The sequence below is a fragment of the Idiotropiscis lumnitzeri genome, chromosome 13, assembly GCF_059441095.1.
Source record: "Idiotropiscis lumnitzeri isolate Australia: NSW breed Sydney's pygmy pipehorse chromosome 13, RoL_Ilum_1.0, whole genome shotgun sequence".
NCBI lineage: Eukaryota > Metazoa > Chordata > Actinopteri > Syngnathiformes > Syngnathidae > Idiotropiscis > Idiotropiscis lumnitzeri.
Genome location: NC_142403.1, coordinates 1,653,449 through 1,797,627, shown reverse-complemented (window position 1 = coordinate 1,797,627; position 144,179 = coordinate 1,653,449). Strand labels below are relative to the sequence as shown.

Here is a 144,179-nt window from a genome sequence, read left to right as displayed (position 1 = left end):
CCACGTAATTATGGGGCTCCTGTGAGTGCCGGCTGGAGCCTGAGAGAGAGAGAGAGAGAGAGAGAGAGAGAGAGAGAGAGACAGAGAGGGAGAGAGAGAGGGAGAGAGAGGGATGAGCCTTCCTTTGAGGATCCTTCCTTTCCTCGCATTACTGAAGTTGAGCAAACTTTGAAAGGACACTGCACTTTGAGCATCTGGTCGTCATCAGGCAGCGGCCCTTCCCATGCTCACATGTGATTCAGCCCGAGCAAACAGAATTCAGATCATCGCTCTCTTGCACTTCTTAAGCCAGATAAGCTAAAATTGTTCTCAAACGTTGATCACCGCTGTATGGATACGCGAGAGAGGTTTGATTACGAAAAACAGACAGAAGGCATTTGCTGATGTTTGTTTGAGCCCTCTGTGGCTCATTTGGATATGAAAAAAAGAATTCTCCTCTCCAAACAGAACAGCAGACTTTGCCTTTGAGAATTGAGACAGACGCTCAGCAAGCAAGGATCTATTTGTTTGGTTTTGAGCTTGCGGATCACCAAATTCTACGTTTCCCTGTTGCGTCATGACTTCAAGTTATGCACACGTAATGGACAGGCAAGCCACGATATCAAACCGCCTCGAGAGTCCCATCACGTCTAATCTGGATAACTTGCAAGCCAAAAAGAACTTCTCGGTAAGCCACCTGTTGGATCTGGAAGAAGCCAGGGAAATGGTTGGCAACCAGGCAGACGAGAGCGTCGGGGAAGCTGGGAGAAATATGCTGGAGTCCCCTGGACTGACCAGTGGAAGTGACACAAACCAACAGGACAGTAAGTCGGCCTCTTGAAATTGGCATGTGAAAATCCCCACACTGAACATCATCTATCATTTTTAGTTGATTACAATAATTGCGTATGCAGAGCACACAAAGTGAGGACAAACGGACACAAAAGAAATGTTTTTGTGATTTGTCAAATACTCATTTATGACGGCCTCGCCCTCACTAGACTATTATTAATTCTTTAAGTTTCATCCCAATGTAGTATAATGCCGTTGGTGAATGAGGTGAAGTAAAACATACAGCAATAAAGCTTTGCCCTCAATTGAGGTCAGCAGTTATTACGCAGCATATATCTTGTTGAAAAGTGGGGAAAATGTAACTTTATTTGAAGCTACTTTACCATTAAGCACTCAATAGATGGAAATTAGTACATCGATGAATGAAGAAAACGGCATCGGCCAATTTTATTTTCCTTAACGTGCCCAAAACAAGGCGGCATATAGCACCATGCGAATATGTGATGAAACTGCAATTTTTAGTCATAAAGGCTGCCTATAGAGGTAAAACAAAATAAAATCAAATAAACAAAAAAAAATCTTCGCTTTCCTGTTGCTCCAAGGAGGGGAAATGAAGGGTCCCTCGTCTCCTATAAGGGACCGTTTGAACAAGTTCACACAAACATTATAGGCTTTAATGGGTGTTATTGTTATGTTTGAAGGCTAAAAATCAGAGGAGTGACAGAGAAAAATGCGAGTGAAGTGGGTCACAACATTAATTTACGGTTATTTTCGGCCTGTCAAACACTCTCAGACTATTGGACGCTAATGGTTTGTCATGACTTACGGGCGTGTCTTTGCTCTAACAATTAAAGAAAGATATAACATGCCACTAGATCTCATTGTGACTTAAAAAAGCAGGTGATATGAATCAGTTGCTCACTAAACGTAAGACATTAAGCACATGCGTTCTGTAATTCTACATCGTGTAAATATTCATCTGCTGTTTATTTTCTATTTCGTAGTATAGCCTATGAATTAGCGTTTTTTAAAATTATTATTGTTGTTATTTTTATTATTTACTAGTCTCAGTTTTAGATGCTGCTTTCTATCAAAACTGGCAAGAAAACGGGATTTACATTTATTCATTTGAAAATTGCATTTATGAATAAAAGCTATTGACAAACCGTTTCTAAAGTTGTACAACAATCTCCTGTAATAACTTGTTTTGAGTCTTGCTGTTATCATTAAATTAGACACACTGCATTTTCTTCTAACTTGCACGCCATAATATCTAACTAATACCTATATGTAACAAATTCACCGATCTCGGTCATTGTTATTATTAATATTATTATTATTATTATTATTATTATTATTATTATTATTATTATTGTTATATTAATGCTGTCCTTACTATTCCACCATGCCATAAATTAATAAATTTTCACTGTTAATTGGCACGTACTTGTTAAATACAATACAATACAATACAACTATATTTATATAGCGCATTTCACAACAGCTGGAGCTGTAACGAAGTGCTTTACATATGGTGTAATTTAAATGAGCGGGAAAGCTGCACATAGCGTCTCAAATATGCATAAATTCGGTTTAGCAGGATGCAATAGGCCTATAGAGCCTATTTTTAAATGAAGCATTATAAAAGACAATATGAATGTGATCCAAAATAACAATAGCATTTCAAGAAAAAAATGAGTGACAGAAATTGAGAAAACATTTGTATTTTACTCTGACCCTCTTGATACTAATGTGACAGCGCAGAGAAAATCATTTTGGTAATTGACCTGCTCTCATTTAATGTGAGAAGGGCGGCTGTTTGTTTCTAATGAAAGGTTAGAGGTCAACAAGTTTTTAAACCTCTCAACTTGTAATTGAATCTAAAATCACCCACAGACATGTAAATCACTGCCAATCACTCTGAACATCTTACCTTATTTCTGTTAACAACTTGATGTAACATAAATCCCATGCCTTCGGAATTTTTAGATGATTCGATGCCACGCAAATAGTGGATGAACGCTCCTTCTGTGATTTAAAAATGCATGCTCCTTGATCCCTCGGCACCTTGTCGTTTTACTCTCAAGTTTACATTCCCATTCCATTCCATCAGAATTGTGCAGATGTGGAGTTCATTGAGCAAAGCACATTTATTTTATGTTGTAAACTATGGGGCATTTGAGAATAGTACAGTCATTTACTAAAACGTAGCGATAAGCAGAAAATAATGACGTTGTCCCTATTCAGGCATATTTCCCTTCCTCAAATTTCCCATATTTCAAAAAGTTCTTTTGTGAACTTCTGAGCACAACTGCATTTGTGTCATTAAAAGTGGCATGGAATAACTACATATGCATTCTATAATACATCCGTCCATTGTTTCCTTAAAAATGAACAAGTAAACAATAAAAATGCATGCGAAGTGAGGTGAGACGGTGATGTCGGCGACCTAGAAAATGTTGTTGTAAGCTATGTAGCGTGGGTACACAAGCACTTTTCTTAATGTCATTTCACCACCGGACAAGTTGTGTTTTAAGTTTAGTCTGTACTCCTGCGACTGTGGCTGGAAGTAATCTTTCCTTAGATAAGATGGTGACATGCAAACAAACAGGCTCAGTGTTGACACACTTGAGCGTTGGCTTCTCAACAGTTTGAGCACAAGGGTTTTTGTGTGGAGCAAGCGAAGAATGCTCCAATCTACTGATAGTTGTTGTTTGTTGCGTTTTATTTGATTTTATTTTGAACATATTGGTCTTCATCTCAGAAATATCCTAACATGCCTGAATTAGATGGTAAATTTAAAAGTGAATCTATGACTCCAGCTATCGCAGAAAAGCACAATTTACTAATTCACATACTAATATTATACAGAACAATTAGTGTTTATCATTAGTAAAAGTCCATTTATTTTAAAAATACTCAATTACTGGATTGGAGGCCTCATCACAGTTTGGGGTGATTAGAATTTATTCTTAAAATCTTTGTTTGGTTAGGAAGGTTAAAGTTTTATTACAAAGGCAATACAAATTCTTAAGTAAAAAAAACTTTTGGTGCATATGGAAGTAATTTATATGTGTTTTTGAATTTCCTCTGTATTTATTGAGATTTTCATTGGAGTCTTAATAGAATAACATTTCAATGAGCATTTTCAATTTTAAAAACGGTTCATACACACGCACACACACTCGTATGTATATATATATATATATATATATATATACATCTATATATATATATATATATATATATATATATATATATATATACACCAAACACACGTGACTTTCTCACAGTCCCTGAAGTTTGAACAGTTCGTTTAGGTTTTATTTTACAGGTAAAGGTTACTGAGTCTGAAAAGTGTTGTGCTTTAACTGGTTTATCTATCCACTGGGTTGGGGAAACAGACAGATATTTCAAATGTCTAATCGTCTAAACTGTCTTATCTTGTAGTGTCACAATAATAAACCAGTAGCGTCAACATGGAGACATATTCATTCAACATAATAAATATTGTTACTCTATTAGAACATTTGAAATATTTAATGTTTTTTTTTTGTAAGTATGCCATATCAAAGGCGACAGATTTGGCTTTTATTTGTAGTCATCTAAAAAATATCATTATAGGTCAATACCCTTGTAATCTATCCAGCGTTTCCCAAACTTTATTAATAAGACTTAGAATCGGTCTTCCTGTCTCAATATGTTTGATAATAGATAGATAAAAAAAGCACATATTTGTAATTCATAAAAAACATTTTGGAAAAATTAAGTGACCCCTGATGATCTATTACATCGCACAAGTGTGCCACGGCACCCTGGTTTAGAATAGCTGCAGTAATCAATATTAGCCCTGCTTGCCAGCCTGGACTTAAGAGTGAGCAGTCCACCATTATTCCTATTACTGAGTCCATAATTTACATTTCATGCACATTATAGTCATGAACTAAGTACGATCATGCCTGCTGTTACCACATTTAATGAAGCATGCAACCATATGATTTATATTGCCATGTACTATAAATAAATAGAGAAAGTAACTTAGATGTTCAAACCCAAATAGTGAGTTGATGAATTAATAGCGACAAACAGAATATGACCGTGATTAAAATTTATAAATAAATCTCTTTTGTTTGCAGTGCTGTACAATTTCTCCGTGAGCAAGCCTACCTGAAACAAAATGTTTTCATATCACTTTTCAATAATCATTCTCTTTGCTTTTTGTCTTTATTTGGCATACAAACAACAACACACTCATTTTCTTTTCACATAGACGAGCAGATGAACACGGAGGAAAAGAAGAAGAGGAAGCAACGCAGGAACAGAACCACCTTTAACAGCAGCCAGCTCCAGGCTCTTGAGAGAGTGTTTGAAAGAACGCATTACCCAGACGCTTTCGTTCGAGAGGACCTGGCCCGCAGGGTCAACCTTACTGAGGCTAGAGTGCAGGTAAGGAGAGGGACATCACTTCTCATTTTCTTAGCCCAAACCGTATATATCTCTATATCTATCTATCTATCTATCTATATATCTATATATCTATATATATAGATATATATATATCTATATATCTAGATATATATATGTAAAAAAGTCTTTATACACACTTAAAAACTTAAGAGAGGGATTTCCTGCAGGAGCTCCCCTTAAACAAAACATTTGATCAACAGTATAGCCATGAGATTAAAAAGTCTTGGGGAAGAGTTCACAATGGACAAAACTACAGTAATGCTTCAAACGAACACAGAATTCCATGGCAACAGCTGGGAAACTGTATTTGTTTGGAACACTTACAGAGCTTTTTGAGGAATTCCCACAGCTCCTGAAATCTCAAGACCAAAGAATTACATAATGCAATAAATATTTATCTCACTTCTCAACGTGAGATCCTAAATCTGTGATTTTAGGGACTTTTACCAGAACTGGAGGTCTTGTCGCCTTGGGAACTGAACAAACAGCAGGGAACCTAGTATCACACATCATCTGTTAGTTCTGAGTTTATACTATGAGGCTGATTGCTGAAAGAGCCTTTGAGCATGTTTTTGCTTTGCATTAGCCAGTTGAAGGGCAACTGATAAGAAGTTTTCTGCACCATACAAACAGAAATTCTCTCTCAATATATTTGCTGATAATTGGTGGGTTGTCTGCCTGAACTCCTTGCAAAAAAGTTTTGAGTGATCTTAAGTTAGAAAATGAGGTCCAAAAATGCAAAACATGTATTTATGATGGATGAGAATATTTTTCCTTCCTTTTCCAGAAAAATAAAAATGTAAAATAATAATTAATAAATAAATATATATAGAGAGATAGATACATATAGATATATTAGTGCTGTCCAGTGATTAATTTTTTAAATTCTTTAATCACTAAAAATTCCATGATTAATCATGATTAATCACATTTTTCAACTATACTATTTTTTGCAAAGCTTATAATAGTTATTTACTTGAATAATATCTTGGAATTGATGCAAAATCACCAAATATGAAGTATATTTAATTCAAAGACTGTTCTAATAGCTTTCTTGGATTCTTGAATACGATCTAAATGGAGACATCTTTACAGACATTTTTTTTAAAAACATTTCTCCAAACTGCCCTCAAGCGCCATACTCCAGCAGTGTTGGTTTGCAAGGCCCAGTGGTAATTTAAACACAGTGTTCTGTTCTGAGATGTGCTAAAGACAGCTAATATGACACAATATTTGCAAAGTATACAAATAATTTTTGAAGTAAATCAAACTGAGTTAACTGAGTTAAGATATTTAACTGAGTTAGAATTTTGGGAATTAATCACCTGAGCTTTAATTTTGACAGCCCTAATATATATATATATATATATATATATATATATATATATATATATATATATATATATATATATATATATATATATATATATGCACATATATATATATATATATATATATATATATATATACACATATATATATATATATATGTATATATATATATATATATATATATATATATGCTGCCAAGATGGTCGACTAAGCACGATAACGTCAACATTCAAAATGGTCGACAATTTTAATAGTAGAGTTGGTTTTTACACCTTCGCTTTTTTTGCCCCACTTTTTGAGATTTGCGTTATTTCTCCAAATATAAATATATTTTCGTGCATTACTTTGCATTGTCTTAATCAGAAATAGAAATATTTTTTTTCTTTCCAAGTTATGTCGTTCTATACAAGTTGTCCAAATTCAAATAAAGTAGTTAGCGTCAAAGTCATAACAACTCAATACGTAGTTCTTGGAAATGTTCCTTTTGTAACACTGTGTACTGTTTCCTTCCGTTTTGCTTGCTTCCTTCATTCCTTCCTTCCTTGTCAAAGCTTTCATTCCATCATCATCAGTGCTTACTTTTTACTTCATTTTTTTCTTCCTTCTTTCCTTCCTTTCTTAACCTTCCATTCCTCCCTTTTGCAATTACTTGCTAATTTATATGACGGCATATGGAAAGCGCTTAGTTACAGCTCCAGCTGTTGTGAAATGCGCTATACAAATAAAATTGTATTGTATTGTATTTATGCGTTTGTTTATTTGCCGCTGTGTTTTTCTTTCGAAAATGCCTCATCTCTCACTGGCTGTATGCCTTGTCAGTGACACGCACGCACAGCAGTGGACATCCGAACCAGCCGTGATGTAAACAGAAGCATTGTGGGTAATTAGCATCAGCAATAGAGTCCGAAAGTCCAGACGCATTTCACCAAAATTATTTAAAACGATGCAGACCTCCTTTTGAGGTAGCACATTGTTGATGAACGGGCATCTAATGTTGTGGCTGATCCCTGATTTCATTTCTGACATAGGGACAGTCGTTTCCAGAAGTTAGCTGGAGTTAGCACACACAGTCTACTATGTCCGTCTGATGCACGGCCGCACGTAATGTCCGGTTGTGGTAACCTAACATATTGGAGCATCTACTATTTTGGAGGACTATGGAGGTAGCAAACCCACATTTATTAAAAAGCAAAACACAGTTTTTGTATATGATATCGAAGAGTCACTTACAACCATACACAGAGTGTTGCGTTTTTAAACTCGTACATCTCAGCACTCAAAGTAACACAAACTGACCTACAGTATTTGCCACAAGCCCTTAATGGTAACACCAAACAATAAAAGACATAACCTACCTGTGTTGTTAGAATATACTAATTTACAGTGCTAAAAATATATTCCTCCTAATCTTTAATGCTTTATTTATGATGTTTTTTTTTTCATTTCAGGTGTATACCACATTTTGAATTGGTTATGCATACTAGAGAACCAGAAAAAAAATGTTTTGGATAAAGGTAAAATAGGAACAACATTCTCATTTTTAGTTTGTGCCTTGCCCTAATTTTACTCATTATTTTACTACTCTCTAAAGTAAAAAAAAAGGGATTCGTGCCCAAGAATAGTGAAATATTTACATAAGTATTTCTTTTTGAATTTATAAATAATTACACTGCATTAATGCAACTCAGCATAGTGTAGTTTTTGGTTCAATTTTAAAATGTACTAAACAGTTGCAGCTAAAAATTCTAAGGCCACAGTATCACCTACACTTTCAGTTGTGCCATCATTTCTAAACATGTCAGGATGCCGTTAGAAGCTGCAAAGTTCAATATAAATTGACTGTACAACCATCTTAATTATCTTTATTATAATTTGTACATACCTTAAAGAAGTCAAGCTGTACGCTACAGATGGTCATATAAGAGCAGCTGCATGCTGGTTCAATACGCTGCGATTTACATAGATCCCATTAGTCAACTAATCGTGACAGCTGTTGATGATTAGTCAACTTCCAGAACAAAGAGATCAGAACATATTGCCTCAGTCCTAAAGGCTTTACACTGGCTCCCAATTAGCTGTAGAATAGATTTTAAAATTCTGCTACTGGTCTATAAATAACTAAATGGTTCGGGTCCTGAATACATTAAAGAAAGGCTGATAGAAAATAAACCCAGTCAGGCTCTGAGGTCTGTAGATCAGGTCAGTTAGTGGAGTTCAAAGTAAACATGATAAAACTGCATTTAGCCATAATGCTGCTCATAAATGGATTAAGTTGCCAACAGAAGTGAAGTCAGCACCGAGCATAAATTCTTTTAAATCCAGGTTAAAACTTTAAAGTCCTCTAAACAAATCTTTTTTTTCTTTACGTATTTTAGAAACACACTTGTATTTCCTTACTTAACTTTAAAATGTTTTTTAAGTTTTCTGGTAATGTGTTTAAATGTTATTAATGTGCATTTCATAATTTTTCTAAGCTACTTTTGTTTTTTCTGTGTTTGTAAATGATTGTGGGTGTTGTGCGTTCGCTGGCATGAAGCACATTTAGCTGCTAGTGTATGAAATGTGCTGTATAAATAAAACTGCTTTGCCTAGCATTTATATATATATATATATATATATATATATATATATATATATATATATATATATGTGTATATATATATATATATATATATATATGTGTATATATATATATATATATATACATGTGTATATGTATATGTGTGTGTGTGCGTGTGTGTGTGCCGTGTGATTCACTGACGACCAATTCAGGTGTCACCTGGCTACCGCCCAAAGACAGCCGGGATAGGTTCTAGCATGCCTGCGACCCTCATGAGGAAAAGCAGTTCGTAATATGGATTGATGAAGATATATATTTGTGTCTATGTGTTTCCTTCTCTACAACATGAGCAGAACTCCACTTGCAGAAGAAAATAGGGAAAGGGAAATTGTAAGGGTAGAGCGAGAAGAAGGAGCACATCTGTGATTAATGTGAAGCAGAAAGTAATGCCGCAATCCTTTGATAATAGAGTCTTTGAGCTCATTCCTGAGGCTATGCGTCAGCATGCAACGAGCCCCTATGAGCGCCAACATCTAATAATGGATATGATTTCACAATGAGCAACAGCATTAGCTTCCCATGAAGTCTTTTCATCATGTGTTTAGAAAGTTGGAAGGGACTCATTAGAAGTGGCTTATGAATCATACACTTTCAATTCTGTGCATGTGTACACGGTGTGTACATACTACAAAATATTGCTGCACAGATGTTGCAAATGCAGAATTCATGAAGATAGCGATTTAATAGTTTGGACTGCCAAATTGGCTATTAGTTCACATCACAATCACCGGCGTCTGTGGCTCGGCCGAACGTTGTGTTGACCACACGCTTAAGGATTTATGTATAGTAAATAAACAATTATGACCGTTTTGTGTGGAAATCAGGCAGGAAATATCACTTATAAACACCACCCTATAGTTGGTCTTTTGCTGACTATGATCAAAAGGGAGGAAGAATGCTCCAATTAGTTCCGATGATGTTTGTACAGAAAGATCACTGCAGGGTTTATAGTGGAACAATACAATTTGTACAGCTAATTATATCATATGTCATAATGTAAATTGTAACATTTTCAAACTGCAGAGTGGATTTTTAAATATAAAGATTATTTTTTCTCATTGCAGGTTTGGTTTCAAAACAGGCGAGCTAAGTTTCGTCGGAATGAGCGTGCTATGCTGGCCAGCAAGAATGCTTCGCTCCTGAAATCCTACTCTGGAGAAGTTACAGCAGTGGAGCAGCCAATTGTCCCACGCCCTGCGCCACGCCCAAATGATTATCTTTCCTGGGGTAGCAGTGCTCCTTACAGGTTGGTCTCACATTGATACCCCCTCCTCCATTAACAAAGAAAGTCAAATCAATTTCCAATACATTGTGACTTCTGTCATCATTTTAGACCTTCTATATTCAAATCAAATAACGTACACATGCAACCAGTTAAAAAAACTAGAAACAATGTTTCCAGTCAAAACACAGTTATGTGTATAAATTAAGATAACAAAAAAAATCTTTTAAACTCCTTGTAATTCCGAGTCAGATGTAAACATCATACTTTATTGACAGTTTCATACAGAATTCAAAGTATGCCCAGAAAACTTAAGTATGTTGATATCTTCTTCCCTTCTTTTCCATACATTCCAAGTGCTCAATTACTCACACACTCAAAACAATTCTAACATATACATTAGGGAATGAGGCTCAGTGTTGTCACTGTAGCATTTTTTTCATTGTATGTCACTGAGGCTTGTAATAAGGAGAATGGCATCTCTGGCGTGTTTTAATACTCATTTAGTTTGGATCTCAAAAGACAAAATATAAAACAATATACCTAGTGTTCACTGATGTTTCTAGTTCTAATGAATGTCTTTTAATATTGTCTGATTCTATCTTGGAGGGTCTCAATGAAAGATTTCTAATAACAATACAATACAATACAATACAACTTTCTTTATATAGCTGGAGGTGCTTTGGATATAGCTTTGGTGGTAAGAGTGTTTTGCTCATAATATACGTCTCGCATTACATTACAAATTGCTTTCCGTGCTTTGGCGGATTAAGGATTTGCTACATTGTAAAAGATGGACATTCAGATGCATTTTACATCATATTAAATATAAAGAGAAGCCAGGTGAGGTGGCTCGGGCATCTGATGAGGATGACTCCTGGACGCCTCCCTTGTGAGGTGTTCCGGGCATGTCCCACCGGCAGGAGGCAGCCGAGGACAAATCAGGACATGCTGGAAAGACAATGTCTCCCGGCTGGCTTGGGAATACCTAGAGATCCCTCCGTAAAAGCTAGAAGTTGTAGCTGGGGAGAGGGAAGTCTGAGCTTCCCTGCTGAAGCCGCTACCTCCAAGACCCAATTCTGGATAAGTGGCAGATAATGGATGCCTGGATGGATAACATACTGAGCATATATTTATTCATTTAGTTCGCAACTTTATGTTCAATAGCAGCCATATGAAGTATTACTGGAATTACAGAAGATAATTTTTCATCTATGGTATCTGGCCTTTCTTTATGCATACAGTAATGTACGTAAATGAACATTGCAACAATGCCTCTCCACTCATTGTTTCCCAACCCGTTCTTCAGTGCAAAGTTGCCTAATCCTGAGACGCTAATGATGAGGCGATAATGTGAAAACAACCTGTATTAAATCCACTTTTGACCTCTCTGACCCCTCTGCTACATGTTACACCAGATTAAAAATGTTGAAAGATCACAAACTCTTTGCAGATTATGTTACTTTTGTCATGATTTAACTATGATTCTCCAAATTGGCATTAAATAGCAAACACTGTCATGACACCAACACATCTAACTTCCGGCACTAAGCAGGGCATCAAGACTGAAGTATTATAAAGCCACAATAATAAGTGGAACAAACTAATGGGACGCTAACTCATATAATATTATTGTTAAACTGATGTCAGTGCTATAATAGTTGGAATTTTTCATTACCGTTCGTCTGTTGCTTCTAAAAATCACTTCGTTTTGTTTAGTTATTTAAGAGAAAGTTTGATAGTATTTATTAGCTAAAAGCTTTTTTTGAAAATGCTTTGTTTGAGTTATTTTATCTTAGTTTTTGTATATATATATATGTATATATGTGTATATATATATATATATATATATATATATATATATATATATATATATATATATATATATATATATATATATATATATATATATATATATATATATATATGTGTGTGTGTGTGTGTGCGTGCCTGTGGGTGCGCGTGTGGGGGTGTGTTTGCATGTGTGCGGGGGTGTGGGTGTGTGTGTGTGTGTGTGTGTGAGAGTGTAGAGCGAGAGACAAAGAGAGAGAGAGTATTTGTTGAGTACAATTTTTATTTAAAAAAAGTCATAAAATATTGTGTAATAAAGTAAAGTGAAACATAATTCTCAAACAATTAACTTTCATTTTTCTGTAACTATGGATGTACAGCAACACTAACATAAATCTATTTAAAATGAACCCTGAAAGTTCATGTATGATATGACTTGAGAAAGACATTTTCACTATTATTATAGTTAGTTTTCCTTCTTTTTATAAAAGTGAGATAGTTTTGTTTAAAAAAAGTTTTTGTTTTTAGCCAGTATACACAAAAGAAGCCTATTCTAATAATGTGAATTTACTTCAGTTTTTTTCTTTTTAAATTGTTGTCATTTTCACTAAATTGCTCTTCATATATAGTAAAAATACTATTTCATGATTTTTCCGATACAATTGTGCTTGTTTACTGAAATTGTTAGCAATTACAAACTGATGGCTAAACCTTTTCCACCCTTTGTTATCCCTCTCTTTATTCCCACAGTGCCATGGCCACCTATCCACCAAATTGCTCCAACACTAACACATCTCAGGGAATGAACATGGCAAACAGCATTGCCAACCTACGGCTCAAAGCAAAGGAGTACAGCTTGAACCAGGTGCCCACAGTCAACTGAAAGGTGACAAACAGAACAGCCATATAGATTGGGGGACCTTCGAAACCACTGGACCCCCACAGACAAGCAACATCTTTGGAATGAGCTTCATCCGACATAACCTGGATCATGAGGTTTCTGCTTTTTTACTTTAGAAATTAGGTGTAATAGCATTTTGCCATGAGTTGCAAAATGTCAGATACCAAGTGATGCAAAAATGTTTCACTCCAAGACTTTGTTTTTCTTACTGTTTATACTAAAGACATCGAGACTGGGTGTTGTAATCAAATATCTGTGTAGTTTTGTTACTGACCTATATGGAAGCGTTTTAGTTTTGTACTGTTATCAGAAACAGAAGGAATGAGACGCAAACAAAATGTGGAATCCCCTCTCTCTACTTTGGCTGCGCCGGACAAAATCGCACACCCGCAACTGGGTTAATTTCTGTACTTCTTGAAATCTATGAAGACTCCATGTTAAATACAGGGTTAGTAACATCATGGTTCTGACTACAGTTTTATTTTATCACTTTCCTATCCATATTATACCAATGACAACCAAATGTTTTCAAGTAATTTTCATTGTAAGTATTCAAGATACAGGAGAGACTGTTGTACTTTGTATTTGCTCGTAGATCATTTTCATGTTCTGTGATATCATGTATTTGTAACAGAAAACATGTATATTAATTAATAAAATGCATTTCAAGCAATAAATTAGTCTATAATTTAGTAGGTTCAATAACAGATAAGATGCATTTTGTGAAGATTTTAAAAGCTTTCGGTTTTTCTTTAAAAAAAAAAAAAACTACTTTCAAATAAGCTTTCGAAAATATATGACTGCAGACATGCAGTCCAATAAATTTTGCCCATTTAACTACAAGAATTATCCATAAGAAATAAGTATGTTTGTAGTCGGGATCGTTGAGAGAGCAACATGATCTTGGACCCCTTGCAGGACCCATTAGAGCTAGATTTACAACTTAAATTATTCCACAGAGAAAAACCTCAAGCTATGCTTTGTGTGTTTTATTTATAGATGCCGTTCAATTTCATCCTAAAATATTTATATTTATGGGCTTCTTTCAATGAAGGGATTCTAACTCTTGAGTTGCCATGCATGATATTTCTTCTCCCCGTAAGTTGCGCAAGAAACACATTTTTTGTTGTCCGGCATTGGTCAACTGTAAATGTGGGTTAGTAGAACTGCCAATGGAGGTGTTGTCAACCTCACGTCCAATGTATATGTGTTGAGCTGATATTTTATGAAACAAGCAGAGTCATAAACATTTCCTAAATATATTTATATCAAACTTTCTTTCTGCTCAACTAAATTCAATGCTAAATGCATTTTACTGTTGATACTTGACTGTGGTATTTTCATTTCTAGAGCGGAGAAATTGCTATAGTCAGTTCTTTACATTAATCAGGAAAGAAAAGCAATGTGAGTATATTTCCTTAAAAAAAATAATCATAATAAATGTTTTTCTCTTTTTGACTGAAGCAAATTTGAGAACTTTTTAAAATGCTACTTACTATCATCTCACAGCACACGATTCTCTTTGCGTGAATCATTTAATTACTTTGGTAGTTCACTGCATTTAATGACCTTTTTTAGGCTAACTTGATTGAGCATTTTTCCCCAGTACTTCCTACGTGGCTGTGAACTGATTGTCATATTGTCAGTGCAAAATGGTGGTTCACTGATGTGGCTTCAACATTTATCCCATCTTGCATGCCACATTAAAAAAGGATATTCCTGTTTTCTTTTGAGTTGTTTTCTTTTCTCCTTTTAGTTGCTTTCCTGATCACTGATCCCTGACTGTGGTATGTCCAATGTCAGACCCTGTCCCCCTCTTCCCCTGCCAGGCGCCTGGTCTCACCTTTCATGGCCAGAGTCGGGGCTGACCTGAAGTGATTCCAGATGTGGAAATCTTTTTAACCTAAACCCCATCACCCACTCCCCTCTAACCCCCACACTCTTCACCCTCTCACTTCTTCTCCTCCCCCTCTTCACCCCAGGCCCTGGCCAGCCACTCCATCAGGTATGACAGCATTCCCTGAGTCTCTGCTCGCCTGAGCACATGACATACAATGCAGCAATCCCACTCTCGGCACCAATTCTGCCCTCACCCACCCGCTCTAGTCTTCAACAGCACATCTGGAGCTCATTACAGAGGAGACAGTAAGAGTGAGGGAGGGGTGGAGAGTCTGCATGCAGAATGTGTATGTGCAATAGAGCGGGAAGGAACATTTCTTAACCCTTCTTTATGAAACCTTTTCCTCTTTTCTGTTTTCTTTTCTTTCTCCTTAACTTCACCTCTCACCCCTTTGATTTAAATGTTTGCAGTGATCTTTGTCTTACTGTCAGTGTGTCATGATCACAATTACTTTATTAGTAAGAGCATTCGGGATTGAGTTCAGCACAAGAAATAGAAAATTGTGGAGCAGGAGAATTGGAATACTGCACAGCTGTTAACAGTGTGTGGTTTGGGTGAACAACCAAAAGAATTCTTTGAGATGAGAAGTTTCCACGCAAAGTCAAGCCGGCTGAGCGGTTGGATGATTTGTGTGAAGATTCATACGTACTAGACACTTTTTGAAAGGCATTTAGATATAAACCTTGCTGTACTGCAAAAGATATAGTACAAATCTAATTTTATTCATCAATAATGACCACCCAAGCCGCACAGTTTCTTTTGCTCACACACTGACAAAGTTAAGGTGTTTTCCCCTATTGAATATGGGTCTCGTTTTTTTATTTTTATTTTTAAATGGTGGCTTTCTGACAACACACAGAATTCCCAATGTCGGTGACAAATTTATCTGAATATAAAGCAATACTATTTGTGATGTTCTAAAACAGGTCAAATGCTTTTGAGCTCACTCATTCTCTTCTTAGCACAACAAATCATAGTAAAACAATTGTTGCTTTGTGCAAGTTGTTAATTATTATTGTTTAATAGGAGAATTCCAAGTAAATGCTCATTTTCTTTCTTTTTTTGGGGGGGGGCACAAACTATTTTCTGTCACGATGTTGATGCGCAGGATGTTCTTACAATTCACATGCTCAATTTTCTCATGACCTACTGATAAAGATTGCGTTTGACTTGTTCTGGAAGTAACTTAATTATGGTATGACAAATGCATCTGGCTTAACTTAAATGGGTACTATAACTATCCGATAGTCCTTGGTGAATGAGCATTTCAATTCTCAGCACCGCGGAGGTCCAGTTAGGGCAACAACCAAAACAACAATTATGGTGACGAACATGATGATGAGCTCTGAGGAATCATCTATACATAATTACTGTATCAAATTCATATTTCTTCTTGGCATATGACCTATTTGAAGTTTTTGGAGTGCTTGTATTTTGTTTCAAAAAGTTCTGCTTTTTGCTGACCTGGGAGAGCAGAAAGAGCAAAGACATACAGACTTACCACAGGCAGTATCATATTTTTACACAGAACGCGACACTTTCGAGTCAGGATGCCGATGTGGAATGGAGGCAGAGAGGAGTACCATCAATGCGCACTGAAAATGTTAGGTGTATATCTGAGCCGTAACCACGGCACAGACGTTCTTGTGTGAAAAGTGAGTTCATGTGACTTACGCATGCTTATTGCATGGTGCCACATGTGGCTCGAGGAGAATAGTGTGTGACACAGTGGAAAGTATGGGGCTATCGTGCGTGAGTTCCTTCAGCGGTGTTTGAAGATGGACAGTATGATGTGTTATTTTTATTTACGTGTCGGTAAGCACATTGTTAGAAGTAGCCACAGTCTGTTACACCAAAATGTTTAGTCAGTTACTGAAAGTGGCACCAATTCAGTTTCACAATAAGTGCACAAAGTTTGCTCCTTAAATGTTGCTAACTTAACCACTTTTTTAGTTTGATATAGCTTGATAAAGGAGAGATCAACCAAACATTTTCTTTGCAATAATATTTTCTTTTTAGCCCCACTTGTCTAAACTTGATATTCTGGAAAATATTGTGTTTGTGGAATACAAAGTAAGCAGCAAAATCCACCTTTTTTTAGCTATCTCAGGGAACTTGCTGTCCACTGTTGTGGATTTTGCTGTTTAATTTGTATTCCGCAAACGCAATATTAATCAGAATGTCGTGTTTAGACTAGAGGGGGCGCATGCAACATCTTGTGGAGAACATTATTGGGTTAACTTCCTCCTTAAGTTAAAGTGTTTTAACCTAGGTTGTGTATGTAAACCTATCACTAGTTTTATTATATGTTGAGTTATAGACATAAAAATACACTTATAATATTACATTTATCTTATTACCATTTTATAGTTCTTTTTTGTGTGATGCCCGTTTAATTGTTGCGATGTTGCATTTTGACAGTTTTACAACAGTGCCACGATTTATGGTTGCGATCTTGTGAGGGAGTGCTGACCTGTGGTTGGAAGCTGTCAAGGAGTAGAGTGGCTTGTGCTCGTGTTCTCAGCATTTGCTTCATATTGTCCTTATTTTCTTAGTAGGTGAGCACTAATGTTAACTATCCCTGTTGTGGGTTAGCTTTATTATATAAGTGGCCCAGTTGTGTTGAAATATATGAATTTATGTTGCAATGAAACATCACTGGCCACGATGCTAAGTGGACCCTTTTGTTTTATATGTACAATACAATTTTATTTTTGTGCTTTATTCATTGTGTCCTTTCATGATCAGAGTATTTTATTGTCAGTGTAGTTGTTATGGACTTGTATATCCAATATACGATATACTGTATTTTTAATTATATGATTTATGTTAGCGCACTGAGGGAGGCGAGGCCAGCGGTTAGAAGGGGTTGAGGAGTACAAAGGCGCATGCTCGTGTTCTCGGCCTTAGCCTTATATTGTCTTTATTTTCTTATGTGCGTGGTGTACAATTTTTGCTACTGCAGAGTGGTGAGGTCCCTTGAGGGGGATAGCCGCTGCATCTCCAAATCTCTCGCCTCTCATTCCAGTTAACCACTCACATCTAAAAATATAGAAAATATCCCCTTCAACACAAACAGATACTCAAGAGCGTCGGACAATTTACTGTTATTATTTTTATTTTTTTGCAGGCCAGCCTTTATTGATTGTTCTGAACATTAAAATGACCAGGACCAAATGGCAAAACTCCCTTACAATCATGGTTTCTGTCTATTTATGTTGAGCTGAAATGCTCATGCTGATGTGTTCATTATTCAGTAATTAAAAGTATCAAAAAACAATATAGTTTTGTTTGAGCTATTATGCCACAAATTAGGTTTGATGTGTGCCCTTGCGATCTCTCTGTTGACCTCTTAAACTGCACCTGCTATAGCTGGTCATATTTGCTTTGTAGATGAACTATTTATCATTGTAGTAGCTATATCGAACTAAAAAAAAAATCAATATATTCATATCCTGGTTTTTACCGGAGCACGGCACGGAGACCAACTGGTTAGCAAATCGGCCTCACAGTGCAGAGGTCCAGGGTTCGACTCCGGGCTCTGGCCCTCCTGTGTGGACTTTGCATGTTAGAATAGAATAGAATAGAATAGAAATCCCTTTATTGTCATTGTACTCAAGTGTGCAACGAGATTAGAGGGCTCCCCTCTCCAGTGCAATACAACAATAATACAGACAAATATATAAATTAGATAAATAAAGAAGACAGTGCAATGGAATTCAGTACTGAATAGGGCATATAGAAACACATCACAATGCTGTTTTGCGAGGTTAGGGTGGTCTCGTGTGTGTGTGAGAGTTCAGTATGGAGATGGCTCTCGGAAAGAAACTGTTTCTCAGTCTATTGGTCCTTGATTTGATGCATCTGTAGCGCCTGCCAGAGGGCAACAGGTCGAACAGGTGTGAGTTTGGGTGGGTATTGTCATTGACGATGTTGAGAGCCCTTCTGAGGCACCGGGCGGTGTAGATGTCCGACAGTGGGGGGAGAGGGCAGCCAATAATCCTTTGCGCTGTTTTGACTGTCCTCTGGAGCCTCACTCTGTCCGCCTCAGTGCAGCCGCTGTACCAGGTGGAGACACAGTACGTCAGCAGGCTCTCGATGGACGAGTGGTAGAAGGCCAGATACCGTACCTGTGTGGGTTTTCTCCGGGTACTCCGGTTTTCCTCCCCAAAACATTCTTTGTGGGTTAATTTAACACTCTGTATTGTTTGATTGTGAGTGTGAATGGTTGTTTGTCTATGTGCGCCCTGAGATTGGCTGGCAACCAATTCAGGGTATACTGGCTGAAGACAGCTGGCATGGGTTCCAGCACACCCCCGACTCTCCTGAGGATGAGATTTGAATAATCGATGGAGGTATGGAAGGCTTTCCCTGCTTGAACCTGCATGTACATTCCAGCGCAATGCTGAGGTGAGTAAATGACAAACCTCATTTCATTCTTACCGTGCCACATCAGCTGAAGATAACTAGTGACAAATTCATGGGCGGCAGCAACGAGTGCATCACAAGGAACGTGTAAAAATATATCATTAGTAGGTATTTTGGATGGCGGAAAAAACAGTTGTTTTCTGTGCTTACTTAGCAAAAATTGTGACGAAGAAAGGCAGCACAAATATAAACAAACACAATACAACAATTTTAGTGCCTTGAGCAATGTTGTAAATTGTGAGAGGTCCTGTCTGAAGCTGACATGATAAGTAAGATGTTGTTTCTCAAAGAATCAGTAGAAGTTGTTCGAGCATGCATGCAGTTGTTTATAGGGTAATAATAATTGCCCCCACACCCACATTTATTTCATGTGCCCCCCTAAAGACTGAGGTCTGTTGACGGGAAGTAGTAAAAGCATTCAAATGAGGTTGTAAGGCTAATATCTCAAGCCCATAAAATATCAAAAAGGCAACTGTGACTGAGTTTGTTAGTAAACTCCACAACATTTTCATTTCCACTGTAAAGTATACATGTGAGATTTTATTTTACAGGTCTTCTCTCCTGCGACCCTTGTGAGGAGAAACAGTACAGATAATGGATGGATGCAAGGTCTCTCAGATTAAATAACTGGCATCAATTTGACATGTTGTATTAACCAGCTATCTTACTCCACCTGCTGGACGTCACATGTATGCACAGTTGAATTGGATCCACGAAAAACCAGACTGCGCTTCACTGATCCTCCCAAGATAAAGCATTAATTAAAATCAGACTTTTAATAAATTGCATACCAACATTTTCATACACTAACCATGAATTTAGACTTGCTTCCGCACAAGCTGTCGAGAGGCTTTTTTTATTTAAAGTCTGTCAAAACTTACAGTGATTAATTGCAACAAGATACATAAAGAAAAATTAAAGTACATGACAACAAACAAAAGAAAAAAGCAAACAAATACGACTGCAGAAATCACTAACCCCCCGCTCCAAAAAACAACAACATTCAAAACATTAAATGAGCGCAATTTAAAGGTTTTAAGAGCATTTTTGTTTCCTGCAGCAGCTACTGAAATCATCAGGTTCGTTCAGAAAGATAGAAATAATAGTCTTTAATCCTTGCAAATATACAGTTTTGAATATAGAACGTGACAAGAAAGATAATATGAATTAAATGGTATCCCTTTTTCATGTCAAGAGAATGGTGAGTAAAAGAGCAAAGAAGCTGCTGACGCTGCTCCGCTGTGTCATCCGAACCTTGCCTGTAGCCTGTAGAAAAATTTACTGCATGCATATGGATTGTATTGTATAGGTATGTAATACTATGTGATAAAAAGTGTAAAGATACATACTTTACAGTTTGCGTAACCACCGTGGGTGTCCGTGTTGCGTTGGAAATTAACATGCATAATAGATTAAACAATACAGTTTAGAAAACAATTCAATGATATGCATCTATAGCTCAGTGTGCTGCTCAATGTTCAATTACTTTGTCATAAAGTTTCAACTAATAGGTTACGTATTGACCTGACGGAGATCATTTTTGGAGAATGATCCTGCGGGCTTTAATCAGAATGGCCAAATGTGGCAAACAGGCTGGACGTGCATGTGGATATCTGAAAATTTTGTGTACGCGTGGGATTGCGGGCGCGTGTGTGTGCGCGTGTGCGTGTGTGTGTGTGTCTGTGAGAGTGCGTGGGTGGGTGCAACTGCGTGTGAGAAAGAGAAGTATAGAGTTTATGCCAGTACTTTTCGGTCATGCCAAAACTTGATGTTTCGGGAATGTTTTTCTTATTTGAAGGCAGTTAAATTTTTCTGTCATCATTTTAGTTATACTGGGAGTTGCATTTGTATGTTCAGCTAAGTACAAATGGGGTTGAGATCTGAAATGAATATCATTGTCATATCTCATGCCAGTGCAAATTCCCTGTCCAAAACGAACAGTTTTGAGCCAATGACTACCTTGGAAAATCTGCCTTCAGTTTTTCCGCGCCGATGGCCATGCGCTCTCGCCAATGTTTACTCTCTTTCACACACACCATGCAAACTTAAGCTTGGGCTTGCTTTCTCATACTCATGCATAAACTTGCCACATGGGCGTCTGGACCTGCATCTTTGAGGATCCCTAGTTGTTGTTTCGTTACCTCTCACTTATCCATTTTGTGCAAGGAGACGATGTCCAATGGACTCCAATGCATTCTCTCTCTCTCTCTCTCTCTCTCTCTCTCTCTCTCTCTCTCTCTCTCTCTCTCTCTCTCTCTCTCTCTCTCTCTCTATATATATATATATATATATATATATATATATATATATTAGGGATGCGAAAATACACCAAATTCAAGGTTCGGTTCGATACATTAGTTTCACGGATCAATATTTTTTCGAAACTATTTTTTAAAAATGTATAGTTGATTGAAGCGACTTACATTTGTTTACACTCTAAAGTAAACATTTTACATTTAATTAAATCTATTTTAGAAATATCTGACTCATTTTCTGCTGTGCATACTTGGCAACATTAAAAAAACAGTACCATGAAAAAAAATGACAATATTGTACAAATACAAAATGAATTATCTGAGAAATGACCCATCTTCTGCGGTCCATTCTAATCAAAAGATTACAGCATTTTTGACAAATAAAAGGCTCCTTAGAAAATAAAAGTTAGACTATATTTATCTTGTGAAGTATATATTCAGCACCATTAACTTATTTAAAAAAACAGGACCGTAAACTTAAACTCTTGGATGAAAGATATAGGCTCAAATATTAGAATATTTATTATATATATATAAATATATATATATATTCATTAGTCCTGTCAAGTGATTATTTTTGTAAACTAATTAATCACAAAAAATTCCATGATTAATTGTGATTAATCACATTTTTCAACTACTATTTTTTGCGAAGCTTATAACAGATAATTATTTGAATAATATCTTGGAATTGATGCAAAATCACCAAATATGAAGTATATTTAATTCAAAGACTGTTCTAATATCTTTCTTGGATTGTTGAATACGATCGAAATGGAGACATCTTTGCAGACATTTATTTTCGAAACATTTGTCAAAACTGCCCACAAGCGCCACACTCCAGCAGTGTTAGTTTGCAAGGCCCAGTGGTAACTTAAACACAGTGTTTTGTTCTGAGATGTGCTAAAGACAGCTAATATGGCACAATATTTGCAAAGTATGCAAATATATATATATACACCTTAGTGACCTCAGTAGCCATTATTCAACACTGTGTTGCTCTCTCCACCTCAAAGAATCGCTTTGCTTTGAATGTCTTCTACTTGACTTGATAAAGAACAATCCTTGATAAAGAACAATTTGAATTCTACTTGTATGAGAGGCGAAAAATCTTCTAAGACAGCCAGAACAGCCAATTTGTGACAATTCAAATCTGTCATCTGTATTACCTACATGTGAAAATATACTTATACTCTACATTGAGATTGGTTTTTATTCAGCATTGTTTACTAAACAATGAACTACAGAATGGAATTCTCTTTCAGGTTTGCATTATTGAAGGGCTGTGTGTGGACTCATACCAAGTTCTATGGCATGCAGAAACTTGCCACATACACCTTTAGGGGAAGGAGGACTGACAATACACTCTAAAGCACATTTTTGTTGCCCACCCTACTTTCATATATTCTCGGTGAATAGACCATTGACAGAATAGTGATTTTTATTTTATTTATTTTTTTATTTTTTACAAGCAATTACGTACACTTATACACAAACACAAATACACAGACCTCATCAAAAAATGGTCTGGAGCATGTAGAAACAGGTTGCTCTTTCAAGTTGAATCAGGTTGCCTGTGTGTACCTTTGCTTCCTAGTGGTGTTTACCTCCTCCTAAGCCTCTGCGTTCTGCCACGTCAAATGACAGTCTGGGTGCTTGGCTCTCTTCTTCGGGAACCTCATTTTCTTCTGGCTCTGAGGATTTGAAAAAAATGTCTCAAACTTCTTGATAAATTCAGCTTTTTCTATTAGGTGTTTTTGTCGGGACACAATTATCTACCCATCTTTTGATGATAGACAGATGTCTTCTGATTTGCGCAGGCAATCTGACAGAATCATGCTGCTCATAGTTTTGGAGACACTCAGAGACCACCTAATGGAATCTTAATTGTGGTTGTAAACTTTTTATTTCTATAACTGAAATATTGAGGAGATTTTTTTGGAAACATGCAGGTACGTGATTTTTTTTTTACTAATGAGCCATGGAATATTTGTGTTTATGCTTTTATGTGTTTTTAACCAGCACAGTTGTGTGTGTCATTAAAGTACATAATGTAACTTTCTGCAATTTGATTAGAAGAGATAAATGGCTGAGTGTAAGTGGTTTGGATAATGGATAGATGAAAAAAATGAACCTTAATGTCACAATATGTTACATAATAGTACCAATGAGGTATTTCCCTGAGAAGCATCCTCATCAATTTTCATTCATTTCAAAGTAAATGTCTGGATGCGTCAGCAACGGATACCAGTGGTGTTCGTTAGTAAAACCTCCCTCGACGAAGCCTTCAAAAAATGGTTCTGGCCAAGCCTTTTAACTCAGTGGTCAGCGCCCTCTACTTTCGAGTCAGTGATGCGGTGGTGGGCGGGTTTGAAGCCTAAGTAGTTGTGGCTTGGATAGAGCAGAAACGCCACTATTACTGTGGTGCCTTTACTCAGATTTGGAGGGAAGTTTTGGGGGGTTGAGCGTAACGGATGCTAGATTGCGCTACGTGAGTATATGTTAGGGCTGTAACTTCACTGAGCAGCAAAGGTTTGCAAGTGTGCACCCACGTAGCGTAGTGAATGTATTTTCATCAGTGGTTGTTCCAGGACGCAAAACAACATTCGCTGTCCACACACTTGCAAACCTTCGTCAATCCTAACTCCTTTGAGCCTTCGAAAGTGAGCCCACCATTACGTGTGGCTACCTGCTAGTGCTGCTGCTGCTGGTGTACTGCTTCAGTTCAGTTAATGGAAACATGAGAACACAACAGAGCTGGGTGGTTGACCCTTTTTTGACGGTCAGTTCCCCACCTACCGACCGCGATCTCGTTACCCTTCCGGCCACAACACTCCGGCCTTATTCATATAAAATTGTCATACCCTAACTGTGTTCTGGTGCCACACACACACAAAAAAAAGCATCCGTGCATGAAGCCGCCGTGGGAGAGATGCTGATGGCAGAGGTTTATTTAAACATCATTAGCTGGTTAATTTACTATTCAAATCCGCTTAGCTTATTATGAGCTATTATCATCTCCTTATTGGGCTCCTTCTTTTTCGTCTTTGTCTCATTCTTCTTCTTTCTTCTTCTCCATGAACGTGCCCAATGCAAGTAAATACGCACAGTTGGTGTTGTAGGGATTATGGTATTGCACCCGTTTCTTATAATAGCATGCCCCAGTGGCACGTGGGAGGCGCAGGTTATGCAGGTCTTTTGTGGGCCCTAAGCAAAGTTTCCTTTGTGGGCCCTCTAAGTGATGAGCAGCACCAACGGTGCCGCTATTGATGACTCTAAAGCCCAGCATGTCAATGTTACTGCAGCAATCTCTTCATTTATACTTTTTGTCATTCCAAAAAGAGCACCACTAAAGCATTGGATCCTTTATAATCAGTTACCACAGTTCAAGTCAAGTCAGGACTTCACCCCAGAAAAAAATTACATTTTCCTGCCTCCTAATGCATTTTAATATGGTTCAGCTGAGTGAAGTCATTAAAGTTACACTTCAATGCAATAGATTAGTGATAAATATTTATACGCCAAAAAAAATAGCTTCTACCTAATATCACAGAAGAAGTGAGAATTAATGCATTTATGAATTATATGATAAACGAGCCCAAGGAAAGTATCTCAGGTAAATTAGTTTTAAAGTACCATAATGAGTACCTACACCTAATTAGTAAATAGGTATATAATAAATAAAGTACAGTGCCATGTATCAATAGGATTGTATCGTTATTATTATTATTATTATTATCATTATTATTATTATTATTATTTAAAGAGACATTTCGCCGCTCCTTCCTGCCGGCTGCTGTCAGACTTTTTAAGAAGAACATTAGGTCAGGCCTACAAACGGGAGGGCATTAGTGCAATTGTGCAGTCCAAGAATGCAATACACACTACTACTGTGCTTTATCCAATGCTGTACTTAAATATTGACCAATGCTGTACGTACGTATTTCGTTTACCATTACAGTATTCTTATCACTACAGTACTTTTATCACTGCAGTATTTTCTATCATTGCAGTATTTTTTATCATTGCAGTACTTTTACCACTACAGTACTTTTATCATTGCAGTATTTTCTATCATTGCAGTATTTTTATCACTGCAGTATTTTCAATCATTCAGTATTTTTTTATCATTGCAGCGTTTTTATTTATTTCCCCTCTGTACCATGGACAGGCTTTAGGAGTGTTTCCTTACACTTGTATATGTTGTGGGATGTGAGTATGTATATACAGGGGATTTGTGTATATACGTATATACTGTGTATATTTGCATGCTTTTTATGAATGTCTGCTGCTAATGTTATACATTAACGCCTACATTACGCCGCCGCTTCTGTGTGATCAATATCTTTGCTGCTGTAACACTGCAAATTTCCCCATTGTGGGACTATTAAAGGACATCTTTATCTTTATCTTTATTATATATTTTTTTTTTATTATTGATATATTTTTATAATTATTATTGTTGTTGTTGCTGCGAAATGATTAAATACTGTAAGTCGGTGGGAGGCTGAGACACTCCCAGCATGCATTGTGGCGCTTGGGATGGGAATTGTGTGAGAAATACGTGTTTTCTGTAGGTTGTATTGCTTTGATTGTTGTTTGACAGTTTTTTAGTTGATGTTGGGTGATCTTGTAAGACTGTTGACTTGCCAGCATCGGTCTAGTACTTTTACTTGTGTCAAAAATAAAACTGTCAGAATTTCTGAGTGCCTCATGAGTGCCACAATACATAAAATTGTGAGCATGTTGGTGCCAAACCAATATTAAACAAAATAAATACATAAGTAGCCCAAAAAAGCCTAATGCAAGACCTAACTTTGAGCGCAGACATCTTTAGCATTTAGTTAACGCGAGCTAAAATAAAATGAAGAGAAAGCGTATAGACACAATTTAAGTTTTTTTCCCCTCCTTGACAAGTATTAACAAGTTCCGTCGTGTGATGATGCAGGAATAGTGGCTGCATTCCCCTGCGTCGTCACAAGACAACGTAGACCACGTAAATCGCTAATTCTCAATTTGAACATCTCCGCTCTTACCTCGAGATTGTTGTTTGTGGTCTTCACTTTTTCTTTTTTTGTTGATTTACACACCCACTGGAAACAGAATTTTCGACATTTTGCTTGGTGCCCTTGTATACACACAATTGCACGTTGCCTTGTGGACCAATCATCGCAAAGTGTGATGAAGTCATTATTTGTGTGCCATGAATGGAGCGCACGTTGCGCGTGCACATAAGCGATGGTGTCGCGGTTCACCGAACCGAGTGTGAGGGAAAGAGGACCCAAGAGCGACTGAGATGGTGGAATCAGGGTTTATTAAGGGTTGAGGAGGCGCGACGGGTCGAGCCAAGAGCGCGGCTGCGGGAGCGTGGGTGGTCGGGCAGGCGGTCGAGCGGTGAGCGCCGGGAGACGCTGGCGGGCTGGCGGAGGCACAGCGGGCGCGGCGCGGAAGAGGCCGGGGCGCGGCGGGTGGCGGAGAGCGTTGGCGGGACGATCGCCGGTCAGGAACTCGGGAGCGGGTGCGGGAAGCTCGGGTCCGGACAAGCTCGGGACGGCTGGAAGGGAAACACGAGAGCACGGAGGTCAGACAGGCACGAGGGGACACAGGATCAGGCGAGCGAGCAGCGTGACGGGACATGGGCCAGTACCACACGAGTTGACGAGATAATCCGGCGTCTGGCTCCTGGCGTGGCTGGATCTTATGCAGCCCTTGATTGCTGCTGACGAGCCGCAGGTGCGCAGGAGCCGACGCCCACTTTCTCCGGAGGAGTGCCTGGCTGGGAAGGTCGCGAACCTGCAAGCAATCAGAACCGCCCGGCCCTCCTCCCAAACCCGGACCGCCACAGATGGGCTGTTTCGGCAATGGATATGTGTTGCCAGCTCGGGGCCCATTGGAGAAGTCGGGGCCCTGCGTGGCTGCGTAATTGCTGTATAGGCTCTAACCCTGAGGTTACGTAATGTCAGAATAAGGAAATACAAGCAAACTGCTGTCTCACGTCTCTTCATACACAAACAGTTGGTAGTGGCGCTTTGGATGTGTTCTGCGACATTTTTTGTCCATTTCGAGAGTCAGCTCATCACACACATGAGGGCAGATTCGTGGGCTTGACTAAAATCCACATCCTGCCTTTGTTAATCGATCCCTTTTTAAAAGAGAGCAGTTGTTGCATGAGTGCCACTTAAAATAAGTTTTGGGGGGGTATTTTTATTCTTTAAGTTTAGTTTTTCCACCATGTTTTCTATTTTCTGTAGTAGATATATTTTAAGAGAGACAGAATTACATACAAGAAAAACCTCAGAATAAAAACATTGTTAAAGGTTAAGATTCACCACACAAGCAATCAGAGACAAGCATTGTAGCAATTTTTAAAAAAAAATCTAAACTAATCGGGAACTGAAAATCGAAAATCAAATCGAATCGCGGCTTTTCTTTATTCATACATATACTTCTCACTTTTTTCCCCTAAATCTTTGTAAATGGGTGGTTTTGATAATTATGTCTGTATTTTTCAAAAATGCAAAAACAAAAATGTTCATATATTAACTTGATTGTTTTTTTCATCAAAGGCAGGATTTTCTGTATGACTCACATATACAGTATAACAAAACTCTTCAATGTGTTGGTTGAGGGAATAAATGCCCACTATGTGGGAGCACATATGTTACTCTCAGAGCAATTTGAACCTGAAGTCTGAGACATTTGACCCTTGTGAGAGTACTAAGGCATGTTTAAATTCAGTACGGTTCCCATCCTCCGTCATGAGTAGCATGCATCTATAAATGTTCTATACCGTTAATCCTCACTAGGGCTGCAGGCAGATACAGATTTTTATATATTTATTTTTTATCTCCTGGGGTTTGGGGTCGTATTTTACGCTTCATAATATGCCACACATTTTCAATGGGAACGGGGCTCGACTGCAGGCAGTCTACTTCCTGCACTCTTATTTCTACTAAGCCATGCTATTGTGACAAGTGCAGAATGTGATTTGGGATTGTCTTGCTGAAATAAGACATTCCTGAGAAGGCTGCATGTTTTTCCAAAACCTGTATGTACCCTTCAGCATTAATTGTGCCTTCCCAGATGTGTAAGTTACGTATGCCAATGGAACCAACACAGCCTCATACCATCACAAATGCTGGCTTTTAAACTTTGCATCCATAACAGGCTGGATGGTCGTCTGTCTGGTCCTCTTTGGCCCAGAGGACATGAAGTCAATTTCCCAAAACAATTTGAAATGTGAACTCGTCAGACAAAACAACACTTCATCAGTTCATCTTAGAGATGCAAAGAAGACGCCAGCAGTGTTTCTGGGTGTCGTTGATAAATGGCTTTTACCTTGAATTGAAGAGTTTTAAGTTACATTTATGGATGTAGCACCGAACTGACACATATTTTCTTAAGTTTTCTTGAGCCCATGTGTTCACATCCTTCACAAATTGATGTTTTTTTTATGCAGCGCCACCTGATCAAATGTCACGGAGATTCAATGTTGGTTTTTGACCTTGCCGCTATTTCTCTAGATGATATTATGGACCGGTGATGATGAAATCCTGAAATTCCTTGCAATTGTATGTTGAGGTACATTGTCCTTAAACTGTTTGACTATTTTATCGCACAGTTCGCACGAAGAGGTGAATTTCGCCTCGTCTTTGCATGTGAATGACGGAGCAATTCAGAGAAGTTCCTTTTATAGCCAATCATGACACCCAATTAGTCTGTTCTGTTTCAAAAAGAGTTTGATTTAATCTTTTATTTTTTTCTAAAATGTATGGATTCATTTCATGTATGTTTTTATGGATTTTGATGTTATAATGTAAAGAGGGTCTGTACTCCAATAGCTCTGCTTCCTTCCACCCCTTCTCAAACTTTATTTTATCAACTGCATTTTATCATATTGTACTTTTTTCTTTCTGTTTACTACTCCATTGTGCTATTTTTATTTGTGTGCTTGTTTACAATAAGTACAAATCAAATGAAAGAAAAAAATCAGATAGATATGAAACGGTTGAAGTCTTGAGTAACCAGGAAATAAGGGCAGTTTGATAACTTCTCAAGGTGCGCGATCAGCACAGTCACATAATTTGCTCGTTGAGTAACTCAACTCACCATTTTTTATAGCGCATTTAAAAACATAAACAGCTGCATAACAAGTGCTAGATATAAATTAAACAAAAACAAAATATATACAAAAAAATATAATAACATACAAAACTGAATAGAAAACCTTTTATTTAATAAGGCATGACCAGTTGGTTTCCTTCCACTTCTTCAACCTAAATTTGATGTGCTTCTGGCTGAGTAGTGGCATTTTGACAACTGCAACAGTGTTGAGAAATAATTTCTGTTCATCCTAAAATCTACAAGACAAATGAAAAACAGCGTTCTCCTTCTGTGTGCATTTCGTCAACTCCAAAATTATGTTTTAGCATAAACATGCACTAATACACATGACTATGTGGTGTTTGCTAACATAATTAACCCACAGGACTACGGATATGTTGGGAATCGGGATGAGGGCTTTGTAGTGTGACGAACGTGTAATGGTTCAGAGAACCGTGAGGAAGGAAGACTGGACCCAAGAGCAAGCGTGGATGGTTGAGGAGGATTTATTGAAAGGATCGGGGGAAGAGGAGCGGGTTCGGAGGCCAGGAGAGGAGGGCAGGTGGAAGAGCGGCGAGCCAGTGCCGGAGCACTCGCAGCGGTGGAGAGGTGCACGCCAGCGGAGGTGCAGCGGAGGCGACGGGCTGGGTGGGGACCGGCGCTGAGGCGGGAGGAGCGCGGGCAAGGAGAGCGGCGTGGAGGTGAGGGCGGCGGCGAGCCGACGGAAGCGGAGAAGGGCAGGCAGGCGGCGTACGGGCGAACGAGGTGCGATCGGCGCTCCGGGGCTCGGCGGCTGGCGGCGGAGGATCGGGCTCGGGCAGGCGCTGGGCGGCTGGAGGGAGAGCGAGGACAGACAAAGGTTAACTCGGGTTGCATAGCACAAGGAGCAGACGTGCACGAGGCGAACGTCGACGTGGACCGGGTACCGAGGTAGGTCACGGAATAATCCGGCGTCTGGCTCCTGGCAGCGCTGAGCTTTAAACCCCCGCGGTGATTGCTGATGATGAGCTGCAGGTGCGCAGGAGCCGACGCCCTCTCCGGTCGGAGGCGTGCCTGGCGGGAGACTGCCGGAACCTAGAGGAAAAGGGAGAACTTGCCAGGCCCCCCAAACCCGAACCCCCACAGTACCCCCCCCTCAACGGACGCCTCCTGGCGTCCTTCCTGGTTTGTCTGGGTGTAAGGCATAAAACTCCCTGATCGGGGAGTCGTCTATGAAGAGCTTGCGGGGGATCCATGAACGTTCCTCCGGACCGTAACCCTCCCAGTCAACGAGGAACTGAAAACCCCTCCCCCGACGTCTAACGTCCAACACCTTGGAGACAGTGAAGGCTGGGTGGTCGTCGATCATCAGGGGGGGTGGAGGGGAGATGGTCGGAGGGCTTAGGACGCTGGAAGACACAGGCTTGAGGAGAGAAACGTGAAAGGTGGGGTGGATCTTGAGGGAGTCGGGGAGCTTGAGCCTGACGGAACAGGGGTTAATGATCTTGGTGATGGGGAAGGGACCAATGTATCGCGGGGACAGCTTACGTGACTCGGTCTGGAGGGGAAGGTCGCGGGTCGAGAGCCAGACTTGTTGACCGGGCTGGTAGTCTGGAGCCGGGGTTCGACGACGGTCCGCCAGCCGCTTGTTGCGTTGCGCCGAGCGGGTGAGGGAAGCCTTCACCTCCGCCCAGACTCCCTTGGCCCGATGGATGTGTTCCTCCACCGAGGGAACCGCCACTGCGCGCTCCTGCTCAGCAAAAAGGGGGGGCTGGTAGCCAAGACATGCCATGAACGGGGACATACCTGTCGAGGCGCAGGAGAGGGAATTGTGGGCGTACTCGATCCACAAGAGAGCCTCGCTCCACGTCTCGGGGTTCCGGGCTACCACGCACCGCAGCGCTGCCTCCAGATCCTGATTGGCCCGCTCGGTCTGCCCGTTGGTCTGAGGGTGGTAACCTGACGAGAGGCTGGCTGTGGCGCCCACCGCCTTACAGAATTCCTTCCATACCTGGGATGAAAACTGGGGACCCCGGTCGGAGACGATGTCTTGCGGGAGGCCGTGGAGCCGGAAGACGTGTTGGGTCAGGAGCGTGGCCGTCTCCAAGGCGGTGGGTAGCTTGGGAAGGGGAACGAAGTGAACGCTCTTGGAGAAGCGGTCGATGATAGTGAGGATGACTGTGTGTCCGTTGGATGGAGGAAGGCCCGTGACGAAGTCCACAGCGATGTGGGACCAGGGGCGGCTCGGGATAGGCAGGGGGTGGAGAAGACCTGCCGGGGCCGAGTGTGAGGCCTTACCGCGGGCGCAGACCGAGCAGGCCAGCACAAATTCTCGTGTGTCTTTTGCCATACTGGGCCACCAGAAATGCGCTTGGAGAAAGCGAAGGGTACGCGTGACGCCTGGGTGAGCGAGGAAGAGTGCCCCCACTGGAGTACCTGGGAGCGTACGGCATCGGGGACGAAAAGGAGATCCGAGGGGTCAGGTCGGGGATCGGGTTGGGTCTTCTGCGCCTCGCGAACCGTGCGCTCGATCTCCCAGGAGGCCGCCCCCAGGAGACAGGAGGAAGGGAGAATGGTCTGTGTGATCTCCGGACTGGCAGGTGGAGCGAACATCCGGGATAGGGCGTCCGCCTTGCCGTTGTTCGACCCGGGACGGAAGGAAAGGGTGAAATTGAATCGGCTTAAGAAGAGGTGCCAACGGGCTTGACGGGGGTTCATCCGCTTGGTCGACTGCAGGTAGGCCAGATTTTTATGGTCGGTCCAGACGAGGAAGGGGACGGCGGTACCCTCCAGCCAGTGTCGCCACTCCTGGAGGGCCCAGACGACTGCCAGCAGTTCCCGATTTCCGACGTCATAATTCTTCTCCGCGGGGGACAGGCGTCGGGAGAAGAAGGCGCGCGGATGAGTTTTTTGGGTGTCGGGATCCCGCTGGGAGAGAACAGCTCCCGCCCCCGTGTCGGAGGCATCCACCTCCACAATGAACTGGAGTGCGGGATCGGGGTGTCTGAGGACCGGGGCGCTGGTGAAGGCTTCCTTGAGGTGCCCAAAAGCTTGTGCCGCTGCTGGAGTCCACTGAAAGGGGGTAAGGGTGGAGGTGAGTGCCGTGAGGGGGCTGGCAACCTTGCTGTAATTACGGATGAAGCGTCGGTAGAAATTGGCGAACCCCAGGAAGCGTTGGAGTTCCTTGCGAGTGGTGGGAGTGGGCCACTCCACCACCGCCTGGATCTTGGCGGGGTCCGGCTGGAGTTGACCCCGGGCGATGACGTAGCCCAAAAAGTGGATCGATGGTACGTGGAACTCACACTTTTCAGGCTTGACGAATAGGCGGTTCTCCAGGAGGCGCTGGAGTACAGAACGGACGTGGCGGCGATGGTCCTCGAGGGATCGGGAGAAGATGAGGATGTCATCCAGGTAAATGAAGACGAAACGGTTGAGCAGGTCCCGGAGAATGTCAGTCATGAGGGCTTGGAAGACGGCGGGAGCATTGGTGAGGCCGAAGGGCATAACAAGATATTCAAAATGTCCGAGGGGGGTGTTGAAGGCTGTCTTCCATTCGTCCCCCTCCCGGATGCGAACCAGATGGTAAGCGTTTCGTAGATCTAGTTTGGAGAAGACCTGGGCGTCGCAGAGGGGCTCGAACGAGGGGTCTATGAGGGGCAGCGAGGTCTTGTTCTTGACAGTGATGCCGTTTAGGGCCTTGAAGTCAATACAGGGGCGAAGGGAGGAGTCTTTCTTTTTAACGAAAAAGAACCCCGCTCCCAGGGGCGAGGAGGAGGGCCGAATAAGACCGGCCGCCAGGGAGTCGCGGATGTAGGTCTCGAGGGCCTCCTTCTCCGGACGGGAGATGTTGTACAGCCGGGAGCTGGGAAGCGGGGCCCCGGGAAGGAGGTCTATGGCGCAGTCATAGGGCCGATGGGGAGGAAGGGTGCGGGCGAGGTCCTTACAGAAGACCTGGGCCAGGTCATGGTAGTCCGAGGGCACGGATGCCAGGTTGGGTGGAACCGGGGAGCGAGGGGCCGATCGGGGAGCCGGGTCGGCGGATAGCAGGCACTGTGAGTGGCAAAGTTCGCTCCACCCGGTGATGGAGCATCTCCTCCAATCTATCGTGGGGTTGTGTAACTGCAGCCACGGGAAACCCAGGACCAGGGGGACTTGTGGCGAGTGAATGAGGAGGAGCTGGATAGTCTCCCGGTGGTTACCGGAGACAATAAGGGTTAGGGGTCCCGTCTGCTGGAAGACCTGGGAGATGAGGCGCCCATCAAGGGCCACCACGCGCCGAGGGGAAGGGAGAGGCTCCAGGGGAACCCCCAGCCGGCGAGCCAGAGCCAGGTCTAGGAAGTTTCCGTCCGCTCCGGAGTCCACCAGGACGGTGATCGAAAGGGACTGGGTTTGCCATAGGAGGCGGGCTGGGATGGACATGCGTGAAGAGGAGCCCGTAGCTGACACGTTATGGCTCGCCGCGGGACTCCTGATCAGCGGCGCCCCCTCTTTTGGCTTCACGTGGCAATCGGCGATGTAGTGACCGGGGTTGCCACAATAGAGGCATAGCTGGCTCGAGAGGCGCCTCTGGCGTTCCTGGGGATCCAGGCGGGTCCTCCCCCGCTGCATGGGCTCCTCCTGACCGACGGGAGGCGAGACCGGAAGCCGAGGACGGGAGTCGGCGGGAGGCGTGGCGGGGCGTGCCGTTGGTCGGGGCGACCTTCGCGTCCGATCAGACAGCTCGTCCTTGAGCTGGTCCGTCAGACCATCGAGGAACACTCCCCGGAGCGCGGGCTCATTCCACCCGCACTCGTGGGCGAGGATGCGGAATTCCACCGAGAAGTCGGCGGCGGACCGGGAACCCTGCCGGAGTGCGAGCAATCGGTGGGTGGCCTCGCGTCCCTTGACGGGATGGTCGAACACCCGCCGCAGCTCTTGACAGAAATCGGGGTAGGAGGCCATCGCCGGCGCCGAGGCCTCCCACAAGGCGGTAACCCATTTCGCGGCGCGGCCGCGGAGCAGGTTCACCATGTAGGCGATTCGAGCTCGATCGGTCGGGTAACTTTGGGGTTGGAGATCGAACACCAACGAGGTACTCAAAATGAAGTGGCGACAAGAGCCCAGATCACCGGAAAAGGGCTCCGGCGTGGGAACATGGGGTTCCCTGCCGCTCGGAGGGAACACGGCGGGCGGAGGGGGGGGAGAAGGGACCGGGGAGGTGCTCTCCGGTAGGCCGGGAGCAGAGGGGAGAGAGCTCACCTGTTGCGAGAGGAGCGCGAGTTGGTGGTGGAGAGCCTGGACGGAGTCCATAAACTCCTGCATCATCCTCTCGTGCCGTCCCAGCTGTCGGCCTTGGTGGGAGAGGGCCTCCTGGAGGGGATCCGGGCTCGCTGGGTCCATTGGGCTGGCCGGATTATTCTGTAATGGTTCAGAGAACCGTGAGGAAGGAAGACTGGACCCAAGAGCAAGCGTGGATGGTTGAGGAGGATTTATTGAAAGGATCGGGGGAAGAGGAGCGGGTTCGGAGGCCAGGAGAGGAGGGCAGGTGGAAGAGCGGCGAGCCAGTGCCGGAGCGCTCGCAGCGGTGGAGAGGTGCACGCCAGCGGAGGTGCAGCGGAGGCGACGGGCTGGGTGGGGACCGGCGCTGAGGCGGGAGGAGCGCAGGCGAGGAGAGCGGCGTGGAGGTGAGGGCGGCGGCGAGCCGACAGAAGCGGAGAAGGGCAGGCAGGCGGCGTACGGGCGAACGAGGTGCGATCGGCGCTCCGGGGCTCGGCGGCTGGCGGCGGAGGTGAGGGCTCGGGCAGGCGCTGGGCGGCTGGAGGGAGAGCGAGGACAGACAAAGGTTAACTCGGGTTGCATAGCACAAGGAGCAGACGTGCACGAGGCGAACGTCGACGTGGACCGGGTACCGAGGTAGGTCACGGAATAATCCGGCGTCTGGCTCCTGGCAGCGCTGAGCTTTAAACCCCCGCGGTGATTGCTGATGATGAGCTGCAGGTGCGCAGGAGCCGACGCCCTCTCCGGTCGGAGGCGTGCCTGGCGGGAGACTGCCGGAACCTAGAGGAAAAGGGAGAACTTGCCAGGCCCCCCAAACCCGAACCCCCACAGAACGTCCGTTTTAGTTCCTTTTTCCTGTGTTCTCTGGCGAGTGATGTTCAGTTTTCTGTGATACACCTCTTGCGTATCCTTCCCTCTGGCACCTCAACTAAAGTCTAGTTGAGCAGTGAAGTAAATATTCAGGAGTGGAGAGGTAAATACAACAGCTAAAGAGCACAAGGAACAGCATAATGCAGAGTTACACACCTATCTACCTTGCGTGTGCTCCTTAATTAGAATTAGAATTAGAAATCCCTTTATTGTCATTGTACTCAAGTGTACAACGAGATTAGAGAAAACAAACACTAATAAAAAGTAATAAGGAGCACTGGGAGGGAGAGCTGTTAGCCGCTGCGTCTATGCGCGCCGCCATCTTGGAAAATTAAACTGCTGTTGCTAACCGTCCTAGCATGAATCTTTGTACTAAGGGAAGGCAGCACGAATAGTTTCTGCTCGCTTTCGTTCACAACGTCATCACATCTTGTCCTGTTTTTTGTTGTTGTTATTGTTTGTTTTTTTGTTTTTTGTTTTTTATCCGAATGTCCATGCTAATTCACCAACAGAGCCTCTCGTCATTTCTGTTACCACCTATTTCCAACTAAATGACCCTGCTACGGCGGCACGGTGGCCCGACTGGTTAGGACGATGGCCTCACAGTGAGACACAGCAGAGGTTGTGGGTTCGATCCCGGCTCTGGCTTTCCTGTGTGGAGTTTGTATGTTCTCCCCGTGCCTGCGTGGGTTTCCTCCGGGTACTCGGGTTTCCTCCCACATTCCAAAAACATGCACGGGAGATTGATTGAACACTCGAAATTGCCCCTAGGTATGAGTGTGAGCGCGGATGGTTGTTCGTCTCTGTGTGCCCTGCGATTGGCTGGCAACCAGTTCAGGGTGTCCCCCCCCGCCGACTGCTCGAAGATAGCTGGGATCCAGTGAGGAAAAGTGGTCCAGATAATGGATGGATGGATGACCCTGCTACCGGACCCCCTCTATCGCTAGCCTAGCTTCCTTCATTCACTGGTTAGATTTATTAAATTGAATGACGACAGATCAAGATTGGAAGAAGAATAGAGGGTTGGCCTCTCTAAACAACCTCCAATCCAGGGCGGGCACGGCTGACTCTCAATGACCACCCATGACGCCGGGTCTGCATATTTCTTAAATTCACTTTGCCCGTTGCATCAAGCCATTTTCTTGTAAACAAACATTTTCAGTTTCAAACACAAATATAAATTTCAGTTTAAACTTATCCTTACTTATCTTAAACTTATCAAGAACATAAGGGATTCGCTAAAAAAGGCAACGGCCTTTTTGCAACTGCACTTAAATAGCGAGCAATTGTTTCGGAGTATTCAAACTACAATGAAGACACCTCAAGAAGAAAAAAATATCCTCATTTGACTTTTTGACCTTTTCATTTGTCCAGAAATATAGCCACTTGGCAGTACTACACTGGTTTTGCCTACAATGAGCACAATTTGAAGGCACACTGTCATTATGGTCGCGGACAATCTTGCTAATAAAGAAGCCACAAATTTGCCGGTACTCATAATTAATGCAGAGCTCAGACTACACAACTTTTTTTTTTCATGACGGTCACTATGTTATATTACCAGGCACTGTGTCATGAAATCATTCTCTGTCTTCTTGGACCTGGGAAAGTGACCACATATCAGACCCTCTCCTGATCATCGCGTCAAGATCACGGCCCAACCTCACAGTTCATCAGTTGGTCCACCTGGGGCGCTTACTGGCTGGCTATAGTAGTGAATGTGGAGCAGAATTATCAGGCCATTGATAAAAACATTAAGTCCAAGGACCGATCCAACATGACTGATGTTCATTGGGAGGTGTGCGCATGGCCCGCAATCTGCAGCTACTGTCCAGATTCCATCCCTGGCTGGTTCCATCCAGCACAAGTCATCAGCGTAAAGTAACTACAGAAATTGTACACTAGTTGTATTGTGCAATATAGGACATGCAGTTATGCAAGGTAAACAAATATGAATTGTATCTATAAAGAAGTTGAAGTAGATTCATGAATAAATAAATAAACTGTGAGGAAAGTAGAAGGATTTGGACCCAGAAGCAGACATGAGACAACAGTGGCAAAGTAAAAGTCTTTCTATACAAAAATTCAAAGTTAAAAACAGAGCAGGGCTGGACGCAGCAGTAAATGAGAGTTTAAACAGTCTTACAACTTAGTAACACAGGCTTACTTGGAGATAACAGCAGGCCGCGCCCAACCCTGTTTGAGCAAATAAAGGGCCGAAGCAACTAACAACATCAAGAACCCAAAGCTGCTTGTGAGGGAACATGTGAGGGAGGTCCCAGAGGAGGGAAGGATTGAGGATGATAGATCTAGAGACCCAGGAATGTTCCTCTGGGCCGTAAACCTCCCAGTCAACTAAATACTGTACTGAAAACCCTAATATAAATCCAAAATCTTGCCGACAGTGTAGGTGGGGTTACCGTCAATGACCAGTGGCAGAGGAAGAGGCTTGCAAGGAGGGCTGAAGAGGCTAGAAGAGACAGGCTTAGGAAGAGAGACATGAAAAGTGGGGTGAACCTGGAGGGAGGCTGGGAGGTTTTGATGGACAGCAGATTGTTTAAAGGCATGCTCAATTTCAAAAGGGCCAATGAACCTGGGGTGTAGCTTACAGTAATCAGTCTGGAGGGGACAGTCATGGGAAGGTAGGTATAATGGCAAGTTGACATTTGAGTTGTGGGCTTGCCGGACGGGACAAGGAAGGTCTGGCATGTCTCCAGATGGCACAACAACAACGGAGATGGGCATAAACTGAAAGAGGAATAGCTGGGGGCTTTATCCAAGTCCTTGGCTCGCTCTAACTGTCCATTGGGATGATAACCTGAGGACAGGCTAGAGAAATCACCCAGGACTCTACAGAAAATTTGTCATGGGGTGTGAACTGGGGATCCCGGTCAAAAACAATGTCAATGGGGATGCCATTGATGAGGATGTCTGCAGTCTCAAGGGTGGAGGGAAGTTAGGGAAATGAAATGAACTATCTTGGAGAAGCGGTCTACCATAGTCAATATCACCGTGTTTCCATCAGAGAGGTAGACGAGAGATGAAATCAATCAACAGGTGGGACAAAGAATGGCTGTGCATGGGCAGAGGTCGCAGGAGACCCATGGGGCGATGGTGAGAGGGCGTTCCACATGAGCAGATGAGACAAGCGGCGATAAACTCCCTGACATCTTGGACCGTCCGGGGCCACCAGAAGCGTTGTTGCAGGAACTGGAGAGGTCAATACACCCCAGGAAGACCAGCCAAATTGGGGAGTCTCGCCATTGCAGAACTTGGGGCGAAGAGCAGATCCTTAGGGCCCATGCCAGGGTATGGTTGCTGTCGTTGGCCCCCAAGATCACCCGCTCAATTGGCCGCCCCGATGAAGACAGGAAGAGGGCAGAATGGTATTGTGATCTTGCCTCGCAAGGTGACGGAATATTGGGTTCCCGGGGAAAATCAGTGGTGGAGCGCTGGGCGGCAACTGGACGGCCATTGAGTGGTGGAAAGGTTCAGAATATAGTTCATCATCACCCTCTGGGGGCGCTCGTGTCTGCCAAGCAGTGCTCTCTGTGCCCTCACGGCTTGGTGGATTGTGTTATGAGTCTGCTTGGTCCAAGACGGGTCGTACTATGACACAAGGAGCAGGATTTGGACCCAGAAGAAAACGTGAGACGGAAGTGGCGAAGTTTTTATATACAAAACTACACAGTAAAAATGGAGAGCAGGGCTGGACGCAGCAGGGGCATGGAAGGCTAAACATTCTGACAATGTTTAACTGAGCTTACCGTAGCAACATAAGATAAGTAGAATTGTCACGAAACCAAAGGTAGGGTTTGCATGGTAATGTAGGAGGCAAAAGTGGAAGACTCTGGTGCAGGGTGCAGGGAAACTCTGAACCAGGGCAGTGTGATCACAAAGACAAAAAAAAAGGCAAAATTTAAAGTCTCAAAGAAACATAGATGAACAAAAGCGCTCACTAGTCATCACTAGAGGAAGTATAATATAACAAGGGTTGCCCAACAACTAACACCAACAAAACCGACTTAATAATTTCAGTCGTTGATGTAAATGTCAGAATTTACTCAGTAATTTATTTAGTTTTTATATTGTGGTCACTGATTGTGTAGTGTCTATTTGTTTATTAGAAATTCAGCTTTTTTTACTGCGTGTGGATCAGCTGTTAGAAAACACAGTTTTCACACTTTGATTCCTAAGAAAAAGCGACTTTACAGTACTTCACATTGAAGAAGAGGAAGTAAATAGGAAGTACTGCACACAAAACAACTACATCCCAAGCGCACCACGTAAATCTTTTTTTCAATGGGGGAATTACATCAACAAGCAGCACATATGCTCATTATGTTATTTATTTCGACTGTCTGACATGCTCTGCCTAAAATGTCAGGACTATCACATCTAACAGCCTATTTTTCCACATGCGGCACGGCTCTACTCTGACTCCATGTAAGTAAGCCTGGAAATTAATCTCAGACATCAATATTTTGAAGCAGATGTAATGCCTCCTTTACTTTCAATTTTTTTATAACTCATGATAACCATCAGCGTTTCACAATGCAGCTGCTACTTGCTATGGAAATCCGAAGGCACTGTCTAAGCGCAACATGCGTACACACCTCTTTCTCGCAGTTGACTCTCAAGCCACGTCTCATTTCCTTACACTGACCAGTCCAATCTTCCATTAGGTACAAGGTTTTCTGCGCAATTGCGTAGTGAAGTAAACTAACAAAAACAGTTGAAAATGATGTGTGCGCCCTCACTTTTTTTTTTTTAAGCTGGTATTGATATTTATTTAAGAATACGGCCTTCTCTAGTGTACACTTAAATAAGATGGTACTCGAGGCTTTCCACGAACATTATTGAACTGAGGTACTCAAATTACTGGAAGACCAGAGATTTTTTTTTCACTCTCTGCTTTAGAGGGGGCTTGACCGATATGTGGGTTATTTCCAACTATATCAATGACTTAATTTACTTGAGAGGTTCTTTCATATTTTTTTTTTTTTTACTAAAAGTACAATAAACACCACAAGCCTGCGTGCATGAAATGTGGAACTCCCAATGTGGAGTACACATTTTTGTCTGACAAACTTGTTCAAACGTATGTTTGAATATATTGATAAAATCTAAGCTAAATCCTAAAAACACGTTACGTGCAAGTCAATAGCCTGTGGCATTATTTGAACCAAATGCTGTTTTTCACATTGGGCCTAAATTCAATACGGAACGTACTTTTTGCAAATTTATTCAACATGTACTTACGCTAACCTAACACGCAAGTAACTGAAAGACTCACCCCGGCCATCTCTGCCTTGATAAACACATCACACACATATTTCTAAACCTGGACTGCCTTTCTGGCAGCAGCTAAAAGTGACCTTGCATTGTAATCAACACATATCCTTGGCAAAGCTATGTCACTATGAAAGCTTTTTCTGATCCAAGTGGAGGAAAGATTGTGCAGATTCTTGCATTTATTTTTATGGTCTCTGCTGCCTCGGCATGACTGTGTGTGCTTGTGCTCAGTTTTCACAACCCATGTGTGAATGTGCCAATTGTCATTGTCATAAAACCATTTTTAGGTCTCATTGTTGTTGACCACTGGTTGTGAATTTGTGTGCCACACAGGAAAAAAATAAAAACAACAACAACAATTGGATCTAATTGGAAAATAAATTCTTTTGGGGTTGTTTCTAAAGGAACTGCATTTTGCTTCAGATACTACTGCCGCGACTAACAAGACAGGCCTAGGAAGATCGGGACGATGACAGGTGAGTCTTCAAATATCAGAAATCATGCTTAATCAAATGACAGTTTCCTGACTTTGACAGGTGAGATTAAAAAATAAGTAAATTAGGGCTGGCAAAATTAAAGCGTTAACTCTAGAGATTAATCCAAAAATGTTTAACTCAGTTAAATATTTTAACTCAGTTAACTCTGTTTGAGTTACTTAAAAAATAATTTGCATACCTTGCAAATATTATACCATATTCATCTTTAGCATATGATCTCAGAACAAAACTCTCTGCTCAAGTTACAACTGGGCCAAGCTTGCTGGAGTGTGGTGCTTGTGGGAAGTTTTGAGAAATGTTTCCGAGAAAAATGTCTGTAGAGATGTTTCCTTCTAGATCATATTCAAGAATCAAAAAAAGTTATTAAAACAGTCTTTGAATTAAATATACTCCATATTTGGTGATTTTGCATTCATTCTTAGATATTATTGAAGTAAATATCTGTTACAAGCTTCACAAAAAATGGTGGGTGAAAAATGTGATTAATCGCAATTAATCATGGAATTTTTTGTGATTAATTAGTTAAATGATTTGATCACTTGGCAGGGACTGAAATGAATATGTACTCTCTTGTTTGAATAATCTCTTTTTTTCCTTAGTGTAGTGTAGCCTGCACAGTCCAGTTTTATTCGCAGTATAGACAGCAAAATCATAAGTCATTCATCAAGTTTCCTTCTGTACAGAATTTTCATCTGATGACGCCGACAGGGGGCCATTGGAGCAGATGCATTGCCTCAGAGGGTTTGAACGGGTAAGAACCTGAACTTTCATACAAAAATGTAATATAATACAAAACACTATTTAACATTCTATCTTGTTTTCTCCTTTTCCATGATATGATGAAGTATAGGTTAAATGAGGCAACATTGTATTGTGTTGATTGAAATGTAAGTTTGAATTGCATTCCACACAAAGTGGTCTGAGCAGTGCATCTTGGTTGTTAAACCCTGATTGCGGCTTCTGCTTATACCTGACTCAGAAGCAGCCCTCTGCCTTTTGACTGATATTACATCAGCAGTAGCCAAGTTCATTTGTAGATTTAACTCGTTCAATATCGGTGCCTTGCCATTGGCATCGGGTGGAGTTTTAAACAATATACATTTTGTCAATCCATCCATTATTTGTTCCGCTTTTCCTCACACGGGTCACGGGGGGGGGGGGGAGTGGAGCCTATTCCAGCTGTCTTAGGGGAGTACCTTATCTGTGGACCGAGTTACAAATATCTGGAATTGTGTTACATTCATGAGCACTCTGCTGTACTAACTGGGAGCATTTCCTGTCGACGCGCTGCTTATATAGAGGAAAGGCAGGCGTTACTAATGACGTTAAAGCATGGGTGTCAAACTCATTTTTGTGGATGGGCCACGACGTAGTTCTGGTTTGCCTCAGAGGGCCGTTACGACTGTGAACCCATATAAATGTATGATCAACTTACGTTATCACATACACACAACAAATTGATGGAAAGCCATTTATTTTAAAAAGGGAGGATTGGTGACAAATAAATGTCAATATCTCGTATCCCGATCTTGTTAAAAGTGAAGAAAATGTGCTAGAAACGGGAAGTTGACGCACATGATTTGCCCTTCGCGGGCCACATAAAATGAGGTCACGGGCCAGATCTGGCCCCCGGGCCTTGAGTTTGACACCTGTGCGTTAAAGGGTGAAGGGTGGGCATAAAAGACCATGGAAAGGCACGTCCCCAGTATGAGCAGACGTGTAGAGCCAGTAAGTGCATCCTATAAAACATTGCTTTGGCTAAGAATCCCCAAAAATGGCACATCTGAAGAGACATACCTATGAACCAAAGTTTAAACTGCAAGCTATCAGTTACGTGGAGGGACATTGGAATCGAGTAGCCGCGAGAGAATTCAAGCTCAAGGAATCCATGGTTGTGGAGGAAGCAGGAAGATCATTTATCTTTTTTTGTTTATTTTTATTTTTTATTATTAAAGTTTTTTTTCACAGAGGATAATCCACCTTTGGTAACAGTATGGCAACTAAAACAGATAACATGGATGGTGAGCATTGCCAAAACAAAGGCGAGTTTCCGTGGAAACAAGGCGAGGTGGCCCGAGTTGGAAAACCAACTGAACAATGGATTAGTGATCAAAGAAAATCCCGAGAGAAGCGTCTCTTCAGTCACTATTCCACAGAGGGCAGTAACTCCTGCAGAAGAATTGACAATTGAACATTCTGAAGGAGGTCCATCTTGGTGCTTTTTTTTAATCAGGAAAATGCGCCGTCTATCCATCCGGGCAAAGACGACCGTGGCGCAGCAACTTCCAGCGGATTACAAAGAAAAGGTGGTTTGCCGACAAACACGTTCAGCTTAACCACATTGCTAACATGGACGAGGGGCCACTCACTTTTGACACCCCGCTTGAAAATCTTTTACTGTTGTGATTGGTTACCATGGAAATAGACAGAAACTGCAATGTATGGTGATTTGAAAAGGAAGACACTGTTACGTTATTGCATAATTGAGTAACAAAAGTGAGAGAGGGTGATTTGCTTCTCGATTTTACTTTGCTGATGTTAAACTTGAATTCCCACACTACTCACAACATCTCTGGCTGCCAGGATGGCCGAGTGGTCTAAGGCGCCGCGTTCAGGACCCAGTCTCCCCAGGAGGCCTGGGTTCGAATCTCGAATTTCCCCATTGTGGGACTAATAAAGGGAATATTAACCAGCCATCTGATTGGCTGCAATACCAACATTAACTTGGTTATGTAATGTTTGTGTCCAGTTAAAGGTGAAACAGGATTTCATGGCTGTTACAGAGTGTGTTATCAGCCTCTGTTGAGGAATGTTTGAGACTCCAGTCAGTTGACCACTGACCAGTTACATGTTCTGTATGTTCCAGCGGGAGAAAGCTGCGTAAAAGGGCTGCTGTCCACAATGTCATAGTCTGGCTCATCACTGATGTTATTGCAAGCAATAAACATCACAGGTTGGATTAATCTACCTAGGTTTCCAGCTGAAGTCATCATTCAGGCCAATCAAAAGGGCTTGATGGAGGAAGAGAAAACGAGTGGCCGAGTGAGGCTTATGTAAAATACCCGGATGATTTTTTTCTCCACTCGTCAACCTCACTTTTGATCTGTCATTGTTGATGCGCGCCCATCCTACAGCCATCGTGAAAAAACACGTGAAGAATTTGGCGCTGGTGAAAAAGTCCTTCTTTGGCTTCTTTCTTTTTTTTAATGACCCATATGTATTATTAGCTCTCCAAACATTTTTATATAGCGGTGTGAAGTTCCTTGTTTTACATGCTTTCAACCAATAATTTAAAAAAAAAAGCATAGAACAGCCTGATTTTCTTGTGTTTCCATGATGATCTTCCTGGCGTCACCAGCTACTTGCAGGGCAAAAGCAGCATGTTGGCCTTGCTGGTGTCAAGAGCAAAACCAGCAGCAATGAAACAGCAAAACCAGCCAAGATTCAACCAGCCGAACCGTCAGTTACTGAGCAACCCGCTCTAACAACTGAAACACAGCCACCCAGCAGGGCAAACATGCTGTTGTTGCCCTGCAGCAGGTGACAACAAGAACCCTGTTTTTTTTTTTTTTGTTTTTTTTTGCTGCTCGTCTTGCTGGTGGCAGCAAAACCAGCACAGCACAGCACAACAAAACCATGCTGATCTATGCTGTGTTTTTTTATCATTTTTTTAGCACTCTGAAAGTCCTCCTTGGAAAAATAGAATCCCAACAACAGTCTGTCCTAGCTCAGTACAAATTGTAAAATCGAAACATTAGTAAGTAAGTGATGGGAATCCTACACTCCTGAGTTTGTTGTTGTTGTTATAGTGGATTTTTAGCCCTGATCAGACTAAATAACTAAATTTAGCAATAATTTTGGTCTAAACATACGTTGCTCAATTATTTTCTGTCACGCCCCCCCTACCAAGAAGAAAATAATTTGCGCCCCCACCACCATTTTTTTTTTTTACATTTTGTGCTAATGTACATGTTCTTTGTACATTGATGTAAGATTATGTCAATAAAATGTCTCTTAGCAAAAATTAATAAGAAATATAATTTTGAGAACTATTATTATATAAGAGAACTATTATTGTGAAGAACTCAAAACTCAGTACTCTGTGTGGTGCAAATATTGATGAGACGACAAATATTGACTATACGTTTAACATCGAACCTCTTCGTCGTGATGACATCTGTTTCTGTGTTCCGGTCAGAGAGCGCCTGCTAAATGGCTAACGTAGCCGTTGTCGTATTTTATGTTTCAATACGTAATGGTTGCATTACAATATTTATGTTCATAGCTGCTGGCTCTCCGCCCAAACGCGGTTTGAGTCAGACTTCTGTTAAAAGTCGAGCGTACTCTGTAATTCATTTTAGCGATTAGCACACTGAGAGCCTCCTCGTTCGCCGACTCGTTTAGATCGCTACTTGTTAGTGGGGTATTTATTTGTTATCGCGCAGCTTGTTGTGCTGCTGTGCACGGACTTAGATATAATACAAATAAAGCTCAAACTGCTGCGGCGCAAGAGAGCTTGGCGGCTCGTATTCAAGTAGCGGCGAAAGAAATTACTTCTGGGACAACGAGCAACAGAGCGACGCTTTTTTTTTTTTTTTTAATCAGTTTGCGTGACCTACTCTCTCAAATTTGCGTTGTCTGAGATTGCAATTATGGTCTCAAAACCATATATTGTTCAGCCGTACGACGGCGGAAAAAAGCATGTGTCCCAGGGTAACACGTGCCCCCCTCTGCATTGCCCCACTATTTGAGAAGCACTGGTCTAGGGTAAAAAAATCCACCATTTTAATCTCTTCATACATATTATGAACAAATGTGCTTTGACAACTGGCCATTAGACACCACCACAGACAAAAAGTCAGTGAAGTCAAATTTATTTATCGCCCTTAATCGAAAGAAAGTCTCAAAGCGTTTCACATGCCCACGGTCGACATCCCCTGATCTTAAACCCCAGGAGGACAAGGAAAAACTAAAAACTAAAAATCATCTGGGGAAAATGAAAACCCATGGGACCACAGATGGGGCAAGCCCCCTTCCAGGATGATCAGGCTGCAATGGATGCAGAGCGGGCAACATTTAACACACATTATGATGCTCTACAATGTTGATTGAAATATTGTGAAAGTCAATCAAATGAAGAGCTGCAGAAAGACGACTTTGGCGGAGCGGGAACTCACAAAGTTGGTCAATGCCATGATCTCTACAGCAGCATCTCAGAGAATGAAAAAATGTCAGAAAGTAAAATTATTTTCTACCCTTTGTATACTATTATTATTACTGTTATCTTTTTTCCTTTTACTTCGTCCCGACCCGATGGTGTTTATGTCTGTTCGTGTTCGTGTATGTGTGTGCATGCACGTGTGTGTGTCAGTACAGAAAATCAGTAAAAACATATTTAAATAGTCTGAGAATTATAGACTGGAGTTCAAAGAGTGCTCCTGTATTCTAACATCTGGGGTTCAGTCTTTGTGCCAAATGAAATGCACAGATTTGAAATATGGAGGAGGGGCAACCATCAAGCTCATGTCAGAAAAGTGTCCACGTTCTGACAGAACACATTAAAGTTAATTGACCTTGCCATGCCACTGTAGATTTACATCAAGTTTCTTTTGACAGTGGTAGCATATGTTGGTTCTATCATTGTAATAGAGCTGTCTGAATTATTGGATCCAGGTTGTACCTCAGTGTGTGCACATGTACTCCCAATCCATTTGCATCTGTTTAGGGAATATATCCTGCTTTCAGATTGCTGAAAAAAAACTTTCAACAGGGCAGTATTTATAAATGCCAAACATTCAAAATTTGCAATCCTGGGGATTTTGTTTAAAAGAAAAAAAAAACAACCAATTGAAATTGTTCTTTCTCAAATGGCCTTTATTAGTCCACCGGAGAAATTGAAAACACATGGTGACATATAAATGTGAAATCTAGCTGACCACAGTGAGACTTAGATTGATAGAAGAAGGAGGCTTGCAAATAATTTTAGCCATTAAAACCTCAAGTTAAATTAGGGTATAGTTAATCTGATATTTTGGTCTCAGTGATCACTTCTAGAAAATCTTGTGTTATGAAAAGTCCATCAGAATTCAATTATGAGTAAACGGAGTGGCAATATTGGGCATGTCTTACCAAGACAGAGCTCCGTATTTTTGAAGGTTATGTTTTTAATTTGGATTTACAGTACAAATCAGAAGTTTGAACGTACTTTCTCTTGCAAAGCATGAGAAGGTTTAATCAGCTACAGTACGTGGAGTTAACTATGTACATTTTGTATGTATAGTCTGTGAATTGATGTAGCTTTTATACAATATTATTGTCATAATTTTCATACTTTACAATGTGAGAAATTGTAAATAAAAAAATCTAAATTGCGCAGTTTTCTCCAAAAAATTTATATTTTGACCCTTCCTCCTGGCAGGCAACATTTATATTGATATTAGGTCCCTCGAAATATATGTACAAATGTCCACCGCTAATTATTTCTCTGAAGGTGTGGTTGATTAGAATGATCTCAATAAGGGCTTCCAAAATACAAATATTTAAAAGAATTATCTCAACTTGTCAAAGGTCCATTCATCAAAGTTAAGCATGCCACGTCTAATGATATTGTACAATTGAAAAAAAATGTCAAAAGTCTTCAGTCTTTGGTTGCTTTTTGGTGTCAGTTCCACCCAAAATATGTCCAGTCACCAAGTAAAATTTTCATCTCAGTTTGAATAAGTGTGGCATTGCGGGGGACGCGGTTGACAGGTCTTGCATGAGAATCTCAGCTCAGGCCTTCATGCATTGAAAAGAAATGGTGTGTTGAATCGACTCTCCATACAATAAGAATCATCTGTATTTAGATGCATTTTAAGTAGATGTATGTACTGATCCAGGTTTTATTTAGTGCAACCGCTTGATCAAATAAAATGGAGTCAATTTTTTTCACTCTGTGTGGTGTGCATGTTATCGATGTGCTTGCAAAGGTTTACCTCAAATGTTCCAAAACGTGCAACTTTTGTTTACGTAATTGTTGACTCAAAATTGTCCATGGTTTGAATGGGAATGGGACTACAGGAAGCCCCCAAGTTATGTTCAAAATGAGTTCCGAGAGGCTGTACCTAAGACAAATTGTTTGTAAATTGGAACATGTTAAATTTCAATCGATTAATACCATTTGAGGTCATTAAAAAAAAAATCCTTCTTCTTCACCTCCTAGATGAGTGATACGTGTTGAAATGCATGTTTTGTGGCACAAATGGGAACAACAGCACTTTAGAGTATGATGTCGTGTGAGTTAAAAAATACAGAATTTGCAGAACATTTATAATATTTATGGACATCAGTCAACATTTGTTTCGCATCTCTGAATGTTCATAAGTCGGCTGTTCGTACCTCGGAACACCTCTAGTTGTTTGTCTATGTCAGTCCTGTAAGTGACCGGGACTATTTTTTGTGTGTATCTGTTCTTGAAAAACAAATAACATCCAATAGCATCCAACCACAAAGCCAAACAAGGAAGGTATATTTAGTTGTTGCATCAATTTGGCAGGATTGCGTTTATCTTTTACCACACCAATTAATCTGTAGCCTATGCAGGCAACAGCAATTGTATTATTATTAAGCATCATTTAGCACATTATTTTAATTATAGGCTGACCTAGTAAAACTTGATGAAATCATGCACAAAAAAAACAACACAAATATACGTTCCGGTTTGTTCTGCTTAAAAGCCCTTTTGAATGGCGTACCAGTGACACCATCTGGAGAGAGGGAAGGAATGCCCTACCTACACACACTATATGTGGTCAGGGCTTTAAATAATTAGCCCGTTTAAAAACGTGATCATTTTCTCATTCCCAGGTTAAGAAGACTTGACCATTGATACATACAACATGGGTCATCGGTGTTGCCCTCACACACACCATCTCTAACTTTATGTTAACAACTTGCTGGCAATGCTTGATGAGTAAATCAAGTTTTCATCCATTATCCATTATTTCTGCTGGACTGGTGAGAATTGCAACAAGAGCAAGTGTTCTGCTTTTCTATCATTTGATTATAATTGTAAGAAATTCATTATACTGTATGTTCTATATGTGTCTTTTTTCTGGGACCATTTGCGGTATGTTTGCCTTCTGACTGATTGCTGTCACTTAGTAGATTTAGCAAACTCCATACAGACTCTAATTTGTGTGGACACCCTATTTCTCTTTTCATTTCACTCCCATTTTGTGTTACAGACATTTACATTTCCTTTTTCAGACCCTCCCTTTTTTTCTTTTTTGCATGTTCACCCTTTTAGTGGTGTTTTTTTCTTTCTGTTATTTTAATCAGCTCGTAGGGATATATGGTCTGTCCCTTGAAAATATAATTAGGTTAACAAATGATCATTTTGAACCACCGTGTCTCATGTTGACATGGCAGCACAATAAACGCAATCGGACATTCCCACTGCTATTTAGATGTTTGGGGCTTGGCACTGCTCATGAACAGGGCTGGGTAACGTCATGCAAGTCGGCATCAAGGAGTTCTTGTTACCTCTAAAAGGGGAAAACCACAGAGTGCTCTGGGATCTAGAAAAAGGTCATACAATGACACGTGCACACACATACATACACAAAACTCCAGTTATTCTCACAGTCATGCACAGCTGTTTATTTAACCTTACTTGACAGAAGGTTGTAGGCAGATACTGTTACTATTGCATCTCACCATGCTACCAGGCCAACCCAAAAAAAAAAAAAAAAACTTACAATTCATACAAATTTCATAGGACATTTGTCAAGGACTAAAGACCATTACAACAACACATCACACAACACACTGTATTTTTCACATTTCAGTTTTTAATAATTGTAATTCACTAATGCATTTTTAGAAAGAAAATAGCACCAAAACTGTGGAAAGACACTGATGTTTTCTTATTTCCATCTTGAATTATGCTTTGACGCCTAAAAACAAATCTGCAAAAAAAGGATGATTTAATTTTTTCACATTCAGTCGATCTTGGCACACTTCTGACAACATCCCAATGTAAACTGGAGGCATTGATATGCTGTAATAATGGGTTCATTGATCATTAAACATTTGGCGCAAGTGTGGTAACTGGTGTTTCTGAAGGCGTTGAAGTGTTGATTAGGTCTCAAAGAGTTTGAGGTCCAGTGATAAATAATATGGCGTGAGCTATACAATACAGTACAACACAATACAACTTTATTTATATAGCACATTTCACAACAGCTGCAGCTGTAACAAAGCACTTTAGATAGAACATAACAATAATACAACAACCAAGACAGTGGAAGCAGTAAATTAAAACACAAATTAATGATAATAACACAAATAGATTATCTGAAATTTCATGAGGGCACAAAAAAGTTCTGGAATGACCCATATATACTCACAAAATCTCACCAATCGCAGTAATGCATTCTTCAAATGACTTCCTTGGGGTAAAAAAAGAAACAACCCCCATCCTCCAGCTCAATGTCCAGGATCCATCCCCTAACAACTCCAAAGCAAGTTGAGCTTATACTCATGTTCACTGTTGGTCTGTTTCAAACACAGATCTAATTTCTACCTTTCAGCGGGTCTCTCTTACTTTCGTTCTACCTTTCTTTTTTTCTGCCTTAACGTTATACCATGCTAAATTGGGGCTACAATGCTCCCTAGTGTATATCAGCCTCGTACCATGTCTAATTGCAATTTTTATGGTTATCGCACTATCTATCAGCACCTAAATGACCTGAAAAAGGAGAACTTCAGCCTGAAGCTTAGGATCTACTTCCTGGAGGAGAAGATCCAGCAGAGGTTTGAGGCGAGCAGTGATGATGTGCACAAGACGGTGAGTTATGTGTGAATAATTTCTCCAAATATGTAACTTCACTTGCACCCCTCTCTGAGACTTACAGAAAACCAGGCTCATATTGGACATTAACTGCTGTGTAAAGCAAGTCTGCAACAATTCTATACTGGTTGAAATAGGTCCATATGAAATGTTGCCCCAAATTGGGGGTTGGGATAACCATTTACAGCTGTCATTTGGTGTGTAGATTCCTATCCAAACTGATTTGAATAGATATAATTTGTCTCTTTTTTTAAGGAATGGTAAGATGTTGCTTACCAGTTTCCTCAGAATGACATATTTTAGTATGAGCTTTACTTATTATTAATGTAGTATCTAATGTTTTGGAGTGAGTGGTGGCGTTCGACAAGTTACTGTCACTATGCTGAGCCAAGGGCTTTGACAACTCATACATACATACATACATACATACATACATACATACTGTCAAAAAAATTAATTTGTCATATTATCAAGCTTCAAACCTATGCTTACAGGTCAGAAGGTCACAAGTGAACATGTACTTCTTTGCAGTTTAGAATTAGCAAAAGAGTCTGCGCTGGCAGCAGAACAGGAAATCGTTCAGCTCAAACTTAGCAGAAGTGTGAACCAAAAGATGTCTTGTAAACTGAAACTGTTAGAATACGCAGGAAGAGCGTGGGCGAGTGTGATAAAGTCAATGTTCAAGTTTTCCATTCTGTATGAGTTGCATATTCAAATTAAAAACCACACGGGAGCAGGAAGCTTCAGCTTTTCTCAGGGCCTCCTCACACTGAGGGCTTTGGCGGACTGCTCCTCACGAGTGACAAAGACAATCTTGGCAGGTTGATTCATTTGTTCAAGCTTATTTTATAGAAACATCCCTGACACATACATATACAGTGAACCCCCGGTTATCGCGGTTAATGGGGACCGAGACCACCCGCGAAAACTGAAAATCCGCGAAGTAGCGTCGCACCTTCAAAAAAAAAAAAAAAAAAAGACAAAAAAAAAACACAGTGTAAATATATACTTCGCACCTATATATATATATATATATATATATATATATGTATATAAATATATATAGGTGCGAAGTAGCGGCACACCTTCAAAAATGCTTAAAAAAAATAAAAATAAAAAATATATATATATATATGTATATATATATATATATATACTGGTAGAGAGAGAGAGAGTGAAATTCATGTTATAACAAAAAAAAATATTATTAAAACTTATTTTTTTATTCCCCAGCCATTATTTTTGTATTTATTCAATTACTTCTTTTTGTATTTATTTAATTACTTCGACTTTTACCTGCTGGTACACTGTCCGGTGTGCCCTGTGAATGTTATGATGCTCCAGCAGAGCTGGAGGATTGAACAGGACTCTCCAAACGCAGACACGGGAAAAAAGGTGGTGATACAAAGATATTTATTATAATCACAATATAGTCAGTGTAATCAGCGCGTCTCGCAGCAGCTGACGAGACGATCGCTGGAGGAACGCCCACACAGCTGAAAAAACAAAAACACACGCGGCATGACAGGCACGGATCATGACAGGCACGGATCATGACTGTGAAATGAAAGGTGGCATTCTTCATTTATTTATTTATTCATTCATAACTGACAGCCTCGCGCTCCGCCGGTGCCCGGGCGGAAGGTGCTCCTCTTCGGCTTACTGTGACGCGAGCATGCCCTCCTCCTCGGGAGCTTCCATTCGGTTAAACTTAGGGGCCGCTTGGAACCGCCCGTGCCCGGGGAAGGTGCTCCTCTTCGTCTTACTGTGACGCGAGCATGCCCTCCTCCTCGGGAGCTTCCATTCGGTTAAACTTAGGGCCCGCTTGGCACCGCCCGTGCCCGGGGAAGGTGCTCATCTACGGCTTAACTGCCACGCACGCCGGCCGGAGCTCTGATACGGTCCGAACCGCGCGAAACGTCGCCACCAATCGTGTCAGGGGGAACCTGCTCTTCTTCGTCTACTATCTTCTTTGTCCACTCTCCTCTTCGGCGCACGCCGGCCGTCTAACCGCTTCAGCGCCCCCTTGTGCCGCTCGGCGAAACTACAATGCCCCCGAATATTTTTTAGACCCGCGAAGCACTGAACCCGCGAAAGGTGAACCGCGTAGCGGGGTTTCACTGTATACATACATACATACATACTGTTAGAAAGGTTCCTAAAGTTGAATGTCGTCATGGTTTGTGTGCTTGTTGTGTGATTGGAGTCGCGTCGGTGCCGAGCTCTCGCGAGAAGCGCCCGCATACGGGTTACTGACAACTGCCTATTGCGCAGCAGTTAGCCAACCGCCACTAGCATGTGATGTGTTCGATGCCTCAGTGTTCGTGTGCGTTCCTGACCTCAAATGAGTACACTGGTGTATTTATTTGTTTACAGTGTTTATTCATCGCGCCGCGTCATGTCTATTCCTGTCCAATTTGTCGTTGTGCGTCACCGCCATGCTTCTTGCCGTGCTCCGTCGCCGAGCTCCCTTTGAAGTTCGCCGCATAACTGAATGTGTCTTAAGCTTGGCGTGTGTATGTCTAAATGTTCCCCTCTGTGTGTTAGTTGCATGGGGGAGATTCTGCTCCACTACGGCGCACTCCTTTTGTATAGTTTTATACATCTATGTGCGTCAGGTCTGCCGTTAACTGGGCAGTGCACCTTCCTTAGTGACGCCGCCATTGTGCGCCGTCCACGGCCGTAGTTGGCCACTGTTTATTGACGCAAATTCGATGTGTGTCTCATTTAGCTTTATGTAGTTTGCGCATGCAAGTACATTTTACAGCTGCTATTCCTTTCAGTTGAGCCATACACTTATGTGTTGTTTCTTTCTGTTACAGAACCACACGCTCACTGACACATGCTCACTGCCACACTTGTACGCTAGCTCACACACTCACTGCTACACTTGTACACTAGCTCACACTCTGACTAGCTCACATGCATTCCTACATGGATACATCCATCATCACCTAATTTCCACCTGTGCCCATGTTTTGTCCGCCTGTTGCCTGTACTGTTACATATTGGTTGAAGAGAAATCATTAAAACTGCCAACCCACATCTTGGACTCATCCTTGTGTTCTAACCGACACCCGGGGGTGAAAAGAGCATATCATCTTTGAACCGAGTCACCTATAGAGTCCACCCTAGGCTCTCCAACACATACATACATATTAGCCAGGTTTAACATACATACATAACATACATAGAGTGTACATAACTGCTGGGCTTTTCTGTAGCATTTAAAAAAATAAGTCTCATGTCTGCTGTGTAGTTAAACTGACCTTACACTGCCTAGAGAAGATTTGTTTGAACTGCCCTCCAGTTTTTTGGCTGACCTGTTTTCCACTGGCAGCTATAGACCTGATGACACACTATGTTATTGTAAGAGGCCAGAGCCTGGTGGGCATCTGAGAATGCTGTGCATGTATACTTGTAAAATAGCATGTGAAGATTTTTACAAGGATGTCATTTATAACACCTAATGCTTTTCTGAGAAAGATCATTGCACGAGTTAAAACATGACACATTTCTGAGCAGTATATGGGTTCAGCAGAACAGTAGACAGTTTGGTTCTGACAGTTGCTGGAGACCTTGGGAAGAGGGAGAACTAGAACACAGAGAGAGGGGTGCTAATACAGCAGGTTTTCATAACCCAGATAGCTATTTCTAGCTATTTTTAGTTTGCACAAAACTCCCTGGAGCCGAGGGGACTTATTTTGTTTTGTAGATTGTCACTTCTATGTCACTTAGTCCACTAATGATCATATTGGCATTAGGGGAGCTGATTATATTAGTTCCTGATTGTTTGAAGTTTTAGCACAATAAACCTGTTGCTTAATCAGATACCACTTTGTCGGAAGTACGGCATTAGATTTTAAAACTTTAGTAGTTTGTTTTGAGAGTGGACTACAGTAGATTTCTCTAAATTGAATGATTGTAAATAAATATTTTCATCCACCACCTTTGTATTCGTACACCTATATTATCAAAAGGAAAAGTTTCTGTCGCTGACGTGTATTTTTCTGCACACCAAAACTTGAAGGGCACACATTATTGACTATTGAATTCACCAAGTATTTTGTACCTGTCTTTCAGAACATCCAACTGAAGGTTGAAGTTGAGAACCTAAAAAATGAGCTTTGTGAAAAAAAGAAGCTTCTGGACACCGCACGGTGAGTGGACCAAACATTTCTTTTGTTTACGTTTCAGCTTCTCTGGGACATGAACTTGTTGCACGTTTCTATTGCAAACTCTGGGCGTCCTAGACAATATTTCATTTATCCAACCAGATAGACTCTTCTAGGAATCTCTTCTAAAACAACAATGGCAAAGTTGAGGATTTGGATCATTACAACAATACTCTACTTTGTGCACTCGCGTGCTCAGGGGTGGGTAACAACAAATATAAAGCAAGAAAAGAAACAGTAGGCTTGACTGTGTTTGTGGCAAAAAACAGGCATATTATTATAAATAGGCAGCATGGTGGTATATACAATAATGTAGGTCTGCCTCAGTCAACAGGTTCTTCGTGTGACATGGGCATGAAAGAGGATACAAACAGAAAAGTAGAAAATCGCGGTTGCCGACTAGTTAGCACAATGGCCTCATAGTGCAAAGGTCGTGGGATCGATTTCGGCTCCGGCCTTCCTGTGTGGACTTTGCATGTTCTCCCTGTGCCTGCTTGGGTTTTCTCCAGGTACTCTGGTTTCCTCCCATATTCCAAAGACAACCACGGTTGATTAATTGAACACTCCAAATTGTCCCCAAGTGTGATTGTGAGCTCTGACAGTTGTTTCATTGAATTTCCTGCGATTGGCTGGCAACCAGTCCAGGGTGTACCCCACCTACTGCCCGGAGGCAGCTGGGATAGGCTCCAGCATGCCTTGTGAGGAAAAGCAGCTCAGATAATGGATGGATGGATGGATGGGTGGGTAAGCATCGTGGATGAGTGGTTAGCATTTATGCTTCATAGTTCTGAGGTTCAAAAAAGAAAAAAATATATTTTCACGATTTTTACCAGCCAAGGACTCTCTAGCAGGGCAGTACTTGTAGCAGCACCAAAGCCATTCCTGTCGCACCCCGGAAGTGGAGCGCAACCAGCGAGGCTATCAGCATCCCGGAAGGCAGACCAATGGGAGCGCTCCACGTGCCCAGCGTCACCACACGTCCGCTCGGACTGAAAGCTGTTAAAATAAAGACAGTTACAATACAATTCTTGACTTGATCACTTTGTCTCCTTATAATTTAAAGCACCCTGCGAGCATTTCGGGCAATGCGCAGGTGTCTAAAAAAAACACATTCTTAAGAAATGGAAATGGAGCATCAAAGCTGATCATTTCCCACCCAAAAAATAAATCAATTGTGCACAAGTAGCAACTCTGTTGTTGTCAGGGGCCCTGCCGCTACACCATGAGAGCTGCCTCTTTTGTTCCCATGTGTGTGTTTGCGTGTGTAGAGTTCACGTGTTAGTTAGGAGAAATATACATAAAAAAAAAAAACTATATATTGAAGACTATATATCCTCATTTATTAATTCATATGTTAATTGAAAGCAGTGATGAGACTTTAAGTTGCTCCCTAACTGCTTGATTTGTGCTAAAAGGGAAATGTGCTGGCACTTCTATTTACTTACTACACTCTAAAAGAAATCTGACCTGCTTATTGTGATTTCTTTGGTAAAGGATTCAAGTTCAATATCTGATTGTAAAATCTCTAAATTAATTATCACTTTAACCACTGAATTGTTTGTCCTTCAGGTCGATCGATGAGTTGCTGCAGAAGAAACAGTCACTCAGCCTGCAAGTTGAACAGCTTGAGGTCAAAGTTCAAGACCTTGTCTCTTTCCTGTCAAAGAAAGAACAAATAATTAAGGTATGTGTGCTCCATCCAGGCATAGTGACAGTGTTTTGGGGTGACATGTCAAACAAGGGCTGCTGTCAGGCATTGGCCCTTCAAATAATCATCACTTTTCAACCCCTTGAACTAGCCCATCTCAACTTTCATATCTAAACTAAACTCTACTCAAAACCCATATAATTTCTGTCTTCATTTGACAGCTCATAGTGAGGTCAGAGAATGCTGAGTATGACATGTCAGTGGTTGCACCCTTAAAACATAGAGAAACATCCCCACCTACTGGGAAATGCAAGTCAAAGGAATGCATTGTCCCCACCAAGGCCTTTTTTTCTAAACATGACAGATCCATGCATGCATTTCTTTATGGACAGGATAGTAGCGGTGAAAGATTTACAACAGAGAGCAGTGATAAAATTTACATTTAGTCGTCAACATTTCATCCAAGTAATTCATATTTCACTCTGATAAAAAGGATATAATGAGATACATACGTGTCCATATTGTCACTCCATCCTGCACTCTCTGGTCTTCATCCGCCGTCCTCTTCACTGTACCCCTTGCCTGCTCCCGACAGAGCTTTCAGCCACTTTGCTCCCCAGCTCTGGAACGCTCTCCCACCTGACCGCCGTCATTGTACCACCCTCCCTGTTTTTAAAACTAAACTCAAAACCCATCTGTTCCGCCTAAACTACTCTCGCTAATTCCAAATATGGCTCTCGTCCGCTTTATTGTATTTTATCCAGTTTGTTTTTACATGTTGGTGTTTCTGCCCTTATATGTGTTTTTACTTTTATATTTTACTCAGGACAGCGTCCTGAAAGACACTTCCAAATCAAATTTATTATTAGTATTATTATTATTATTATTATAATTATTATTATTATTCCTACATGTATAAGCTGGACAGGTTGGCTCTAACTCGGGCTCAGACTTTCGCCAAACCTCTTTATTATTATTACTGTCATTAGCTACCGAATGACTAAATCAACTCAAAAGGTTTACTCATTGTACTTTTGCCTCATTGTAATTGAGTCTTGGTTGGAAGCCACATATAGATAACATTATTGTTATTGAATTATTACTCCTTTACATTATACTCTGTGTAAAGCGCTTTGTTATAGCTGCAACTGTTATGAAATGTGCGAAACAAAAAAAAGTTGCATTGTATTGTATAAAAACTAAAATGTTGAAGGTTAAAACTATTCTTAGTGAAACCAAGGATGTCCTGAATAATAAAGCATCATATATAATTTATAGCCCACTATTAATTCCACGGTGGCCCGACTGGTTAGCACGGTAGCCTCACAGTGAGAGACAGCATCGGCTGTGGGTTCAATCCCGACTCTGGCCATCCTTTGTGGAGTTTGAATGTTCTCCCCGTACCTGCGTGGCTTTCCTGCGGGTACTCCGGTTTCCTCCCACATTCCAAAAACATGCATGGCAGGCCGATTGAATACTCTAAATTACCCCTAGGTATGAGTGTGAGCGCAGATGGTTGTTTGTCTATGTGTGCCCTGCGATTGGCTGGCAACCAGTTCAGGGTGTACCCTGCCTCCTGCCCGAAGATAACTGGGTTAGGCTCCAGCACCCCCCACGACCCTTGTGAGGACAAGCGATACAGAAAATGGATGGATGGATATTAATTCCACATATGACATTAGGGGTTGAGTTTTGGTGAAATACATACAAAACAAATACTCATCTTTTCTTCAAGCTGCAGAAAAGAGCGCTAAGAATTATCGATCAAGCTAAATATATAGACGCAACACATCCATTGTTCGTTAAACTAAATATTTTGAAACTCAGATTTATTTGAACTTCATACTGCACAAATAATGTACAAAGTACAAAATAATTTACTGTGCCACAGTATTCAGAAGTTGTTTGAAAATAGAGAGAGTTGTTATGATGTGAGGTCCTAAAAAACACAAGAAAAGAAATAACAGAAAGCAGGGATGTGTTTCTTTTTTAAAGATGTAAATCTGTGTGGAATAGTTATGAAAATATCTTGAAAACATGCTTCAATTATTTTTTTAAAAGAATGTTCAAATCCAAAGTAATGACAAAATATATGACTAAGTGGGAATCAGAATCAGAAATCCCTTTATTGTCATTGTACTCAAGTGTGCAACGAGATTAGAGAGCTCCCCTCTCCAGTGCAATACAACAATAATTCAGATAAATATATAAATTAGAAAAACAAGAGAATAATTAGTGCAATGGAAAATAATACTGAATAGGATATATAAAAGCACATCACGTTGCTGTTCTGCAAGGTAAGAGTGGTCGTGTGTGTGTGTGAGAGTTTAGAATGGAGATGGCTCTTGGAAAGAAACTGTTTCTCAGCGAGGATACAAATTTTGTTTCTGTTGACGTTCTTGTATTATATAAGTTATGTAGAAAAGGTGGAAGATTGATAAGCTTTAGCTTCATTCTATGCCTTTCGATTGGCTTGTGTTCTTGAAGAACACTGTATTCTGTTCTCTTTTATTGAAACTGATGCAATAAATTATCTACCAACAACCAACCAACTTTTGCCCAAAAACACATAATAGTCCAAAAAATGAAAAATCCAATTTGATAGAAATGCTAACAGGTGTGCACTTACCGTATGTAGCACATTAACTTTGTCATACTTTTATAAAGCCAAATCCAATTATCTCATTCAAATGTATCTGAGAGCCGCCTACACCGACCTGTTGACGGAGAGTATCCTACTGTTTTAGCTTTTTTGGGCAACATTATTTACGTGAACCTCCAGGATCCCAAACTGTACCCTGGCCAACAGCAGACTGGATGTTTTTTTTTCTTTGGTCCCATTTTAAGTCCATCTATGTTGTATTGTACTGGCCTCATCCTATCTTAGCGCTGAGCTAGTTTGTCTCTCAGGTCAAGCAGACCGTTTTTTAACGGGAATGCCCCATTTTGACAACGGGAACGCCCCCTCACACCAAGGGCCATGCCCGGTGTCGGCTGTTCTCTATGGTGTTAAATGTATGACACAATTACGTAAGCGTAATGTCAAATACCTTAAACACAAACAGTTGCATTCTAACACGCTGTTCTTATTGTTTTAGTAATAATTCAAAAATATTTTTATTCAAATATCTTTGATTGGCTTAACGTTATTGACACTTTATTTCTATGTGCTTCTATAAACGTTTTTCTGTTCATTTTATTTATTTATTTTTTTTTTATAATCAAAAATCACCTCTCGGAGTTGTGCATTTGCGTCTTCATCATTAGATGTTGTTTTGTAATAGCGCCACGCCATTCTATTCCTATTTATAATACACCATATGGAAATCGCGTTGTTACAGCTCCAGCTGTTGTGAAATGTGCGTAATAAATGAAGTTTTATTGTATTGTTTACCCCACCTCTGAGTTACAATTGGACTGTAACAGCCAATCAGAAACACCCCTAGAGTCCGACTGCTGATTGGTTAAGAATTGTGGCACAATTGTCTCACCTGCATCGCTAGCGTGAATCGGCGTCGTGTACGTGGCGTAGAGAGAGAAGCCGTTAGCGTAAAACCTATTTTGTCCGTCCACTTGGAGGGTCTTGTACATGCGAAACACATTTTTGTATGCACAAAACATGTTTTCCTATGGGGTATTTGGCATAAATCTAACGCCATAAAATAGGTCGATCATATCACCAAGGCCCACTGCGCGACACTGTCGTATTGGGAACACCCCGGTTCTAACCGGATCCTTCTCATGGGTCGACTTACCGCTGACAGGAATGCGCAGTGGGGGTTCTTGTGTCCTAACAGCCAGACCCTTCTCGGGTTTTTTTCAAGGGACTACTCGCTGCCCATCTGTCCATGACTTCCAACATTCCTCCTCCCTCTTAGTCCAAATCCAACAGAACGCACACTCTAATTTTTCTATTTCGGGTTCATATTTTTATATCGGACTCCAGGGAGGTATTGTGCCTCACCAGTCATGAATCTCACTGCACATCACATACTGAAAGGTGTACAACATAGTTTTTTGGGGTTTTGGCAATGTGTCAGGCTCAGTCAGGCCAACGCAGAATGCCAAAAAAGTCACATCACAAAAACACATAATCCAAATTACATTTGTTACATTGGAATCATATTGTGATGCCCATCCCAGTGGTCACGGATGCACACATTCCGTTATGGAATCTGTTTGTTTCAACGACCCAAACAAAAGCGAATAAATCACATTTACACAGGAGCAGCTGAAGGCCACGACTCGCACCCACACCTCCACATTACGACTAACTGCGGGAGCCAATCTTCCCTAAACAGGCTCGTCCCCTTTCAATGACGTCACCCACTATTCAATTGACACCGCCCTCACATACGCCAAACAATGAAAAGATACTACACTATCTACTTAAAAAAGCAATTTAGTTTATTCACGTGGTCTGTAAGGGAGTCTACTATAATTACGAATACAGCTTTTATTAGACTGCATCATTGTCAACAAACTACATTTAATATAATGTCCTTTAAATTGGCACTGCCTTGTTTATCCAAATCCCAACAAGGATGGAATATCCCAGTTAAAAACTGATGAGTGAAGCATCATCTCATATAGACGATCTTCATTGCCACAGCGATTAGTTGCGGCCGAGATGAACACATCGCCTCGCTCGCCAGCAGCCTTTACGTTTTACTTTTTACATTACCTCTACACTGAGCGACGACGCCAGGGGATTCGTCAAGAAGCCACCGCTTTATGTGGACATATATGTTATTTTTCCCTTGTCTGTTTTGACAAAAGGAATAGGACGTTGCGGGAGAAACCATTGAGGACAAAACAGGAAACGGTGGTAAATGGGATCGCCATGTCTCCGCGCTCCACCCTGAATATGATTACAAATATGTACGTGATTGATGTCTGATAGTCATAACAGCGCGATACTGGCGTTACCTGGCCTGGTCCTTCACGGGAGTTGCCATTCTCCCTTGAATGGCAAAGAGACGTTGAAGCAAAACGACTTCATGATCCAGCGGTTTTTTTTTTTACTCTCAAATGATATAGTTGAGGTAGTTTTATAATGAAAATGCCAGCCGCCCTTGAAAGTGGCATCTGTAAATAATTTGCTGCCGGTCAGTGATGCTGCTGGATGTTGAGAAGATGAAGGAAATGTGCAGGATCTGTGCCCGTGCGCTCTGTGGCAATCAGAGAAGATGGATTTTCCATCCGAATGCCAAACTTAATTTGCAGGTTTTGCTTTCGCATGCCCTTGACTGCGAACTGACCCGGGACGGTCGGGGTGAGTTTGTCTGCTCCAAGTGTGCCTTCATGCTGGACCAAATGTACCGCATTGACACAGTGATTGCGCGTGTTGAGGCGCTGTCACTGGAGCGTCTGCACAAGCTGCTTCTGGAGAAGGACAGGTTAAGGCAGTGTATTGGAAGCTTGTACCGGAAGAATAACACGGACGATGCGACTCAAGTAAGTTCGGTTGGTTTGGTTGGGATGGATGCTGCTACTGAGGACTCTAAAATTGTAGTTCTGTGTTCCCCACTGGGAGGAAAATATTCAGAAATGATCAAGAATGACCTGTCTTATTCTGTGTATGAGTCATGGGCTGATAAGGATGACCTTGACCTGGACCACGAGAACCTCCATCCCTGTTCAACTGACACATTCTCTGGCCAGAAGCCCAGACGGTGTAGAGGATGTGCTACCCTTCGAGTTGCAGATTCTGACTATGAGGCAGTTTGCAAGGTGCCACGCAGTGTAGGGTGGAGCACATCCTGTGGTCCATCTATTTTCAGTTTATCTAGAACTCCAGTAAATGAGAACTCCAATAGGGCTTCAGGTTCAATAATTGCAGTACCAGTCATTTTGGAACCACCTACAGCTGAGTTGAAGATTGACAAGGCCATTTATGTCAATATGAGGTCCTGCAGCCCGACATCATCTTTAGAATCTCTTGACAATTCAGCAATTGAGGACTGTCCTTTTCGTGATGTCAAAGAAAAAGAATTAAACCTAGAAAGCGCAACAAGTAAAGGAGAAAGTCTACTGGATAAACGCCCAAGTGAAAGCTCTATTTTTGGATTTGAAATGATGCTTAGCCTCCTAAGAGGCTGGGTGTATCGACCAGTGATTCCTCAAAGGGGCAGCAAACTCCCAGTTCTGGTCAAAGCCAGACAAGAGCCACAATTGTCACTACCCGCATCTCTGAGTGCTCAGCACAGAACTACATTTGACAAGGAGCTGTACCCCCACCAGCCTGTGACAAAGATTGCAACACCATGTGCTCTGCAGAAACTGAAGGCAGATCTGGCAAAGATGGAAGAGCACTGGTTGGATGATCATTTTCACTGTGGCCCCATTCACTTTCAGCAGGTAGCTGTAAGACCTAAATTCTGGTTGAATTTGGCTGTGTGACATGAATATTGTGGTCAAAACTGATCAGTCTTTCTTTCCATTGTTGTTTGAACATCACTTGATGAAAACAATAATTTACTGGTCAGTTCTGTCCAATCGTCCTTTAGATTAGTGATCTTAATCTGACAAAACAAATGTGTACCACCTACATGAGCTTTGGACTGAGAAATAAGTTCTATTGAGCTATGGATGGAAGTTATTTGTTTCTCTTTGCATTAAAGGTAAGGCAGTCTACTGTTTTGTAACTGTACCCAGTGGTGTAGTTATGATCTAAATTTTCACGTATTCTTTTAAGTAGTCCAGAAAAAAAAACACTGTTTCATAAACGGTGACATGTAAAAGCCGTAATTTCTATTTGCCACAACAATAAAATCATCACGACTTGTTTAGGAGCAGTTTGTCGTTATTACTGGTCAGTGGTAACACAGGCAGCCTGAAAAGGGTGTAAAATGTTTTTATCATGAGACATGCATATAAACAATGTTATTAAAAGGAATATGGGCACATACAAATTAAGCACAACTGCAATAAAGAAACAAAACACAGAAATTCATCTATTTTTACAAGGTAAATCAACATTTAAAATGAGGCATAATCTGTACAAATGACCTCTTGTTAGAGTGATTCTCCTGGCAGGATCCTGGTTGGGTTTTGTCAGGATGGCTGGTTGGGTTGCTGGGGTCTGTCTGGGCCTGATTTGGGCCTCTTTACAAAAAAAAGTCTGCAATATCTCTCTTTTCATTGTTACCTGTTCCGATATTAATTAACATACCGGTAAAACCTCAATATTGTTTTCAGCCAAATCTTAACTATTTGTCCCCATTCATGTGTTTTCATTTATCAGTCATTTATAATCAACTAGCAGCCTAGTTATTATAAAATTAAACTTGATCATGTTGGTTTGTTAGGGCTAAGTAACTTGGCTTAACGTTATAATTAAGACCTTGAATTAACAAATATGGTTCATAGACACTGTGATAATCTCTAAGCGTTTATTACCATTCGCCTAGTATGAATTTCTTTGCAAACTGGGTAAATTATAGACGTACTGGAAACTAACAGGTGGCACAGTGGCCCTGCTGGTGATCACGATGGCCTCACAATACGGAGCTTGAGGGTTCGATTCCTGCTCCGGCCTTCCTGTGTGGAGTTTGTATGTTCTCCCCATGCCTGCGTGGGTTTCCTCCGGGTACTCCAGTTTCCTCCCACATTCCAAAAACATGCATGGCAGGTTGATCGGGCCCTCTAAATTGCTCCTACGTGTGAGTGTGAGCGCGGATGCTTGTTCGTCTATGTGTGCCCTGCGATTGGCTGGCAACTAATTCAGGGTGTACTCCGCCTACTCCCTGAAGACAGCTGGGATAGGCTCCAGCACCCCCCCGCGACCCTAGTGAGGAGAAGCAGTACAGATAATGGATGGATGGATGAAAACTAACAATTATGCGAGTTCCCCACATTATCCTAATATAGCGCTTAAGGTTAACATAAGGATAATGTTTCATAAAATTAACCGCATTAACATGCACAGTTAAACTATTGGCAACAAAATCTCATATAAGTTTGAGTCAATAAATAATTTTGTATTTTTTATCGTTATCCTTGACAAGTCTATGGAATAAATTCAACATATTTGTCATGGGTGATTGATCTGCACAAATGTGATTATGAGTCTTCTCCCGTTTGTGTTTCAGCAACTAACTGAAAAACAGGATCATCTCAGTATCTATGAAGGTGCTGTCAATGAGAGTATGAGGCAGCTGCAGAAGACGCAGGATCAAGTCTATTCTCTGCAAGCCAAGATGAAACAAAGTGGGGCCAGGAACCAGGTATGTTCGCACGAAAAAACATTTTTATCTACTTTTTATTCTTCTGAATCTCATATTGCTCATGCAGCCGATGGACAGATAACATTTTTCATATGCAGAACCAAAGGAAATGTGTTTTTGTATTTGTGTAGAAGCTACAGCAACATCTTTGTCAAATGGCGATGGAGCTCCGTTCGGCCCGTGAAGAGGCCTTGCAGCAAGAGCGAAACGTCGTTACGCTAAGTGACACTGTCACCTCCAAAGAGGCAGAGGTTGAGGGAGTTCAAATTTAAACATATATGTGGTACAAGATGATAAAAGTCAGGATTGGCATTTGACTACTTTCCTTAATTGCCAGTGACTGAATGAACACGACTGGTTGCAGCCAACTAGTAAACTCAATGTTGGCTCTGTTGCTTCGATACACAATTAAAACTCCTTCAGACCAGTCAGTGACTTGGGTGACTAGCTAAATTTGAAGGGGTATAAGAATAAAGAATAGAAAATATAGTAAAGTATAAAGTCACTCTGATTTTGTCACCTAATAATTAATTTTAATCTATGTGCATTTCTCTGTTAATCGCCTCACCCTCCCCGTCTTTGGGATTTACCCTCAAGATATCTGGGCCAGAGGCTTTTCAAGGCCAGTCTCATAAACTGGCACAGCAGGCAGCTCTCTTCCAAGTTCAACTTGAACTTCAAGCGAGCCAGCAGATGCAGCACCAGACTACCAGGACACAGGAGGACTTATGCCAGGCTCTGAAACTATTGGAGAAAGACCTACAGGGGGCACTACAACACAAGAGGGACAGAGAGCAAAACAACCAGGTATGGATAGATTGAGTAAATCCTGAGGAGAGTTTAGATTTAAATGTGTCAGTGTGCAAAATGTTCTTGAGGACTTGCCTTTTTAAATAACCCTTCTCATGTCACGATGCTCATTACTGCAAATTCTCAGGAGCTACGACTGGCTCTTGAAAATGCTTGGTTTGCGATTATGGAAAAAGACCAGCATCTGAAAAGCAGCGAGGAAGAAAGACAGGAGCGTGTCAATGAGAGAGAAAAGACCATCCGAAAGCTGAAAATGTCCCTTCACACCAAAGACCAGCTAGTAGAGGTTAGATGCAAATTGTAATTTCTTGCCACCTCATGACTTAAAGTACCTCATATATATATATATATATATATATATATATATATATATATATATATATATATATATATATATATATAATTTCCATGCAGAACTTGATGTAGTCCAGTACACATTGTGTGTAAACATCAAGGTCCTGATGATCAAAGAGCTGGAATGCTGGAAATGTGTCATGGTCCACATATTTATGAACCTCACTGTATATCGTATTTCCCCAAACCATGATGGTCACAAATGCACAGTTGGATAATCAAATATTGATATTTCTTTCTTCATCAGGACTACTTTGAGCTCTTGGGAGACACAAAGGAGAAGAGAAATCCCTTGTTCCAAAAACTGCGGCAGCGCCTAAAGGAGAGAGACAAAGCCCTCGAGGTTGACAATATGCAAATCCACTAATCGAATCTCTATAAACCTATGTCAGTGTAGTTTCATATACTGTAGGTTTATCATAATGTTCCTCATTTATAATTAAGTCATTTTTATTTCTTCTGTATCAGTAATAATATGATAAGTATCAACATAAAGTTTTTTGCAAATAGCTTTAACCCAGGGGCGCTCACTTTTTCAGCATGTGAAAAGACCTAGTCCAAATGATTGACCTACTCTGTTTAGTTAAAGAGTTCCTTGTATAACTGCATTAACCATATTGCACAAAACAACGCATACGTTTTGATTTGGTATTGATATTGATGACTTGCATTGAATGGAATCACCTATATGAAGTTTGGGCAAGAGATGCTGATCGTGAGTCGTGCGCAAACCTCCCAATGATCATAAGTCACGTTGGTATGGAAATTGGACTTAACGGGGCCATATCATGCTCAATTAACTTTTCTGTGCTTGTAGCCAAGTTAAAATGCTAATTCCTCATCAAAAACCTCCCCAAAGAGGTGTTTTCCGCCACTCATGCGTCTCGGAGGATTCCTGCTTATTCCTCCTCTGTAAGCAGCACCTCCGCTGCAGACAAGCCAGAGCGGAGCGTCGCTGTTTCCCCAGCACAATGCATGCGGCACCGCCTAGGGCAGGGGTGGGCAAACTTTTGATTGGTGGGCCACAATGGGTTCTAAAATTTGACAGAGGAGGAGCAGATGGATGGAGTGTTTTGGTAACTTTGCCTCATCGGACAAAATAAAGACATTTAATTAAAAAAAATAAATGAACGAAAGCATAACAACAATATATATGTCTTTGAAAAACCACAGTATTTAGAAAATAAAACGTTAACAAGGTTTATTCATTCAATTTTTTTTTAGTTCGCCGGGCGGGATTAAAACGTTTAATGGGCCACATGTAGCCCCCGGGCCGTAATTTGCCCATGCCTGGCCTAGGGGATGGTGGCTTTGTGCAGTGAAAACAATGACTCAGAGGGATGGCCAAGTGAATGACAGTGAGCTCTTATTTAGAAAGAATGAGTGCTGGTGGCAAGGTTTGCTTTGCTTTGCTCGAGAAATTCACCATTGCACTACTTCATCATACATATGAAATTGTAAATATAGTTACCCCGGTTCAATGTTTATGTAAAACACAAAATATGTGGGCTTTATTGCTATCTTGACGGCATACAGCTGTATCACTGAAAGACTGTACAAAGGCAATTCATATTTTCGTTTTCGAGACTAGCCCTGTGAAATGAGGCAGAACCTCACTTTCGGCATGCTCCCATCCCACTACTCACCGGTTTTATACAAGCAACAGAGGCCGTGCAATGTAGTGAACCAAGCGGAGTGGTGTGTGTCGTGGGGCTGTTTGAGACGAATGGAATAGCAGCACTAGTCTGCCTAGTGATAACAACTTCATTAATGTTTTGTGGGCAGTGTGCACAACAACCAGTTTTAGGATGACTTCCTGAGAGGGGTGCTGTAGCCACACGGGGACAAGCGAAGTTTTAGTGACCCAGGCATCTTACGTCGGGGTTACATATATAGCCATCATGCCTCATATTTTAAGAAATTAGATTTCCACTGTTCCATAATATATAATATATAATCATATATATGCCTGTAGTTAACTGAAGCTTACAGTAGCATGATATGGCCTCAACGTGACACACCGGTCAGCCGGACGTCCCAGTCGCCATTACCACCACCATACCAACCGACAACCGACAACCGACAATTTCGACTGATTCACAACCAACCCACCTAAACTACATCAAACGTCAGGCTTGGCTTGCTTGTCACTTTTTTTTTCAATCCTTAGCGGGCTGTAGATGACAAATTCCTGTCTATCGAGGAGAAAATGGCAGAGATGAGTCAACTGCAGAAGCTTCTCCGAGAGAAGGAGAGTGATCTCGAGAGACAGCGTTGTATTCTGGCAAATAACAAAGAGACTATCAAAGTAAGAAATACCCTTTCCTCAATCCCTGTATTTACTATTAGGACGATGTTTTATGCATACATAAATGGAAAATCCAAGAAATTATAAAATTGTTCTCCTCTTAATATAAAAGCTTCCGCTGTGGGAAGAGTGTCAACAAGATTTTAGTGTGCCTTTTGGAACTTTAAGAAGTTAGGCATTAAGGAAAAGAGGGACTGGGCATTTGTTTGGAAATTTATCCTACCATGTCATCTGGAGCCGGCCGGGTAATGTTGTAAATGAAAAGGGCCTTTCCCATGTATACTTTTTTACCAACATGCTTTTCTGTGTGTCAGAGTCTAGAGTTGCTTGTCCGTGGTAATTCTCTGGAGTTGGAGCAGGTGCGTGATACGTGTGGGAACATCCAGCGGCAACAGCAGGAGAGTCAGCGGAGACAGAAATACATCCTGAAAGCGAAAGATGCTATCCTCAGCCAGCTGCAGGCGGCATTGCAGGCTCGAACACAAGAAGTCCAGGTACTGACACACACAAAAAAGGAGACTTTGGGGGCAGGGGGGAGTAAAGCCATTTTTAATTCAACAAATTAGCATGAGCCATAATCAGGAGAATATGAACCCGCCTTTCTCAAATGAACTAGTTTTATAAGAAGTGTATTACCCACTTAAGTCTACCTATGCAGTTACAAAGCGAGTTAAGTCCGACTCCGGTGTCCATTTTGTGTTGTCAATTCTAATAATCTGTTAATCAAATTTGTCTTCTTTCTTGGCCTGCAGGATTTGCGTTCTTCCTTGCTGACTCAAATACATTCTGTACCAGGCGAAGTTTTGGAGGAGCTGAACGCCCAACTCCAGCTCAAAGACCGTCTTATCCAACAGATGCTGGCTGACCAGACACAACAGGCCCAGCAACATCAGGAGCAGGTAAATGATTTGTTCAGTGCCAGGGGCCAGTATATACTGGTACTGCACAGGACCTTATTTGTGCCACTCACAGGAAACTTAATTTAATTCAATGGACAATTATTTTCAGCATTCAGCGAACGAAATTAGTGAGTTAATGGCTGAGCAGGCAGGCAGGCTTCAGCGGCTCTGCAATCAGCTCAACTCAGGTTTTGGATCAAGATTACAATCGAATACTGCTACCGAGCTTGTGGTTGGAGAGATGGAGAAGCGAGAAAAAGGCAATCAGGAGCAAAGGAACAGACATTCAAGCAGGCTTGACTCGCTCACCAAGAAGTTCCATGTTAATGAGGTAAGTGGAGAAAAAGTTAATACAACACAGTACTAGAAGAAGTGACTGGGTAGAGGGAAGTCTGGGATTCCCTGCTAAAGCTGGAGTCCCCGTAACCCGACGGCAGTAATCCCATTAATTCAAACCTACTATACTACTTTTTGTTCCATATTTTTGTAGAACCCAACTACTACTACTAGTACGAGTACTACAACCAGAGCCGGCTTGCCGATTTGGACATATGGGCAGAGACAGATGCTAACAGTGGTGCCAAAAATGTGTATAGGGTAGGGGAGGGCGATATGGCAAAAATATCGTATCACAATATTTTTAGAAAATAAAATCCCGATCACAATTTTATCAATTCTTTTTTTACATTTTTTTAGAGGCATTTGCACATTTTTGACCATTTTCAACATATTTCAAATGCATATAAAACGCTAAAATATATATTTTTTTTAAAGCCAATTAAGCTTTCTCAACAGGTTTTTAATTTGAACCAAATGTGCAGTGAACGTTAAACATATAAGCCACCATAAAAATACTGCTCATAGCACAGGTCTAGTACTTTGAACAGTTTTCAAAGCCCTTGTTGTCCTTCCACTGTGTTGATAGGAATTATGTCTTTAGCAAAGGACTAAGCCATGTGCCTGATCTCCATTTGGTTTGACTGTCACCGTCATGTTTTGGGTGCTCTCTCCGCAAGCGATTACGTAAACAAGTTCGCCGTGTTGCCATCCGACATCCAAAGGGAGTCTCTGAAACTTTCAGGGAAAAGCCAAACCAGATCCACGCTGTGGATGAGGAGTTTCTTCTCGCCACCCTTTTCCGACTGAGAACCATGGTCTCAGATTTGTAGACAATGATCTTCTTCTCAACTGATTCACACTCGGCTGCGAACCGCCAACAGTACCACATCATCTGATAAAAGCAGAGATTCATTACTGAGACCACCAAACCGGACACCCTCATTGCCTTGGCTGCATCTAGAAATTCTGTCCATAAAAGTAATGAACAGAATCTGTGACAAAGGGCAGCCTTGGCAGGTCTGCCAATCCAGAGGCACTATCCCTGATGTCCACGCGATGTTGTAGAGGCGTGTCAACCATGACAGCCCCACAACATCCAGAACCGTGAGGAACTCCGGGCGGATCTCATCCACCTCTGCTTACTTTTCCACCGTGGAGCTTGTTAACCACCTCGGTTAATTCAAGCCCAGAGATAGGCTCTGCTTCCTCAATGGAAGGCATGTCGGTGGGATTGAGGAGGTTTTCGAAGTATTCTCCCCACCGACTCACAACATCCCAAGTCGAGGTTAGCAGCACACCACTCTATAAACAGTGTTAATGGTACACTGCTAGGTCCTGCAAGCTGTTATAAACTTGCTTTAATACAACCAGTGTAACGAAAATGCATTTGAATGCATTTTTTGGGGGATAAACCATATAGATTTTTCCTTTTGACCACCACAGGTACACTTTAAATCAGGTATTTTTTGTTTTTTGTGACAAAAACAAATGTGACTCCTAGTATGAACGGAACGCGCCCATGAAGTGACATGCTTGCACACAAAACACATCATGTAATGCAGTGTTAAGAGAAGTAAATATGATGTGTTGAATTATTGCTGAGAGCTAGCGAGATAGATAGATGAGTGCGTGTCTGTGATGTGAGATATGATTATCTTTATGTGGGTTTATTCCAGGTCCTCCTGCAGGACACAGTGGAGCCTCTTTCTGACCTCGCACCGGTAGAACGCCTTGCTGAGGTGGCTCAAATGCAGAGGGAAAGCCCCAGCAGCAGACAGCCTGAGTTTGGAGGTGGGCATCAGAGAAGCATGGGACTTTGTGTAGCGGCAACTACCCCAGCAGCTGACAGCTTTGATGGTGGTGCATCGTTGTACTAATATGACTAATGAGAACCTTTTCTGTGAAATACTAACACTGAGCGCAACTTCTTGAGTGACTATTAACATTGTGTCCACAGTAAGAATTTGGTTTGGTAGCCTGGCTTTAAATTGCATCACTATTAGTCACTGCTTTACATTGGTCTTTTCTCGAACACATCAGCAAGCACTGACTGAAAAAACATTTTCTTCATTGTACGTTTTGTAAATCTTATTGAAAAATGGATTTAGCAAATGACTGAAGCAAATGAAAGGCATTTTCCAGTTAAGTAAATTCAAATACCTAAAACCAGAGACAAAACCTGGAAAATCATTGAGTCATACAAAACCTGTGGTAAATTAGGGAACAGGAAAAGATGGAGCTTCTAAGGTGAAGTGGAAAAAAAAAAACCTCTTAATGCAATCTTTTGTGTGTGTTTATCCGGATCAACAAAAGCTGATGATATGATATGATATGAAAGGAATTAAGACAACAAAAAAATCAATATGATGCTTTGTTTTGTTTTTTTAATATCTTTTTTTTACATCTAATGGCTGTATAATATGCATGGTTTTGGAATGTCGGCGCAAGCCTGATTACCCCCAATTCACATCCAAAGCACAAGAAGTGTGAAGGAGACACACTAACCACTTGTGCACCATGCAGCAGAGACAGGCAGACAGAAAGACAGGTAGTTAGATAACGTCATCTGGTGAGGGAAAGTAGATTGAGTAGCTTTATAAAGTTGTTCAAACCTTTCCACATGACCAGTTTGTAAATTTGTAAAAAGTAGAGGAGAAAGGTTCGCTTCACACACACCCTAAACCACCCAGCACACACCCCCATTTCATACAAACGCGTACGCGCGCACACACGCACATATACATCTACGTACACACACACGGACGCACACACACACACACACATACAGACCGTCTTGACTAGCTCCTTTACACAAGTGGTGGTTTTGATCACGTGGGCAGAACAGAACAGGAGCGGATTCTCGAATGGACTGCTTGTCTATGAGTACTAATATCGAGCATTTTGGATGTGGTCTGATAAAATCCGATACTGTTTTTTCGGCTGATATCAGAATCAGATTTTATCATTATTACAAAATCAGTTTCAGAATTGACCACCTCAAGTGTGGAGCAGACAATTTCACGGATTAGTGCCACTTCAATGATTTTAAAATCGTAGTTCGACTGGAAGAATCATGTTCGCCGGACCACTCATTGCTTATCTGAATACCATAAAATGTTACGAAAATTTTTGTTGGGGTTCGCCGGTCGGCGAGGAGGGCGAGGACCCAAAATGCGAGGAAGCGGGGGAAGGTGTAACTTAAAGGGAATTTATTGAGTGAATCAAACAAGGAGAACCAACGTAGCAGGGTGCAAAATAACAGAGGCAAACTAAACGTGACTTAACTGGACTAAGGACAAAGAACAAAACACGACGGGAACGAACTAAGCGGGGATATGAAACTGGACAGGGACAGGTGACAAGAGCTGGGGGCATGAACGAGAACAGGGAAGGTAGTGGCGTGCAGAATCGCAAAGGCGAGGGCAGCGATGTCGGGAAAGAAAGGCAATGCACCTACAATGGGTTGTCGGAGTGAGGTGTTTAAATAGTCCGGTAATTATGGGAGCAGATGGGAGTCAGGTGTGCGAGGCTAACGGGGAACAGGTGCGTGGCTGGTGGGGACGGAGTGCTGAGGGGAAACGCCCCTACTCAGCTGACAGAAACCAAAACAACAACAAGGAGACGCGAAAACAACGACAACACCCTGCCATGACCGACACGGGTCATGACAATTATTCAGAGTTGTTGATATTGTAAAGTGAACATACATTGGTTGAATCAGGTGAGTTATTCTCATTCTGTGTGAAATGTATATTTATGTGTGTGTAGGGTGTGAGTGTTTCTGCATCTGAGTGAAAAATAACTTGCATTTCATATTCACATAACTGTACCAAACTTTCAGTTTACAGCTGTTTGTGTCAATTATTGTAGTGTTTTAGCTTGGTTCAGTGACTGCCGATATGGACCAACAGCTGATGGTTGTTTGTGGTGTTATTTGGATTTATCTGTTGTCTCTAAACAAATGAATGTAAATGCTGCAATTAAATACTATTGAAACAAATGTCCTTACATTTATGTTTTTCATACATTTCTACATCATCCCAAATCAGTAAGACCTGCTTACCTTAAACGCGAAAAAGTTTGACATTAAAATGCAAATGTACTATTTAATGCTTATGTACAATCCTAAATCCCAGCGCTATTTAAGCAACGTTGTGACGCTACTAGTACAGTTACGAGTACATCTTCCGGTGACGATACAGAGGCCACCTCAACGACCTGGTCTTAAAGGAATACACAAATTTCCCACACTCATAATTTACTCATTTGATTACTCAATTAATAGGCTCTCCGGGATTTAAAATTGATAATCTGGATTGCTGTAATATCATTTTCCCAATTTAACATGCAGATTTGTTAATTATTAAAACTACAATTAACATTTTCAATAACTGCACAGGATGATACATGCTGTTGTGAGTAGGGTTTCATGGTTGATGATGAAAACAAGATTAATTTATGATTATCAGATTGTATGTTTATTTACATTTGTGGCACACGTTTTACAACCATAAACATTTTATTCTTAGTCTAGCTTTCACAGGATCAGTTCTACCTGCCAGCTGCCAGCTCCTTACGGACATATGCTTCATTGACTGTTTCTTAATGCCTGCAACGTCTGCAACATAGAACTCATGAAGGAATAACATAATCCTGGGTCAGCAGACACCTAATTATTGTGTTAATACATGATACATTTTTATATAAGCAACCCTTATGATTGTAACATATTTTTAATTCTTTCTAGGCAGGAACTGTCCGAACAAAAAATTCATGCAATTTGTAATTAGACACTTCGTCATACAAAAAGTCACTCAGGGCAAGGTAATTTAATCTTCGGGCAAGAGAAAAAAAATTGTCACTTGCCCAAGTTGGGCAAGTAATTTGGCCACTCGGGCAAGGCAAATTTTAGTGGCACTTGCCCTATGGGCAAGCAGTTTTTAAAGTTAACCCTGGGAGACTGGTTAGCATGATGCCCTCAATTCCGGCTCTGGCCTTCCTGTGTGGACTTTACATGTTCTCCCCGTGCCTGTGTGGCTTTCCTCCGGGTACTCCGGTTTCCTCTCACATTCCAAAAACATGCATGGCAGGTTGATTGATCACTCTAAATTGCCCCTAGGTATGAGTGGGAGCGTGAATGGTTGTTCGTCTACGTGTGCCCTGCGATTGGCTGGCAACCAGTCCAGGGTGTACCACGCGGCCACGCCTACTCCCCCGAAGACGGCTGGGATCGATAATGGATGGAAGATATCAAGTTAACTGGATAATGTGCAGATTGATAATGAGACCGGCTTAGTCAACATACTGTATGTCATCTTGGAGAAGGTTTAAGTTACAGTATCTTTCTTTTGTTCTTTTATTAGCCTACATGTTTATGAAGTTTCTGCATCCCGTAGAACTCAGTACAGAAGATAAAGGTTGTGATAATGAGGATCTGAACACTGTAGACTGGGAGTGTTTCTGGAGAGAAGTCTTAAGTTTCAGTATCTTTTATTTTTCAAGCCTACATGTTTATTAAGTTTCTGCTTCCAGTAGAACTCAGTACAGAAGATAAAGGTGGTGCTAATGAGGATCTGAACACTAAAGACTGTGGGAGTGTTTCTGAAGAGAAGTCTAAACGGATGTGCCAGCTCGTGGTCAAGACAAAGGTATCAAACTAATTGGCATTTTCATTTCCCGAGACAGTCAAAATATGCTAGTGAAAACCTGTTTGCTTTTTCACATGAAATATTTCTTCCAATTTGACTGAAAACAATGATATTGCGCTGCTATGATAAATGTAAATCTTTGTGGTAAGGCTTCAGTCAAAACTGAACTCCAGGACCCGAGCGTCGCTCGAAGGCTGACAGAGGTCAAACAACTAGTGGAGCAGAAAAGAGTGATGGAAAGAGAGCTGAGAGAGTTAAAGGCACATCTGAAAAATATTGGCTTCTCATCCCTGTCACAGATCAGGTGACACTTAAGCTGTATCTAGCATAAAGCATGCACTGTGAAGCCTGTCTAATTACTTACTGTTTCTGTTTTTTTTTTTTGTATTTTCAAATGGTACATCACAAATTGGGCAATTTTGGTGAAACTTGAGGCTAATTTTTATTTTAAAGTGTTCATGTTGTATCCATCTGTTTTAAAGGAAAGCTCTGATGACCGTTTATGTTGAGCATAAAGATTTCAAGAAACCACCAAATGAGATGCAGCAGCATGACAGTGGACAGAATGATGAGAGAGTGCTGGATGAGGATGAGGAAGACAAGTTTGATGTCACCATAGAGGAAGAAGAAGAGGACAGCTGTGAGTTTTGGACCGCTTGGGATGAACAACATTCCCTGTCTGAGGGTAAAAATTCAACCATCAAATTCCAAAGCTGTGATGAAGAAAAGATGACAGAAGTCAATATGTCTGATGTCCTTAATCAAGTCAACAACTCGTCACAGGTAAGTTAGTATAACCATGTCTGTGTCCAGTGTGTGTTTGTGTGTGGCCCCTTTGTTTGGCTTTGCGAGCCAAATTTGTTTCATGTTCACTTTTAAATTATTTTTTTTATTAAATCAACAAATCAAACGGGCAGCACGGCGGATGACTGGTTAGCACGTCCGCCTCACATTTCAGAGGTGGAGGCTTCGATCCCGGACTGGGTTTTTTCCGGGTTCTGCGCTTTCCTCCCACATTCCAAAAACATGCATGGTAGGTTAATTGAACACTCCAAATTGTCCTTAGGTGTGATTGTGCGTGTGAATGGTTGTTCGTCTATGCGGGGCCTGCGATTGGCTGGCAACCAGCTCAGGGTGTTCCCTGCCTAGTGCCCGCTAAGACGCCTGTGATTCTTATGAGGAAAAGCGGCTCAGATAATGGATGGATGAACAAATCATACTTGACGGCTGTGTAGCTTGGCATGTGAAACTTTTATTACAAAGGTATGCACGCCATACATGACTGGCCGAATAGATTAATAGGTTTAAAACCTTCAGTGTGGCACAAGGCTCAAAGAGTGAACATTTTGGGCAAAAGTATAAAGTTCACAGGTTCCCTCTGTAAATCCACTTGCAAAGTAAATATTCACATTTACACAAATTTTCACCATTTTACTGATAAATGGGCTGAAGTGTGAAGCAGATGTTTGTCAGCATCGAAATATATTCAACAATAACAATAGGAGTCATAATATCAATAATCCAAACATCATCCAAGCATGCATCTGCAAATTAAAATTGTAAATTTAGTTGATGAAAAATGTATATACACTGTCTTTTAGGGTGTTTGGCAGTGTTAACCTCTCTTCTAGTGTGTTCTGTGTGCTCCAGGAATCTGCAATTCAAAAAGTCCAAAAAGTACACTATTGTCCATTTGCCTAAGAATTGCATTAGTATCACCACAGTGAATAAGAGGTCATTTATAATGAAAATGCAATTTACAAGAGGATTCTGTGTTCCTTTTCTAACAGGGTGGAGACCAAGTATTGTCAGACAGTCAGAAACAGTCTATGTCTGTGTCCTCGGTAATTTTTGATGAAGTTGTTTATCTGCCACAAGAGACCAAATCGCTGAAGGAGAGATTGACAATGTTTGACGCTACAGCGAAAGTTCAGCCTGAGCGCCTGAAGGACAACCGAGAGATGCGCGGTGAGTTTTACAGACATGTTATCACCAGTAATCAAAAAACTAGGTTCCTGTGATTTCTTAGAAATTATTCACATTTCTTGAATCATGATGGTGTTTTTGAGGTACCTGTACATTTCTGTGCATTACAGTACTTGAGTAATCTTATACTTGAATTTGATATTCTCTCTGATACTATGAGATGAATTAAGATACATGATTAAAAAAAGCTGTACTATGTTGGACAACACTTTAAAATTGTTTAATGGAAAGTAGTTTAAAAGTGCTTGAATGTAAACTTTAAAGACTGCGCTTAACACAAACGGTATGCTTTTCATTTGCATCACTGTAGCAGAAACAACTGTGCAGCAGTAACATAAGCAAATCCAGGTAGACCTACAGGACATGGGCTATGAGACATGTGCCCGTAGTGAGAATGAAGCTGAAAGGGAAGAAACGAGCAGTCCAGGTACCAGTACCATTCAAGACATCATTTATCCACATCAGTAATTCAAAGTACTTGTTTGCACGTGAACAAGTTGTTATATTGATAACACAAAGCGAGGTAGCATATTATAGCTTTCAATTGGGGCAGTATTAATGTCAAAATCAGTGTTGGGGGTAACGCGTTACAAAAATTAACGCGGTATAGTAATACACCGTTACAATTTTTGTAATATTATTACAGTTACTGAGTCTCGTAAGACTTGTGTTGTTTGCGAACAGCCACGCGCATGTTGTCAATCTTTGTGAATGACCAATCAGCAGCCAGCATCAGATGGCGGTGGAATTTTACTGAACATACTGCCACGCTATTGACGTTCTTGAACGATTCAGTGAGTGAACGCCATGTCATTCAATACATTAGACAGATCGTTAACGTCACCAGGTGCAGCACATGGTTGATAAAACCTATTTATTGGCAATAGAAAGGCAAACAGCGACGTTTCTTGTGTGAGTGCACGCGGCAACTGCGGGCGTCATCATTGGAAAAACGCAGCGTGCAATGCTTCACTTCACTTCCTGCCTATGTATTTGAACAGGAAGTACAGCTGTGTGATCTATATCTTTGCTGCTGTAACACTGCAAATTTCCCCATTGTGGGACTATTAAAGGACATCTTTATCTTGTATATATATATATATATATATATATATATATGCAGCACGGTGGCCGACTGGTGAGCACGATGGCCTCACAGTGAGAGACAGCATCGGGCGTGGGTTCGATCTCGGCTATGGCCATCCTGTGTTCTCCCCGTGCTTGCGTGGGTTTCCTCCGGGTACTCCGGATTCCTCCCACATTCCAAAAAAAACACGCATGGCAGGCCGATTGAACACTCTAAATTGCCCCTAGATATGAGTGTGAGTGCGGTTGGTTGTTTGTCTCTGTGTGCCCTGCAATTTGCTGGCAACCAGTTCAGGGTGTCCCCCGAAGATAGCTGGGATAGGCTCCAGCACCCCCCGCGACCCTAGTGAGGAGAAGCGGTACAGAAGATGGATGGATGGATGAATATCTATATATATATATATATATATATATATATATATATATCTATATATCTATATATATATATATATATATATATATATCTATATATATATATCTATATCTATATATATATATATATATATATATATATTAGTGCTGTCAAGCAATTAAAATATTTAATGATGATTAATCACATTTTTTCATAGTTAACTCAGTTAATCGCACATTTTATTAATTGTAAAAAAAATCCCTCCCATTTTTTTTGTACATCCTGTATATAATTCAATATTTTTATTGAATTGTAATACCTTTAATATATGAGAATTGATTTTTTTGTTTTTATGCAAAAATTTAATTGAAAAAAATAAAGCATTGGATTCGAATCACACAGTCACACAATACAGCATCACGACAGCCTTTCTAAGGATCAAATTGGAGTAATATAAGAAATCTAAAATGCCAATAAAGTGCAAATGAAATGGGTCAAAATAATGGGCTGTCATACCGATGTATTTGTGGTTACTGACAGAAGTCCAGTAATCACCGGTGAGCGCGACTGCTTCCGCCTTCTCCCTTTCCAGCAAATCTTGAATGAGGGTTGGAATTGTGCAGTTGCGACTGATTTTGCCTTCTCCGCTTCCTGCAAGTCTTGAATGAGGGTTCAATTATCATCTCACAGCAAATTCGTAAATGTAGTCGTTGGATGCAATGAGAATTATTTCAGCCAGACCTTCGTCCTCCACGATGCTAACGCACAGTGGCCACCCACTGAGCTATGGCTTCGGCGAGTCTCTTTTTAGTTGATCCATCCATCGGTTTCTGTCGCAAATTAGCGATGGATGCCTGGGTTTGACAAGGGGCTGGCGAATTGGCATCAGCGGTGTGCTCGGCCATCAAATGGTGTTTTAAACTGGACGTGCTGCGATGGTCGTTAAGTACACGGTGGCAATACACACAAATGACTTTGCTCTTATCAATTACACCATTAGGTAACTTTTTTAAAAAAATGACTTGCCGTTCAGAATTGAATTTGCGTAATTTTTCACTCCCATGATGCTTTTAGTTCTATAAAGTAGCGAAAACTCCGCACAGCAAGCCCATGCAAGCGTGTCCTAAATTTCGCGTGGTTGATGTTTTTTTCCAGTCTCGCAAGCGTCAGCGCTACGTCATAGGACTACATTGTTTATTAGGCCAAGATGACTCTTAATCGCTCGTTAAAAATATTGACGGCGTTAAAAGGGGGGTGGATTAATCACATTAATAACGCATTTTTCTGCACCACTAATATAAATTTATATATTTCTAAATATATATATATATATATATATATATATATATATATATATATATATATATAGCCATATCGTGCTTCGCGAATTTTCTTTACAGTGGTATTGTGCTCTGTGTAGCAGCCCCTTGGGATTTAGAATAAGGACGCAGAGAGTTTCAAACGGGTGTTGATCATCTTTTATCTCTGAACAAGCATGTTCAGCATTCTGCACCGTGAAAACTACAGAACAACAGAAAAACACAAATTGTAATTGTAGTTTCACAAATAATTCACACATGTATCAGGTATACACAACGCTCCTGTAACGGCAGAAATTCACTTTTCTCGTAAGCGTTAATCAGTGCGGGCAGTCGAAGGTTGTTCTGATTCGTACGTCGCGGCACATCATTTTATCCCCAGCTTTCACTTTCATTCTAGTACTCACACAGACCCAAAAGAACTCTTTTGTCTTCTTGTATTAAAAGTTTCACAACCCAGTACAGTGAGCAATGTTGTTCAGCACAACGAATGGATAACATCTACTTGAACTATGAGAACGCTACGGGTCAAAAGCTGTTTCGCTTCCTCGAACTACAGCATTGTGGTGTATTGTATTGTTTTGTGAACAACAGTGCTGTACATGGGACTGATTCATCTAGTCTACAACGGATCTTTGGTTACAGAACGGACAGGATATATCGTGCATGCACTGTTGCTTTGTATGTGATGTGTAGCAGAGACAAGTAAAAGCCACCGACAAGTTCGCACTTGTCCCACATTTATTTTGTTCCACTGAAGAACACGACAAGCACATCTTCTCTGTATACACGGGGGGATTTCGCCACACGCGCATGCTCAGTCAATCACAAATCAGAATTATCAAATTGACTACACCATTATTTACCACACAGTAAATTCTAAATCCCATAGTTTACCTATAAGCACTAAACATGAATCTTTGTAAAAAAAGTTCCTAAAATAAAGTCTAGCACAATAAGAACTGGCTCTGACAGCTCCTATCAACTCAATACAAAGGAATGAAGAAATATAAATGAATCAAATGACACCATTTCAATTTGCCATCCAACTAATAATTTACATTAATATTAGGGGTGGGACAATACGGGTAACTCACAATTCGATACTGTGACAATATGTGGCCCACGATAACGATCATATCACAATACACAATGTCTATGATATTCAATATATTGTTAGAAAATTCTTCAACGATATATCACAAGGTATGTGACTGAAAAAGAAAAAAATGCCCATAAAAATGAAAACATCTGTAATTTAGCATTTATTCAATGCCAATGTGTCTTAACACTGTAGCTACAGCTGGACAAATTAAAGAGCATGGACATTAATAACAGTTCCCTGTACAGCTGAACACATTAAAGTGCACAAACATTAATAACATGTTTTATGTAAACCAAGACACTGCACTGCTTTCTGAACCTAAAATGTCAGTAGCAACTGTCAATAAAGTGCTTTGCGTTAAACCGCACAGAGGACACATCAAGGCATATTCTTCTTGAGGAACACTAACTGATCAACATGCTCAGACGTAAGAGCACACCGAAGGGAAACTTTGCTTTAAAAGCAGTAGTGATTGTCCGCTGTCTTGGTTCACCTTTTTATCACCTGCGAGTAGTTCATCGTGATAGTGAACGAGGTGGCTTTGCAGATTCGTAGTGTTGATGTTATATTTTACCTTTGCAAAGCAGTTCTTGCAGATTGCATACTCTTTATCTAGTGTTCGCCCGTCACCTGTCTCGTAAAAAGCCGAAGCGTCTCCACACTTTCTAGTGGAAACTCGCCTGTGGGTCTGTGATTTGTTTTTCTGGGTTTTCCGCCATTCTTGCATTAGTTCTTCTTCTCTGGTAAATTCTTCACACTCTTCACCAGCTGCGTGTGTCACAGTTAAGCCGAATAGAAGCACCTTCCCCGGGCACGGGCGGGGCGAAATGAAACCAAGTTCAACCGAACGGAGACACGCTTCGGGGGAGCAGGTCCGGCGTGCGTGACTATTAAGCCGGAGAGGAGCACCTCTTCCGCCCGGGCACGAGCGGAGCGCGAGGCTGTCAGTTATGAATGAATAAATGAATAAATAAATAAATGAAGAATGCCACCTTTCATTTCACAGGGCACACCGGACGGCGTACCAGCAGGTAAAAGTCGAAGTAATTAAGTAAATACAAAAAGAAGTAATTGAATAAATACAAAAATAATGGCTGGGGAATAAAAAAATAATACGTTTTAATCATATTTTTTTTGTTATAACATGAATTTCACTCTCTCTCTCCCGTATATATATATATATATATATTTTTTAAGCATTTTTGAAGGTGTGCCGCTACTTCGCACCTATATTTATTTATATATAGGTGCGAAGTATATATATATATATATATATATATATATATACACACACACGTTTTTTTTTTTTTTTTTTTTTTTTTTTAAGGTGCGACGCTACTTCGCGGATTTTCAGTTTTCGCGGGTGGTCTCGGTCCCCATTAACCGCGATAACCGGGGGTTCACTGTATATATATATATATATATATATATATATATATATATATATATATACATTAAATGTGCCTAAAGTTACCCAGTATGCGAAAATACAGAAGAAGAATCACTTATTTGGGCTAATTCTGTCCATACTATGCATTTTCCGACTTTATATTCATATTGAATACAATTTACAAACAGTGTATTCAATTGCCTGCTTTGATGTAGATTGAAATGTTTGTAACAAGAAAGCTTTCAAAGTGGTTAAAACATGACATTTTTTGTCTTCTGTGACAGAATTTGATGACCTGGAAATGTGCATATCTCTGGACTGCCCTTCCCAGTGGTGGGCTCCATGCGGAAATAACTATCCCTTCAATAAGACCACTAAACAAACTTCTTGCTACAAAGATGAGGTCTCATCTCTCCAACGCCTGGTTGAGGACCTTCGTACCCAACTATCACATTCTTATAATGTTATCCACAGTCTTCAGAGCTGCCTACATTCCGCCTCTACCTCTAGTGAAAATCGACCCCAAATGCCTCAGAAGAACAGCTGGACTTCCCATGCTTCTCCCTCCCCAAACATGGTACAGGACAATGAGGGTTGGCAGTCATCTTATGGCGATCCCATGCCGCCACTCCATCACCCAAACAAGGGCGTCAAAGAGTTGATATCACACCTAGACACACTGGATGACCAGATAAAAAAAAGAGGAAAGAAGTTTGCAGATGAGGATGGACATTTGGCAAACTGGCCAAGGTAAGCAACTGCATTCTAAATTGTATGCTTCAAGAAAAAAACAGAGGATGGATTCATAGGCATTCGACCACCGTCACCATACAGAAGTTGTTCAGTTTAATTTATTTGTTTGCGATTTCATTTATATTGTATTGTTGGATTCTAACAGTACTTGCAATCTCATGTTTAGTGGTGTTTATATAGACATCTATCAAGGTTCTGAGTAACACAAAACAAAATCAAATATGATCCAACATTATTAGGGTTAATTTGTGTTAAATCTTTCATTCAATTTGGTTGAGAGAGGGTTCCCGGAGAAGGAGCGCCCATCGCCGGGGCGCATCCTGGCTTGGTCGCAAGCGACACTGTGTGCCGGTGGGGGGCGCGTCTACAACACCACCACCAAGGTAAACTCCAACGTAAAGGCACAAAGCCAGTGGCTAATAAGTATGCCCACACCTGCTCTGCCCCTCTCATCATGGGCAACCCAGAGTGAAAGAGTCCAACCTGAGGACTGGTCCCAGAGCCCAAGTGGTGTGTCAAGGCAACTATGTCTAGTTGGATTTTACCAAGTTTACGCGCCATCTTAGGTGCTTTCCCTGCCACAGGGGGGTTGCATTCCGCTTATCCTAAAGGCAGTTTCTGTAGCCAGGGATCAGACCACCGAGGTCCCTGCCTTCGGCCGCCACCCAGCTCTCTTTGCACCCGACCCTCAGGGGACCCACATTGCCTCTTCTCACCACCCCATGGGCCTGGCAACTAGGCACTCAACAACACTCTCCACCTCCAAGCCTGGCTCCAAAGGGGGTTCATCAAAAGGGGGTTTTAAACTGTTCTTGGTCTCGTCCTTCATCTAGGGACTGTTAGCTCTGGGTGACCCTTCCAGAGGTATACAACCCCAGACGACTTAGCTCCTAGGATTAAGCACAAACACCTCCACAATGATAAGAATACATTGGCAAACACAAATGGAATACAACTTGACAAAAACATCCTTTTCTGGTGGTTTATATTGTTCCACTCAAGCCCTATAGTAAGTGTTAATGTGCAGTAAAAATGTGTTTCCAATGGCAAATCAATGAAAAGTAGTGCAGATGACCAACGGGTCCAACAGTCTTTGGGTAACCTTGCTAAAACACACAGATTAAAGATCATACGTGATTGTATAGTTTTTAGCCAAATGTAACACGAGCATGTCCCTCTTTCCCCAGTAAATTTGACACTTTAATCCAGACTCAAGCAAGAGAGCTATCTGTCCTCCGTCAGCAGCTACGTGAAGGTCGTGGTGTGTATCACATTCTCACACAACACCTAGGGAACACCACCAAGGCCTTCGAAGAGCTGTTGAGAGTCAATGACATTGACTATTACATGGGCCGGAGCTTCAGGGACCAGCTGGCCCAGAGCAGCACACTGGCACAGAACGTCAGCAGATGTAAGTCAGACTTTTTATGTATTGTACACATTTTTTAATTTTTATACATACATACGTACAGCCAAGGCAGGCCCTCGTTGATGTGGTGCCCTAGGAAAGTTTTTATATGGTGCCCCGCTTAATTCATGATTTTATTTCGTTTACGAAAGAAGTTGAATTTGTAACATTGCCTTTAATTCATAACATCACACATTTTAAAAATAAGAACTGGAACTTTGTCATGATTTCATGATTGTTTCATTACTGTCAAACCAATCATGCAAGTGACTTGCTGTTGTGAAATCTAATTTTATTGGACACGCCAAAATACTTTTAACGCATCAGTCAATGTCCTTGATTTTTACTCACTGGAACAATTACAACTCGTGACCATAGGTGAGGGTAGGAACGTAGATCGACCGGTAAATCGAGAGCTTCGCCTTTTGGCTCAGCTCCCTCTTCACCACGACAGACCGATACAGCGTCCGCATCACAGCGGAGGCTGCACCGATCCGCCTGTCGATCTCTCGCTCCATCCTCCCCTCACTCGTAAACAAGACACCAAGATACTTAAACTCCTCCCCTTGGGGCAGGATCTCCCTGGAGAGGGCACTCCACCCTTTTCCGACTGAGAACCATGGTCTCAGATTTGGAGGTGCTGATCTTCATCCCAACCGCTTCACACTCGGCTGCGAACCGCTCCAGTGAAAGTTGGAGATCACGGCCTGAGGAAGCCAACAGTACCACATCATCTGCGAAAAGCAGAGATGAAATACTGAGGTCACCAAACCGGATCCCCTCATTGCCCCGACTGCGCCTAGAAATTCTGTCCATAAAAATTATGAACAGAATCGGTGACAAAGGGCAGCCTTGGCGGAGTCCAACCTTCACTGGAAACGAATCCGACTTACTGCCGGCAATGTGGACCAAACTCTGACATCGGTGGTACAGGGACCCAACTGCCCGTATCAAGGGGCTCGGTACCCCGTACTCCCGAAGCACGCTCCACAGAACTCCCCGTGGGACACGGTCGAACGCCTTCTCCAAGTCCACAAAACACATGTAGACTGGTTGGGCGAACTCCCATGCACCCTCAAGGACCCTGTAGAGAGTGTAGAGCTGGTCCACTGTTCCACGGCCAGGACGAAAACCGCACTGCTCCTCTTGGATCTGAGATTCAACCTCCCGACGGACCCTCCTCTCCAGTACCCCTGAGTAGACCTTTCCAGGGAGGCTGAGGAGTGTGATTCCTCTATAGTTGGAACACACCCTCCGATCCCCCTTCTTAAAAAGAGGGACCACCACCCCGGTCTGCCAATCCAGAGGCACTGTCCCCGATGTCCACGCAATGTTGTAGAGGCGCGTCAACCATGACAGCCCCACAACATCCAGAGCCCTAACGAACTCCGGGCGGATCTCATCCACCCTCGGGGCCTTGCCACCGAGGAGCTTGTTAACCACCTCGGTTACTTCAACCCCCGAGATAGGTGAGTCCACCACGGAGTCTTCAGGCTCTGCTTCCTCAAAGGAAGGCGTGTCGGTAGGGTTGAGGAGGTCTTCGAAGTATTCTCCCCACCGACTCACAACGTCCCGAGTCGAGGTCAGCAGCACCCCATCTCCACTATAAATAGTGTTGGTGGTGCACTGCTTCCCTCTCCTGAGACGACGGATGGTGGACCAGAATTTCTTCGAAGCCGTCTGGAAGTCGTTTTCCATGTCCTCACCGAACTCCTCCCACGCCCGAGTTTTTGCTTCGGCAACCACCGAAGCCGTATTCCGCTTGGCCAGTCGGTACCTGTCAGCTGCCTCCGGAGTCCCACAGGCCAGAAAGGCCCGATAGGACTCCTTCTGCAGCCTGACTGCATCCCTTACCACCGGTGTCCACCAGCGGGTTCGGGGGTTGCCGCCACGACAGGCACCGACCACCTTACGTCCACTGCTCCGATCGGCTGCCTCAACAATGGAGGCACGAAACATGGTCCACTCAGACTCAATGTCCCCCGCCTCCCCCGGTACGTGGGCAAAGTTCTGCCGGAGGTGGGAGTTGAAACTCTTTCTGACAGGGGATTCGCCAAGCGTTCCCAGCGGACCCTCACAATACGTTTGGGTCTGCCGGGTCGGACCGGCATCTTCCCCCACCATCGGAGCCAACTCACCACCAGGTGGTGATCAGTTGACAGCTCCGCCCCTCTCTTCACCCGAGTGTCCAAAACATGCGGCCGCAAATCCGATGACACGACTACAAAGTCGATCATCGAACTGCGGCCAAGGGTGTCCTGGTGCCAAGTGCACATATGAACACCCTTATGTTTGAACATGGTGTTCGTTATCGACAATCCATGACGAGCACAGAAGTCTAGTAACAGAACACCGCTCGGGTTCAGATTGGGGGGGCCATTCCTCCCAATCACGCCCTTCCAGGTCTCACTGTCATTACCCACGTGAGCATTGAAGTCCCCCAGCAGAACGAGGGAGTCTCCAGGGGGAACGCTCTCCAGCACACCCTCCAAAGACTCCAAAAAGGGTGGGTACTCAGAACTGCTGTTTGGTGCATAAGCACAAACAACAGTCAGCTCCCGTCCCCCCACCTTAAGGCGGAGGGAGGCTACCCTCTCGTCCACCGGGGTGAACCCCAGTGTACAGGCGCCAAGCCGGGGGGCAATAAGTATGCCCACACCTGCTCGGCGTCTCTCACCTTGGGCAACTCCAGAGTGGAAGAGTGTCCAACCCCTCTCAAGAGGACTGGTACCAGAGCCTACGCTGTGTGTGGAGGTGAGCCCGACTATATGTAGTCGGAATTTCTCTGCCTCGCACACCAGCTCAGGCTCCTTCCCCACCAGAGAGGTGACATTCCATGTCCTAAGAGCTAGTTTCTGTAGCCGGGGATCAGAGCGCCAAGGTCCCTGCCTCTTGCCGCCGCCCGACTCACACTGCACCCTACCCCTTTGGCCCCTCCCACAAGTGGTGAGCCCTTGGGAAGGGGGACCCACGTTGCCTTTTCGGGCTGTGCCCGGCCGAGCCCCATGGGTGCAGGCCCGGCCACGAGGTGCTCGCCAACGAGCCCCATCTCCAGAGGGGGCCCCGGTGACCCGCGTCCGGGCAAGGGAAAACGTGGTCCAATATTTTTGAGCATCATAAGGGGGTTTGGTGAGCCTTGCTTTGTCTGGACCCTCAGCGAGGACCTGTTTGCCATGGGTGACCCTACCAGGGGCAAAAGCCCCAGACAACTTAGCTCCTAGGATCATTGGGACACGCAAACCCCTCCACCACGGTAAGGTGACGGCTCGCTCGTCGTGACCGAAAGAACAAGATCTCGGATACAAGCGGCTGAAATGAGTTTCCTCCGCAGGGTGTCTGGGCTCTCCCTTAGAGATAGGGTGAGAAGCTCGGCCATCCGGGAGGGACTCAGTGTCGAGCCGCTGCTCCTCCACGTAGAGAGGAGCCAGATGAGGTGGCTCGGGCATCTGTTTAGGATGCCTCCTGGACGCCTCCCAGGGGAGGTGTTCCGGGCATGTCCCACCGGCAGGAGGCCCAGAGGACGACCCAGGGCACGCTGGAGAGACTATGTCTCCCGGCTGGCCTGGGAACGCCTGGGCATCCCTCCGGCAGAGCTGGAAGATGTGGCTGGGGAGCGGGAAGTCTGGGCTTCCCTGCTGAAGCTGCTGCCCCCGCGACCCGACCCCGGATAAGCGGCGGATAATGGATGGATGGAACAATTACTCTAACGTTGAAGTTTGGTTATTCTTGGTCTGAGTGTTTATGCCTGGAGATGGGAGGGGGACGGAACGATGACGTTGCAACGTAGCTGCTCAATCCACATTGTCAGAAGTGCAATCAATCTAAAGTTGTATTGTATTGTATTAAAATGTTAGGGGAAAACACAAGCAAGTTTAACAAACAGATAATATTAATTTCACCATACACATACGCCAATTATGCAGCCGCGTAGGGCAAAGCGTTGCCAGATCGCGATCTGGCAACCCTTTGCCGACACATCCTCTCACTAATGCGCACGCACAACTTGCGCTCCATTTATGGTAAACCAATGAATGACGCTTTATCTCACTTTGCAATGATTAGTCCGCGAGACAACGTGCAATTGTGTGTAAACAAGGGCACCAAGCAAAATGTCAAAAAGACTGATCGGGTACGGAAAAAGAAAAGAAAAAAAGAAAAGATGAAGAACAATCTCGAGGTAAATGCGGATGATGTTAGGGCCTTGTGTTTAAATTGAGAATAGCAACTTCGCTCAGGCCGCTAATGCCCCGCTACCACCGCATCATCACAGTTAAATTGTGTCTGTGCGGTGTGCTTATTCATTTTATTTTCAGGAACGTTACAGTTAGCTAGCTAAATGCTAAAGATGTCCGGCACTCAACATGAGATATTTAGGCTTTTTTGGCCATGTTCATATTATTTACTTATGTATTTATTGTTTTATTTAAAATTGGTTTGCCACCAATGTGCTTGAAATATTATGCATTTAATAATTTGGCGGCAACAATAATAATACAACCCTAATGATGCATGGTACATTTGATCTTATACCGTGAAGAAATAAAGAAAAATATATACATGTAATTAGGTATAGGTACTCATTATGGTACTTTAATACTAATTTACCTCAGATAATTTTCTTGGGCTCATTTATTGTCCAATTCATGAATGCATTAATTCTCATTCTTATCTGATATTAGGTTAAAACAATTTTGTTTGTGTATAAATATTAATCAGTTTATTGCATTGAAGTGTAAATTCAATGACTTAACTCAACTAGACCAAATTAAAATGCATTCGGAGACAGGAAAATGTAAATGTTTCTGGGGTGTAGTCCTAACTTGACTTGTACAGTAGTAGCTGATTATAAAGGCTCCAATGCAATGACAAAAAGTATAAATGAAGAGATTGCTGCAGTCACATTGACATGATGGGTTTTAGAGTCATCAATAACAGCACGATTGGTGCGGCGGATCAGTTAGAGGGCACACAAAGGAAACTTTGCTTAGGGCCACTAAAAGACCCTGTCCACCACACCTTGTGTTCAGCAGGGGCTTGGTGCAGGCGTCCTCGACCTTGTTAACTGACCCCATCGCTTGACTCCATTTGCTTTATTCCTTTATGACATGCAAATCCTCATCTGTCTTGAGCGCCTTGTCAGAAGTCAATGCATCCTCTGACAATAACCTGTTGTATCCTGTTGTCATTTATTCTAGAGACCAAACAGTCTCAACATCATGGTTCGCGATTCCCCATAATTAGTGCCCTGCGCGAGTCTCCCACACTTCCATCCGCTTTCCCATCTCTTGAATTAAACATCCACCTCTCCATTATTTCACTTGGCTTGGGGTGAAAATGTTTTTAACAATCTCACCAGTTCATTGTAAATTTGTTCTCCGGGTTTAGCCTGACTGAGCAGGTTCATCATCAGTGTGTAGGCCTGAGAACCCACTCCATTCAACAATGTCGTTCGCTACAAAAAAAAAAATCCACAGTACTCCTCCCATGATTGCGATTTGCCATCAAAAGGATCCACCGAGCCTAGTAGCCTTTTTCTTGCTCACCTCACAGGAACGTATTCTAGTCACAATGTCTGTAGAATGATCCGAGTCGAGGTTATTCGTTCGGTCTCTTTATTGAGTGTCTCAGGTGATATTGACAGGAGCTTGGCGCATGAATCCTACTGCCGTAACGCGTACTGCTGAAGGGGGCGTGTCCGCACACAGCTGCAAAGCATTTTCATTTATAGCATATGTGACATCGATTGCAAAAATAAAAACAAGCTGTTACTAAGCCGCAGTGCTGCAGTCGTAACCTGTCAGGTTTAATCACCTAAGCATTCTCTATACATAGGCAAAATGAATGAAAGGAAGACAAGAGTTGATCTTTTTACTCGCGAGGAGAATGAACGGAGGTGTTCTCAGTTGCATCTCCAACTTCGTTCTGGAGCACTCTCCGCTGAGCCCTCTATTTTAGTAGGGAAGTCCCTAACAATTAGGGCTGTGACAATAATTCGATATCGATATGTATCACGATAGGTGGGTGAGTGATATTAATAGAAAATGGTATCGATAAATTATCGATCCCAGAAAAGAAAAAAAAACAACGGAGCAAATTCAACCTATCACTGCCCTACTTGTCACAAACTCCCTCCCATTGAGGAAATATAACCGGAGGCTTATGCATGCACCGTTGAGCTAGCGTGCCTCAAAACAAACAAAACAAAAACGGGTGGCTGAAGTCGACTTACCGGACTTGAGGAAACGCTTGCTTAATAGTTAAGCCGATAACAAGCACCCCCTCTCGGACACGCACGAGACGAAACGGCCCGGCGCTCTCGTACACCTCCGTTGCATGGGAGGCGGGCGTACGATGCAGTGAAGCCGCTAACAAGCACCCTCCGCCGACACGCACGGGACAAAACGGCCCGTAGCAGCAGCACACGAGACCTCTGTCGCAAGGTAAGCGGGCGTACGTAGCAGTGAAGCCGCTAACAAGCACCCTCCGCGGACACGCACGAGACGTGCACCCATCACAGACACGCGCGGGACAAAACGGCCCGTAGCAGCAGCACACGAGACCTCTGTTGCATGGGAGGCGGGCGTACGTAGCAGTGAAGCCGCTAACAAGCACCCTCCGCAGACACGCACGGGACAAAACGGCCCGTAGCAGCAGCACACAAGACCTCCGTTGCATGGGAGGCGGGCGTACGTAGCAGTGAAGCCGCTAACAAGCACCCTCCGCGGACACGCACGGGACAAAACGGCCTGTAGCAGCAGCACACGAGACCTCTGTCGCAAGGGAAGCGGGCGTACGTAGCAGTGAAGCCGCTAACAAGCACCCTCCGCGGACACGCACGAGACGTGCACCCACCGCAGACACGCGCGGGACAAAACGGCCCGTAGCAGCAGCACACAAGACCTCTGTTGCATGGGAGGCGGGCGTACGTAGCAGTGAAGCCGCTAACAAGCACCCTCCGCAGACACGCACGGGACAAAACGGCCCGTAGCAGCAGCACACGAGAACTCCGTCGCAAGGGAAGCGGGCGTACGTAGCAGTGAAGCCGCTAACAAGCACCCTCCGCGGACACGCACGAGACGTGCACCCACCGCAGACACGCACGGGACAAAACGGCCCGTAGCAGCAGCACACGAGACCTCTGTTGCATGAGAGGCGGACGTACGTAGCAGTGAAGCCGCTAACAAGCACCCTCCGCAGACACGCACGGGACAAAACGGCCCGTAGCAGCAGCACACGAGAACTCCGTCGCAAGGGAAGCGGGCGTACGTAGCAGTGAAGCCGCTAACAAGCACCCTCCGCGGACACGCACGAGACGTGCACCCACCGCAGACACGCACGGGACAAAACGGCCCGTAGCAGCAGCACACGAGACCTCTGTTGCATGAGAGGCGGACGTACGTAGCAGTGAAGCCGCTAACAAGCACCCTCCGCAGACACGCACGGGACAAAACGGCCCGTAGCAGCAGCACACGAGAACTCCGTCGCAAGGGAAGCGGGCGTACGTAGCAGTGAAGCCGCTAACAAGCACCCTCCGCGGACACGCACGAGATGTTCACCCACCGCGGACACGCACGGGACAAAACGGGCCGTAGCAGCAGCACACGAGAACTCCGTCGCAAGGGAAGCGGGCGTACGTAGCAGTGAAGCTGCTAACAAGCACCCTCTGCGGACTCGCACTGGACGAAACGGCCCGTAGCACCAGAATTTTTCCGTCTCAATGGAGGCCGCCGTGCGTTGTACATTTTAAAATAAAACTAATTGGAATTCAGCCCTTTTCCCTGTTTTATTTTAAATAGTTGTTGTAAATTCCTCATTACTGCTCTGTTTATACAGGTATTGGTTTGCTGTTTAATTTGTGTATTTAACAACAGGCATGTTTTCGGGCAGCTAATGGGTCCTTGTATTTATGTTAATTTATGTCAGGCATATTGTTGGAAAGCCAAGCGGTCCTAAGAGAGACGTATCGAGTCCGTTAGCCGTTAGCTCGGATGCTCGATTGCTACACTTTTCGTCGTCGTGTATGCTCCAGAATGAAAGTGAGTTATTGAGCTGTGTTGAATTGATTGGAGTGCTATTAAAGATACGTTGTTCTCTATCCCTGTGTCCGGTCACGCTCTTTGATTCGAGTGACTGTTTGGATGAGGCGCTCCGGTGAACCCCCCCAAATTCACATACAGTCCCAGCTCTCGCAACAATCGTAAAAAAGTAAATAAATATATATATATATATATATATATATATATATATATATATATATATATAAATACAATGCTCTGCATGTTGTGCTGGGCCACCTGGAACAACAGCAGAGCTATGCAAGGATGCTCTTTGTGGACTACAGCTCGGCATTCAACACAATCATGCCGGACATCCTCGTCGCCAAACTGGACATTCTCGGCCTCCCTGCCCTCACACGCATCTGGATTAAGGACTTTCTGACCAACAGACCCCAGACTGTGTTGCTTGGCCCCTACACGTCCTCCACCCGTACGCTGAGCACTGGTTCCCCTCAAGGATGCGTGCTGAGCCCTCTCCTATACGCCCTCTAGACCTACGACTGCAGCCCGGCCCATGGTAACAACACCATCGTCAAGTTTGCTGACGACACGACAGTGGTCGGTCTGATCTCGGAAGGTGACGAGACAGCCTACAGAGAGGAGGTCCAGAGACTGACGGCTTGGTGCGAGGACAACAGACTGCAACTCAACATTGCAAAAAGGAGATCGTCATCGACTTCAGGAGGAACAAGAAGGTGCCGCCCCCCCTCTGCATCGAAGGCGTGTGTGTGGAGAGGGTCCACACGTTCAAGTTCCTGGTAGTACAGATGACCTTTCTTGGACACACAACACCACAGCAGTGGTAAAGAAGGTCCACCAGCGTCTGCACTTCCTAAGAGTCCTCAGGAAATTCAACCTGGACAGGAAGCTGCTGCTGGCCTTCTACCACTCGTCCATCGAGAGCCTGCTGACATACTGTGTCTCCACCTGGTACAGCGGCTGCACTGAGGCGGACAGAGTGAGGCTCCAGAGGACAGTCAAAACAGCGCAAAGGATTATTGGCTGCCCTCTCCCCTCACTGTCGGACATCTACACCACCCGGTGCCTCAGAAGGGCTCTCAACATCGTCAAAGACAATACCCACCCAAACTCACACCTGTTCGACCTGATGCCCTCTGGCAGGCGCTACAGGTGCATCAAATCAAGGAACAATAGACTGAGAAACAGTTTCTTCCCAAGAGCCATCTTCATTCTAAACTCACACACACACGACCGCCCGTACCTTGCAGAACAGCAACGTGATGTGTTTTTATATACCCTATTCAGTATTATTTTCCATTGCACTAATTATTCTCTTATCTAATTTATATATTTATCTGAATTATTGTTGTATTGCACTGGAGAGGGTAGCTCTCTAATCTCGTTGCACACTTGAGTACAATGACAATAAAGGGATTTCTGATTCTGATATATATATATATATAAAAATAAATAATTCGATATATATCGATATCTACCGATATGACATGCATGCCTACCAATATAGTTTTCAGCCATATCGCCCAGCCCTACTAACAATACAATGTATTTGCACTAAAGAATGAAGGGGGGACCACCAGCATGAACATGTAAACATTTCAGACACGAGAGGAAAAACAGACATCAATGGCAGTCGTTAACTGATTGACAAGGCAGCTATGCCTTTTAGTGCTCTCGCACTAAAGTCTCAGTCCTTTTTGTTTCAGAGGTGTGTCTCGGACACACCTCCTTTGATGTTGCAGCTATTGAATCCAGTCTTCAGGCATCCGCTTCTCTTGAAGTCTTCTCATCCAAATGGTCATACATAGGTCACACTGTGGAACAATTCTTTTGCAATACAGTAATTGTATTGTATTATTGTTGTATTGCACTGGAGAGGGGAGCTCTCTAATCTCGTTGCACTCTTGAGTACAATGACAATAAAGGGATTTCTAATTCTAATTCTAATTCTAATACCCCGCTACTTCGCGGTTCACCTTTCGCGGGTTCAGTGCTTCGCGGGTCTAAAAAATATTCGGGGGCATTGTAGTTTCGCCGAGCGGCACGAGGGGGCGCTGGAGCGGTTTGACGGCCGGCGTGCGCCGAAGAGGAGAGTGGACGAAGAAGAGAGTGGACGAAGAAGAGCACGTTCCCCCGGACACGATTGGTGGCGACGTTTCGCGCGGTTCGGACCGTACCAGAGCTCCGGCCGGCGTGCATGGCAGTTAAGCCGTAGAGGAGCACCTTCCCGGGCACGGGCGGTGCCAAGCGGCCCCTAAGTTTAACCGAATGGAAGCTCCGGAGGAGGAGGGCATGCTCGCGTCACAGTAAGCCGAAGAGGAGCACCTTCCCCGGGCACGGGCGGTTCCAAGCGGCCCCTAAGTTTAACCGAATGGAAGCTCCGGGGGAGGAGGGCGGGCGTGTGTCACAGTTAAGCCGAATAGGAGCACCTCTTCCGCCCGGGCACGAGCGTAGCGTGAGGCTGTCAGTTATGAATGAATAAATAAATAAATGAAGAATGCCACCTTTCATTTCACTGTCATGATCCGTGCCTGTCATGCCGCGTGTTTTTGTTTTTTCAGCTGTGTGGGCGTTCCTCCAGCGATCGTCTCGCGCCATGCCGTCAGCTGCTGCGAGACGCGCTGATTACACTGACTATATTGTGATTATAATAAATATCTTTGTATCACCACCTTTTTTCCCGTGTCTGCGTTTGGAGAGTCCTGCTCAATCCTCCAGCTCTGCTGGAGGATCATAACATTCACAGGGCACACCGGACGGCGTACCAGCAGGTAAAAGTCGAAGTAATTAAATAAATACAAAAAGAAGTCATTGAATAAATACGAAAATAATGGCTGGGGAATAAAAAAATAAGTTTTAATAATTTGTTTTTTTTTGTTATAACATGCATTTCACTCTCTCTCTCTCTACCCATATATATATATATATACATATATATATATATATATATTTTTTTTTTAAGCATTTTTTAAGGTGCGCCACTACTTCGCACCTATATATATATATATATATATATATATATATATATATATATATATATATATATATATATATATATATATAGGTGCGAAGTATATATAAGTATTTTATTTATTTATTTTTTTGAAGGTGCGCCGCTACTTCGCGGATTTTCAGTTTTCGCGGGTGGTCTCGGTCCCCATTAACCGCGATAACCGGGGTATTACTGTATAATATATAATATAATACTCGGCTTGTATCCACGGCTTTCATCCCCGTTAATGAATATATGCACGCACATCAACTTTCTCTGCGTTTAATGCAAATGCCTCAACATTTCATCTAGACTCCTAGACTTTTATAACTGGCATATATAAACCACCACCACCCTCTATTGGTAGCAAGGTGCACATTAGCATAATCACGATTTAACAATCTGCAAAATTGTTGTCTGCTCAGTCTGACCGAATGCCCACCTCTGGTCATTTAACATGAAAAAAATAATACAGAGGGTGATATTGATGCTTTGGTTTGTACTTTTTTTATCAGATTATCATGAGGATCCGGATGAGAAGACACATCTTCTGGCCATTTGGTTTGTTCTCTGATATTTGTGTGAATATACTGTAAATATCTGTGCATGCCAATTCATGCTTGTAAAATGTGCTAATTAAGGAAATAAAATTATTTGCATATAGTAATCTGTTGGGGCGGCACGGTGGCCCGACTGGTTAGCATGATGGCCTCACAATGCGGAGGTCGTGGGTTTGATTCCGGCTCCGGCCATCCTGTGTGGAGTTTGCATGTTCTCCGGGCGCCTGCGTGGGTTTCCTCCGGGTACTCCGGTTTCCTCCCACATTCCAAAAACATGCGTTGATTGGACACTCTAAATTGCCCCTAGCTATGAGTGTGTGCGCGGATGGTTGTTCGTCTATGTGTGACCTGCGATTGGCTGGCAACCAGTTCAGGGTGTCCCCCGACTACAGCTCGAAGATGGCTGGGATAGGCTCCAGCACACCCCGCAACCCTGGTGAGGAGAAGCGGTACACATAATGGATGGATGGTAATCAGTTGCGTTACCTTCCACTAGACTCAACAACATGTATGAGTGAGGGGGTACTCAGAGTATAACAAAAAGGTTCAGGGGTACGCAAGCCCGAAAAGTTGGGGGAACCACTGAACTAGAACAAAGTGAAAGCTCTTTCATAGGATGAAATACCACAGAAAGACAGCTTTAGGAATTTGCCCACCTCTATTGTCCCGGTTGGTCGGTGCGGAATCCATACATCAACAGCATTAGAGTCAGCCACCTTTCACCTACCTTTCTCTCCAACCAAGGGACGAGGGAGAAAGAGCAAGGAGAAGTGGTAGTAGAACAAGCCTACATGCACTGAAAAAAGTTGGTTGAATTTAATCAATTTTATTACATCAAGTGGTTGCACAAAAAATAAAATAATCTGGATCCCGATAATTTTTTAAAGTAGTCTATAATTCTACTTAAATATCCAGATGATTTAATTTCATACAACCATTTGAGGAAATGAAATTAATCACAATACAGACTATATTTCTACTTAAAAAGAATTATCTGGATTCCTGATGATTTTAATTTTTGCGACCACTTGACGAAATAAAATTTTGTAAATTTAATATACCATTTTTTTCAGTTTGTGGTTTAACTAAATTAAAAAAATAGTCTTAAGTCAACATTTAAACATTTCTACTGAGGTAGAAACTATAATTTCTGCGGGTAAAGATTTCTGCTGTCTTTAAAGAATACATCTTAACTATGGGGGTGTGCCAACAGGCTTTGTCAGGCGCTGCAGCAGAAAGACAAGATCATTGAATCGCTTCATACCCAACTAAACCAGCCCACCCATCACCCCTCATGTCAACGCTCCAACACTCCCTGCAGCTGTCACGCTCCCTCAGATAACACTGATGAGTCAGATTCATTCATTCATTCGGGGGACAAGTAGCAAACTTTCCCGTGGTGTCCCTCGTAATCCTTAACCGGAGACCGATTGCTACAATCTCATTCCATCCCAAAATCCAGCGGAAGGGAATGCTGGAAAAAGTTGTTCTGACAAAGAAGTCTCATTGTTTTGTTTGACTGGAAGCAGTGGAGAAGTCTTAACTTTTTTACCATTTGAATTTTACAGATTTGCACTCTCAAAGTAGTGCCATGTCAGACAATCTGTCATTCTCACCAGTTACGACATCCTGTCGCAAAACGCAGCCTGGTCTTTGCACACCAAGCTTGCAATTCTCAAGCTCACCGCACAGAGCTGAGGTCATACAAAGTCAAACAGGTAAGAGGTGGTGACAATGTTGACTTAATTCAAGCACAATACAGTACAATACAATACAACCTTGCGTCACTGATGGTGTAGTGCTACATTCGCCTGACTTGTGTGCAGGCAGCGTGGGTTCGATTCCCACTCAGTGACGGTGTCTATGTCTGCTCTGTGACTGTTTGGCGACCAGTTCAGGGTGTAGTGCGCCTTTCGCCCGTAGTCCGCTGGGCTTCTATATCCTATCCAGTATTATTTTCCATTGCACTAACTATTCTCTTATTTATCTCATTTATATATCTATCTGAATTATTGTTGTATTGCACTGGAGAGGGGAGCTCTCTAATCTTGTTGCACACTTGAGTACAATGACAATAAAGGGATTTCTGATTCTGATGACCCTGTATAGGATAAGCGGTGTGGATAATGACTGGACATGACATAGCAGTTGCAGCTGTAATGAAGCATGTTCCACAGAGTAAGACACAAAGTAGAAATAATTCAATAACAAAGTGAAAACAGTAAGTTAGAATTGTTAAAATAATGCTACTAACACAATAGACACTAGAAAACAGCAGAACAGCGAACTCAATTAGCATCGAAAGCCAGAGAATAAACATGTTCATTTTGTGTTTACTTTTCATTCTGCTTTGCAAAATCTTCCTAACCCAACAAGGATTCATTTACTTGATTGAGTCGGTGTTTTTTAAATTTAATTCTGGCCATCCTGTTATTCTTTTTATTCTATTTTACAATGTGTCCCATAAGTTTCAATCCATCCATTTTCTTCTGCTTCTTCAACAAGGGGAAGCAGCATTATCGGTTAAGCCCAGGCTTGCCTCTCCTCAGCCACATAGTTTAGTTCTTCCAGGGGAAATCCCGAAGCATTCCAAGGTTAGCTAGGAGCTGTAGTCTTTCCAGCATGTCATGGGTTGTCCCTGTGGCTTCCTTCCATGGATTTTACTAGGGAGATGTCCATGAGGTATCGTCCTACCTAGATGAGCCATATGAGCTGTCTCATCTTGATGCAGAGGAGCAATGGCTGTACTCTTGGGTCCTAGCTTCATATATCTTTAAGTAAAGGAGAACATGGGCACCCTGTGCTGGCCACTTGTATTTGTGATCTTGTTCTTGTTGTCAGGAGGAGCAGCACATAAGTATAGGTGAGGGTGGGAACAGATCAACCGGAGCTCTTTCTTCATCACGACTGAGTGATACAGCGTTTTGCATCACAATATAAACTGCACTGATCTGCCTGTTCATTTCCCACCCCATTCTTCCCTTACTCATGTAGAAGACCCAAGATACTTTGTAGGATCTTATCCCCAACTGTTGAGAGGGCACTCCACCCTTTCCGGCTGATGGTCTCAGATTTGGAGATGCCAATTCTCATCCCAACAGCTTCACACTTGGCTGCAAACCCCTCCAGTGGGAGTTCGGCATTGTGGCTTGATGAACACAACATACCTACACTATCTACAAAAGTGGAGTATTGTACATAAAGTTTACGAGCAGAATCTGTAACAAGGCTGTCCTCTTGGCAGAGTCAAACCCTCACTGGAAAAAAAAAATTACAATTTACTGCCGGTCCAAACTCTGATCAATCACTCTGGGGCCAAACAGCCTGTATCAAGGGGTCTGGTACAGAATACTCCAGAAGGATCCCCCACAGAATTTCCTGAGGGAAATCTCCAAATGCACAAACAAGTAAACTGATAAGGCAAAGCTGGCCAATACACATTTCATGAATGGTGATGAAATTTAAGACCATAGCGTTAAAAACAAAAGAATAAAAAGCCGAATTGAACAGGCGCCCAACCGCCCTTCTTTCTGCTGGTCTTATCAGGGAATGCTTGGTGCAGGCAAATTAGTGTCTAGAAAGAAAAGAACTGGATGTGACCTACATTTAGATTAATATAATAAATGTGTAGATTATTCTGTAAGACAAACTTGAATGGGATAAGTTGTGTTGCTTCAGCATCAATAGTGGATACAGGAAATAAAAATAATAACATGGAAGAGAAGACATTTGTTCAAGGAGGACATTTCACAAAATAGAAACCTACACTACTGCATGTGCTTAAAATATATATTCACATGTATCGCCAATAATATTTTGAGATAAAAAGAGGGCAGATTGTTTATTTTGACTTTTGAGATCTGATTCATTGAAACTTGCTTTCTTTACTAGGGTTTAAATTACAACTGTATTTACATGGCGCAGAATTGGTAAAGGCTAATTTAGCCATAGACGCAGATAGGGTGGCTTTAAGCGTGAGAGACGATACTGAGATGATACTATCACCAAACCCTGTCTGGCTAAGTATTTCCATCTCCGTTGTAAGTACGGGCTCATTGGCAAACTGTTATGGATGGCCTTGCGGCCAGAGAAGGGATCACCACGCAGATGCAAGTGTTTGAGAGCAGTGACACAGTCTTTATTCAAACCATTGATTTGAGTTACAACACGAAATGTCGTCGCAAAAGTAAAAACAAGTTTGCACTAATGAGGAATAGTGGACGAGAACCAAGAGATCCAAAAGCTATTTACAAAAAATAAACAGAAAGTGTCCAAGAGCACTTAAAAGAAACAAACACATTAAGTACTCTTGATATGCTTACTAGTTTTGTACCAAAAGCACAAAAATCAGAAATCCCTTTATTGTCATTGTACTCAAGTGTGCAACGAGATTAGAGACCTCCCCTCTCCAGTACAATACAACAATAATTCAAAACACAATAGAACTTAATTTAACCAACCTTAAATACTACTGGAGCGAAGACAAATTGACACAACTCGAGAAACCGCAGGATTTGGCATGCGGCGCGCGGCTCGCGGCAAGGCCACATGCAAAGCAGTCCTCCGGCTGTTTTGTTTGTTTGGGGCTGAACCTAAATACTACAGTCTGCTGATTAGCACCAGGTGGATTGGACTGATTGGAATTGCTTCCCTTCTGTGACTCTGCCCACGACTTCACCAGGATGGACTATGGGTGGAGAGAACATATAGGCAACAGAAACAACACTGGAGATGACATAAACATCTTATTAAAGAGCAGACCAGACTTCACATAACAGTTGGCATACCACATACAGTAGCTGGCTGGAGGTGCGACCCCTTCTTTTTTAAAAAGTCACAACATTTGATGACATTTCCACTTTCTAAAGCACCAGCAGCAAACTATTGAATATTATTTCACAAGCCCACAGTAACACACATTTAAAGAATGAGGTTATTTTTTCACCAGTTGGCATCCCAGTAGCTTGAAACATGCAGAGAACTGAAACTCATACTCTGCCTATCTTTGAATCAGAATTGCTCGATGTGTTGTCTCGCATATAGTTCTATAGGCCCTTCCAGGTCTCATGGTCCTTGCTTATATGAACATTGAAGTCCCCCAGCAGAATGCAGGAATCCACAGCTGGCACATTTTCTAGCAGCCTCTCCAAGAACTCCAAAAAGAACTCCAAAGTACTCTGAGCTGCTGTTTGGTGCATGGGCACAAACAACTGTCAAGACCATTCTCTTGTCTACTGGGGTGAACCCTAACATACAGGCATCAAGCCTTGGGTCATGTATGCTTACATCTGCTCCGCACCTCTCAACGGGGGCAACTGCAGAATCTAGAAGAGAATCCAGACCCTCTCAAGAAAACTGATACCCAGCTGTGGAGCTCCAGCTGTGTGTTGAGGCAAGCCCGACTAGATCTTGTCGGAACCTCTGAACCAGTTGTAACTGTTTCTCAAAATCAGAAGAGTCGTTTTGTCAAATACTCACTCAGACACCTGGTCAGGTTGAGGATTCGCCATTCTTGCTTTATTTACTAAAATCAAACTATGAACATATAACTAATGTATGGCAATTCCCATCCACTGTCCCTCAAGAAACGCATCTGGTGTAAAAAAGGTGCCTAACATATCATGCAAGTAACTCATTGTGGCGACCACTGACTAAAATAGGACCAAGCCAAAAGTCAAACAACAACAACTAAAGTATGGCGAGAGTTCAAAAGTAAGTCTTGAGAGCAGAGTCTATCACCAGGATCTACACATTTTCTTGCTTTCATCTTTATCTTGTCTTTTTGAATCAGCAATTTTGGCTTTGGGTGATGTCATCACTTCCTGTGTGAATGGAGCTCAAATGGCTCGCCATCTCCAATCTCTGTCCCTGCAAAAAAAAAAATAATAAATAAATAAATAAAAAAAATTAAATAAAAAAACGCTTCCCAAACAGATGCCCTGACTTCAATATTTCCACCGACAATGGAATGCAGTAAAACAGTGACAGTTCAGAATTTGTGTATTTGTATTGTAAGTGCATGGTAACTCTGTTGATTTTATTTTGCAATCAACGAAAAACACAAAACAAAAATCACTCCCAAAATCACAACCATATTTTTTTAGTCGGAATTGAAGAATCTTTTCCTGCAACATGTTAGGATACTTTTTGACATTAATATTTCCATAAAATAAAACGGTCATCCACATTCCCACACACTCAGTTTACCTGAAGTTTGTATCTTCGCTATACTCATTCAGCGAGGATCAACATTATTCCACTAATGTACATTTTGCCGATGCAGTTTATTCAAAGTTTGAATAATAAATGAGACATCCTGTATTATCATGTTCACTTTTTTCACCCTGTCCTTTTCTCACTTCCAGCCTCATCCCTCTCTGCTATGCCCCCCCCCCCACTCAAACCCCTCTCTATGCAGAGGGCAACCCTGCACCCCAAGCATACATGTTACCAAAGAGTGGGTTACTCTATGGCAGATGTCCACCGGGAGCTTCAGATGTTACAAAAACAGTTACAAGGCAGCAATAGTGCGTCAAGTTGCATGTTCAGTATTTGCATGTAGTAATAATAATAATAATAATAATGCCTTTATTAGTCCCACAATGGGGAAATTCGAGATTCGAACCCAGGCCTCCTGGGGAGATTGGGTCCTGAACGCGGCGCCTTAGACCACTCGGCCATCCTGGCAGCCACGAGATTCGAACGCAGGCCTCCTGGGGAGACTGCGTCCGGAACGCGGCGCCTTAGACCACTCGGCCATCCTGGCAGTATGGTGAATCATTGTGCTTTACCCCCAGCCAATTAGCAGCAAAATTACAGCTATACTTTAAAGGAATAGGTCAGCCAAGATTGCCCATTTTTCACTTACAAGCTCAGTTTTTATATTTCTTTTATCAGGAAACTGAAATTAGTTATCATACCAGCTAATTTACATGACGGCATATAGAAAGCGCTTTGTTACAGCTCTAGCTGTTGTGAAATGCACTATATAAATAAAATTGTGTTGTATTGTATTTTCTTTTTCATCTATTCATTTTGGAAAGAATAGGAAATAAGTGACGACTTGAAAAACGGCTACTTTTAATGAGGAATATGGCCACGCCCCCCTCCACTCTCTCCCTGTCTCTTTTGGAGTCACAAAAGGGACCGATTACAAACTCCATTGGGAATCATTGTGCTTACATTGCTAACATAAAAAAACGTTGATCAATTGGCACCAAAGGTCGCGTGGACATCCCTACCTATGACCACTTCAACATATGGCTGATTTATATGAGAATGAAGAAATGTGTAAGTGAGCAGATTCACCAGCAGAGCTACATATATGAGGGTGGGAAGACACGCACACTGCTTCTTTAGTCTATTTACACAGACTGAAGTGGGAATGAGTAGACGTGCACATTGTTTTGGATGAGGATTAGCCCCATTTATTTTACTTTAGGCGACGTAAATACCTACAACATGCCGTCTACTTTGGAACGTAACAGCTCTGACTAGTTCTAGCGTTAGCTAGACTTACTTTTTTCACCTAAGCCACTCCGGCCTATGCGTGCACTACTTATCCGAAAATGAGACGTTCCAATGGCGGCCACGCTCAGTTATGGAGTTGGCCTCCTTGCTGGAATTTTTGTGCTCCATCCATCCAACGATTCATTTCTGCACTACATATCCTCACTACGGTCATGCGTGAGCTTGCTGGATGTTTTCGAAGTACAACTTTTGACCAAAGCACGGCAACCGGTGTGTTCGTGTTACACAAATAAGAATGATGGGCCAGCTCATCTGCCATGCAACATATTTAATTTTTTTAATCAGCTGCACCTTCTCCGTCAGGGCACAATAGTGATATTCAGACAACGTTCTTGGTGAGCAGCTTCTCTTGCAACATCGCAAACTGACAGTTCTTATTCCAAATTACACCAAAACCATTTCTATTACAACTTGTGACAATTCTACGACTACTGTTATACATCTTAATTCACATACATCGCTGTACAGACGCTCCCCAACTTACAAACGAGTTACGTTCCGAACGATCGTTAGTAAGGGGAATTCGTTCGTAAGTAGCTTCAGCACTATATTTTGTATCATAATTGGTTTAAGGCCTATATAAGTATATTGAAGGTTTATATAAGTATGTTAAAGGCTTGTATAAGTAACCTGTATTGGTTTGTACTGAAAAAAAACATTTAAGAAAATACGTACAGTACTGTATGTATGTTAGAGAGAGAGAGACACACACACACGCACACACACAGTATGTACATGTACGTAATAAGATAAATAAAATGAAGTTTAACTTACTTTTGGAAGATGCACTCAATGCTTAAGGAGATGATGGAGGAAGAGGAGGATTTTATATCATGAAAGTGTCAGGGTTCACCGGTCGGCGAGGAGGAGGTGGACCCAAAATGCGAGAAAGCAGGAGAAGGTGAAGTTAAGGGAATTTATTAAGGGACCAAAAATAATGACAAACAATGTGGCAGGGTGCAAAATAACAAAGTCGAACTAAACGTGACTAAACAGAACAAAAAAACCGAGGAACAAAGACGGTGACAAAAACTAGGGACAAGAGCGGGGGCGAGAACAAGAGCATGAACGAGATCAAAGAGCGGTCGTGACAGTCCGCAACGGAGCAACAGGGAACAACAAGGGACAATGACCCGACACATGGGATGCTTAAATAGTCCGGTAATCAGGGGAGCAGATGGGGATCAGGTGTGTGATCGTTAACGGTGAGCAGGTGCGTGACTGGTGAGGACGAGGTGCTGAGGGGAAACGCCCCTACTCAGCTGATCAAAACAAAAACACAACAGCGTGCACACAAAAACAATAACAAAAACCTGTCATGCCCGACGCGGATCATGACAGAAAGGGTCTTCGTCGTCGCTGGAATGGGCTTCAAAAGTTACTTCCTCCTCCGTAACTTCAATGTAGGAAGAAGTTGAGGGTTGAGGAGAAGAAGATGAGGGTTGATGAGTATCTTCCTTGGAGGATTTACTAGAAACTGGCCGAAAGAAGCGATCTGACAACGATTGCACAGTTTTCTTCTTTTTTTTCATCAGGTAGGTGGATGCTGAGTGAGCTCTCACAGCGCCTAGCGGTGGAAAGAAGCACTACTCGGAAAAAGGCGCCCAATACAAAATCTAATTTACAGCATCACTTTCCGAACATTTTTTGACATACGCAGGTATGTTCCGTTGTTCGTAACTCGAATGTTTGTAAGTAGGGGAGCGTCTGTACTATGTTAACGAGGAAAACACAGTATGCGCGTTTAACAACAAAGACTGTAATTCCACTTTACTACAATTGTCTTAAACATTGACAACTTCAGGATGAACGATGTATATTTTTGTAATGAAACCTAAAAATTAATAGATTTCCAAAACATCGAATGTGGCCAATGGCTTCCAGCACTGGCTAATGGATTAGTGCTAATAGATGCCCCCACATGTACTTTTGAGCTGAGCTTAGCATCGTCAACAGCTATCTTACCAAAATAATAAGATCGATACTGGCATTGCATTACACAACATGTCCTGTTTCACATGAACTTCGGCCACGACTTCAACTTCTAAACACCTCGCAACATCAGTTACAACATTGAATATATAAAGCTGTCGTGTTTCGTCTCCCGCGATCGCGTCACACTACGTAGCCGCCATTACAAGAGTACATCGTAGTGAATCGCATTCAAAAACTAACATATACACACATCTACTATATAGCTAGACATCTACAACACCTTCAAACATTTGTGACCATTTTCTACTCTTGCTTATCATTTTTAGCTTATTTACAATCCAATTTACATGTCAGGGAACAATAGTGATATTCAGACAACGTTCTCGGTGCGCAGCTTCTCTTGCATCATCGGAAACTGACTGTTCTTCTTCAAAGATATTCAACCTCAACTCTGATAAGCAAGGTAATTAGCACCCTCTGCTGGCGAAACGAATATTGGACCCTGATAGAAGACAGACACTAAACCCTCATGTTATCATCCCTTAAGACCAACGACGATAAAATTGTGTGTGTGGGGGGGGGGCAATGATTTCTACCTCTTTTCTCATTGTGCCACATTCGCAAAGCTTTCTATCCGACATTGACTCTCACAAAGCGACCCCAGCTAAAAGCACATGACACTCCATGACGCGGAACGTTAAAAAAAGACCATCTCCAGGGTTCGTCGATGAGGTGTTTATACGAAATAACTGCCAACTCGCACTCTGATGCCGACAGCTACATGAATTGGTTGCAAGCAATGGCTGACGCAAACACACTTTACTGCATGAGTGACAACAGACATCCTCAGCACTAACTAACTGTACGGGAAGAAGCTAATTTTGTTTTGATAACGTTGTCTGTGTAGCGACCAAGAGCTAGTTGCTGTCCTGAGCAATGCTGTTAATTTGCCAATAACCCATGGGGTCGAGGGGGTGTAAACATCCATGCGTGGCTGCCGGTTGCCTGCTGACACTTGACAAAAGATTATTGCAGCTAAATGTCCGAAATATAACCAGTTGGGGTTCGTGTGCTCATTCTTGAGCTTAACCACTTCAGCCTGTGTAAGGGGAGAAGAGAGCGGCCCGATATTTTTGATTTTTTTGGAGGAGATCAATGATCACATGAGCTCACGTTTGATGTCAATAAATTCAAACAATTGTACAGAACACGTTTCTGCTTTCACAGGTTGAATTAGACAAGAGTAGTAATGTGCTCTTGGATTTTGGTGGCGATTTGTTGCCGTTTTAGACAACAGAACTGACAATGCTAGCAATATTACGACGGTAGCCTCCTGGCTGTGACGTAGATAGCTGAGACAGAAAAAAATAACAAGCCGAGCTCCAAAAAGAGTCGTTCCCATTTGTCGTAAATTTCATTTAAAAAAAATATATATAAAAATGTAATCACTACAGAATCTTTTCGGGGAATGGCATTTAGTACTGATGTCATATTTACATTCAAACCTATTATATAAGTGCCATTGTTAAGATCATATCAGTGTCCTTTTAATTTTATTGCAGAAAATGTCAATAGGAAAGTAATCAGCTTAGGCCTTACGTTATGTGGTATTTCATTTGATCTCATCATACTAACAAGGGTGGACGTAATTACAAATCTTAATTTCATGTCATTTATAAACGGTTAAGTGTTTCATGAGATTGCATGTAAAGTACAACCTCAGAATAAGAACGACCCAGTTTATGAAGAATTTGGTTTATAAACAAGTTTCAAAAGAAAAAATAGCGCTGATTCCACTAAATTTGGGGTTTATGGACAGTCTTGGAATGGCGCAGAAGGTTCGGATTTACATAAGAGTGTGTGTTTTTTCATAATTGGCACTGTGCTTCAGATATATTTAATTTTAGCCTAAAATGGCCACCACATCACATTATGTATCGCAAGAGCAACACTACATTGTGTGAGGTGATGGACATGTGATAACCACTGGGAACGTAAACATTATTGTTCCCAAAAATGGCTATGACACTGCTCAATAATTCCGTTTAATAATTCATAATAATGCTTGGACCCACTGTTATTTCATCATTCTCTACTGTGTTTTTGGCCATAGGTGTGTCTAGCCCATTTTTAAAGGTGCTGAAGCACTCCTAAAGAGAATAACAGCACCCTTACAAATTTTAGAGATCTATATCTAAAAAAAATAACTCTGTGGTCTTTTCAACAAGATACAATATTGTAAAAACCATACAGTACTAAATGGAAATATTTTAACAACACAAATCATAAAAACACCATCTGATAATCTAAAGAACAAAGAGCAGTAAATATAGTTGAAATATGGTCTATTCAAGGTGTGTCCAAGGATTTTGGGGCCCAAAATGAAATTTTACATGTGGCCCCAAAACATTTACAGCACAACTGTCAAATCACACACACTGCTCATAACTAGATGGAGATGAATCCATGCACTCAAACTACAAAATTATGAATATTTATGTTAAAATATTTAAATATAGATTAATACAACTCAAGGGCTATGAAGACAGAATTACACGTTTCACTAGTTAAATTGAAATAAACTTTGACAAATAAAAAGCCGTAAATACTAAATAAAAAACTACTAATGTCAACTATTTTGTAAAACAGCTACATGAAAGAAAAAGAAAACCAATCAAAACTACAGTAGCAGCTGTAAAAGAATCACAACTATTCAATTATCAATAAGTAGTTAATTATCATATTAATAAACAACTGTTTTTTTTGTTTTTTTTTTTACAGTTTTTATCACGAAAATTCGAACACACACACATCATTGTACAGCAACATTTTTCAATTTTACCCCAACAAAGCAAAGAAATCCAACAACACCTCCACGAAACAAACCCACCCCGAACACAAAGATCTCTCTAATGCTCAATTATCAACACCAGGAAGAAAAAAAAAGATATTAAAATTATTAAATAAATAAATAAATTAAAAGGAAAAAAAAATCACTAAACAGTAACCCCAGTAAATTAACCAGTATACTCAGAGCTATGCATACAGGCAACACATTCAAACAAAACCTCCAAGGACTAAAATAAGACATTCCAATAACAATATTAAAATGGAATGGGGAAATAAATTAAAATTAAAACAATAAAATAAGTAAAACAAATATTATGCTGCTTATTTTGAGCATGTAACAATTGCTGCTCGCAACCAGACCAACCACCAAATGCAATGAAAATAAATAAATAGACCGATGACGGGGCGGGAGGCGGCCAGACGGGCACAGAAAAAAAATATAATAGGAAATTTAAATAAATAAAAACTTCTTTACATCAGACACAGGTGTACCACTCCATCACACTAGCCCATCCGGTGCGGACTTACGTAGGTATTGAAGCAAGGGTTTCCAGTGAGTATAAAACTTATCGCCACACCCCCTAAGCGTGAATCAGATTTTCTCCGACTTGAGGAAAAATAAAATGTTGTGGAGCCAAGCTTTAAAAGAAGGTGGTTGAGAAGACTTCCACAATAGAAGTATTCTTCTCCGAGCAATCAAAGAAGCGAAGGCCACAACATTTTCTTGAACTGCTGAGTGTAAGGAGCTGCTTCCCCAGCCGCGGCTGAGAAAGCAGTGGAGATGGAACCCTTTAACCGCGGACACAGGAGATGCAGCGTTTAACAGGATGTTTATTAGAACACAGGTACTTACAATGCAAATTGGCGTGGAGCCGACGAAGGACAACATAAAGCGCTGGAGGGCAAATCCACTCCAGGGGGAAAACGATATCGACAACAAAAAGAGCTTGCAACGCAAGAAAGGAGAACGAGAACGGAAATCGCTTGCTGCAAAAGGGCAAGGGAAGTCAATCAGAAACGAGCGAAGGGATCCGACGAGAGCAGGGCGCGATGCGTAGTCAATGGGCGTAACGAGGGTCATAACAAGAGGTTCGAGAAATCAATACAAGGCGTGGTACGTGGCGTGAGCAATCGGAAGGAATAATCTGACTAGTCAGTGTCGGAGGCGTAAATACAGGGCGGCAATCAAGACATGACAGGATACAGCTGAGTGACCGGTGGGCGTGCCTCTCCGGCCGTGAAAACATGGCATGATGAAAATGCCGGGAGACACGCCCACGGGTCAGCTGAGAAAACATAAACAGAGACCGAAAAACACGTGGCGAGACAGAGACGGATCATGACAGTACCCCCCCATTAACGGACGCCTCCTGGCGGACTACCTGGCTTGCCCGGGTGGCTATCATGGAAGTCTTTCATAAGAGTGGGGTCCATAATCCAGGAGCGGGGGACCCATTGGCGCTCCTCCGGTCCGTAGCCTTCCCAGTCTACCAGGTACTGCACACCCCGGCCCCTGCGCCTGGAGTCCAGAATCTCCCGCACCGTGTACACCGGACCTCCCTCGATGATCCTCGGCGGTGGAGGTGGGGCGGATGGAGGAAGCAGTGGGCAGGAGGAGGCGGGCTTGAGGAGGGACACGTGGAAGACGGGGTGGACCTTCATGGTAGTCGGGAGCTTGAGCTTGACCGCCACCGGGTTGATGACGGAGTCGACCTCGAACGGGCCCAAGAAGCGTGGACCCAGCTTGCGTGAGGAGCCTGCAAGGTTGAGATCGCGGGATGAGAGCCATACCTTGTCGCCCGGGTGGTAGGTCGGGGCCGGTCGGCGACGGCGGTCAGCGATCTGCCGGTGGCGTTCGGCGGTGCGGGACAAGGCCGCTCGGGCCTCCCGCCAGACGTGGTGGGCGCGCTTGAGGTGCAGCTGGACGGAGGGTACCTTGACCATCCCCTCCTGGGACGGGAAGAGAGGGGGCTGGTAGCCGTAGGCCGCCATGAAGGGCGACTGTCCCGTGGCCGACGACACCAGAGTATTGTGGGCGTATTCCACCCAGGGCAAGTGGTCCGCCCAAGACGATGGTCGGTCGCCGCATACGCACCGAAGTGTGGCCTCTAGGTCCTGGTTGGCCCTCTCGGACTGCCCGTTCGACTGGGGGTGGTACCCGGAGGACAGGCTTGACGTGGCCCCCAGCGCTCGGCAGAACAGCTTCCAGACCCGTGAGACGAACTGCGGGCCGCGGTCCGACACAAGGTCGGCAGGAATCCCATGGAGCCTGAAGACATGTAAAATCAGCAATTTAGCGGTTTCAAGAGCCGAGGGGAGTTTCGGCAGGGCGACGAAATGAGCGGACTTGGAAAAACGATCGACGACGGTGAGGATGACGGAGTTGCCCCTGGAGGAGGGCAGGCCGGTCACGAAGTCCAAGGCGATGTGCGACCAAGGTCGGGTAGGAATAGGTAATGGATGAAGTAGCCCTGCCGGCGGCTGGTGCGACGCCTTGCTCGTCGCGCAGGCGGGGCATGCCTTGACATAGTCCTTGACATCGGCCCTTAGCTCGGGCCACCAGAAGCGCTGGGCGACGAGGCCGAGGGTGCGGCGAACTCCGGGGTGACAGGCCACCCGGGAGGAGTGTCCCCACTTTAGTACCTCCCCGCGAAGCTGATCCGGCACGAACAACCGGCCCGCCGGGCATCCAGATGGTTCGCCGTCGCCTTCCTGTGCCCGCTGAATGCGCTGCTCGATTTCCCAGCGCAGGGATCCCACCAGGCGGTGGTCCGGGATGACGCTGTCCGGTTCCGCCTCCTCCTCCACGGGATCGTGGACTCTTGACAGGGCGTCGGACTTGACGTTCTGGGAGCCGGGTCGGTAGGTCAGAACGTAGTCAAAGCGGCTGAGGAGCAAGGACCACCGTGCCAGGCGTGGACTTAGTCTCTTGACGGATCGGATATATGACAGGTTCTTGTGGTCGGTGTACACGGTGAACGGATAGGGCGCGCCCTCCAGCCAGTGGCGCCATTCCTGGAGGGCGAGGACGACGGCCAGCAGCTCCCGGTTCCCCACGTCATAGTTGGCCTCGGCAGGGGTGAGGCGGCGAGAAAAGAAGGCGCAGGGGTGGAGCCTCTGGTCGACCGGGGAGCGCTGGGACAGCACCGCCCCCACCCCTGAATCAGACGCGTCTACTTCTACCATGAAAGGGAGATCGGGGTTAGCATGGTGTAAAACGGGCGGGTTAGTGAAAGCTTTCTTGAGGGCCGAAAACGCGTCTTCAGCAGCCCGATCCCACGCAAAGCGCGTCTTGGTGGATGTGAGACGCGTAAGGGGTAGCGCTCGGCGGCTGTAGTCCTGAATAAAGCGTCGATAGAAATTAGCGAACCCGAGAAAACGTTGGAGCTGTTTACGGTTTGTGGGTGTCGGCCAATCCACCACGGGGCTTATCTTGGCCGGATCGGCCTTAAGCTGCCCCTCCTCTACTATGAAGCCCAAAAATTGAACCGAGCGTGCGTGAAACTCGCACTTCTCCGCTTTCACGTATAGGCGGTTCTGGAGAAGGCGCTGTAACACGGCCCGGACGTGGTGCTGGTGCTCCTCGATGGAGCGAGAGAAAATCAAGATATCGTCGAGGTAGACGAAACACGAGACGTTTAACAAGTCGCGGAGCACGTCGTTAATTAAATTCTGGAACACGGCAGGGGTGTTGGTCAACCCAAAAGGCATGACCCGGTACTCGAAGTACCCTATGGGGGTTTTGAACGCGGTCTTCCACTCGTCCCCCTCCCTAATGCGCACTAAATGGTAGGCACTGCGCAGATCTAATTTTGTGAACACCGTGGCGGATTGCAGCGGGGCGAAAGCGGAGTCGAGCAGCGGGAGAGGGTACCGGTTCTTTACCGTGATTTTGTTTAACCCCTTGTAATCTACACATGGGCGTAATGTCTTATCCTTCTTTGGAACGAAGAAGAAGCCCGAGCCTACCGGGGACTTCGACGGCCTAATCAGCCCTGCCGCAAGGAACTCGGAAATATACGCCTTCATCGCCGCTTGCTCCGGCTGAGAGAGCTTATATAGGCGCGCCGATGGGAGGGGCGCGCCGGGCACCAAATCTATGGCGCAGTCGTACAGGCGGTGGGGAGGCAGGGACTGGGCCCTATCTTTACTAAAAAACCCCCGGAGGTCGTGGTAGACTCGGGGCACGTTATCGAGACCGATCACCTCGGGGGTTGAGGACCGGGGGCTCGGCCCCTCCTCCGCCGCGCGTAAGCAGTTTGCGTGACAATGGGGGCTCCAGTTGTCGATAGACAACCGGTCCCAATCGATGACGGGTCGGTGGCGACGTAACCAGGGTAGACAGAGAACGATGGGGGCCGCTCTGGACGGCATAACAAAAAACGCCCGCCTCTCTACGTGGTTGCCTAGTACTCTTAACGTGAGTGGGGGGGTTACCTGCCTGATCTCCGCCAGGAGCTGCCCGTCGAGGTCACAGACCCTCTTGGGCTTCGCGAGAGTTTCTACCGTGCAACCTAACTTGGCAACCAACCCGGGGTCAATAAAGCAGTCGTCGGCGCCGGAGTCCACTAACGACTGGACGCTATACCGGGCGCCCGGAGCGATTACCTCTCCACTCAACTCAAGTCTCTTAGGTGCTTCGGGCTCCGTATCCCCCCGATCGGTAGGGAGATCGTCGGTGACCTCCCCCTGAGGGGAGGGAGGATCGGGTGGCACGGCGGACGACTTACAGAGTTCCTTGGGGGTTGCCGGCGGAGAGCCGCGTGGGGGACACGCGGTGACCAGACGCGTCGCAGTAGAAACACGATCCGGAACGCAGACGTCTTTGGCGCTCCGTCGAATCCAGCCGGCCCCCTCCCAGCTGCATCGGCTCGTCGGCGGGGCGAAAGGCGGCGACCGGACAACGCGCCGCCTCGGTGCGCGGCTGCTCAGCTCCCCTCTCCCGGCGTCTCTCTCACAGGCGATTGTCCAAGCGGATTGCCAGGGAGATGAGCTCCTCCAGGGAGAAGGAGTCCTCGCGAACGGCGAGCTCGTCCTTCAGGGCCGTATTGAGTCCGCGGCGGAACAAAGTCCGAAAGGCAACGTCATTAAATCCGCTCTCCGCCGCGCAAATGCGGAAGGCGATCGAGTAGTCAGCAACGGATCGGCTGCCCTGGGTGCAGTCGAGGAGTTCCCCCCCCGCCGCCCTCCCCTGAACTGGGTGGTGGAAAACCTAATGAGTTCAAGGCTCTGCAGAAGCAGATCTTGGATGGGAGCAAACTACTGTACAAGATGGAGGCCACCATCTATTCCTTGAATTCATCACTTGAGTTCAACTATCAGAAGGTAAAGCTGAACCTGAGGTACGCTGTCACATCCACCTTCTCCAACTCAGGTCACACTTATCTAGATTTCTTGTCGAGGACCTGGTGATCTTAGTAGTAGGGTGTGTTGGAATTTAATTTTAAATCAACGTAAACTCAAATTAGCAATCTGACTCCAATTTGTGACCTTACCCAACTCTCACTCATCCAACAATATGCGCGCTCGTTCTGCAATAGAAAGGTATCAGGAAGCCGGCATTTTCATGCACGAGTGGATTTATTCCTAATACACAGATTTACTACATGTGCACCTGGGTCTCGGGTCCCTCTCAATACAACTCTGTACGCCTCTCTTGCCACCAGCAGACATACTCTACATCCGAGTTGCCCAGTAACGATTCATACTATACAATATGCAAATGGCACGGCAACAAAGGCATACTGGCATGATTCTATTGGCTATGTGTATCCTGCAGTTAACTTTAGCTTGCTCTTATTGGTCTTTCTTCCCCTGAAGAATCACATGGTGGCTCCTCTTGGTTGTGCTTGAGTCATCTCGTCTCCGCCCCCTCCTTGCGGTTATCACCGTCTGTTCTAAAACATTCCATTCTTGCACATTCTTGCACCACATACCCTGTTCCGCTCCACCAGTCACACGCTCAGCACTTTACAGTCTCACACTTTCATACACAGGATGCAGCAACATCTAATGAACTACGTGAAGCTCAAACTCTTATATTCCTTTAGGTGGAAGATGATTTGAGGTGGGTAGACCATAGGCACAGGGCCCCTGGTCTCTTCTGGCTGGTGGGTTGGGGGTGGGTTTCCCCCTGAGCCATAGCAGCCCCCTTTGGCCACTCTTGCTCTTCTTCATTCCCCATTAGGGTGCACCGACCTATCCTTTTCTCCACCTGGCACAGATCACCGGCTCAACCTCTGGCAGGGACGGTGGCTGGCTTCCGTGACATGCCCTTGAATAGCGGAGGCCATCCCGCCTCAAACCTCGATCTATCTGTCTATCAGTTTTCCTGCATAAAAAGGTATTCATGATCAAGCTAGTACCTGTATTTGTCACAACATTAGGTACGCTTGCGCAATGTAATTGGAGCAATACAAGATATACAATTGTGGTCAAGCTCCCTTTTCCTTGGGACCCAAAGTACACCCACACTGGGACTTTTTGTGATGATGGAGCAGGTTAAATCTCCTGTTACTGCCTCATGTTGCGAATAGACTCCACAACTGAAGCGCTGCGGCCACCTCACTAACTTCCTGTACAGAAGCCCACTGATTGAAATGTAAAGACAAAGATGAAGATGGCCTTTATTAGTCCCACAATGGGGAGAAATTTGCAGTGTTACAGCAGAAAAGATAAAGGTCACGCTGAGACAGCAACTTAATCTAGCCGTTAATGTATAACATTAGCAGCAAATATTTGGAAAAGCAAAGCCATCTAAATATGCACAGTATATATGTATATACACAAATCCCCATACACATTTACATCCCTCAACATATACAAGTGTAAGGAAACACTCCTAATGTCAGTCCATAGTACAGAGGGAAGTCTGTCCATAATACAGAGGGGAAATAAATAAAAATGCTGTAATGATTAAAAAAAGCCACGTTTGTGCGCAGCACTCAGCACATGGACAGAGCAAAATATACTTCATTCTTTATTGATTATTTTTCCCTGCATTCCTACCTGGTACAAACTTTCCTTAATATGCTCTTATCCAACCAAATCTGTGGCGGTCCGGTGACCCGAATGGAGAGAAAACAGGACCCAAAAGCAAGCGGGGAGAGGTGAGGAGGTTTTATTGGTATGATAGGAGGGGAAGCGACGAGTTCGGGAACCGGGGAAGGGGGGCTGGAGGAGGAGCGGCGGGAGCTGGGCGCGGGAAGCCGGCAGGCGGCGACGCAGCGGGAGCGGCGAGCGGGAGGCAGACAGGCGCTGTGGCGGGAGGAGCGCGGGCGAGGAGATCGGCGTGGCGGGGAAGACGCCGACGAGGAGGCGGGAGCGGAGAACGGCAGGCAGGCAGGATAAGGGCGGCCAAGGTGCAGGCGGCGGTCAGGAACTCGACGGGAGGCAGCAGAGGCACGGGCTCGGACGGGCGCTGGGCGGCACGGTTGGTCACGGGATAATCCGGCGTCTGGCTCCTGGCAGCGCTGAGCTTTAACCTCGCGGTGATTGCCGTTGATGAGCTGCAGGTGCGCAGGAGCCGACGCCCTCTCAAGCCGGAGGCGTGCCTGGCTGGAAACTGCCGGAGACCTGAAACAACAATAACTTCGCCAGGCCCCCCAAACCCGAACCCCCACAGTACCCCCCCCCTCAACGGACGCCTCCTGGCGTCCTACCCGGCTTATCCGGGTGTAAGGCGTAGAAATCCCGGATAGGGGAATCATTCAGGAAGAGCTTGCGAGGGATCCACGAGCGCTCTTCTGGGCCATAACCTTCCCAGTCCACCAGATACTGGAACCCTCTTCCCCGGCGCCTCACGTCCAACACCTTGGACACGTGAATGCCGGGTGATCGTCGATCATCAGGGGGGTTGGAGGGGAGACGGTCGGAGGGCTCAGAGGGCTGGAGGAAACAGGCTTGAGGAGAGAGACGTGAAATGTGGGATGGATCTTTAGGGAGTCGGGAAGTTTGAGCCTGACGGAGCATGGGTTAATTATCTTGGTGATGGGGAAGGGACCAATGTATCGAGGGGACAGCTTATGTGAATCCGTCTGCAGGGGAAGGTCGCGAGACGAGAGCCAGACCATCTGGCCGGGCTTGTAATCTGGAGCCGGAGTTCGATGACGGTCGGCTAGGAGCTTGTTCTGCTGCGCCGAACGGAACGGGTGAGGGAAGCCTTTACCTCGGCCCAGACTCCCTTGACCCGACGGAGGTGCTCCTTGACGGAGGGAACCGCCACCGCATGCTCCTGTTCTGTGAATAAGGGGGGTTGGTAGCCGAGACAGGCCATGAAGGGAGACATACCTGTGGAGGCGCAGGAGAGGGAGTTGTGGGCGTACTCGATCCACGGCAGAGCCTCACTCCATGACACCGGGTTACGGGCCACCACGCACCGCAGCGCCGCCTCCAGATCTTGGTTGGCCCGCTCGGTCTGCCCGTTGGTCTGGGGATGGTACCCGGAGGAGAGACTGGCCGTAGCGCCCACCGCCTTGCAAAATTCTTTCCAGACCTGTGACGAGAACTGGGGACCTCGGTCGGAGACTATGTCCAACGGGATGCCGTGGAGTCGGAAGACGTGCTGGGTGAGAAGTTTGGCCGTCTCCAGAGCGGTGGGCAACTTGGAAAGGGGGACGTAGTGAACACTCTTGGAGAAACGGTCGATGATGGTGAGTATGACAGTGTGTCCATCGGATGGGGGGAGGCCTGTGACAAAATCCACGGCGATGTGGGACCAGGGACGGCTCTGGATAGGCAGAGGACGCAGGAGACCCGCCGGGGCTGAGTGAGAAGCCTTTCCTCGAGCACATACCGAGCATGCCAGTACGAACTCTCGCGTATCCTTGGCCATGCTGGGCCACCAGAAGTGCTCTTGGAGGAAACGGAGGGTGCGAGTAACGCCCGGGTGGCAGGTGAGCGAGGACGAGTGCCCCCACTGGAGCACCTGGGACCGCACGGCGTCGGGGACGAAAAGACGGTCTGAGGGGCCCGGTCGGGGATCGGGTTGCTTCTGCTGAGCCTCCCTCACCGTGTGCTCGATCTCCCAGGAGGCCGCCCCCAGGAGGCACGAGGGAGGCAGGATGGTTTCCGAGGTCTCCGGACTGGCGGGAGGCGAAAACATGCGGGATAGGGCGTCCGCCTTGCCGTTGTTTGATCCGGGCCGGAAGGAGAGGGTGAAGTTGAATCGGCTCAAGAAGAGGTGCCAGCGAGCCTGGCGGGGGTTCATCCGCTTGGCTGACTGCAGGTAGGCCAGGTTCTTGTGGTCAGTCCATACGAGAAACGGGATTGAGGTGCCTTCTAGCCAATGTCGCCACTCCTGAAGAGCCCACACTACTGCCAACAGTTCCCGATTTCCGACGTCGTAGTTCCTCTCAGCGGAGGACAGGCGTCGGGAAAAAAAGGCACATGGGTGAGTTTTCTGTGTTTCAGGATCCCGTTGGGAGAGGACGGCTCCCGCACCGGTGTCGGAGGCATCCACCTCCACGATGAACTATTGCGAGGGATCGGGATGTCTGAGAACCGGGGCACTAGTGAAGGCTTCCTTGAGGTGACCGAAGGCTTGGGACGCCGCCGGGGTCCACTGGAAGGAGGTAGAGGTGGAGGTGAGCGCGGTGAGGGGGCTGGCTACCTTGCTGTAGTTGCGGATGAAGCGGCGGTAGAAGTTGGCGAAGCCCAGAAAGCGCTGAAGCTCCTTGCGGGTAGAGGGCGTGGGCCACTCCACCACCGCCTGGATCTTGGCGGGATCTGGCTGGAGTTGACCTTGGGCGATGATATATCCCAAAAAGTGCACCGAGGGCACATGGAACTCGCACTTCTCGGGTTTAACTTCGCCAGGCCCCCCAAACCCGAACCCCCACACAAATCCGTTGAATGAATCTCACTTATTTTAACAATGACAAGGGCGGCACGGCGGACGAGTGGTTAGCACGATGGCCTCACAGTGCAGAGGTTGTGGGTTAAATTCCGGTACCGTCCTTGTGTGGAGTTTCCATGTTCTCCCTGTGCCTGTGTGGGTTTCCTCCGGGTTTCCTCCCACATTCTAAAAACATACATGGCAGGTTGATTGACACTCTAAATTGCCCCTAGGAATGAGTGTGAGCGTGGATGATTGTTCGACTATGTGTGCCCTGCGATTGGCTGAAAACCAGTTAAGGGTGTACCCTGCCTACTGCCCGAAGATTGCTGGGATAGGCTCCAGCTCCCCACGCGACCCTAGTGAGGAGAAGCTGTACAGATAATGGATGGATGGACAAGGCAATCAGCTATTAAATGCTTCTAATCATCAGAAAGGTCATTCATTTTTTTTTAGCAATAACCTTTTGCCTAACCCTGCCAAAATCAGCTGCGTGTCAACTTAAGTTTCTCATTAAATTTCACACGGCTGATGAAGATAGTCAAATTGCTGAAGTAAATTTGATTTACATAGCACTTTTCATTTATACAATGCAGCTCTAAGTGCTATACAATAAAAACATCCCATTTCCAACAAAAAATAAGACACGCCCCCACTCACCCAACATACACAACAAGACACATTCAGATGCAGGTAAAACGCAAAACACATACATTCACACAACTTGATAAACTGTGTTCAAGAAAGACATGGCAAGGCACAGAGAAACCATATCAGGAAAGGGTACCCAAAGATAGCCCGTCCACGCTGAGAGAAATGACAGCCCACGGCCACAGGGAGCACCAACATTGCAGCGCCCTTGACCGAGATTGACCAGGGAAGACCCAACACATGGTGCAGAGGCCCCCGGTGTGGCCGCATTCATTTTCGGATGAGTGGTGCAGGCGTATCCCCTGAGTGGCTATGGGGCAGAAATGTAAGGCTTATGGATTAAAATGTAACATTATGACTGTTGGAATTTATCTTTATATCAATGTTAGAATTTAACTTTAACCCAATGTAAACTCAAATAAGTAATCTGACTGCAATTTGCGACCTTACCCAACTCTCACACATCCAACAATATGCGCGCTCGTTCTGCAATAGAAAGGTATCAGGAAGCCGGCATTTTCACACACGAAGTGGATTTATTCCCAATACAGATTTCCTACATGGCACCTAGATCTCGGATCCCTCTCAATACAAGTCTACACCTCTCTTGCCACCAGCGAATGTGTTCTACCCCCGAGTTGCCCAGTACTGATTCATACTATACAACATGCAAAATGGCACAGACAAAGGCATCCTGGCATGATTCTATTGGCTATGTGTATTGCAGTTAACTTTAGCTCGCTCTCATTGGTCTTTCTCCTCCCGCCGAATCCCGTGGCTCCTACTGCGTGCGATCCCCCGATGGCCGCTCCTTCCCGGAGTCATCTCGTCTCGCTCAGCGCCTTCTGCTTCTAAAACATTCCATTCTTGCACAACCCCAGCAACCAGTTTCGCGCCACCAGTCACACTCTCAGCATTTTACAATATCACATTTTCATACATTGGATGCACCAACATCTAATGAACTATGTTAAGCTCAAACTCTTATATTCCTTTAATAGTCAAAAGTATGAAATCCTTTAAGTGTAACTGAAGTTTAGACCATGCTAATGACCAGACATTCAGGAGAGGAATGCAGGAAGATTAGATCACAGCTGCACCACAGGAGGTGTGAACGAGACCCCTCTGAAACAATGGACTTCCATGCCAGGATCACAAAAGTGGCTCCGAGCAGTCCAACCTTTGTTCAGTTTTAAATTGACTGCCATTTACATTATCCTTTAATCCCTCTCATGACCTCAGACATCTGAGGTCATCACTTGAACACCTTATTTCATTGCTGCACACGAGCTCGACATCACTTGCCATAAAACTAAAACACATCAAACAATTAGTAAAAGAATAAGAATCAGTAGAAAATTTCCTTCCCTCCTTATGGCCTCAGGTCCCCGAGGCCATCTTTCCATACTCACATCCTGGACTCCCGGAGGGCCACGGCTACCTCCGCCTCCTGGGGGTCCTTTTGAGGGATCATCATGTACTGACCACCCGGAGGGAGTGGCCCCAACGTGCGTTCTATTGTCTTAACAGTTAATGATCTGATACATGGAATACAGCAACATCCGCATAACACCATAATAGCGGCAAACACAGCGATAGAAATCAGTACTGATGCAATCAGGCTTTTATATTTACCAAAGATGTTGAACCAGTCAGAATACCAACTGGTGTCCACACCTGAGTGCTCCTTCATTTTGTTACTTAGCGTGCGCAGACCCTCCAATGCCTTGGTAAGGCGACCGTCAGGAGATGTATTGTTGGGAATCAGAGTACAACACTGATCCCCAAAAATACCACACACCCCTCCTCTTTCGGCTAACAACATATCTAAGCTTATTCTGTTCTGGAATGCCATAAGAGACGTGGCAGCCAATTGCTCATGCACTGCCTGGAGTGCTGAGGTGGTAAAATTCGCCAATCGTTGGACATTATAGTGGACATAATTAATCCGGTCCACATTTTTGTTTACTATAATGAACAGGAAAAGACTCTCCCATCCTGCTGCAATTTGATCCACCAATTTATACTCGTCAGGGATCCCTCTTGGAACTCCAATTGCATCTATATACGTGGGATCTCCTGCATTCAACCATTCTTGCATGTCCCTTCTCTTCCTGTTAAGGAAGGGGATTCTTCCCCATTGTCCAACACCTTCCCACTCCATTTTGGCCAGATCTAAGGCTGTCACACTAACTGGCATGATCAGCGTTACCAGGGCGCACTTACCTGAGGCATTGGTGGGACGCCTATCGTACAGCACTTTCTCTCCACACCACAGCCAAACATCATCACGAGCGAGAGGGATTCCTACTGGCAAAGACACATTTTCATTACACCATGACTCCTGGAGATTTCCAATCCCAGGACCAGTCCCATTTAACTTTTAGGCAGGTGAATTTTTGTTTTGCAACTTGGGTGTCAAAAATAGGCTCTTTCTTTTTTATTCCCACATCATTCCATGGGTGTGTCCAATTAAAATTGTACCCAAGTGTTCACCTGTGTCGGTTGTTTACATTTCAGATTTAGCAGTAGTTGTTGTGTCTGTGTCAGCGTCTTACCATCATCTCGCTCTGCTCCATACCATACCATTCCATTACATGCTCCTTTCGCTCCATCACTTCTGTCATCCCGCATCCTATGTTCAAACGCAAACATCGTCCACACAAAGCACACGCCAGCAGGTAAAATAGTCAATAAGTTAAACATTTGCATCGTCATCGTCTTTGTTCAGACTCGAAAGTGTCTGACTTTGATCCAATTCATGCCATCTACACATTCCCTCTCTTGACCTGCCCGTCCGGGCGGTCAACCTCTAAGCTCAACCATGGCGGGCACAAATACTGGGGCCGGGCGCAACTGTGAGCTATGGTACCACTTTTGTCCTGTAGTTCCCAATTGGATGGCGTGTCAGGTTCTAGCCAGAACTCTAAACTGTCCTTATCAGCGAGATCGAGTCCACCTCCGGGAAAGCACCCGGAGGTTGATGTACGGAGCGATGTCCGACTCCAGTGATGCTGAGTTCACTGAGTTCAAATATCTAACTGTGTTCCGAGATTACAAATTAAGCCTCGAGCTAACGCTCCAATTTTGACTGTTAATTGACAAATTTTAAAGCAACACAAATGAAATAGTAACCATTTATGCTTAAAATAAAAAATCCCAAAACTATAATAACGCAGATACCGAATTAAACCTCTATTTTTTATTTTATTATTTTTTTTTTTTTTTTTTATGGGAAGAAAAGGTGCACTACAAGACATAGACAGCTCCAAGACCGCCGCAGTCTTCACCTCCTATTGTCTCATGATTGGCTCAATCCACCTACAGGCTGTGCCCACACTGATTCTGTCAACTGGGGGAGGGGGTAGAGACAGTAAAAACATCGCGGAGCTGTGGAGCCGAGCCCCAACTCAGTCGGGCCCTGGGTCCACAACACCTCAAGCAGAGACACACACAGAACTACCATTTCCGAGCGACCCTTCCCTGGAAATTTTGAAATTTAGTAATGTTCCCAAAACCAAAGAATTTGTAGTCGGTGCTGAAATATGATCTCCCGATTGTGACGCGGAGTATTCAACAACTATGGGGTCTAGATCTCTAGTATGATGACGCGCATCAATATTCAATGCGATTTGTGGCTCGGCGAAAGTAAACAATTCATACCATTTCCGCTGCCCAGGGACAAGGCACGCGTGCGAGGCAACGCCGGTAGACATAACAAATATATAATTCTAACGCATGATGCACTCATGACTAAATTGGGATGAGTGCATTTTTGATAAACCAAATCATGTTTGTGATCACATGTACAATGTGATATGTCAATTGGTGAATTGAAAGGGTGGCGGTTGCTAAACCACTCAGACCAGAGCAGGAACAGGGCATACCCACCGCGGGAGGATGGGAACCAGGTTTCAGAGCTGCCCTCAAATGTTTCAGTTCAGTTCAGCCACTGGGAAGGCAGAGAGCACGGCATATGCTCTCTCCGACGGATGTGCACAGTCAAAATCAGTCCCATCCGGGAATGCCACTCGAATTCCATTGTTCGTTCAGTCAATGGCAGTGACTCAGGCAATCTTGAGAGTCCACATGGCTCAGTGGGGGTTGCGGAAGGAGCTCATAGCTCGCCCCAATATCCAGCACCATCGAAAACTTGTCCATCCACCGTCCCCGGAATGCTAGGACCTGCTAGTCCTCGAACGCTGAAGCTCCGCGGCCCCCTGTCATGGAATGGGGTACGAGCGGGTTTGTGTCAAGTGCGTTGGGAGTGGGTAACGGTGGCGCCCCCTGCGCTGGTGGAGCTCTTTGTGACAGATATGGCACCGGAGGATGGCACATTCCAGAAAGTGGCTCGGCATGGACAGCTCATCACCCAGTGACCCCACACCCCGCAGCAAGTGCACACCCCACACACAACCCCCGTCCATAACCACCCGTACCTCTGTTACTGCAATCCCAACCTCGTTGACTGGCCTGCTATGCACAGCAGCCAGTCTGCTGTGGCGCTGCGTCACCCGAACCTTGCCCAGAAGCAGCAGAAGTGGAAGGAGCAGCTGCCTCCTGTTTTCTTATCTCTCTTGGCCTTCTAAACCTGCAAGTACAACAATTTTAGTCACGCTCCTTAATCCAATCCCATATATTCCTTTTCTGATGTCGTGCAAAGTTAGGTACAAAATGTGTCCTACTAGGCCGATTAGCATTTTTTCATTCATGGACTATTTCGCCTGATGTCTGCCACTGGAAGGTGCACGCTCTTGTGGACGGCCAACTGGAACAGCTGTGTAGTAATGTCGACATTATTGGATGGGTCACTGCCGGAAGTCTCACTCCATTCACGTCTCGCCCTGGCCACATAGACCAGGCCTGTCTCCCCCTTCCCCACCTGAAAGACACAGCAACATCGACCCCAACGGGCCAGAAATATCTAATACACGGCACGGCCAATCTCACCTGAGGTGTCCCCATTTAGCTGGTGACCATCATGCTGGTCAGCAGATCTGGCCTCGGCCCCAAGTGAGGACAGTTCCTCTTAAATAAATCTTGTCCCGCTTGTAACTCTGTATAAACCTCTTAGTCTGGTGTCTCCTTTGTAGGAGATTTCAACCAACGTGACCTCTTTACAACGTGTGACCTCTTTACAACGTGTCGAATAAACCAATGTTGACCTTTCTGCTATCTTTACAGCTGTGAGAGCTGTTACTAACCCCTCCTTCCCCCTTGGGCAATTACGAATGTCTTATCTTCAAACTTCTTACAAGCACCCAGTATCCTGGCTTTACTAGATTACTGCCCCTGCTGGGAGACAGAAAGATCATTGTCACTCTAAATTTGCGCCTGTCTTTTGTTTTCCTAACACTTTTCACATATGGTCAACTAAAGTTGCTTCAACATCTATTTCCCATTTGTTCTTAAATTTGAGGTATTCTATAAGTTCTTCCAAACAGTGTTTTACAATGTCTTAGTCCTAAATACAATGAACTACGATACAATGGAAAATATCAGAATAACATTCATACATCCAACATGAGACACGTGCTTGAGACCACTTCAGGGTCATTTTCGTCTGAAATATCTCCTCTACAACAACTTACCCTTGCGTTAAGTGAGTAATTTTCCATAAAAACAGTGCCACTAATTCGACATTAACTCCAAGTATCACTGCTGTGGTGCTGTATTATATGGAAAAGTCTAAACAATCCAAGAAAATTTTGCCCTATCCTGGACTGGGTGTGTGTTCTCTAGTCGCGCATCCAATGTGAATAATAATAACTTCTGTGGAGCACATGAGCAGGCTAAAGCAACAACTATATCTTAATCTGTACCGTGGATCCAAAATTAGAATATCTTATTTCTCCCTCCTTGTTGAGGAGAACCTCCGGGATGGGCGTGGTGAGGCGCTATTTGAAGCATTCTCCGGCCTTCTGGTCACACTGGTCACATGTCACCTCAAACCTGTGGACAGAACTGGACGAGTGGCACTTGCCAGTGAGAATGAGAAGGGGTAAATTATCTTCCTTCCAAAACTTTCAGTTTTGAATAAATTTTGTGTAATAACGTCAATCAACCATTCACTTGATGCTTGAATTTAATTACTCCAATCTTTCTCCAAAAACAATTTGAAAATCAATACTCGGGAGTGCAATAGGGATTCAGGTTGATCAGGCCTGTCCACCCATCGCATCCTAAGTACTGTAAGGGCTTGCCGGTGACCTCAAACAATTGTCTGTCCTGAGGCCCGTCCCTTAAACATTCACTCACACCACATATGCATCCAAACACTTTTTCTTTCACACTTTCATTCACCAAACGATACTTTCCAATTCCACACAGAGACCCCTCCCTTGGCGCGTCCGCCTTGGTTCCACTGTGATTTGTGCTGGCAGTTCCTTAATTTTGCCTCAATTTAGCCAGCGTATGCCAAAATTTACAACTGTGGGTCTCTGGATTTTCCCATTCACTCCCCGTGAAGTTGTTTCTCCTCTCAAGGACGTAGCTGACGAAACTGCACCTGTGACATCAAACAGCTCATAGATGCGAATGTTAGCAGTCTGGTATTTATGGAATGATGTCATATCCCCTAAAATTGTCATGTCAGCGTTCGCGTCGTACAGTCAAAAAAACATCTGTCTTTCACCTTTGTCACATTTAATACACATCAGTTAATAAATCATCTACGAAACTATTTAGTCCAACTTTATATTTGGTAAACCAATCTCCAATGGCTAGATATTCCCCTTTCCAAAGATTTTCTCTCAACATGTTCATAGAATACTTCACTTAAAACTTATCCCAAAACCATAATCCCTTTGCTTAAAAATTTAAATTTTAATAAGATTGTCGCCGCCCTGCTGTTCCTCAGGCATCCCCTGCATGTTTCAGTGTTTAACTTGTGTTCTAATTCCCTGCTAATTTGTATTTATTGTTAGGTTGAATACATATATTTTATCCCCGGACTGCTACACTAGCACTGTAAAAAAAAACTGCTCCACACCTCAATGAGAGGCAGATGCCTGAAGATTAGATCAACGTCTGCAACATCGAGGGGGGTGCCGCGACAGACCTCTGAAACAAAAGGACTGTGACCTTCTTACGAGAGCACCAAAAGGCATATCTTCCTTTTCAATCAGTTAACGACTGCCATTGATGCCTGTTTTTCCTCTTGTGTCTGAAATGTTTACATGTTCCTGCTGGTGCTTCCCCCCCGGGGCCAGCACGGGCGTCTCCACACTCCCCTGCTGTTCTCCGCGCACCCTCTCTCTCATTATTCACAGCCTGTTCGATCAATTGTATGGTCGCTGGTGCCATCCGTGAATCGTTTTATCTTTTGCATCTCAAACCATTCTGCTCCCCCCCCATTAATGGCGCCGTCGGATCGGGCGGCGGCTCAAACACATACTGTTGCGAGTCTGGCAACTGTGGATAAATGCCTCTCAGACATTCCGTCTTTTCTTCCACTTTTTCAATCACTTCATCCTCTTTCTCTGACTTCCTCCCCCTACTTTGGAACGAGCATCTAACTTCAAAGAGCTGTTAACTCTTTGTTAGAGCACACTCATGATTTTACGATTACACCTATACTCATTGCCTTCTGTAAAATCTTTCTCACTCTTATTTTTTTTCCTTTAATTTTCCAAATTCACTGTAGCCTTACCAAAGCCACTCAACCAATCAAGGTATCAAATCACAAACTACAAAGTCAGGAACCACCTATGCTCTTGCAAAGGTTTCTCATGCTCTCAAAGCTTCCTTCAATTAAGATTTCATAACACCAATCTTTTTCTTTGTGTCATTTCCATCTGTGCATTTCATTCCAGTTACTAATTACAGTTACCTTAATAGAAAGACCATCAACTCAAGTATGAAACATGAAATATTTATTTCTTCAATTCCTCCTTACAGCAGACCCTAATTCTTATCCTTTTCATTTGTTCAAGTCACACCTTCTTCAATCACCAAACTCTGTCATTCTCAATACTGCCTGTTTCACCATCCTCCTTTCAATGGAACATTAATTGTTCCTTTCTCTTTTCTACACATTCTGCATCTTTTTCACATTCCTTTTCTTTTCTTATTGAACTTCCCATCGCTACACTGACACAATTTCTTCTCTTTTCTCTAGCTTTCTTTCTTTCTCTTTTCTTATTTCATCCCTACTTCATGTTTTTCTTCTCTTTTTTATGTTTCATTTTTATGAATTTATCCTTAATCTCCGTGCCACACCCAGGACCCGAGACCACTATAACACTTCCTCTCCTTCAACATCCTGAAATCCACTCGTGTGTGTCCCAACCACTTCTTACGCAGAACAATTTTAGCCTTCACATTCACACAGCTTCCACACAGACACGTAAATCCCAGATTTTAAACCGTGTCCCGATACGTAAATCCCAGATTTTATACCGTATCTTAACCACGAATAGTTCCAAACTATTCTAGTAGGTAAATCCCAGATTTTACACTACTATCGTCCACACTTTTACACTTATTTATTTATACATTTTAACGCCGTTCCACTCCGCCTTCCTCTTATAATTTAGCGTTGCCAATATGCAGAATTTGAAAAGGATCTGCTTACCTTATGTCACTGTGGGCCCAAGAGGAAGGCCGGTCAGAAGTGTGGCTCCTTTATCCTATAACCTTTATCAGGTCGTCACCTGGTGTGGACGTGGGCCCCAGGCCCGAGTCTCAGACTCTTGTGGTTTTTCCTGAAGCCCCAGGCTTCCTTTGAGCCCCAGGCTCTTGAAGCCCCAGGCTTCTTTTCTTTTCTTAGAGTCCCAGACTCTCTTTGAAGTCCCAGACTTCTATTACCTCTCATGCATCCCGTCGGCGTCACCATAAATTGTTGGAATTTATCTTTATATCAATGTTAGAATTTAACTTTAACCCAATGTAAACTCAAATAAGTAATCTGACTCCAATTTGCGACCTTACCCAACTCTCACACATCCAACAATATGCGCGCTCGTTCTGCAATAGAAAGGTATCAGGAAGCCGGCATTTTCACACACGAAGTGGATTTATTCCCAATACAGATTTCCTACATGGCACCTAGATCTCGGATCCCTCTCAATACAAGTCTACACCTCTCTTGCCACCAGCGAATGTGTTCTACCCCCGAGTTGCCCAGTACTGATTCATACTATACAACATGCAAAATGGCACAGACAAAGGCATCCTGGCATGATTCTATTGGCTATGTGTATTGCAGTTAACTTTAGCTCGCTCTCATTGGTCTTTCTCCTCCCGCCGAATCCCGTGGCTCCTACTGCGTGCGATCCCCCGATGGCCGCTCCTTCCCGGAGTCATCTCGTCTCGCTCAGCGCCTTCTGCTTCTAAAACATTCCATTCTTGCACAACCCCAGCAACCAGTTTCGCGCCACCAGTCACACTCTCAGCATTTTACAATATCACATTTTCATACATTGGATGCACCAACATCTAATGAACTATGTTAAGCTCAAACTCTTATATTCCTTTAATAGTCAAAAGTATGAAATCCTTTAAGTGTAACTGAAGTTTAGACCATGCTAATGACCAGACATTCAGGAGAGGAATGCAGGAAGATTAGATCACAGCTGCACCACAGGAGGTGTGAACGAGACCCCTCTGAAACAATGGACTTCCATGCCAGGATCACAAAAGTGGCTCCGAGCAGTCCAACCTTTGTTCAGTTTTAAATTGACTGCCATTTACATTATCCTTTATGACCTATGAACAATTAATCTGATCTCAGAAGGCATTGTGTTTGCATATCTTAGTGACTCATTAAAAAAACAGACAAGACATGACAGAAACTGCTCGTAAGCTGCTCATTTCCACACTCGCTTTTAAATCCTCCGTGAAAAGGCTAATCATTTTGATATTGTGATATTTTTTAGTTGAAGTGGGCCAAAGTAGAGATGTCCACACACATTTTGGGGCCAGATGGTCCCTGTTATTTAAACATTTTCAGTGACGTCTTTCTGACTTTGAATGGACAAATTGTGATCGGTCTCTGGTGTGACTCCCCCCAAGACATGAAGGGAGGGGAGAGGGCCTGGCCATAGCCGTTATTTCCAGGGGCCATTTTTCAAATCCTTATTTTTCTCTCATTTAAAAAAGAAAATGGATCATCCTGACTTGATGATCCCTTTAATGATCAGTTGTGCTACATTCTCCTTTTGGAGACTCATCAACATGTATGATTGAGGGTGTACTTGTCTCATGGTATGACAAAAAGTTCTGCGACACACAAGCCCAAACCTTTTGGAAACCACAGTATTTTAGATATTGTATGTGTAATTGTAACACAGGATAGATTAGAGCAAGTCAATGATAAATTCAAACATGTGTGTGATTTATTCTTCCACCCGTCATGTGTGTTGAGGCTGTAATCCTTGTACCAGGCAATCCCGGTCGAATCCAGTGCCGAGCAGCTCTTTCCTGCACGCACTTCCCTCTCTCTCACTTCCTGACTATTCTTCAGCTGTCCTGTCCATTGAAACAAGAAAATAATATTACTTCAACATTCATACCCTTCATGATTATATACTTTTATCCACCTTTTGTTTAACTGCATATTGTATTCCCGCCAAATACAAACATGAATCTAATAAATGCTTTTTTATTGGATACATATTTTGTTTAGCCTTTAGATTCAGGTTCTGCCAAGGAATTGCTAATTTACACCACAGCCCTGCACCAGATCCTGAAAGATGCCAACTCTCAGGCCCAGATGTTATGGAGAACAGCTCTTGCCAACACAAGGGAATCAAAACAGGTCAGAACAATCTATTGAGATTCATTCAAAACTGCCAATTGTTTGGATATTTCTTAATATTAGAATGTATCTCCTCTTTAAAGGAGACAGTTTTGTGGGAAAAATATATATTTTTTAATGTCTGTACAAAAAGTTATTGATGCAGCCCTTTCACAACCATCAGGAGTGGAATTTAACAAACGAGTATAGTGGAAAGCCCCTGTCAGTGGCTATAAAAAATCTACACACTTCTGTTTAAATGCGAGGCTTTTGATGTAAAAAAAAAAAAAAAAGAGACCAGGATTTTCATTGATGGAGGGTGGTTGTTTGCGGTGTGGAGCACAAACAGCAGGCAGCATCCGCTAAAATGGGGGGACCTGTTAGCCCGCGTGGGTTTGACAATACCATTGTGCAGTAGTATCACCCAATGAAAGCTGTACAATAATTGGGAGATTCATAAGAACAGAGATAACCTGGTGCAGTACTTAAAATACTAAAAAATGAGCATTAGCAGTACATGTAAAGCAACTTTTGGTGAGCAGTTATGCTGAAAGTCATTGAGTGCTTTAAAGTGTCTAGTGCTGTAGAGTCTGGTCAATGACAATTGTTCAAGTATGTAGAGAGCTGCCGCTACAATTATTCGTGTGATAAAAATGACCCTCGGGGGTGTGCAAAATGAGCAAACATTTGCAAAGTGCCCGTTAAAGGAGTGGAAGAGTTTAAACCTGGCTAGTTTTATTCGATGTCCTGCATCTTGTGTCACTGTTATTCTGTGGAATGCTGTGTGGGTGGCTGGTGAAGTTGGAAAAAGAAAGTGAAAGAATGTGAGGTTTGGGAGGTTTTAGGTCGGTGCCTGGCGCAGACAGATACCTCGAGGGGGAAGGGATGCACAAGAAACTGGACCCTTCAGCCACAAGCAGGAGGGGCCACCACTTGAAGAAAGACCAAGAGAAGCAAGCTAAAGTTAACTGCAGCATACACATAGCCAATAGAATCATGCCAGGATGCCTTTGTCTCTGTGTCATTTGCATATTGTGTCTATAAATTAATGCTGAACAGCGAAGACAGAGAGAGCTGTATTGAGAGGGACCCAAACTCAAGTTGTAGATTTGTGTGTTAGGAATAAATCCACTCGTGTGTGAAAATGCCGGCTTCCTGATACCTTTCTGTTGCAGAACGAGCGCGCATATTGTTGGATGAGTGAGAGTTGGGTAAAGTCACAAATTGGAGTCAGATTATTAATTTGAGTTTACATTGGTTTAAAATTAAATTCTAACATTGATTTAAAGATAAATTCTAACAATTTATGGTGACGCCTGACGTGATGCATGAGAGGTAAAAGAAGTTTGGAACTTCGAGAAAAACCACATGAGACTGGGTCTCGCACGTCCACACCAGGTGACGACCTGAGAAAGGATAAAGTATAAAAGAGCCACACATCCGACCATCTTTCCTCTTGGGCCCACAGTGAAACAAGGTAAGCAGAACCCTTTCAAATTCTGCACATTGGCAACGCTAAATTATAAGAGGAAGGAGGAGCGGAACGTAGTAAGCGTAAAAATGTTGGACGCTATTAGGGTGTAAAATCTGGGATTTACCTTCTAGCATAATTAATGGCGCAAAAGTAAAGTAGTATAGTTAAAAAAATAAATAAATAAAAAGTGTAACAGTGTGGACGTTAGTAGGGTCTGAAATCTGGGATTTACCTACTAGAATAGTTTGGAACTATTCGTGGTTAAGATACGGTATAAAATCTGGGATTTACGTATCGGGACACGGTTTAAAATCTGGGATTTACGTGTCTGTGTGGAAGCTGTGTGAATGTGAAGGCTAAAATTGTTCTGCGTAAGAAGTGGTTGGGACACACACGAGTGGATTTCAAGATGGCGAAGGAGAGTAAGTGTGATAGTGGTCTCGGGTGTGGCACGGAGATTAAGGATAAATTCATAAAAATGAAACATAAAAAAGAGAAGAAAAACATGAAGTAGGGATGAAATAAGAAAAGAGAAAGAAAGAAAGCTAGAGAAAAGAGAAGAAATTGTGTCAGTGTAGAGATTGGAAGTTCAATAAGAAAAGAGAAAGGAACAATTAATGTTCCATTGAAAGGAGGATGATGAAACAGGCAGTATTGAAGAAGGTGTGACTTGAACAAATGAAAAGGATAAGAATTAGGGTCTGCTGTAAGGAGGAATTGAAGAAATAAATATTTTATGTTTCATACTTTAGTTGATGGTCTTTCTATTAAGGTAACTGTAATTAGTAACTGGAATGAAATGCACAGATGGAAATGACATGAAGAAAAAGAAAAAGATTGGTGTTATGAAATCTTAATTGAAGGAAGCTTTGAGAGCATGAGAAACCTTTGCAAGAGCATAGGTGGTTCCTGACTTTGTAGTTTGTGATTTGATACCTTGATTGGTTGAGTGGCTTTGGTAAGGCTACAGTGAATTTGGAAAATTAAAGGAAAAAAAATAAGAGTGAGAAAGATTTTACAGAAGGCAATGAGTATAGGTGTAATCGTAAAATCATGAGTGTGCTCTAACAAAGAGTTAACAGCTCTTTGAAGTTAGATGCTCGTTCCCAAGTAGGAGGAGGAAGTCAGAGAAAGAGGATGAAGTGATTGAAAAAGTGGAAGAAAAGACGGAATGTCTGAGAGGCATTTATCCACAGTTGCCAGACTCGCAACAGTATGTGTTTGAGCCGCCGCCCGATCCGACGGCGCCATTAATGGGGGGGGGAGCAGAATGGTTTGAGATGCAAAAGATAACGATTCACAGATGACACCAGCGACCATACAATTGATCGAACAGGCTGTGAATAATGAGAGAGAGGGTGCGCGGAGAACAGCAGGGGAGTGTGGAGACGCCCATGCTGGCCCCGGGGGGGGAAGCACCAGCAGGAACATGTAAACATTTCAGACACAAGAGGAAAAACAGGCATCAATGGCAGTCGTTAACTGATTGAAAAGGAAGATATGCCTTTTGGTGCTCTCGTAAGAAGGTCACAGTCCTTTTGTTTCAGAGGTGTGTCGCGGCACCCCCCTCGATGTTGCAGACGTTGATCTAATCTTCAGGCATCTGCCTCTCATTGAGGTGTGGAGCAATTTTTTTTTACAGTGCTAGTGTAGTAAGGTACGGGATAAAATATATGTATTCAACCTAACAATAAATACAAATTAGCAGGGAATTAGAACACAAGTTAAATACTGAAACATGCAGGGGATGCCTGAGGAACAGCAGGGCGGCGACAATCTTATTAAAATTTAAATTTTTAAGCAAAGGGATTATGGTTTTGGGATAAGTTTTAAGTGAAGTATTCTATGAACATGTTGAAAGAAAATCTTTGGAAAGGGGAATATCTAGCCATTGGAGATTGGTTTACCAAATATAAAGTACCAAATATTTTTGTAGATGATTTATTAACTGATGTGTATTAAATGTGACAAAGGTGGAAGACAGATGTTTTTTTGACTGTACGACGCGAACGCTGACATGACAACTTTTAAGGGACATGACAGCATTCCATAAAGACCAGACTGCTAACATTCGCATCTATGAGCTGTTTGATGTCACAGGTGCAGTTTCGTCAGCTGCGTCCAGGAGAGGAGAAACAACTTCACGGGGAGTGAATGGGAAAATCCAGAGACCCACAGTTGTAAATTTTGGCATACGCTGGCTAAATTAAGGCAAAATTATGGATCTGCCAGCACAAATCTCAGTGAAATCAAGGCGGACGCGCCAAGGGAGGGGTCTCTGTGTGGAATTGGAAAGTATCGTTTGGTGAATGACAGTGTGAAAGAAAAGTGTTTGTATGCATATGTGGTTTGAGTGAATGTTGTAGGGACGGGCCTCAGGACAGAAAATTGTTTGAGGTCACCGGCAAGCCCTTACAGTACTTAGGATGCGATGGGTGGACAGGCCTGATCAACCTGAATCCCTATTGCACTCCCGAGTATTGATTTTGAAATTGTTTTTGGAGAAAGATTGGAGTAATTAAATTCAAGCATCAAGTGAATGATTGATTGACGTTATTACACAAAATTTATGCAAAACTGAAAGTTTTGGAAGGAAGATAATTTACCCCTTCTCATTCTCACTGGCAAGTGCCACTCGTCCAGTTCTGTCCACAGGTTTGAGGTGACATGTGACCGGTGTGACCAGAAGGCCGGAGAACGCTTCAAATAGCGCCTCATCACGCCCATCCCGGAGGTTCTCCTCAACAAGGAGGGAGATATAAGATATATTCACATTGGATGCGCGACTAGATAACACACACCCAGTCCAGGATAGGGCAAAATTTTCTTGGATTGTTCAGACTTTTCCATATAATACAGCACCACAGCAGTGATACTTGAAGTTAATGTCGAATTAGTGGCACTGTTTTTATGGAAAATTACTCACTTAACGCAAGGGTAAGTTGTTGTAGAGGAGATATTTCAGACAAAAATGACCCTGAAGTGGTCTCAAGCACGTGTCTCATGTTGGATGTATGAATGTTATTCTGATATTTTCCATTGTATCGTAGTTCATTGTATTTAGGACTAAGACATTGTAAAACACTGTTTGGAAGAACTTATAGAATACCTCAAATTTAAGAACAAATGGGAAATAGATGTTGAAGCAACTTTAGTTGACCATATGTGAAAAATGTTAGGAAAACAAAAGACAGGCGCAAATTTAGAGTGACAAAGCTCTTTCCGTCTCCCAGCAGGGCAGTAATCTAGTAAAGCCAGGATACTGGGTGCTTGTAAGAAGTTTGAAGATAAGACATTTGTAATTACCCAAGGGGGAAGGAGGGGTTAGTAACAGCTCTCACAGCTGTAAAGATAGCAGAAAGGTCAACATTGGTTTATTCGACACGTTGTAAAGAGGTCACACGTTGTAAAGAGGTCACGTTGGTTGAAATCTCCTACAAAGGAGACACCAGACTAAGAGGTTTATACAGAGTTACAAGCGGGACAAAATTTATTTAAGAGGAACTGTCCTCACTTGAGGCAGAGGCCAGACCTGCTGACCAGCATGATGGTCACCAGCTAAGTGGGGACACCTCAGGTGAGATTGGCCGTGCCGTGCATCAGATATTTCTGGCCCGTTGGGGTCGATGTTGCTGTGTCTTTCAGGTGTGGAAGGGGGAGACAGGCCTGGTCTATGTGGCCAGGGCGAGACATGAATGGAGTGAGACTTCCGGCAGTGACCCATCCAATAATGTCGACATTACTACACAGCTGTTCCAGTTGGCCGTCCACAAGGGCGTGCACCTTCCAGTGGCAGACATCAGGCGAAATAGTCCATGAATGAAAAAATGCTAATCGGCCTAGTAGAACACATTTTGTACCTAACTTTGCACGACATCAGAAAAGGAATATATGGGATTGGATTAAGGAGCGTGACTAAAATTGTTGTACTTGCAGGTTTAGAAGGCCAAGAGAGATAAGAAAAAAGGAGGCAGCTGCTCCTTCCACTTCTGCTGCTTCTGGGCAAGGTTCGGGTGACGCGGCGCCACAGCAGACTGGCTGCTGTCCATAGCAGGCCAGTCAACGAGGTTGGGATTGCAGTAAAAGAGGTATGGGTGATTACAGACGGGGGTTGTGAGTGGGGTGTGCTCTTGCTGCGGGGTGTGGGGTCACTGGGTGATGAGCTGTCCATGCCGAGCCACTTTCTGGAATGTGCCATCCTCCGGTGCCATATCTGTCACAAAGAGCTCCACCAGCGCAGGGGGCGCCACCGTTACCCACTCCCAACGCACTTGACACAAACCCGCTCATACCCCATTCCATGACAGGGGGCAGCGGAGCTTCAGCATTCGAGGACTAGCAGGTCCTAGCAGTCCGGGGACGGTGGATGGACAAGTTTTCGATGGTGCTGGATATTGGGGCGAGCTATGAGCTCCTTCCGCAACCCCCACTGAGCCATGTGGACTCTCAATAGTGCCTGAGTCACTGCCATTGACTGAACGAACACTGGAATTCGAGTGGCATTCCCGGATGGGACTGAACTTGACTCTGCACATCCGTCGGAGGGAGCATATGTCGTGCTCTCTTCCTTCCCAGTGGCTAAACTGAACTGAAACATTTGAGGGCAGCTCTGAAACCTGGTTCCCATCCTCCCGCGGTGGGTATGCCCTGTTCTTGCTCTGGTCTGAGTGGTTTAGCAACCGCCACCCTTTCAATTCACCAATTGACATATCACATTGTACATGTGATCACAAACATGATTTGGTTTATCAAAAATGCACTCATCCAAATTTAGTCATGAGTGCATCTTGCGTTAGAATTATATATTTGTTATGTCTACTGGCGTTGCCTCGCACGCGTGCCTTGTCCCTGAGCAGCGGAAATGGTATGAATTGTTTACTTTCGCCGAGCCACAAATCGCATTGAATATTGATGAGCGTCATCATACTAGAGGTCTAGACCCCATAGTTGTTGCACAATCGGGAGATCATATATCAGCACCGACTACAAATTCTTTGGTTTTGGGAACATTACTAAATTTCAAAATTTCCAGGGAAGGGTCGCTCGGAAATGGTAGTTCTGTGTGTGTCTCTGCTAGAGGTGTTGTGGACCCAGGGCCCGACTGAGTTGGGGCTCGGCTCCACAGCTCCGCGATGTTTTTACTGTCTCTACCCCCTCCCCCAGTTGACAGAATCAGTGTGGGCACAGCCTGTAGGTGGATTGAGCCAATCATGAGACAATAGGAGGTGAAGACTGCAGCGGTCTTGGAGCTGTCTATGTCTTGTAGAGCACCTTTTCTTCCCATAAAAAAAAAAAATAAATAAATAAAATAAAAAATAGAGGTTTAATTCGGTATCTGCGTTATTATAGTTTTGGGATTTTTTATTTTAAGCATAAATGGTTACTATTTCATTTGTGTTGCTTTAAAATTTGTCAATTAACAGTCAAAATTGGAGCGTTTGCTCGAGGCTTAATTTGTAATCTCGGAACACAGTTAGATATTTGAACTCAGCATCACTGGAGTCGGACATCGCTCCGTACATCAACCTCCGGGTGCTTTCCCGGAGGTGGACTCGATCTCGCTGTTAAGGACAGTTTAGAGTTCTGGCTAGAACCTGACACGCCATCCAATTGGGAACTACGGGACAGAAGTGGTACCATAACTCACAGTTGCGCCCGGCCCCTGTATTTGTGCCCGCCATGGTTGAGCTTAGAGGTTGACCGCCCGGACGGGCAGGTCAAGAGAGGGAATGTGTAGATGGCATGAATTGGATCAAAGTCAGACATTTTCGAGTCTGAACAAAGACGATGACGATGCAAATGTTTAACTTATTGACTATTTTACCTGCTGGCGTGTGCTTTGTGTGGACGATGTTGGCGTTTGAACATATGATGCGGGATGACAGAAGTGATGGAGCGAAAGGAGCATGTAATGGAATGGTATGGTATGGAGCAGAGCGAGATGATGGTAAGACGCTGACACAGACACAACAACTACTGCTAAATCTGAAATGTAAACAACCGACACAGGTGAACACTTGGGTGACAATTTTTAATTGGACACACACATGGAATGATGTGGGAATAAGAAAGAAAGAGCCTATTTTTGACACCCAAGTTGCAAAACAAAAGTTCACCTGCCTAAAAGTTAAATGGGACTGGTCCTGGGATTGGAAATCTCCAGGAGTCATGGTGTGATGAAAATGTGTCTTTGCCAGTAGGAATCCCTCTCGCTCGTGATGATGTTTGGCTGTGGTGTGGAGAGAAAGTGCTGTACGATAGGCTTCCCACCAATGCCTCAGGTAAGTGCGCCCTGGTAACGCTGATCATGCCAGTTAGTGTGACAGCCTTAGATCTGGCCAAAATGGAGTGGGAAGGTGTTGGACAATGGGGAAGAGTCCCCTTCCTTAACAGGAAGAGAAGGGACATGCAAGAATGGTTGAATGCAGGAGATCCCACATATATAGATGCAATTGGAGTCCCAAGAGGGGTCCCTGACGAGTATAAATTGGTGGATCATATAAATTGGATGGGAGAGTATTTTCCTGTTTGTTACGGTAAACAAAAATGTGGACCGGATTAATTATGTTGATTATAATGTCCAACGATTGGCGAACTTCACCACCTCGGCACTCCAGGCAGTGCATGAGCAATTGGCTGCCACGTCTCTTATGGCATTCCAGAACAGAATAAGCTTAGATATGGTGTTAGCCGAAAGAGGAGGGGTGTGTGGAATTTTTGGGGATCAGTGTTGTACTCTGATTCCCAACAATACATCTCCTGACGGTCGCCTTACCAAGGCATTGGAGGGTCTGCGCACGCTAAGTAACAAAATGAAGGAGCACTCAGGTGTGGACACCAGTTGGTATTCTGACTGGTTAAACATCTTTGGTAAATATAAAAGCCTGATTGCATCAGTACTGATTTCTATCGCTGTGTTTGCCGCTATTATGGTGTTATGTGGATGTTGTTGTATTCCATGTGTCAGATCATTAACTGTTAAGACAATTGAACGCACGTTGGGGCCACTCCCTCCTGTTGGCCAGTACATGATGATCCCTTAGTAGGACCCCCAGGAGGGGGGGGGGGACAACTGTGGCCCTACGGGAGTCCGGGATGTGAGTATGTGTAGATGGCCTCAGCGACCTGAGGCCATGAGGAGGAAATGAAATTTTCTACGGATTTTCTACTAGAATGACATTTTCTATTGATTTTTAAGTTTTAATAATTTTCTATTGATTTTTAATTTTTTACTAATTTTCTATTGAGCTTTACCTCACCTTCTATGGATTTATAGTTGTTACTAATTTTTCGTTGTTTGATTTTTAGCTCGTGTGTAACAATAAAATAATGGGTTCGAGTGATGACCTCAGTTGTCTGAGGTCATGAGAGGGAATAAAGGAGTGGAAGAGTTTAAACCTGGCTAGTTTTATTCGATGTCCTGCATCTTGTGTCACTGTTATTCTGTGGAATGCTGTGTGGGTGGCTGGTGAAGTTGGAAAAAGAAAGTGAAAGAATGTGAGGTTTGGGAGGTTTTAGGTCGGTGCCTGGCGCAGACAGATACCTCGAGGGGGAAGGGATGCACAAGAAACTGGACCCTTCAGCCACAAGCAGGAGGGGCCACCACTTGAAGAAAGACCAAGAGAAGCAAGCTAAAGTTAACTGCAGCATACACATAGCCAATAGAATCATGCCAGGATGCCTTTGTCTCTGTGTCATTTGCATATTGTGTCTATAAATTAATGCTGAACAGCGAAGACAGAGAGAGCTGTATTGAGAGGGACCCAAACTCAAGTTGTAGATTTGTGTGTTAGGAATAAATCCACTCGTGTGTGAAAATGCCGGCTTCCTGATACCTTTCTATTGCAGAACGAGCGCGCATATTGTTGGATGAGTGAGAGTTGGGTAAAGTCACAAATTGGAGTCAGATTATTAATTTGAGTTTACATTGGTTTAAAATTAAATTCTAACATTGATTTAAAGATAAATTCTAACACCGTATAGCATTTGAGTCAAGTGTTTCGTGAGTTAATGGCGTTATTAGGGATGTAACGATTCACTCAAGCTCCGTTTCGATTCGATTTTCAGTTCCCAATTTCGATTCGATATTTTATTTTATAATTATTTTTTAATTACTGCCACACTTGTCTCTACGCGCTCGTGTGATGCTGCAGCCATCCACGAACAGAATACGGGTTGATGTTTAGCGCAAGCATGTAAATGTTTTGTCCATTTTGTATGGAAGCAAAAACTATACACCAGTGCACTATTAACGAAACGACCTATAAAGACTAAAAGACTACTTATAAACATATTTTGCTTTTCTTGATCACCAATCCATTTTTAAATGTAGTAGGGAGTGAAACCATATGAATAAAATGGATGAAATGCACTGTGTTAAAGAAAAGTAAAATCATCAATTTAATTCATTTTTTAATTTTTATCTGAGGAGGTAAAGAGACTGACAGCTTGGTGCAAGGACAACAGACTGCACCTTAACACTGCAAAAACAAAGGAGGAACAAGACGGTGCCGCCCCCCTCTGCATCGAAGGCGTGTGTGTGGAGAGGGTCCACACGTTCAAGTTCCTGGGAGTACAGATCTCCGACGACCTTTCTTGGACTCACAACACCACAGCAGTGGTAAAGAAGGTCCACCAGCGTCTGCACTTCCTGAGAGTCCTCAGGAAATTCAACCTGGACAGGAAGCTGCTGCTGGCCTTCTACCACTCGTCCATCGAGAGCCTGTTGACGTACTGTGTCTCCACCTGGTACAGCGGCTGCACTGAGGCGGACAGAGTGAGGCTCCAGAGGACAGTCAAAACAGCGCAAAGGATTATTGGCTGCCCTCTCCCCTCACTGTCGGACATCTACACCGCCCGGTGCCTCAGAAGGGCTCTCAACATCGTCAAAGACAATACCCACCCAAACTCACACCTGTTCGACCTGATGCCCTCTGGCAGGCGCTACAGATGCATCAAATCGAGGACCAATAGACTGAGAAACAGTTTCTTTCCGAGAGCCATCTCCATTCTGAACTCTCACACACACACGAGAACACCCTTACCTTGCAGAACAGCATTGTGATGTGTTTTTATATACCCTATTCAGTACTAAATTCCATTGCACTCTCTTATTTATTTATCTAATTTATATATTTGTCTGTATTATTGTTGTATTGCACTGGAGAGGGGAGCCCTCTAATCTCGTTGCACACTTGAGTACAATGACAATAAAGGGATTTCTAATTCTAATTCTAATTCTAATACAAAATGCTCCTCTAGTATGCATAATAGCATCGGCACATTCAAAATGTGGAATGTGCGTAAAAAATAAAAGAGAGAGAGCGGGAGAGAGAGAGAAATCTGTTGCGTGATGCATGTCAGAAAACAAAATCAACACGCATAGTCCATTTTTTTCTCAATATTTTTAGCACTGTAAATTTGTATATTTTAAGGTATGTTATGTTTTATTGTTGGGTGTTGCCGTTAATGGCTTGTGGCAAATGCTTGATCCCAAACGCATGTATGTACGCTGTTGTGGTGTGTTCGAGAGCCCGTTGACTCCTGCTGGCTCCCAATCGTTGGCTGTCCAGGGGAGCTAAGGCTGCGCTGTTGTCTGCGTATCCTCCAACGCGCCAGCTACTGGGAGAGCTTCACAGAACTCGCCGATCGGAGGAGCTACGCACACCTGCAACTCCCTCAAGGATAACATTGTTAAATGCCCATTTGTTGATGAACAAAACGTTTATTCTGAGGGAACTATTTCTACATAATGACTTGGATTTTGTCTGCCTGGTGGAGACTTTGACTGGCACCGGTGAGTGCAGTGCAATGGTCGAACTATTACCTCCTGCATGTTCTTACTTGGACACTCCAAGAACGTAAGCTCGTGGTGGAGGAACTATTTTTAAAAACAATTTTGAATGTAAACAATGTATACTGGCCACATTGATCACCAAGTCAAGTCAAGTCAATTTTATTTGTATAGCCCTTAATCACAGACAGTCTCAAAGGGCTTTACATAACCACAATCGACATCCACTGGTCTTAACCCCCAGGAGGGCAAGGAAAAACTCAAAACCCCATTAGGGGAAAAGTGAGAAACCTTGAGAAGGGACCACAGATGGGGGAATCCCCCTTCCAGGATGACCAGGCTGATATGGATGCCAACTGGGCAACATTTGACACATACAATGATGCTATACAATGTTAGATGAGATAATGTGAGAGTCAATCAAATGAAATGCTGCAGGAAGATGACTTCAGTGGAGTGGGTCCTCATCCAGGGCCGTAATCTCCATGGCAGCATATCCGAGGATGAGCCTTTGATCTTGTACCGGTCAGTTGGTGTAAATTCAGAACAGCCACTTCCAAGTGAATCACCATCACCTAATTCCCAAGCCGGGGAATTAGGAACAGAAAAAAAAAGCACAGAAGGAGTAAACAGGCCAACAAGTGGTTCAACGAAGTGCTGAAATATAAGCAAATTAGAAGAGGTGCTGCATGAAGACGACTTCGGCAGAGCAGGTCCCTCCCCGGTTGGTCAGTGTCGTAATCTTCATGGCAGGCCACCATCACCTAATTCCCAAGCAGGGGAAGAGGGGGTAGAAAAGAGAAGAAGCGGCAGTAAACAGGCCAACAAATAATTAAATTAGATGCTAACGTATATAAATAAATTGATAAAATGACGCGCTGCAGGAAGACGACATCACTGGAACAGGTGCATACCCAGTTGGTCAATGCCTTAAACTTCCTAGTGGGTCACCGTCACCTAATCCCCCAGCCGGGGGAAAAGGGGGCAGAAAAGAAAACAAAAGAGAAAAAAAAAAAGCGGCAGTAAACAGGCCAACAAATATTTCAGCTAAATGCACAAGAGTATAAATGCGTCTTTAATAGTGTTTTGAACATTTCTACTGAGGTGGCACCTCTAATATCTGAGGGTAGTGCATTCCAAAGCATTGGTGCCCAAATAGAGAACACTCTAGAACCTGCAGACTTCTTTTTGGCTCGCGAGATCACTAAAAGACCAGTATTTTGTGAGCGAAGATTCCAGGACGGAACATATGGTACCACGAGGTCAACGAGATAGGAAGGTGCTAAGCCGTGCAATATTTTAAAAGTAAGTAGCAGAACTTTAAAATCACATCTCAAGTGGACCGGAAGCCAATGCAAATTGGCTAATATCGGGGTAATATGATCAAACTTTCTCGTCTTAGTTAAGAGTCTAGCTGCTGCATTTTGAACTAACTGCAGACTTTTAATACTAGACATGGGGAGACCCGAGAGCAAAACGTTACAATAGTCGAGGCGAGACGTAACAAACGCATGCATTAAGATTTCCGCGTCACACGTTGATAGAATTGGGCGAATTTTAGCAATGTTACGCAGATGAAAAAACGCAGTTCGAGTAATATTTTTAATGTGCATTTGAAATGACATAGTTGCGTCAAATATAACACCGAGATTTTTTGTTGAATCCTTTTGGGTAATATTACATTTATCGATATTCAGAGTGGTACCGATGACGCGCTGGTCCAATGATCAGCATCTCGGTTTTATCTGAGTTAAGATGCAAAAAATTTAAAGACATCCATTGTTTAATTTTGGCAAGGCATGCCTCTAATTTATAGCAATCACGCGGATTCGTTATATCCAACGGGATGTATAATTGCGTATCATCAGCATAACAATGAAAACTAATGTTATATTTCCGTATAATATCACCAAGCGGTAGCGTGTAGATGCTAAACAATAGAGGTCCACGTACCGATCCCTGCGGAACTCCACATGTGATCTTACAAAGATCAGAAGTCGCATTGCCATGAATGAACACGGTGCGTCCTCTCCGACAGATGCGAATTAAACCAAGACAGCGCTGAACCTGAAATGCCAACACACGTTTCAAGGCGTTTTAATAATATGTTATGATCAACGGTGTCAAAAGCAGCGCTAAGATCGAGTAAGCAGGGTTCGCGGTTAACCGCTTCCCGATTGCCCGGGGCAAGTGAAATTTGGCCACGGGCAAGGTAAAATTATGGGCAACTTGCATTTTTTAAAGCAGCCAAATATCTTTAATTTTGACGAAAACGGTGGTGTGATCTGTTTGTGTGCACTGTATGGTGATGGTTTAACCCAGACACCCCCTTATGTTTTGGTATGGTCCATTGGCCTTATCGGGGGCAATTGGGCGGGCGCTACGGGGATCAGTTAGTTCAGTGAATGTCGAGTTAAAGTGGACGTCAATAAATCCCGCAGTATTGGAACTCGCTGTA

The 144,179-nt window shown here is 43.4% G+C and overlaps 3 protein-coding genes across 12 annotated transcripts; all 3 read left to right on the top strand.

Moving 5' to 3' along the window:
- Window positions 1-567: 567 nt before the first annotated feature.
- On the top strand, window positions 568-13,704 carry prrx1b (paired related homeobox 1b). The gene is made up of 4 exons (XM_088313272.1): window positions 568-803; window positions 5,042-5,217; window positions 10,255-10,436; window positions 12,954-13,704. Exons 1-4 carry the CDS (start codon window positions 581-583, stop codon window positions 13,084-13,086), a joined length of 714 nt encoding a protein of 237 aa, XP_088169398.1. The 5' UTR covers window positions 568-580; the 3' UTR covers window positions 13,087-13,704.
- Window positions 13,705-23,316: 9,612 nt separating this feature from the next.
- On the top strand, window positions 23,317-74,280 carry LOC148324008 (myomegalin-like). Of its 5 annotated transcripts, XM_088312830.1 has the most exons (17): window positions 23,317-23,639; window positions 41,614-41,666; window positions 42,371-42,438; window positions 49,533-49,682; window positions 51,406-51,516; window positions 55,603-55,679; window positions 57,264-57,378; window positions 65,436-65,570; window positions 65,702-65,821; window positions 66,168-66,377; window positions 66,508-66,666; window positions 66,982-67,077; window positions 68,905-69,042; window positions 69,357-69,536; window positions 69,795-69,941; window positions 70,051-70,272; window positions 71,957-74,280. In XM_088312830.1, exons 4-17 carry the CDS (start codon window positions 49,608-49,610, stop codon window positions 72,155-72,157), a joined length of 1,986 nt encoding a protein of 661 aa, XP_088168956.1. In that variant the 5' UTR covers window positions 23,317-23,639; window positions 41,614-41,666; window positions 42,371-42,438; window positions 49,533-49,607; the 3' UTR covers window positions 72,158-74,280. The 5 variants fall into 5 exon arrangements, with proteins under 5 accessions (XP_088168956.1, XP_088168955.1, XP_088168953.1 ...); XM_088312829.1 differs by lacking the exon at window positions 49,533-49,682; XM_088312827.1 differs by lacking the exons at window positions 23,317-23,639; window positions 41,614-41,666; window positions 42,371-42,438; ... (2 more) ...; window positions 55,603-55,679; window positions 57,264-57,378 and adding an exon at window positions 61,925-63,702.
- Window positions 74,281-75,833: 1,553 nt separating this feature from the next.
- LOC148324007 (myomegalin-like) lies at window positions 75,834-98,692 on the top strand. Of its 6 annotated transcripts, none has more exons than XR_015846352.1 (6): window positions 75,834-75,928; window positions 76,078-76,232; window positions 76,411-76,711; window positions 83,641-84,302; window positions 85,107-85,330; window positions 96,871-96,907. XR_015846352.1 is itself a non-coding variant. In XM_088313683.1 (6 exons), coding segments are annotated over exons 1-6 (507 nt in total). In that variant the 5' UTR covers window positions 75,834-75,901; the 3' UTR covers window positions 98,485-98,692. The 6 variants fall into 6 exon arrangements, 3 of the variants coding, with proteins under 3 accessions (XP_088169809.1, XP_088169808.1, XP_088169807.1); XR_015846351.1 differs by lacking the exons at window positions 85,107-85,330; window positions 96,871-96,907 and adding exons at window positions 77,719-77,896; window positions 78,225-78,341 and having other exon boundaries at window positions 83,451-84,754; XM_088313683.1 differs by lacking the exon at window positions 83,641-84,302 and adding an exon at window positions 98,484-98,692 and having other exon boundaries at window positions 76,411-76,568; window positions 85,211-85,330; window positions 96,871-96,916.
- The last annotated feature ends 45,487 nt before the right edge of the window (window positions 98,693-144,179 follow it).

What these genes read in the sequence shown, in the direction of transcription:
- prrx1b (XM_088313272.1), top strand. Translation starts at nt 581, where the DNA reads ATGGACAGGCAAGCCACGATATCAAACCGCCTCGAGAGTCCCATCACG. An exon ending in TGACACAAACCAACAGGACA is followed by an intron (nt 804 to 5,041) that starts GTAAGTCGGCCT and finishes CTTTTCACATAG; the next exon opens with ACGAGCAGATGAACACGGAG. An exon ending in TTACTGAGGCTAGAGTGCAG is followed by an intron (nt 5,218 to 10,254) that starts GTAAGGAGAGGG and finishes TTCTCATTGCAG; the next exon opens with GTTTGGTTTCAAAACAGGCG.
- LOC148324007 (XM_088313681.1), top strand. Translation starts at nt 78,278, where the DNA reads ATGGGCTATGAGACATGTGCCCGTAGTGAGAATGAAGCTGAAAGGGAA. An exon ending in GGAAGAAACGAGCAGTCCAG is followed by an intron (nt 78,342 to 83,450) that starts GTACCAGTACCA and finishes CTTCTGTGACAG; the next exon opens with AATTTGATGACCTGGAAATG. An exon ending in CATTTGGCAAACTGGCCAAG is followed by an intron (nt 83,917 to 85,106) that starts GTAAGCAACTGC and finishes CTCTTTCCCCAG; the next exon opens with TAAATTTGACACTTTAATCC.
- LOC148324008 (XM_088312827.1), top strand. Translation starts at nt 62,458, where the DNA reads ATGCTGCTGGATGTTGAGAAGATGAAGGAAATGTGCAGGATCTGTGCC. An exon ending in CCAAAGACCAGCTAGTAGAG is followed by an intron (nt 66,667 to 66,981) that starts GTTAGATGCAAA and finishes TTTCTTCATCAG; the next exon opens with GACTACTTTGAGCTCTTGGG. An exon ending in CTCGAACACAAGAAGTCCAG is followed by an intron (nt 69,537 to 69,794) that starts GTACTGACACAC and finishes CTTGGCCTGCAG; the next exon opens with GATTTGCGTTCTTCCTTGCT.